Raw genomic sequence first — 121896 nt, 5'->3', positions numbered from 1 at the left:
AAAACAGGGTAAAACTGAGAAAACCATGCGATTTGAGGAAATTTATTACCTGGATTTTCAGAGACATCATGTCATTAAAACAAGTTGGAGAAAGACAACTGTAACAGGGAGCTGCTGTCTCAGCCCTAATATATGTAACATAGCAGTCGAGAAGGGTGGAAACACCAGCGAAGAGACATATGCAAATCAGACAGGAATGGAAACTCCTAAGGTCAAATCATTCAAAGCAGATCTAAAGCAATAGTTTAGTTCCGTTTTCTTAACCACTGTTGGGTTTGATTTAAAACAACAACAGCAACTTAAGTCAGCTTTCCGGAATATGAGCCTGAATGTAAGAGCTAACGGTATAAATACAGTAGAAAACGAAAGGATTTACAGAAAGAATAATTTCATAATACTTAGAAAATACTGAGTTGTACTGGAAATGACTGACAAAAGCAAGTGAGGAAGCAAACAACCATCAGACTCAGAAGAGGAAATCCTCACCCTGTACTTGGTATAATCTCTTCCTGTTCCAGTGGTCATGCACTCCTCTCGACATTACAGTTACTGGTGGAGATTTCTTATTTTTTTCTTATTGGCAACTAAGCCCTTTAGGACAGGAACTATCAGGGACAGGGCCATTTATTAATTTATTTATCCCCTACAGCATCTAGGATAGACCTTCTAGCATTACTATTGTTCAAATATTTGTTGACTTGAAACAGGTCCTTCAAAAAAATGTCAGCAAAGGAAGCACTTCTGTTTTCTAAGAAATTTTAGCCAGAAAAAAGTCAGAGTCTTTGAAGAAGAAAAAAATAAACCTGTAAAAAGAGATTAATTAAATTACAGGTGATCAGAACAAGAAAGCAGCTTTAAGTTAGGAGCACAAGTTCTAGAGGAGGAAGATTTAGCGATTAAATAAATTCATCAAAAGAATATGAAAGGTAGTCAAGTTGTAGGGGGTATAAACATAATGATTTTAGAATATCTTCTGAATCACCTTAAACATTATTATTTCTATTACTGTTTGTTAAACCTTTCCTTGAGATCAGAAATAAGGAGAAAGCCTAGAGAAAGTGCTCAGCTCAGGGTGCAGGTGGGAATTAAATGAAGATTAGTGATCCCTCCCAGCCTGGAGGCAGCAGACACATATGTAATTAAGCCTTATGCTTAAGTTTAGCACTCAACAGTTTACAAAGCCCTCTCATAAATGATATTCTAATTAGTGCAGAGAGATTTAAGGAGGAGAGCAATGTGCTTAGGTCAGATAAATCTCCTTTTTCCTTTCATATTTACACTGCTGATGTGCCCCCTATAATGTTGCTAAGGTTATTTTTCTAAACCAGTAAGCAATTATTTGCTTTTCTTCCTAAATATACATTCACATTCCTAATAGGTTGGTAGTGAATTGTTCCAGGAGATAGAAATCCTCATAAAGCTAGAATATTCCTGAATCTCCAAGAATGGTCATGCTCTCTTTTTATGCCCAAACTCTGCCAACACCAAAAAGCCCCTACCACTTTCCCAGCAATTCCTGCCTCCTACAAAAAGAGGAGTCACATCCTCTGTGACTCTCCAAGGGTTGCCTGGGCTGGGACAGGATAGAGTTCATAAAGCATTCTTCAGTTCACACCAGTAGCCCCTTTCTCAGCCACCCAAGCCTCTCATTTCCCATGTAAACAACAGTGCAAATACAGCAATCCCCCCACCGCGAAGCTTAGTACTCTTCTCCTGAAATGGTCAATAAAACTGCCTCTGGCAAGATCAAAACAAGGGCTTTGAGAAGAAAGAGGGTGGATGAGAGCAGAAGGGAAATCACAAACATAGTTGAAAGTATATTTCATCAATTGTGTGGTGCACATATTTTCACGTCTCTGAGATTGAGGTATGTCTTACATTTGAGGACTGACAGAACTGTGTCTGTTATCAGTGTCCCCACCACACATCTACAGCAAAGCTTGCAGAGAAATTCCTGGAGAATAAAAGTGAAGCATTCTTTTATAAATGCTGCATCGTTAATGCTGTTAATGTCACAGAAAGTGATATTGGTTGAAAATTCATGACTCCTGGTGTCTTAGGTATCTATTGCTGCAAAACAACTCCCCAAATGTAGCAGCCTGAAAAAACAGACATTTTGTTAGCTCACACAGTTCCTGTTGGTCAAGAATCTGAAAGGCATTTAGCTGGGTGCTGTGGCTCAGAGTCCCTCATGAAGTTGTAGTCACAGTGACATTGGGGGCCGTAGTCATCTGAATGCTTGACTGGGCTGGAAGATCCACTTCAAGCTCACGTATGTGGCGGCTGTCGGAGGTCTCGGTTCCTTACCGTGTGGGCCCCTCCCTAGGGCTGCTTACAACATGGCAGCTGGTTTCCTCTGAAGTGAATAGAATAATCCAAGAGAAGAACTAAGAAGGAAGCCACAGTGACTTTCTGTATCCCAGGCACTGTGGTTTCCTCTGAAGTGAATAGAATAATCCAAGAGAAGAACTAAGAAGGAAGCCACAGTGAATAGAATAATCCAAGAGAAGAACTAAGAAGGAAGCCACAGTGACTTTCTGTATCCCAGGCACTGTGGTTTCCTCTGAAGTGAATAGAATAATCCAAGAGAAGAACTAAGAAGGAAGCCACAGTGACTTTCTGTATCCCAGGCTTGAGTCCCACACCATGACATCCACTTTATTCTGTTCATTAGAAGCAAGTCACAAAGTCAAGCCCACACTCAAGGGAGGGAATTAGGCTTCACTTATTGAAGGAAGGAATATCAAAGAATTTCTAGTTTTAAAACTACTACTCTTGGGCACAAACATGATTGAAAAGTGAGTCGCTGCATATGAAGAAACTTCTCTTTAGATACTTTATTTTTTTTAAAGATCTTCTTTTTTAAAGTAATTTCTATGCCCAATGTGAGGCTCAAACTCAAAACCCCAAGAGCAAGAGTCACATGCTCCACAGACAGAGCCAGCCAGGAGCCCCTCATGGGGATTCTTAAAGTATGCACAGGAGTGATATATGAGAAAATATCTGTCTAAATAGTCTATTAGAGCTCTTTCATAAGTGTAAAATAAAACTTCTAAGTAACATTAAAGCATTGTATTATAGTGTTATTGGCAGACATTTTTTGTAATATATAAATTAATATACGTAAAATAACCAATTGTGTCTCAGATTCAATAAATATAGTTAACAGGCTTTTAAAAACCAGTGAAAATAAAGTTTAGGAAGCAATCACCTTTGTTGCTATAACAAGACCTTTCTCTGACTTGCTTTTTAAATTATTTAAGTTATCATAACCCCCTGAAACTGGACTTACACGAATATTCCAGCAAGTTTTTAAATCAGTCTCATCTTTAAGTGAAATGGCTTTTCCACTTGCATTTTTCTTTTGTTTTTTTGTGTGTCTTAGTAAAATGCTTATGTAACTGCCTGAGCTTTTTCTTGAATTCAGCAATTAAATGGATAACTTTGGGACGGGTTTTTCTATCCATATATTTATAGGTCAGAGTATCAATGCACTGTCCCTGGCTTATATTCAGCAGTATAGCATAATGGTTATTAAGATATTGAGATGATTGCATACCAAGAAGTATATGGGCACTGTGGTTCCTAATCCCTCTCTTACCATCCCATGACCTCCCTAGGATCCAGAACTGAAGAGTACTGCCTGGCACAAGGGGTTGGGTAGGGGTGTGTGGGGATGGAGGGATAGGAGGGACTCTGGGACCTTCCTCCATTACTATGTCTAGTATCTTTTCTGACGGAGGCATGCTGTGCCATGACTGTTATTAATACTTTGACTATCAAACCTGTATGTATGGCAACGAGAACCAATAATTACTTTTATATTTTTGCCTAAGAGGAATGTACTGAACTTGGAACATGGTAAAAACTCTTAGTCTGGGGACGCCTGGGTGGCTCAGTTGGTTAAGCGGCTGCCTTCGGCTCAGGTCATGATCCCAGCGTCCTGGGATCGAGTCCCACATCGGGCTCCTTGCTTGGCGGGGAGCCTGCTTCTCCCTCTGCCTCTGCTGCCACTCTGCCTGCCTGTGCGCTCTCTCTCTCTGGCAAATAAATAAATAAAATCTTAAAAAAAAAAAAAAGAAAAAACAACTCTTAGTCTGACATCTAAATATGTCTGAATTTTGATTGGATGTTGTAGATTCCTGAAAACAAAGCACTGTCCTCAGGATTCATGAGCTGGATGTCTTTTAGGTCGTTATAGCTCAGCTACAAAAAATTAAAGCAGGAGGGTTACTTGATGTTTTTACAGATCATAATTGTTTTGGAAGTATTCTGAACAAAGCCAGAGTTAAAAAACATATTTTTCTAAGTAAGAGACTTAAGTACTTAAATCATAAATCTGACCAGCGTTTCTCTTAGAATGTGAAGCATAAACTGAAGACAAATAATTTCTTTAAATATATTCTTTGATGATTCTCTGCTCTTTTCTCATACCAGTAATTCCTTCAAGAATTTTTCAAGATCATGGATTTTATTAAATAATGATAATACTTAAAGGAAAATAAATATTTTCTAAACATTTTATAAATAAGGTAACATTTCCCCTAAAAATACAGATAATATATTTTATATCTGCAAAATGACCAATTTAATAAAAAATCTTTAGGTACGTTTGCCCTCCTCTGCCTTTTAAATGGATTTTATCCCTAAGTAATCTCTATATCCAATGTGGGGCTTGAACCCACAATCGTAAGATTAAGAGTTGCACACTCCATTGAATGAGTTGGCCAGATGCTCCCTTCTTTTTTTTTTTTTTTTTAAAGATTTTATTTATTTATTTGACAGAGAGAGAGATCACAAATAGGCAGAGAGACAGACAGAGAGAGTAATGAGGAGAAGCAGGCTCCCTGCTGAGCAGAGAGCCCTATGCGGGACTCGATCCCAGGCCCCTGGGATCATGACCTGAGCCGAAGGTAGAGGCTTAACCCACTGAGCCACCCAGGCGCCCCCCTTCTCCTTTTTTTTTTTTTATGTCAAAGTCTACTTTTACAATTTGATGCAAGAATAAAAAGTAAAATGAAAGGACTTAGTGGATATAATTACGAAGACTTTTAATGCAAACTGGCATCCCAGGTGTTCTGAAAAACAAAACAAACAAAAAAACATATCAAGAACTGAGGCTCTTGGGGTGCCTGGGTGGCTTAGTGGGTTAAAGCCTCTGCCTTCGGCTCAGGTCATGATCCCAGGGTGCTGGGATCGAGCCCCACATCAGGCTCTCCACTCAGCAGGGAGCCTGCTTCTTCCCCCTCTTTCTATCTGCCTCTCTGCCTACTTGTGATCTCTGTCAAATAAATAAATAAAATCTTAAAAAAAAAAAAAAAAGAACTGAGGCTCTTTCCATAGGTCCCCAAACCCCTTTCTAGTCATAATCTATTCCACAAAAATGAGGATTAAAATAAGGTTAGATATTATCATCAGAATAGGGCTTATTTTTCTCACAATCTTGTTGTCCACATAATTATAGAAAGTGAGAAGAAGCAACTATAATACAAAACCACAATAACTAGTAAATTTACTTTTGACTTCTGACTGTATTTGGAAAGAGACATGATGCTTCAAGAAACATGCACACACACACATTTCATATATACATATCTATATTTGACAAAGAAGCAGCTGACATACAGAGAGCTTCAAAGATGTCAAATAGTTAAGTTAAAGTTGTAACCATTCACAATACTCCTGAACTGAGCTGGAATCTTTTTTCCAGTTAACTTATTGTTTGCCTTTAAATTACTTTTCTCAACAGTGTTTTCCAAACTTGTTAGGGTGACCAAACTCTTGGAAGCCATGATACCCTCTCCATAGCACAATGAATTACTGATGTATTTAATTCTAGCATAAAATTTAATTCTAGCATAAAATTCAAGCTAGAAATGATTTTACCAGAAGATAAAACCTTTATTATGGCTTCCACATCTCAAAAATACTACTACTATCAATAAAATATTTATTACATCACATTTCAGAGCAAGATAATAAATAACACAATTTGAGCCAAGCCAACCATCCAGAAATGCATGATTCAAAGACGAATGGGTGATTGAGACAACTGCTTACATTTAATTTCCTCCTCTTCCCTGTAATTTGCTGTTTTTCTGATCTTTGCTTCCAGGGTCTGGTTTCTTGGCTGACTCTGACATGAAACCTGTTCATCTTAACTTATATGATCTAAGCCTAACATGATCTAAGCCTAACATGATCTAAGCCTTGGCTCCTCTCTGCAGACGCAGACTATTTTAATATACTCCCATCTCTGCAACTGCTGGCCAGCAGGTCCCTAGGATTGTGGCAAGAAGATCTTGAGGTGCTCTAGAAATCTAGCTGAGGTACAGATCCAAGGAATCAGGGTTAGTGCAGAAAAGAGGAATAGCACCCCTTGTGCCTGAACCTGGCATACAAGAGTTACTCAATAAAGTATTGGCAGATGGGAAAAAGCATCTCCAAAAGTCAGCTTGAGAATGGAAGGGGCAAGTCAGAATTAAGAACAGGATCTGAAGTCAAGGTAAGAGAGTAAAAGGACAAGGCAGGGGAAGTGGAGAGCAGGAACTAGCCCAAGGTGCCCTTGAGCCTGGCAGGACACTAAGCCAGTTTGGACAATTTATTTATTTATATCCTATCTTATTCCACAAATAATCTGGACAGCTAGGTGAAAGTAGCTTGGAGTTCATAAATGTAAAGCATCCTATTATTCTTTTTCTGAATAAAGTCTGAAAAGTAGTTGTCTAGTGTAAGAAAACCTTTGGACACAAAATTGCACATTTTCTTTTTGTGGCTGGAATTTGGTAGGCAGCTGAAAACACAGGAGTACTTTTGCCCTTTAAGTTCGGATTCATTTCATCTATTTAATAAATATAGGGAATGATTTCAAATATAGAACATTTTCCAAACATGTCCAAAAAAAAAAGTTATTGAATACATGGGCAGCTGTTTCTGTTTTTCATTAATTGGTCTGCTTCTATTCACTTGTTTGGTTGTCTGCTATTACTTTGGGGGTAGGCAAATTGTAGTTAGAATTAACATTTTAAAGTTAGGAAAAAAAAATAGGGGTGTCTAACTCTTATTCGGCTTAGGTCACAGTCTCAGGGTCATGGGATGGAGCCTCACTTCAGGCTCTGTGCTCAGCTGGGAGTCTGCGTCTCTCTCTTTCTGCCCCTCCCACCACCCGGCTCCTTTGATCTCAAATCAATCAATCAATCTTAAAATTACAGGAAAAAAATGACTTGAAACTTCAATTTTGTTTACACTGAGGAAACATGACTATCCTCTAATTTTGAGATAGAGCATCCCAAACTAGCTCATAAGCAGATAGTTTAAGAAAAATATACGATTGAATCAAATTCTCAATGAGTTTTTTCCGTCTTTCCTTTATGGGATACTGAGAATTAACTTTTCAAAGTATTATCATCCATTTCCAAAGCTTTTCAGCATTGGTCCAACTGAGAAATATTCCATGTCCCTTCCCTTCCCTTTTGGATTAATTTATAATTAACGATAACTTCTACTGAACACTATGGTCTTAGGAGCTCGGTAGTTATCTTATTTGATCCTTTAACAGATCTGTGAGGTATTTATCCCCATTGTGCAAAGGAGGAAGAGGGGATGTAGACAGGTTAATTTGCCCAAGGTGGTGTGGCTAGTAAGCGGCCAAACCAGGAACAAAGCCCACACTCCTCTGGCTCCTAGTTTGTGATCTCTGGGTCACAGAGCTTTGCTAAGGACCAGGGAGATCAACTCACTTGATTGCCAACAGGTCTTCATACTCCAGTGTGTAGGACACTGCTGTACTGTTGTGTCTTATCTCCTGCTGCCTTCTGGCTCCTCTGGATATCATGCTTTAGCCGCAGTCCAATCTTAGGGCTCATCCCTCCTGCTGGAGTCCTCTTCCTCCAATTTCTCAGATGCTCCTGTGCAAGGCTCGCTTCCTCACTCCATTTTGCTCCGACATGACTTCAGGAAGGCTTTCCTGATTACCCTAATTACAACTGCAGCCTTAGCTCTCCTCACCTTTATTCCTCCTGTCCTCCCTCGCCCTTACCACTCTGGAATATGTATGATCTCTAGGAGGTCAGCGATAGGGCTTCTGGTCTTTCTTGGTCTCTCTCTGCCACTGGCATTAGTGCCTGGCACAAAGTAGGTAATAGGTGTTCGATGAGTGGAGACTCAAAACTCAACCTATTAGCCTTTGCTATTGTTAAGTCCTACAGCAAATTAATGTTCAGAAATAAAAAAGGTAGTTTCATGGAAACTATTGGTACAAATCTTCATACAGCATTAAATGTGTATACATTTAAGCCTCACTATAATCTCTTATGGTTTTTCCTAAAGCATCCTTAAAAACAAAAGTTGTATTTTGAAGTTTTAACACTTTTTTTTTTCCCTCAAAGATTTTATTTATTTGTCAGAGAGTGAGTGAGCATGTATGCAGAGCAGGGGGAGCAGCAGGCAGAGGGAGAAGCAGGCTTGCTGCTAAGCAGGGAGCCCAATGCCAGACTCCATCCCAGGACCTTGGGCTCATGACTTGAGCTGAAGGCAGATACGTAACAGACTAAGCCACACAGACATTCCTTAAGTTTTAACTTCTTAATCCGATCCAAATGTTATGATATATATCTATATAAATGTATTTTTTATTAAAATATAGGGAACATCAGGGCACTTGGGTGGAGCAGTTGGCTCAGGTCATTCCCTCAGGGTTGTGGGACTAGACCCTAGGTTGGGCTCCATGTTCAGTGTGAAGTCTGCTTAAGTTTTTCTCTCCCTCTCCCTCTGCCCCAACTTTCAAATAAATAATCTCTTAAAATAGATATAGGGAACAAAAAACCCTATGAATTATGTTTACATTGATTAAACAAAAATTTTAAACAATGCCAGCTATACAAAGGGAGTATTGTTAGTTGCAGGTAATGCAGCTATTGTTTCCCTGAATAAAATTTTTTACTATATTTTTCATAGAATATTTCATATATAAGGTTACGTGAAAATTTTGTTGACAGTTACCCAATTTTCCTGGTTGACTTAGCTAAGCAATGTACAATGTACTTAAGGCTTCAGTATCTGAACTTGATTGTGGGCAGCTTTTCTGTTTAAAAAGAACAGATTTTTATGCCCGTATGGTCTAATACATGTACTGCTAATTCAAAACCTTATTGTAAATAGTTGACTATATGTGCATGCATACACAAATTGCTTTTCTGGGCCAAGTATACTTTTTTTTTCAGGAAAAATTATCCAAGCCTTATCCAAACTATTACCTTAGACAAAAATAGAGGTTTACAAGATCTATCTTCTTTGCTCTCTTCCCCTCTCCTTTTATTTGTACTTGAGATTACTTGCAGGTATCCAGAAATAATTACTTCATTGCCACCTGCTACTAGGAGAACATGGCCGAAGATGTTAGTTAGCAAATCTGAAAAGAATGAAAATACATACCTTAAAAACCCTGCTACACAATTTCAAGTTGATTGTGTGTATATTAAACAGATATTATTGCTTGGGCAATTAAGATAGTTACCACGATTCATGTATTCAGGAATAAACTCCTTTGTGTTTCTTGCACACACCTTAAGTCCTGCACGCCTTAAGAATCTGAACTTTTAAATATACTAAGCAAATGATACTATCTTTTCCCTGCCTTGAGGTTATCCTCACCAACAGCACTGTGAACCATACCATATTACAGTACAGTCTTGTTCTTAGCACTGCTTCCACTTTCCCAGCTTATTATACCAATGGTTTCATGTCCACAATCTAGGAAAGTAAAAAGCATTACTTCGTGGTCTTTTCTGCTGTTCAGTCTTGTTCATAGTTATATGGTTGAAGTTCCTAGAAGGCCCAAGAATCAAACCAGTAATATATTATTAAAAAAAAAACAAACAGTAAAATTTTTATCTCTCTCCATTATCACCTCTTTTATGTAGTATTATCCTAGCTTCCAAATGTGAACTTTTCTGGTAATTCGATCATCTTTCATTTTGATACAAATTTTTTGAAAAATTTCTTACTGGTATTGTTTGGAAGAACAGCATACATTTAAGTTGATTCAGTCATTGTTATGAGTACATACTACACTATACGAAGTTGTGACATAAACATACCATTACCTTAGGGCTTTCCTGTACAAGGCAATCTCCCCATACACTATTTAGCTCTCAATTACTAGAAATGTAAAAAGATTATTTGTGGGGTCTTCTGCGAGTCGGGGTACTTCCCCTGCTGCCTAATATCCCCAGCCCCTCATGTGGCTGTATCATCTAATCTGGCTTGGGCTTGGAAATCTGATAAATGAACTTGTTACAGTAATGTATTCACTATGTTAGCAAGGTTCTTCATGAGATTTGCTGGGCTCTCCCCTGAGGAAAAGACAACAGCTTTTGCTTACAGATTTTTGTGGCATTTATGTGGTACACTCTGCTTCTTAGTGTTTCTGTGAGCCTAAATAATATTTTAATTATCTTTTCATTTTTAGCTCTTCCTACAATTTCCTAACATTTATTGCTTAAAAATATTTAAGTAAAAAATGTCCCTAAATCAAATTTTAATTTCCATAAATGTCTAGAGCAATGGCTACAAATTAACATGAAATCTGCATTGGTGTTCTTTGGCAGTATGTTCAGAGAAATGGTGACCAGATCTTAATACCAGGAATTATGAAGAGTTGCCAATACGTTTTCTAGTGAGAAGCACTTACTTCCTAGTGTTCATCGTGATAAGAAGATTGATACTTCAAATAATTTATTGCTGCTTTATAGTATACATAATTAAATGAAGAAACATGTTAAACTCAAGGGAATTTTTAATAGTTACTTGCAATTGTTATTGCAGGCAACAACTTGTACATGATTTTATTTCCAAATCCACAAAAAACAAATTTTATACAAATCAGCACTGTAAAAATGTCAATTACAGCCCCAGAGGCTTTGCTGGCAGAATAATTGTCTAAATTCTAGGATATGGGAAACAGGTTTTTTCTGGATTCATCTTTTTCTTTTTTTTTTCTTTTTTTTTTTTTTTTACAAAAAAAATTTACAAGTGAAATGTTACTACAAAACTTTTTATAAGGAATTTTTGTAAAACATTTACATTTTACCATCAACTATTTCTGTTTTAAAATCATTATGTAGATTTAATACCCTATGCTGCACATCAATTTATGTGGGATGACAACTTAGTGACATGCATAAAAAAACACCACAAGGCATTAAAATGAAGACTTAAATACAAATATTGTTGCAATAAAACAGTTATAAAATTGAAAAATAGGACCTAAACATCATGCTTATCTAAGTTTGACAAATTAACTTTTTCTCCTAGATTACACACTTTTATTACTGCTCTCATGAGAGTGTGATAAATAATGACTTAACATCGAGTTCTAATGTAATCAGCAACACATACACAAACCTAACCAAAGAAAGTATACTGTAAGAAAAAACTATTCTAACACTGGAGTTCTACCATGATAAATACATAGCTTTGCACTGATAATTACAATAAAGAAAAGTTTTATAATGGTGGCAAAGGGAATGAACAGTGAAATGCCATTAAATATGACTCTACTGCACATCTGTGCCCTATTACTTATAACAGCTATATCCCACTGAGTCAAATAAAGGACACTGAAATTTACGATTCTTATAAGACAGAAAAGTGGATTCAGAATGGTATGCAGAACAGACTGTCAAAATATTTCTAATTTCAGTGGTGAAATGTGCACCTGCTAACACAAATTAATATATTTTATATGCTATAAAGCTATCCAGATTCAGTTTGTTAAATTTATAATAGGCCTCATTGTTGATTAAAAAATAACTTCCATTTTTGATGAGCATACACAGGTATGCATTAAAACTGGTTCTTGGAATAATGGTGCAGAGAGCTCATACTTGGTATTAACAACAACAGAAAGTGTCACTTTGAGGAAACATGATTCTAACATTAGGAAAGTTTCTTTGCATAAAAAAATTTATAGCACTGATTGTGTAGCATAATGATAGATAAAATATATATTTGATGTTTCAGCTCCTATATAATAAAATTAAAATTAACACTACCAAATGCTCCTCTGTACCAAACAAAACAACAAACTGATTCTGATGTTTTAAAGCCAGATACATCAGTTGTTAAGAGTACATTAAATAAAATATACAAAACAATTTACAAAATCCAACTAAAATTTAAAGACTTTGTTACAAGTCTACAAAAGCTTTAAGAAACTTGAAATTTATAACCACAGTGTAAAAATTTTTTTCCTTTAATCTCAAAGCTTTTTATACAAACTGAAAGCACAAAAGACCTTCAGTTTTATATAACGCTACAAAGGGCTGGCCTAAAGTGTACATAGTGTAAACAGTGATCATTACAGTATTTCTCCTTCATCAAAAATACAAGAAACATCACAATTTTGGAAGAAAATTCGCATGAGTAGTACTTTTCCTGAAATAATAGAGAATGCACAAGAAAACACGTACCTTTATTCAAACGGTCCCCAAACTAATAATGTTAATAAACCAGGCAGTTAAAAATTTTAGTTTTCAAATGGTCAATTCCAATTCCATTATGCTTCCACGTAAATACATTTTTAAAGTCAGAGATATTTTACTAATACTTAAGCTGTTGGTATAATTCAAATTTTTTTCATAAGACTTTTGGCCATCTTTCCTATAAGACCCTTGCATAAACAATACATTTTTTTCCTTTAGTCACTTATTGGAACATTATTCTGATTTTTAAAAAATAACTTGCTTCATAATATCACATTGTTATGTGTTTGTTAGGCTGTCTTTTTAGGGAGAACTCAGTTATCGGCATAACATAAATACATATCTATGTTATAAATTAGTAACCAGCCTTCTAACACAGTTCTAGAAATAAATGAGGTTGGCTAAATTTTAGTAGAGAGGAAAATGGAAATCGTAATGTAGTTAAAAGATAATTTTCTGCTGGCCTTAAAAAAAGGTGTGATAATTCCTTCTTTGGCTACCAAGTCAAAGCATAAAGAATTCTGCACATTGTCAACATAACTCATATTTACAGAATATGAAACTACAGAATGATTTATACTCTATGCAAATATTTCCAATATAAACATTTAAAATGAATTTTGTGGTTCAACCTAGGGTTAGGAATATAACCAATCCTAACTTCAAAACCTTACATGTTAAGTTGCCTCCTTTTATTTTTCTGAAGCTATTATGAGTTGTTTTAACCACCCTCCCCACCCCAGTATTTTCCTAAGGTTTCAATCTAAAATTTAACCTAAAGTTTAGCTCTATGTTCTTCTTGGGTCTCCAAAAGGAGAAAGTAATTGGACTTCACTGATTGTCTGCATACACACTACTATAATGTAGTGGTAATAAAGATCTGAGCTGCATCTCAGATTACTTTTTGGAACTTACCTAATTCAACTGTTGAAGAATTTCTAACATTTAGAAAAGACGGCCAAAACTATTTTCAGTTAATTTTCCAAAAACAAGCTAAGGAAATAAAGTATTATCCCTATCATCAGTTAGCTATCTGTTTTCTGTGCTACAGGGAAAAAAAAATACATAAGATTATTACTGACCAAATTTTTAACAAAGTACTTCCAAAGAAAACAAGTCCAATTAAGGTCCAGCCTGCAAACTACTGAGGTCTGTCTTTTTTAAACATGTTAACACATGATGTTAAAAGAGGGGGAAGATTCAGTTTAAGGATTATATGATCCTATTTCCAAGTAACTACAACTTATAATATGGAGGAAATACTTTTCTATCTGTTTCCAGTACATCAGTTTGCTTTTTGTATTTTTAAAAATTCAACACTTCACATGTTGACCCAGAATCCTGGAATACTTAAAGATGCCAAGAATGAAAACATGATTTCCTACTCTGTAATCCACTTGACCAGCCCATTTCCAGATTTTCAAAGGTGTGTAAACTTAAGTGCAGCACTAGAGGTCTCTGTTATAAATAACTTTTTAGAATTCTTCCATGTTGGTTGAAACATTGGGAGTTGCTGGATTTGAATCTTGAGAAATGGCTGCAACTGTGACAATTCTTGGGGAGCCAAGCACCTCTGTAACAGATGAGTCCAGTTCTCCCGAGGTAACAATGGCAAGAGCTGTCCCACCACCTTTCTTATTCTGGTGCGTTTTGACATGTTTGGAGAGATGATCACTCCGCATAAACCTTTTGGAACATTCTGGGCATTCAAATCTCTTTTCACCTAAACAACAACAAAAAAAAATAGTAAATGAAGTCATACACATTTTACTTAAATGAAAAAATTTTAAATAGTATCTCTTCAGAGCATATTATACTTTTAACTTTTGACTACTGCAAAATACCTTCTTTCTGTTTTTATTTTAAAATGGCATCAAACAAAGGGCACTTGGGTGGCACAGTCAGTTAAGCATCCACTCTTGGTTTTGGCTCAGGTTGTGAGATCAAGCACCTGATCTGGTCCTGAGCTCAGCGTAGAGTCTGTTTAAGTTTCTCTCTCCCTCTCCTCACTCTGCTCCCTGTTCGCTCTCTAATAAATAAATCTTCAAAAAAATAAACAAGCAGTTTATTATCGAACAAGCAATGTGGTAAAGGAGAACGAGCATGTGATTGGGAATAAATGACCTGAGTTAAAGTCCTGATTCTGCTAAGGCCTACAAGTAAAAGCTGGAGAAAGTTAAGTAACCACTCAGTTTCCCCATCTATGAAATATGAGGATTTCTAATAGACGATCCCTGGTGTAACAATATATAATGTTCAAGGTTTAAGTCCACTTTTCCTTAAAAACTAAGTCTCCATTTTAATTATAATGCCTAGAGGCATAAACTACCTTAGAACTACTTAAAATAAAATCAGTTAATAATGTAATAGTGTACTGAGTTTCTTGAGAAGCAAATATTCTAGTTCAGATTTAATAGAGTTTTGAGGTCTCACCGAACAAGGCTGTTAGGTTCTTGTATACAAAGTGATCCTTAAATATGCTCTCCTTAAGATGTAAGATAGTTCCACTGGAACTATCTGGAACTATTCTGGAATAAAAACTAAATGTTAACTATAAAGAAAAAAATGCATTTCACTTCTGTGTTTAACAGGTCGAGTGCACAAAAATTTGGTTAAGTGGTATACCATCATGTGCACAACTGATCAACTATGTTCTTTAGTCCTTCCCTCTAAAACTTGTTATTTAAGAGAAAGAAATGTTTTTCAAGTCTGACAATAGAATTCCAAACATAAGAAAATTCAGTTTGGCTGACTTCTTTTCTTTACTTCACCCTGCTTTCGACTTATCAGCAGAAAATCTGTAGGCTCAACTCTATCCATATCAGATAACCCACCATCTTCTTTGTTTGCTTTTATTTAAAAAAAAATTACACTGACAATATTTGATTAAACTTCTCTCTTTCAGTCTTGAAAAATTAAATGGAAGGATAAATACATGGTTTAGGCAAAATTCTCAAAAATGTTTGCATTTTCTGAATGCTGATACTTAGACAAGGGCAAAAAACGAATAAATGTTGGTTTAAGGTTAAGACTGATCTTGAAGTCCTCTGACCTTTTAAGTCTCCCATTTTATTTCCAAAGAAAAATTCACAGCTTACAAATTTTAAAGCTAAAAGAAATCTTAAAGATCTTATTTTACATTTTTCATTTTATAAATGAGTAAGCTGAAGCTTAGAAATCAATTAATCTTCTTGGGAATCATACAACTTATTAATGTCACAGCAGGATTCAAGGCACTGTACTTTTGGTTTAGGCTTTTTATGCTAATCATCAAAGTGCAATTAGAGACCTCTTTTCTTTTATTACAGCAATAGCCAAGAATAATCAGAAAAAACTCAGATGGCGATGGCTGGAAGACACCAGATCATTTAGTAAGCACTGAATCAACTGGGTGATCAACCTGTACATAGCAGCATAGAAGTAAGTCTTCGTTAGCTGTAATGTTCACGAGTTCAATCATTTTGAACAAATACTTCTGCAACATCTACAATGTACCAGTCACTAGTGATACAAAAATGAACAAGTGAGAGTCTGACACTTTAAGATTCTATTATCTTGAGATAGTCATTTGCAACCATGCGGAGCTACCAGTACCAATTAAAAAATTCAAGTCCATGAGAGACTATGGACTCTAAGAAACAAACTGAGGGTTTTGGGGGAGAGGTTAGGGGGGTGGGTGAGCCTGGTGGTGGGTATTAAGGAGGGCACATACTGCATGGAGCACTGGGTGTGGTGCATAAACAACGAATTCTGGAACACACACACACAAAATTAAATTAAATTAAATTTTAAAAATATTCAAGTCCCAGCCAATCTAATGACAAACTGTATGGGATATCATTGTGACATGGTTTGTATGTGGACCTTTTAGTCTGCCTACTCCTAAGCTATGGGTGTCAGTTAATTTTAAGTAATAAAAGTTGGCTAGAATCTTAAATTAAGTAAATTACATTGCACAATTAAACTAACATTAGGGAAATGACATTTCAGTTTGCTGCCCTTTTCCATATTGAAGTATTGTTTTCTGTAGTGTCAGACAATTTCTAAATTTCTTACTGTTAGCAAACTGGTCAGAATTCTTATGCTAATAGACTACAGTATCTTCCTTGTATAATTATCTTAATTATTTTATAATTATTCTCAGGAGGTTAATATTTCTGTAATTAGTATAACTAATTATTGAAACTTGGTATTAGTTACTTATGATAAGCAGGAATGGCCCCCAAAGATGTTGATGCCTGAATGCTTGGAATTTAAGAATATGTTTTATTACATGGCAAAAGCGATGTAACGAAGATTACAGATGTTAACACAGAGAGATTACTCTGATTTATCTGAGTGGGCCCAATCTAATCACAGGAGCTCCAAACAGCTGGGTTTTCTTCAGCTGTAGTCAATCAGAGTTGCAGCAGGAAAAATCAGAGAGATTAGAATCAGAAGGGACTTTATCTGCTATTGCTGGGAAGGTGTCCCATGGAGAATATGACAAAAAATACAGACAGTTTCCAGGAACAAACAGTAGCCCCCAGAAGAAAGCCAGAACAGAAATAGGGACCTGTGTCCTACAACAGCAAAAACAATTTGGTTGACAGAGTTGATGAGTTTGGAAGCAGATTCTCCCCTAAAGCCTTTGATAAGGGATAGCCAGTTGACACCTTGATTTTGACTTTGTGAGATGCTAAGTGGAGGACCCAGAGCTAGCCTACTCAGACTTTTGACTTAAAGAAACTGTGATCTAATAAATGTGTGCTCTTTTAGGCTGTTAAATCTGAGATAGTTCGTTTTGGCAGCAATAGAAAACTAAATGTTATATAAGCTATAATCCTGAAAAAATTAAGGCCTAATAAGATAGTAAGTGATAACTGATTTTATTACATGATCCAAAATCTATGAAGTATCTTCATTACAAGTATCCAAAGCAAAATACCAAATTTTACTTCTATTAGAAAATATCCAGAACATAACCCAAACTCTGGTTTAACAAAATGAGTATAGAAAAAAAGAACTGCTTGGGGTGCCTGGGTAGCACAGTCGGTTAAACATCTGACTCTTGGTTTCAGCTCAAGTCATGATCTCAGGGTTGTGGGACTGAGTCCCAAGTCAGGCTCCATGCTCAGCATGGAGTCCGCTTGAGATTCTCTCTCCCTCCTCCCTCCACCCTTCCCACTCATGCACATGCTCTCTCTCTCTCTTAAATAATAAAGAAACAAACAAATAAACCTATCTTTTAAAAAAAGAATTGCTACTTTGACCTAGGTTATTAAGAGAATGCCTTGTTATATTACATGACTATTAAAATATAGTGGTCTTTTAAAAGGACCTAAGTAGAAGATTCCTATTTAGAAATTATATTCAATTATTTCCTAGAGTAAGAGTAATTTCTCTCAGAAAAAGCTGCTGAGATTTTCAATGGAATCTTAGATCTGAATAAATGCAATAAATCAGATCTTTTAAGCTTTTTTTTTTTTTGAAGTACCATCAAGAGCCAACTATCTTGCTGTCACAATCTGTTTTCAAAATGTTGCCCTCAAATCAAGCTAATAAAATGCATAGAACATACTTTATGAATTAATGTTATTTCTGTCATGATAACATACTTATAAATCAAAACTCACAATTTAAAATTGATTTCAGGAGCAGACTAAGTGACTATGTTAGTTTCCCTCGGCTTTTGTATGACAGTAACACAAACTGGGTGGCTTCGAACAATAGATATTTATTCTCTCACAGTTCTGGATGCTAGATGTCCAAAAGGAAGGTGTCAGTAGGACGATGCTCCCTTCAAAGACTGTATATAGAAGAGTCTTTCCATGCCTCGTCCCAGTTTTGGTGACTTTTGGCAATCCTTGGCATTCAGTGGCTTGCAGCTGGATCTCCCCAATCTCTGCCATTGTCTTCACATGGCCTTTCACCCTATGTTTCTGTGTATTCTTCCCTTCTCACAAAGATACCAGTCATTGGATTTAGAACCCAGTAGGTCCTAAATGTTAAGTGGGTTCTAAATCTTAAGCAGTAGGCATGGTATGACATCATCTTTAATTTAATCTGCAAAAAACCTATTTCCAAATAAAGTCTTATTCACCAGTGATTAGCATTTGGACATCTCTAAGAGAGACAATTTAACTCTACAGGGATACTGTTAAATGTCTAGCATTTGATATAGCTAAGTAAAAAACATACCCCTTGGCTTATGAATAACTTTTACCATATATCCATGTGTAGCATATACAGCAGACCTTGGAACAACAAGGTGTTGGAAGCATGAACCCTCGTATCTGCACAGTTGAAAATTTGTGCATAACTTTTCACTGCCCCCAAACTTAGCTACTAATAGCCTATTGTTGAGTGGAATCCTTACCAACAGCACAGTCAACTAACAAATATTTGTGTTATATATATTATATATAGTATTCTGACAATAAAGTAAATTAGAGAAAAGAAAACATAACTAAGAAAAGAGGGAAGAGAAAATCCATTTGCAGAACTTTAAGTATTTAAAAAAAAAAATCCATGTATTAATGGACCTGCACAGTTCAAACCTGTACCGTTCAAGGGTCAACTATTTACAAATTTTTAGTAACAATAACAACTTTCATAACCCACATTAAAGGAGTAATTTTTTGATTTGTTCTGAGAAGTCTAGTTATTCAAACTGGGAGACTTACTGGGTGCCTCAAACCCTCTCCTCCAACACTTTCAACTTATTAGTCCATCTTGGACACCTGTTTTAACATACACAGCTTAGAATATCTAAATGAATCTTTTCATGAGTATCCTCAATTCTATCTTTACCTGTGGATAAAAGTAAATTAAAAGGGGGAGCAATGATAATTTCCAAGAAGTCACACAGCTTAAATTTTCTTGAAGTGGAAGAACTGGGAGTAAAGGGAGGCTGAGTGGGAAGGGCAATGGAATTAAGAGTTGAATATTTTTAAATAATCTCTACCCAAAACAAGGCTCAAACTTAGAACCCCAAGATCAAGAGTCACATATTCCACCAACAGAGCTAGCCAGGTGTCCCAACAAGATAAAACGCTTCAAAGTATAGGGATAGAGGGAACATTCCTGAATTTCATCAAATCTATCTATGAAAGACCCACAGCAAATATCATCCTCAATGGGAAAAAGCTTGCGTCCTTCCCACTGAGATCAGGAACACAACAAGGATGCCCACTTTCACCACTCTTGTTCAACATAGTATTAGAAGTCCTAGCAACAGCAATCAGAAAACAAAGGGAAATAAAAGGTATCCAAATTAGTAATGAAGAAGTCAAATTCTCTCTCTTTGCAGATGACATGATTCTTTATATGGAAAACCCAAAAGACTCCACCCCAAACTACTAGAATTCATACAGCAATTCAGCAACGTGGCAGGATACAAAGTCAATGTACAGAAATCAGTGGCTTTCTTATACACTAACAATGAAAATACAGAAAGGGAAATTAAGAGAATCGATTCCATTTACTATAGCACCAAGAACCATTAAGATAGCTGGGAATAAACTACAGAACACTCATGAAAGAAATTGAAGAAGACACAAAAAGATGGAAGACCATTCCATGCTCTTGGATCGGAAGAATAAACATTGTTAAAATGTCTATACTGCCTAGAGCAATCTATACTTTTAATGCTATTCCGATCAAAATTCCACCAGTATTCTTCAAAGAGCTGGAGCAAATAATCCTAAAATTTGTATGGAATCAGAAGAGACCCCGAATCGCTAAGGAAATGTTGAAAAACAAAAATAAAACTGGCGGCATCATGTTACCTGATTTCAAGCTTTACTACAAAGCTGTGATCACCAAGACAGCATGGTACTGGCATAAAAACAGACACATAGACCAGTGGAACAGAGTAGAGAGCCTAGATATGGACCCTCAACTCTATGGTCAATTAATCTTCGACAAAACAGGAAAAAATATACAGTGGAAAAAAGACAGTCTCTTCAATAAATGGTGCTGGGAAAACTGGGCAGATGTATGTAGAATGAAACTCTACCATTCTCTTACACTGTACACAAAGATAAACTCAAAATGGATAAAAGACCTCAACGTGAGACAGGAATCCATCAGAATCCTAGAGGAGAATATAGGCAGTAATTTCTTCGATATCAGCCACAGCAACTTCTTTCAAGATAGATCTCCAAAGGCAAAGGAAACAAAGGTGAAGATGAACTTTTGGGACTTCATCAAAATCAAAAGCTTCTGCACAGCAAAGGAAACAGTCAAGAAAACAAAGAGGCAATCCACAGAATGGGAGAAGATATTTGCAAATGACAGTACAGACAAAAGGTTGATATCTAGGATCTATAATGAACTCCTCAAACTCAACACACACAAAACAGGCAATCATATCAAAAAATGGGCAGAAGATATGGACAGACACTTCTCCAATAAAGACATACAAATGGCTATCAGACACATGAAAAAATGTTCATCATCACTAGCCATCAGGGAGATTCAAATTAAAACTACATTGAGATATCACCTTACACCAGTTAGAATGGCCAAAATTAGCAAGACAGGAAACAACATGTGTTGGAGAGGATGTGGAGAAAGGGGAACCCTCTTACACTGTTGGTGGGAATGCAAGTTGGTGCAGCCTCTTTGGAGAACAGTGTGGAGATTCCTCAAGAAATTAAAAATAGAACTTCCCTATGACCCTGCAATTGCACTCCTGGGTATTTACCCCAAAGATACAGATGTAGTGAAAAGAAGGGCCATATGTACCTCAATGTTTATAGCAGCAATGGCCACGGTCGCCAAACTGTGGAAAGAACCAAGATGCCCTTCAACGGATGAATGGATAAGGAAGATGTGGTCCATATACACTATGGAGTATTATGCCTCCATCAGAAAGGACGAATACCCAACTTTTGTAGCAATGTGGACGGGACTGGAAGAGATTATGCTGAGTGAAATAAGTCAAGCAGAGAGAGTCAATTATGATATGGTTTCACTCATTTGTGGAGCATAACAAAAAACATGGAGGACATGGGGAGTTAGAGAGAAGGGGGTTGGGGTAAATTGGAAGGGGAGGTGAATCATGAGAGACTATGGACTCTGAAAAACAATCTGAGGGGTTTGAAGTGGTGGGGGGGTGGGAGGTTGGGGTACCAGGTGATGGGTATTATAGAGGGCACGGACTGCATGGAGCACTGGGTGTAGTGAAAAAATAATGATACTGTTATGCTGAAAATAAATAAATTTTAAAAAAATTTAAAAAAAGAAGGAAAAAAAAGATTTAGATAATTATTAAAATAATGAGGAATTTGACCAAAAAAATAGGAATACAATGCTATTCTGATTGACGGGCTGGATTAGAGAGTATGACTTTACAAGGACATCAATTTGCATAATGACTAATTTTTCATTTCCTTCCTTCACTATCTAGTTGAATATAGAAATCATTTCATCAATTTTATCATGAAGCCTTTTTAAAAAGCAATCTCACGGGGCACCTGGGTGGCTCAGTGGGTTAAAGCCTCTGCCTTCAGCTCAGGTCATGGTCCTAGGGTCCTGGGATCGAGCCCCGCATCGGGCTCTCTGCTCAGCAGAGAGCCTGCTTCTCCTCTTTCTCTGCCTGCCTCACTGCCTACTTGTGATCTCTGTCTGTCAAATAAATAAATAAATAAATAATCTTAAAAAAAAAAAGCAATCCCACCTACTCTAATAGTTTTAACTATGATCTATAAATGGATAATGGCATCAAGATCCAGATTCCTAAATTCAACTGCAAATTCCACACTCCTTAGGTGTGCCATACACATCATTCAACATGTTACAAACAAAATTCATCACTGTTTATTAAAGGAAAATGGCTGAATCTTGATTAGAACAGCAAATTTTATGCTATTTTAACTTTCCTAATTCCATTTTAAATTCTCCAGAAGGCTAGCAGCTACCAAACATAACAGAATGGAGTTGGAATGCTTTCAAAACCTCATGTCCAAGGAATTATCATTATGGGATCTGTCTTGTGGTTCTTCAGAAGACCTCACTTAAAAGACTATTTTACCGAATCTGACTTGGAGGCAGCCCAATGTGAAAGTCTTTTTCCAGGGACAGAAAGGAATATGTGTTTGTCTAAGACAACTGTAGTAAGTGTTTTTAACTTCATGGATGCCCAGGGCAATGGATAATATTTGGGACAAAAAAATAAAAAGACTAAACAAAAAGCTTAAAAGGAAAAACTGGGAGATAAAATATCCATAGTGGCTTTACAAAGTTCTGGCATACTCCCTGGAATCTAGATGACCACATATATGCTTTAAAGCTATGAACATGCCCAGGAAAGATTTGAGAAGCCTCAAACTCTCGTGTGTGTTTAACGGTTGAGAGTGTGCATAGGCAGGAAGTGAAGGCTAAGGCAGAGTTGACAATTGTCCAAGTGCTGCCAGGCATTCCAACATAAACACAAAACCTCTCAGCAAGAGGGAGAGATTTACTGATCCAAGATATTTAAGACTATCTGCAGAATATTTAAGAATATTTGCAGACAGGATAGCTGAATACATCCCAAACTGATGAAAAACAATGTACACATCTAAGAAGCTCAATAAACGCCAAGTAGGTTAAATGCAATGAGATTAACACTGAGACTTATAAACTGCTTAAAGTCAAAACCAAAGAGAATCTACAAACACCAAGAGAAGTGATACATCACCTATGAGGGACTGTCAGAGAATAGCACCTGATTTTTTACTGAAGCTCACAGAGGCCAGAAGCAGTGGGATGATACAAGATGAAAGGAAAATCTTGTCAACCAAGAATTCTACATACAGCAAAACTATCTTTCAAAAATGAATAGGGGTACCTCAGTGGTTCAGTCAGTTGTGTGTTTAACTCTTGATTTGGCTCAGGTTGTGATCTCAGTATCATGGGATTGAGCCTTTATTGGGCTTCTCACTTGGCAGGGAGTCTGCTGGAGATTCTCTCTCTCCTTTTGCCCCTACACCCAGTGCCTGCTCGCGCGCGCGCTCTCTCTCTCTCTCTCTCATAAATAAATAATCTTTTAAAAAGATGAGAAATTCAGACATTCCCAGATTAATAAAAATGTTAAGAATTTACTGCTAGCAGATTTGTACCTAGATTATTTTAAGATGTGAATTGTAATCCCCAAAGCAGGCAACTAGTAAGAAAATATTATATTATTATTATAGAAAAACAAGGGGATTAAAATAACACACAAGGAATATTTAACACCAAATGCTAGTAACAGAGAAATAACCGAATAAAAAGAAAACACCTAGAAAACAAATATGAAAATAGTGTAAGTCCTCATCAGTAACTGCATTAAATGTGAATGTATTGAATGTTCCAATTAAAAAGCAGAGGCTACCAGAATGAATTATAGAAAAATATGATCCAATTATACATTGTCTAAAAGAGGCTCACTTTAAACTCATCAAGAATAGGCATAACAGGGACGCCTGGGTGGCTCAGTTGGTTAAGCAGCTGCCTTCAGCTCAGGTCATGATCCCAGCGTCCTGGGATCGAGTCCCACATCGGGCTCCTTGCTCCGCAGGGAGCCTGCTTCTCCCTCTGACTCTGCCTTCCACTCTGTCTGCCTGTGCTCGCTCTCTCTCTCTGACAAATAAATAAATAAATAATCTTTAAAAAAAAAAAAAAAAGAAAAAAAAAAAAGAATAGGCATAACAGGATGGAAAAAAGAAACACCATGCAAAAAAGAGCTGAAATAGTTATATTAATAACAGACCAATATGATAAAAATAGTTACTATAGACAAAAACACTTTGCAATGATGAAGACTCACTCCATCATGAAAACATAGCAATTATAAACATATATGCATCTAACAACAGAGCCACCCAAAAAACAACCACGAGAAACAAAACTGAGAGAACTGAAGGAAGGTAGACAATTCTACAATATACTTATCCTTCTCCTGTAATCTCCATTTCAACTGATAGTAGTTATCACTGGTACCTACTATTTCTTTTCTCCCGTTTAAAAAATCACCAGTCCTGTCAATTTTATTAACATTATCATTTCTTGATCTGGTTGCATATATTCTTACAATTTTTGTTCTAGTTAGGATCTCGACAACAATCACTGTTGTCCTTACTAAATGTTCTCAAAACTATTCCTTATAAATCTATTCTCCCTACAAATACCAAATGGTCTAAAATAAAAAGATGACCAATTTGATTAACTGCTGAAAACTGTCAGTGGTTCCCCATTTCTTAAGGCTGTGGAAAAAACAAAATTAAATAGCTCATAACATATAATGGTAACTGACTCCCACCTACCTTTTTTTTTTTTTTTTTTAAATCTATTGTCACAAATACTATGTATGGTTCTAAACACGTGTTTGGACATGCATGTCCTGACATATGATACCTTCTTTTTGTAGGAATTGGATTCTAGCTCAGAATAAGTTTTGACTCTGATCTACCTACCAGCCATGTAACTTTGGGCAACTTCTCTCTCCAATTCTCAGTTTCTTCATTTTTAACTAGGAATAACAGAGATACTTATTTTGTGTTACTGTTCAAAGGATTAAATGAGAAAATGAATGAAAAAAAAAACATTTAGAAAAATCCCTACACAATGAAAGGACTCAGAAATGTTAGCTGTGACTGTTATTGCCTGTCTGAATTTGTTCACTCTACTGCTCCCATGGCTCATTCTTACTCATCACTAATAACTCAACTTGTCTCAAGGAACTAAGTCTGGGCCTTAGTAAAAAAATCAATCAGCCTCCTAAGACTTCAGTGTAGGCTTTATTTATAAAATGACAGTGTTGCACAAAATCATTTTTAGGATTCCTCTGGCTCTAAATACTATTACCCTTGGAAGAGTTAAGAGAAGTGCTGTATGATACTGAGGCATATGCAGAAGGTTGGAAAGAAACTGGTTTTGGATTCTCAAATAAAACAAAACAAAACAAAAAACAAAAACAAAACAAAACAAAACAATCCCCTTTCTCCCTTTTCACATTAGAATGTCTCAAAAATGAATTTGTCTCTCATTTTAAAACAGGTTTTAACACTTAAAATAACAACTTATACAAAGTAAAATTATTATTTTTGGGACATGGCTCTATGAATTTTAACAAATGTATTAAATCATTTAGTCATCACCAAAACAAAAATATGAAAGTTGCTATCACTTCCAAAAATTCCTTCATGGTATCTCTTCATGGCTGAATTCTTTTTCCCTTATGCCTTAGACAATAATAATTATTCTCTGTCTCTATGGTTTTTTTTTTTTTAAAGATTTTATTTATTTGACAGACAGAGATCACAAGTAGACAGAGAGGCAGGCAGAGAAAGAGGAGGAAGCAGGCTCCCTGAGGAGCAGAGAGCCCGATGCGGGGCTCGATCCCAGAACCCTGGGATCAGGACCTGAGCCGAAGGCAGAGGATTTAACCCACTGAGCCACCCAGGTGCCCCATGGTTTTTATTTTTCCATAAACTGTCATATATGAATGGAATCATACAATAGATAACCTTTTGATGCTGGGATTGTTCACCAACACACCTGAATTTCATCATTGTGGTTGTAGATACTAATAATTAATTCCTCTAAGTTGGAGAGCAGTACTCTGTTGTATAGATATATGATGGTTCACCAACTGGCCCTGTACACAAAGGGAAAGGAGAAAATACCTCTTTTGGTAGGTGGAAATTTTAACTTGTAAGAAAGGGAATTTTAACTTACGAGAAAGGAAACTTACTTAAGAGGCTTGTTTTGAATAGCCACCAGATGAATATATCTCTATACCTACCTGCCAAATCTAAAAGTTTACACAGAGGTCTTAACTGGGTTCAGTTACATACACTGTCTAGACGATTTCAACATCTTTCTCTCTCAAGGCGTCATCCTAACATCTCCCATTATGGGAAAAGTGAGCAGAATATATATTCCAGGGACAGAGGAAGGGGTGAGAAGCCTTGGATTATCCAGATCCAACTTGCAGGTCAACCAGCAGTCAAGTCTGCTGGATTACCTCTTTCAGCAACATACCACAGTTCTTAACCATTCAACCAGTTGAAGAATATTTGGGTTGTTTCCAATTTGGGGTGATTATAAGTAAAATCTGCTATATATATATTCATTGCTTTTTGTGTGAATATAGTTTTTGTTTCTTTGGGGTGAATACTCAGGAGTGGATTGCTAGGTCATAAACTGAGTATATGTTCAACTTTTTTAAGAAAATTCCAAAACGTTTTCCAAAAATGCTGTGCTACTTTGCATTCCCACCAGCTTGGCATTCTTGCCAGTACTACTACTTTTTTTTCCCCCCTTAAAGATTTTATTTGACAGAGGAGAGAAAGAGATCACAAGAAGACAGAGAGAGGGAAAACAGGCTCCTTGCTGAGCAGAGCCCGATGTGGGGCTTGATTCTAGGACCCTGAGATCATGACCTGACCAAAGGCAGAGGCTTAACCCACTGAACCACCCAGGTGCCCCTTGCCAGTACTTCTAATTGTCAGGATTTTGGTGTCGTTTTTAATTTTGGCCATTTTAATAGATGTGTACTGATATTTTATTGCAATTTTAATTTGCATTCCTCAAATAAGGTGATACAAAGTACCTTTTCACATGCTAGTCAGATATATGTCCTCTTCTGTCCTCTTCAGTGAAATGTCCATATCCTCTGCCAATTTTTAAAAATTGGGTTGTTTACAAATTGCTGAGTTTGAGAGTATTTTATATATTCTGGATGAAAGTACACTGTCAGATATATTTTTTCATTCTCAGTTTGTGTCTTATTTTTTCATTTTCTTAACAGATCTTTAACAGTTCACGTATTTGTAGTTTTTATCGAGTCCAATTTATCAGTTTTTCTTTTCTGGACTGCACTTTTGGCGTTGTATTAAAAATTCTAGCATACCCAAGGTCACAAAGATTTTTATATTTTATTCAAAAAGTTTTATACTTTCAGGTTTTAGTCTGAGTAATTTTGAGTCAGCCTTTGTAAAAGATACAAGGTATGTAGCTCAAAGTTCTTTTCCTGCATGTGGCAATTCTTCCAAGCCATTTACTGAAGAGACTACTGTTTCTCCATAGAATTACTTTTGCATGATATGTATGTGAGTCAATTTCCGAATTCTCTATTTGGTCTTATCCATGTGTCCTTTTTTTCACCCAAACCTCTCAGCATTCTAATACTGTAGCTTTATAGGAAATCTTAAAATCATTGAGGGTCAATCAACTTTTTGTATTTCTTCAAAACTCCTTTGACATCCTGTTTTGCCTTTCATATAAATTTTATTATCGGCTTGCTAATTCTACAAAATACTGCTATAACTGTGAGAAGGACTACTATACTGGATCTCTATATATGTATCTGGGAGAAGGGATACCAAAACAATACTGGGAATCCACTAACATGGTATATGTCTACATGAATGTAAGTCATCCTTAATTCTCTCACCAATATTTAGTTTTCAGTATACATCTTACATATATCTTGTTAGAGTCCCAGCAAAGTGTTTTATTCTTTTCATCCTATTAAAAATGACACTATTAAGCTACTCGTATCCAGTTGCTCACTGCTAGCATAGAGTAAAACAATTCATTGTGTACAATAACCTTGTATTTTGCATTCTTGCAATATTGCAAACACTGATTAGTATGAACAGCTTTCTTGTAGATGCCAGGGTGTTCTTAAATAGACAACCAAGGTGTCTGCAAATAAAGACACTTATTTCTTTCATTATAATTTAGGTTGTGTCTTTTTTCTGCTTTATTGTACTAGGTAGGACTTCCAGGACCAGGGTTAAGACAGTGATGGCTTTGGTATCATGGTAATGAGGCCTCATAAAATAGTTAACAGGTATCCCTTCATTTATTCTCTAAAAAAGATTGTGCAAATGGGTATCATTATTACTTAATAAAGAATTTTTCAATAAAACTATTCTGAGCCTATGGTTTTTTTTATCCAAAGTTTTTCACTGAAAGTCAGTTTCTTTAATAGATATAGTACTATTGGCTAATTTGGTCGTTGAAGGAGTTGGTCCATTTCACCTAATTTCCCTAATTCAGAGTGTAGAGTTATTCATAGCATTCTTGTATTATTATATAGTCTAAAGACCCTAGTGATATTCCCCTCTTCCATTCCTGGCAGAGATTGACAAGTTTTCTTGACAGTCTAGTTAAAGACTAATTCTATCTTTTCTAAGAAAAATAGATTTTGAGGGGCGCCTGGGTGGCTCAGTGGGTTAAGCCGCTGCCTTCGGCTCGGGTCATGATCTCAGGGTCCTGGGATCGAGTCCTGCATCGGGCTCTCTGCTCAGCAGGAAGCCTGCTTCCTCCTCTCTCTCTCTCTCTCTCTCTGCCTGCCTCTCTGCCTACTTGTAATCTCTGTCTGTCAAATAAAATAAATAAAATCTTTAAAAAAAATAGATTTTGATTTGATTTTCTCTACTAGATTTTTCTATTTTCAATTTCATTTATTTGTCTTATTTATAGCTGCCTAACTTCCTTTTGGCATTTAGTTTGTTTTCTAGTACTTAAGATAGAAACTTATTCTACTTAAGAGTAAGTTTCTGCTGACTAAGGGATGCCTGGGTGGCTCAGCTGGTTAAGTGTCTGCCTTAGGCTCAGGTCATGATCCTGAGTCTTGCACTGGGCTCCATGCTCAGTGGGGAGCCTGCTTCTCCCTCTGCTTGTGCACTCTCTCTCTCCCCATCCCTGGCAAATAAATAAATAAAACTTATAAAAAAATTATTGACTAAAACCTTTGTTACTAATAAAAACACTGCCACAAATACCTCCAAGCACTGTCATACCTATAGCCCACAAATTTTGACACATATCTTCATTTAGTTGAAAATATTTTCTAATTTCCTTTAAGATATTCTCTTCTGACCCACAAGGTAAATCAGAAATGTGGTGGTTAATTTCCAAAATTTGGAACTCTCAGTTATTTTTGTCACTGACTTCTAGTTTAATTCTATTATGATCTGAGAATATACTTTGTATGTTTTCTTTTGTTAAGATGTAACATATAGCATAAACATGGTTTATCTTTGAGAGTACTTTGTTGCAGTTGGCTTGAGTACTCCATGAATGTCAAATGGGGCAAACTGATACTGTTCTATACCCTTTTTACTTTTCTGTCTACTTGTCATATCAATTACTAAGAAAAGAGTATCAAACTCTGCAAGAATACCTGTGGATTGTTTTATTTTATCTTTTAGTTCTGTCAATTCTTGCTTTATATATTTTAGGGCTCTGTGGTTAGGTACCTATTATAATTAGAATTGTTATAGCTTCATGTAAAGTGAGCCATTCCATTACAGAATGACTTGTCATAGCTAGTACTTTTCACTGTTCTTATGAAGTCTATTTTGCCTATTATAGTAACATAGTAAATGTGCTCGCTTCGGCAGCACATATATAGTAACATAGTAACTTCAGTTTTCTTTCAATTAGCCTTTGTATGTCATGTATTTTTTTCTACCCTTTAAAATTTATCCATATGATAATATTTAAAGTGGTTTTTTGGGTACACAATATATAATTTGTTCTTTTTAAATGCAATCCAACAACCTCTATCTTCTAATTGTTAGGTTTAGACCACTAACATTATATATAATTACTGATTTGATTAGATTTAAGTCTATTATTTTGTTTTCCATTTCTGTCCTGTTTTTCATTTTTGTTTTTTCCTTCTCTCCTTTCTTTTGGATTATTTGAATATTGTTTAGCATTCTGTTTTAATTTATTCCCCCTTCCCCCCTGAATCTCTGTATTTTTGGTACTTGATAAAGGAATTACAATATATATATATTGTAATTATATTTTAATTATATTACAATATTATACAGTAATTATATTTTAATATATATGTAATATATATTTTCACAGTACATATACACTGTGTTCTGTATTTTTACACTAAAATAAAGCTTTTCAACCATACGGGTTTCATTACTCTTCCTCCTTTACTCTGTATTTAACAAATATATTATATTTGCATAACATTGAAAATCTACCGCTACTTTAAATATATTTTTTAAAAGTTTAAGCACAGAAGCGCTTGGGTGGCTCAGTTGGTTGGACGACTGCCTTCAGCTCAGGTCATGATCCTGGAGTCCCATGATCGAGTCCTGCATGGGGCACCCAGCTCCATGGGGAGTCTACTTCTCCCTCTGACCTTCTCCTCGCTCATGCTCTCTCTCAGTCTCTCTCTCAAATAAATAAATAAAATCTTTAAAAAAAAATAAAAATAATAAAAATAAAAATTTAAGCACAGCAATAATAGCCTGCTGTATTTACACAGGTAGTTGCCATTTATTTTGTTCTTCCATATTAAATTCCCAATTTCCCTCTGGTATCATTTCCCTTCAGCCTAAAAAACTTTTTTAGCATTTCTTTTTCTTTTTCTTTTTTTTTTTTTTAAGATGTTATTTATTTATTTGACAGAGAGAGAGAGAGAGATTCCAAGTAGGCAGAGCAGCAGGCAGAGGGAGAGGTAGAAGCAGGCTCTCTGCTGACCGGGGAGCCTGATGCAGGGCTTGATCCCAGGATCCTGGGATCATGACCTGAGCTGAAGGTAGCCACCTAACCGCCTAAGCCGGTTTGGAGTAGATCTGATGACAAGAAATTCTGTTTCTCTTCATCTGAAAACCCTTTGTTTTGCCTTTCTTACTGAGGACACTTGCACTAGATATAAAATGCTGAGCTGGCAATTCTTTTCCTTTTCTGTCCTCCACAGTTTCTGAGGAGAAATGATTCATCATTCAAATTTGTATTCCTCTATACATAATGTGTCATTATCCTTAGGCTACTTCCCAGATTTTTTCTTCTTCTTTAATTTTCAGCAGACTGATTTCATGTATCTGGGCATGACGTCCTGTCAATTCCTGTTTGGGATTCAGTAAGCTTCTTAAATCCGTAATTTACACCTAATAGAGGACGTCTAAGCTATTATTTTGTCAACTATTTTTCTACATCAATCTTTTCCTCCTTTTCTTCTGGGACTCAAATGTCACTAATTTTGTAAGTACCACAGTTGCCTGAGACCCAATTAACGTTTTCCCCCTGATCTTTTTCTTCTTTGGTCTTCAGACTGTATAACTTCTAGTTATGTGTCTCCAACTTCAGTGACCCTTCTATTACCTCTATTTGCTCTTGAATACATATAAGGAATTTTTAACTTTGTATAATGCATTTTTTTTCATTTCCAAAACTATCATTTAGTTCATTTTTAGAGTTTTAATTTTGCTTCTGAAAATTTGTCTTTCTTTTTATTTCAAATATATTTACCTTTACTCCATGGCTGGTGGTTTTAACAGTTGCTTTATAGTCACTGTCTGATAATTTCAACACGTGGATCATCTTGACACTGTCAGATTTACTTGGGTTCATATTATGTTGAATAATTTGGGGTTGTATCCTAGACATTCTGGATATTATGTTGCGGTAACTCTGGTCCTGTTAAAGAATCTTCTGGGAAATGTTAAGTTTTTGTTTTAGCAGGTAATTGACCCATTCAGTTTCAGATTAGTTCTATCTTGTCTTCTTTGGGCATGAGTTCCAATATTAATTCATTTTCAAGGACTCTGTTATGCTTTGTTTTGCTCAGCACATGCTAGCAATTAGGTGATGGTTTATAAGAGAGTTGAGTTCTTGAAGCCTTTGCTACTGTTGTTTGGTCTGTTCTATTACACGCAGCATGGGGGTGAGCCCTGAATTTTTGTTCCTTTAATGAAATTTGGGATCACCTTTTACAGATCTCTGCAGAATCTCCCTCATGTTTTCTCAACCCTGAAGTGTCCCTTCTTTTTGGTTCCTATGGCCATAAAGCATTCTTGAGGCTTCTTATGCCATTCTACACATATACATACGACTGCCACAACCTTCAGAGTAAAATGGCAAGAGAAAAGTAATAGTGATTCCCTCACATTCAATGGAAAAGAAGGTTCTGGATTCTTTTGGTCAGAGATATGGGTATTTTCTTGGGTTTTTAGGTGTCCCTGCTGCCACTACTACAGTGGAACATACGAAGACAGCTGGCCTTAGAGCACAGGAGCCTCTTTTTCAGTCCTCTGGCTGGATAAATATGGTGTTTACACTACTATTCAGGGCCCACAGGGTCAATGCTAGGAGACAAAGGAGGAAAAAATCCAGTGAAACTCACTCATGTTATGCAATGTTTTATAAGTTTTAACTGTATCAAATTTCTGCAGACTAGAGTAGAGATTATTAAGAAAGAGGATATATCTAGAAGAGAGCTGACCTGTCTTCTATAGAATTATGCAGAAGTCTGACTCAAAATGGTGAGGGGGAGATGTACAACATGTAAGAGTAAATTAAAGTCTGTGCATGGATTATTTATCCTACTATAAAAAATTTGTCAGAATATTTGATGATTTGTATCCAGAGAAATGTGGTCCCACAGTTTATTACTATATTTTGGTAGTTAGGTATCTTGCAGTATAACTCACAGTATTCCTGCCCAGTTGCCTTAAATGAAAGTCACCAGTTCATGAAGCTTTTTCCTTTACTTAAACATAGTTATCAATCATCATTATCAACTTGAATAAAAGCCAAGGACCACTGGATAATTCAGGAAAGCCTACAACATTGGGAAAAAAGCAAGGTACAGAGAAAAAATTACCTTGGAGGAAAAACAAACATTAAAAAAAAAAAAATCTAATTGGAAAACTCAGAGATTTTTCAGAGAGCTCCTGGATCTTTACAATGAAAAGAGTATGCTATAAAAAAGAAAACAATAGAAAGCACTCTTGGAAATCAAGAGAAATTTCAAAAGAAATATAAGACTATGTAAAGTTAAGAAATCTCACAAAAAATAAAATATAAAAGATCAATATAGGGAGTTCAACTTACACAAAGTAAGACTGCAAAAAAGAATAGAGAATAAAAAGGGGAAAATGGGAGTGGGTAGACATAATATGGGGGAGAACCCAGAATTGAAGAGTCCAACCAGTTTGCACAAAAAAATGAAAAACTATGCAACATACATATCTATGAAACTAAGAGAACATGAAGATTAATAGAAGCTCTTCACTTAAAACAAACAAAAAAAAACAGAATAGGAGTATGTCATAAGGACAGAGGAGGCAATCTAAAACAACCGGGGCCCCTGGGGGGGCTCAGCAGGTTAAGAGTCTGCCTTTGGCTCCTGTCATGATTCCCGGGTCCTGCGATGGAGTCTCACATCAGGCTCCTTGCTTGATGGGTAGCCTGTTTCTTCCTCTGCCTGACACTCCCCCTGCTTGTGCACTCTCTAATAAATAAATAAAATCTTTTAAAAAATAAATAAATAAATAAAACAACTTCCAAATGGCCAAAGACAGAACAATTTGAGCAAGAAAATAATGACAATATTGAATTATAACCCCCCAAATAAAATATTCATGGGTCTTTACTAGATTATAAATAAATGATTACATAAACAAATAACTGGGGAAGAAGTTCTTCCTTGTACAAGAATCAAAACTAAAACTGTACAAGCAAAGAGGGAAACAGAAGATGACCTTTAAAACAACAAAGTAATTGCTATAGGCAAGAAACAATGTGGAATGCTAAAAGGAAAACGTTAGAATTTTCTTTTCAGAGAAACAGGATATTTGCATAGACTCAAAGAATTTGCCCTCCCCACCCCGCCCCACACATTTACTAATTACAGTTGTTGTTTTACAGTACATCCATAAATTCTCTGCCACTCCTTCCTCCAGGAGTGGAGCTTACTTCACCGCCCCATTAGTGTAGACTGGACCTTAGTGACTTGCTTCTACAAAAGTGTATGGAAAGAAAAAACAACTTCACTTAGAGACAGGTGGCACACACTATCTTAACCAATTCACCAGCAATAAGACACACTGACATACTTGCTGATATGATGAAAGGAAGAAGGGCAATGATATCTGTGATATTCTTCCAACCAACAATTCATAATTCATAATCTCAGTCTAATTATAAGAAAATAAACCTAAACTGGGGGATATTCTACAAAATACCTAACTTTCAAAACAGCCAAGGGTAAGAAAAAACAAAAACAATAACAACAACAAACAGAATAAGTAAAAAAAGAGTAAGGAAATTTCAGATTTACAGGAGACTAAACAGCCATGATAAATAAATGCAATGTGGTATTTTGGACTGAATCCTTGAACAGAAAAAGTATTATTTGTGGAAAAGTCAATAATTTAATTACTAGTATTATACCAAAGTTAGCTTCTTCGTTTTCATAAATTATGTGGATTATGCAAGAGATGTAGTATTAGAGGAAACTGCATGAAGGGAACTCCCTATACTACCTTCACAATTTCTGTAAATACAAAATTATTTCAAAGTAAAAATACAAGTAAGTAAATAAGCTCTTAAAAGTTGAGGAGAAAAAATTAAGTCACCTACAAAAAAGGAAGAACTGTACTTCATGTTAGTAAAACAGTTGCAAGAAAATGAGAGCACACTGCCACTAATATTCTGAGCATCATTTTCAACCTAAAATTCTGTATTAGCCATCTATTAAGTTAAGTTGGAAAGCAATATAAAGACACTTTTAGACCAATTTATTTCCTAGAACTTTATTGTAGGAAGCATTTCAGAATGTTTTCCAGGAACCAAATAAACCAAGAAAAATGAAGGCCAATCTTGAGAACACTGGATCAAAACCAATAGAGCAGGAACAGAAGTCTCAAGATTATACCTATGTAGCAGCCTTAGAGAAGAATCAGGCTGATTAGAAAGCTGGAACTTCCAAAAAAAAGGAAAAATTGGATGGAGCTGATACTATTTTTGAAAACAGCAAAAGGGAGAAATAAAATTAGCCAATGCAAGGGGGGAATAGGCAATTAGCAAGTTCAAGAAAAACGACCAAAGGATATGTATTCACACTCATCACATCAGAGTCATAACGTAACTATTGTTTATTGGTTTTCCACTTTAAGAACTAAGCTACTGGGGTGCCTGGGTGGCAAGTCGGTTAAGGGTCTGCCTTTGCTCAGGTCATAATCTCTGGGGGGATCTGGGATCAAGGCTCCCCCCGCCCCGAAGCAAGGCAGGGCTCCCTGCTCAGCAAGTGAATCTGCTTCTCTCTCTCCCTCTGCCCCTCCTCTCCTCCTACCCCACCTCCCAAACCCGCTCATTCTCTCTCTCTCAAATAGTCTTAAAAAAACAAAACAACTAAATAAAAGGAACAGTGCTTATTGGAGAGAAAGTAAATGTTTTAACATCAATAGAAAGAGAAGAGAGATAATAAAATCTATGTAAGAGAAGTTAAGAGGTGAAACAATGAGGAATGAAGGACATATATGCTAATATCTGTACCACAATCTGTACCACAGAGTGCTGAGTCAAGATCTTGACAGTGTTAGGCTGCAGTCAGGTAAAAAGTCTGAATATCATCAGATGGTGTAAAGTGAGGTACATTCTTTTTTAAAAAAATTAATTATTTTTATTAATATAAAATGTATTATTTGCCCCAGAGGTAATGTCTGTGAATCATCAGGCTTACGCCTTTTACAGCACTCACCATATCACATACTGTCCCCAATGTCCATAACCCAACCATCCTCACCCCACCCCACTACCCCCAGCAACCCTTAGTTTGTTTTGTGAGATTAAGAATCTCTTATGGTTTGTCTCCCTCCCAATCCCATCTTGTTTCACTTTTTCCTTCCCTACCTCCCAAACGCCCCAACCCTGCCTCTTCATATCAGAGAGATCATATAATAATTGTTTTTAAAGTGAGGTAAATTCTTAACTCTCAATGCAAGAAGTCAAGAGCTAGTGTCTACTATTGATAGATCAGTAACAATATAAGCATATTTAGATATATAACAATCATCACAGGAAGAACACAAATGCAAAAACAGTTACAAAATTAAGTATGGTTCTCCTGTGGATTAAGCAAGGGATGGGGCAAAGCGCCCCCTTAAATATTTGTAAATGACATATTCAAAATATATAAAGAATTCATACAATTTAATACCAAAAAAACCAAACAATCTGATTAAAAAATGGGCAGAGGACAAGAATAGACATTTTTCCAAAGACAACATACAAATGGCCAACAGATATATGAAAAAATGCTCAATAACACCCATCATCAAGGAAATGCAAATCAAAACTCCAATGAGTTATCACCTCACAAATGTCAGAATGACTGGTATCAAATAATAATAATAATAATAATAATAATAATTGTTGGTGAGGATGTAGAAAAAAAGGAATCCTTGTGCACTGCTGGCAGAAATATAAATTTTCATAGCCACAGTGGAATATAATATGGAGGTTCCTTAATAAACAAAAATAGAAATACCATACAATTTAGTAATTCCTCTTCTGGGAAGAAAAGAAACACTAACTTGAAAAGACATATGCTCCCTTACATTTACTACAGCATTATTTACAATAGCCAAGATCTGGAAGCAACCCAAGTGTTCACTGACAGATAAATGAATAAAGAAAATGTGGTATAGGTTGACAATGGAATATTACTCAACCCAAAAAAGAATGAAATCTTGCCTTCTGCAAAAGATGGATGAACCAGAGAACACTATTTGAAGAGAATTGTCCCAAGTTAGACAGAAGATGAATACCATAGGATTTCACCTGCAGGTGCAGTCTGAAGAACAAAACAAAAGAACAAACAAAAAAGGGGCACCTGGGTGGCTCAGTGGGTTAAGCCTCTGCCTTTGGCTCAGGTCATGATCTCAGGGTCCTGGGATCAAACCTGCATCAGGCTCTCTGTTCAGCAGGGAGCCTGCTTCCCCCTCTCTCTCTGCCTGCTGCCCTGCCTACTTGTGATCTCTCTCTCGCGCGCAAATAAATAAATAAAAATGTTAAAAAAAAAGAACAAAACAAAACAGAAACAGACTCATAAATCCAGAGATCATACTGGTATTTGCAACACGGAAGTAGGGTAGAAACGGGCAAAATAGGTGAAGGGGATTAAAAGGCACAAACTTACAGTTATAAAGTAAGTCAGTCACAGGGATGTAAAGTACAGCACAGAGAATATAGTCATAACCTTGTAAGTGACAGACAATAACTACTTACTGTGGTGAGCATTTCATAATGTATACAAATGTCAAATCACTGTGTTGTACACCCGAAACTAACATATAATGTCCACTATACTTCAAATAAAAATTAATTTTAAAAAGACCCTTAATACTATAACCTCTTTATGATTTAATTTTTTTTGTACTTTTCTTTTTTTTTGAAGTAAGCTTAATGTAGGGCTTGAATTCACGATCCTGAGATTAAGAGTCATGTGGTCTACTAAGTGAGCCAGCCAGGTGTCCCTATGATTTGAATTTTAAGTACCATATACATGTATCATTTGGAAATTAAAACACTTATTTCTAAAAAGCAAAAATATTGGCATTATTTTCAGCAGTGAATAAAAATAACTCATATATTCATTCAGAGTATGTACTGAGTTTCTACTTAGTGTAGTGGTTGGCCTTTAAATAAAACACCGTTCTTGCAATGAATGACCAAGTCTTTCAACTAAAGTACTATATGCTTAATCGATACTTATTTGTTTCAAAAGATACTGTTTCATATTCTCTTCAAAAACTTTAATACTTAGAAGTTACTGTATTCTAGTCACTAAAAGTAATTTAAGTATACTGATATTAAGCTTAACTGTTTTCAATGTAACATGTTTACTTACACAGTTTTGTGTATAATTTATTCAAGATGTTTGAAACACTGAAAGTAAGCTTAAAATACATTTAATTCTGAATTGTTTAGGCTTGCAGAAGATTATAATGGTGTGAATCATTAAAAAAAGGAAAATATGCCTTCAAACCATTAATAATTTGGTTTTTAAGTATATGTATATATAAATCCTTGGATAAATTTATTTTGTGTATCTCTATGAGTGTGCATAGGCAATAAGAGAGACTTTAGAGACACTTATTTCTCAAAAAAAAAAAAGATGAAATCACAATGTGAGGTTCTAAATCAAAGAAAGTGGCAATTTTTCTTGTTTTCCCTAACTTGACCCACTGCTAATCCAGAGTGGAAATACTGCATCCTATCATACCGACGACACAAACAGCAGTGTATTTTTTTTTAAAAAACAGACATCAACACTGTTATGGGATTAATCACACCAATATCAATGGCTGCCAATATCAATGGTGAGGTGGCATTATTAATGCAATGCCATAAGAAACCTATTAAAACTTTTTTTTTAAAAAACTAAAATTCTTAGTTTTAGTATTATACAAACTCAGGGATTCAGCCAGTATACTAAGACTCATCTGCCTACTTATTTATGTACATATCAAACTAAACTTTTACTAAATTTAACAACTATTTTTTGTTCTCTGAGACCATTTTCTAATCTGTAAAATGGAGCTATTATCTATCTCAGTGTTACTGTTAGAATCAAAGGAGATAATTTATTTGAAACGTGTGATGCCTAGTAGCTGATCAATATATAACAAATCTGGTTCCTCTTCTTTCCCACATGTACCCTGGTATTAGTTAAAGGTTAAGGTCTAATTAGAAAATTTATCCAAAGCATTAATTTATTCAATAATTAAATACTGAAACTCGAATGTCTATCAAACCCATTCTAAGTAGAGAGGGTAGTTGTTCTATGTAAGACTTAGAAAAAGAGACAAATTTTGCATCTTGCATGCACTTGAACACTCCCTCTCTCTCTCGAATACATAAATAAAATACTTAAAAAAAAACTTTATGTTCTTGGGATAAGAGAAGATTTCACTAAAAATAAGGAAAACAAAGGACAAAAGAAAATATATATTTGACTAAACAAAAATGTAAAGCTTTCATGTAACAAAAAATAGCAAAAAGATAAAAGACTAGCAATACAGGGGGAAATGACAACATATACATCAGAAAGAAAAATGAAACACCCCCCCCAAAATGAGCAAAAAATAATCAACAAAAACATATATGTAACTGACCAATAAACATGAAAAGATACTTAATCTCATAGATGACCAAGAAAGCTGCTACTTAAAAAAATGAGAAATCATTTTAGATAAACAAAAACTTTCTTTTCTTCTTCTCCTTTTTTTAAGCAGTAAGCATGTTTTATTTATTTTTTAAAGAAGGTTCCACACCCAATATGAGGCTTGAACTCACTACCCCAAGAGTTGCATACTCTACCAAGTGAGCCAGCCAGGTGCCCCAGACTATCAATTTTCAAAGGCTAACAGTACTGAGTACTGATGAACACATGGCAAAGGGGAAACTCTCAGTCACTGCTAGTGAGGCAGAGGTGTAAACAGCCATTTCATAGATTCTTTAGCAGTTACGTAGCAAAACACATAAATTCTCCGTGATCCAATAATTCTACTTCACATACATGTTCACTGTATGTTCACATAATAAAGTGGTAGCAAAAAGCCTAATGACAATTTAAGCAGTAGAGGGAATGGATTAACACAGTATGGTACAGTTACATAACAGCATACTATATAGCAGTTAGAAAGTACTATAAACATGTATACACACATTTATATGTACACATATATGAACTCAGATCTTAAAACATAATGATAAATAAAATTTTGATACTGTAAGACTTACGTAAACTTTCTTAACACATAAAATAATGTTTTACATATATATCCATCAATAATATATGTAAGAGTATTAAAACTGTACTAAAAACTTATAAATTCATAGTAGCTATTGCCTTTGAGGGGACAAAGATAATGTCAACTTTGTATAATTTGTCTTATTAAAAAATAATATATTAACAGCTATCAGTTCTAAGTGACAGGTATATATTTGTTGTTATATTATCCTTGACACTTTACTTTTCTAAATTGTTAAAAAAAAAAAACACAAAACTAATAAAGGTCACCAATAACATCATAATTTAATTCTCTTCAGTTATTTAAATACTCAGAAAAAATAATATATGTGAATTCAACCTGCTAATACACAAGATAAGCAAATGGAAATAAATATACTTCATGTTATATCATTATGTTGATAAACCTAAAAAAGCAGAATAAAATATATCTCAGAAATGAGGTAAAAAACTTGATTTTAGACATTTTTCATAAAATCACTAAAGTGAATTCTTTAATTTGTGTATTACCAAACTGACAGCTAAACTATCCTACAATTTTCATCTAAACACTAAAAAATAAGTAAAATGTACATGCCCTTAAAATAAACCAACTAACCTGTATGGGTTCTTCTATGTCTCTGAAGCTCATCGCTCCTTGTGAATCTTTTGCCACAAAACATCCAATTGCATACAAAAGGTCTTTCTCCAGTATGCCAGCGAAGATGTGCTCGTAGGTGAGATGTTTTGCCATAAACTTTTCCACATCCTTCAATGTGACAGATATGCTGTTTCTTTTTTCCTGGTTCATTACTGCCTCTAACAAAACAAAAACCAAACATTGATTACACTCCCAAACACCAACCTTGTAATTATGGAAAAATAAAAGGGAATCAAGGTTTTTAAATGATGCATATCTGAATGTGTTTTTCAAATCATGATGCTGCAACTGTAGTTAAAAATCAGAAAATTTTCAATTAAAAAAAGAGTTATGTACTAAACCCAAAACTGCTGTGAAAACATGTTTATCCCACAGAGTTCATGTTCACCATGGAATTCATGTTCCTTCCCTAATAGGCTCTTCCCTTGCGGGGGGGGGGGGGATCTGTAAGCTTTTCAAGACACTTAAAAATTCTTGTCTAAATACCAAAAAGAATGGTAATCCCCATTTAAAAAAGTAAGGTTCAGAGTTTCACTTCCTGCAAGAGAGCATGAAGAGCTCCATGGGCTTACTCCCCAGTGAAAATTATAAAAAACAAAACAAATACCATGTACAGTCTCTGGAAATGGTTCCATGAGCATACAGCACATAAACAAATAAATATTCAAGAAAAAAAGAGTAAGAACAGTGATGGTCTATGGTATTTGAACCAAAACCCAACCCTCTCTCCCTCTGCCCTGTCACCTCCTTTGACATAAAACACTCTAGACTGGTACAACCAAGAGCAGGGTTTCCTCTTCTCACCTCCCAATTGGAAGGGGCAAGACATCAGAATTCCCTCCCAGGAAGGGGCAAGACATCAGAATTTCTCATTCTACTCCCAGTTACCTGTTGCTGAGGTTAAGTTCTGGGCAAGTATGGCTGACAGGTAGGGAACAGGGAACTCTCCTCTCCCGCCCAAACCCAACTCCTGAGACCCTGGCTCTGCCTTAGATAGGGCACAATGAGAGTAGTGCAGTACAGATCATCCTTGACCAAGGTCATTTTTAGTATATACATTAGAACTGTGAAATCAACAGAAGCAAGCCAAGAAAACCTGAAGCTACTGCTTCTCCCTTGCCACCAAACACTCAGCTCCTAGAGCAGGGGCTCTCAAGATAAAAATGTGCCACTATCCCAACCCCAAGTTCAGGAGCCTTAACAAAGAGATCCTAGCCAGAGAGAGAACACAGCATAAAACAGAACTCCAAATTTCTTCCCAATGAATTGAATTAATTTGCAAACAAAGTGTGAAAAAGTTTGAGCCTAAGGGCACTCTTAAAAATAGTGGAGACTGTTGCAAAACACAAACGGGAGGAGACTAATAGACACACTGGAGAAACAGGCAGAACTATATAGGCTGGCTAGGTTGTCAGAAAGGAGAAAAGAGGCAGCTGGGAGTAGTCCTCTAGAGTCAGAATAAATCTCAAACACAGACCTGTTGATCAGTATGGAGGTTCCTCAAAAAGTTGAAAACAGAGCTAGCCTATGGACCAACAATCATACTACTGGGTATTTACCCTAAAGATGCAAATGTAGGAATCCGAAGGGGCACATATACCCGAATGTTTACAAGCAGCAATGTTCACAATAGCCAAACTATGCAAAGAACCTAGATGTCCATCAACAGATGAATGGATAAAGATGATGTGGTGTACACACACACACACACACACACACAAAATGGAATACTAGGCAGCCATCAAAAAAACGAAATCTTGCCATTTGCAATGAAGTAGATGGGAACTAGAGGTATTATGCTAAGCGAAATATATCAGTCAGAGAAAGACAATTACTATGATCTCTCTGATAGGAGGAATTTGAGAGGCAGGGCAGGAGGTCATGGGGGGTAGGGAGGGAACAAATGAAACAAGATGGGACCACGGAGGGAGACAAACCATAAAAGACTTAATCGTGGGAGTGAAACCATAAGAAACTCTTAATCTCAGGAAACAAACTGAGGGTTCCTGGGGGGTGGGGAAGGAAGGAGAGAGGGGGTAACTGTGTTATGGACACTGGGAAGGGTATTTGCTATGTTGAGTGCTGTGAATTGTGTGAGACTGATGATTCACAGACCTGTATCCCAGACCAAATAATATATTATATGTAATTATGTTAATAAATTAAAAAAAATGAATCTGAACAGATCAGTCTGTAGAGTAATATATGTTACAGAGCACTGTTGAAAACAATAGAGCAATCAGTTGACAATTAGCAGAGTTTAATAGCTGGGTGTGGTCAGGGACAGGACTGTCAAAGATTCTTGCCCAAACCACTGTCATCAAGGGTCACTAAGCAAACCTGATTCTGCATCCACTGAGGAGCAACATGCTTGATTGGGGGGGGGGGGGGGCGCGAAGGGGTCTTCACCAAAATAACCCAGCCAGTCACTAAATAAGCAAGTGAACAATAACAATAAGCCAGAGATGAGGAAAGGCAGGGGAGGCAGTACTAAGTTGCTATAATGAACTAAAGGACACCATGATTAAAGAAGCAAAGAATAATAACAATGTCACATCAAATGGAGAATATCAATGAAGAGTTACAAATGATTAAAAAAATGGGAAACTGTGGAGATGAGAAGTACAAGTGAAATGAAAAATTTACTAGAGGAACTCAAAATAAGAAATAACAAAAATCCACATAGATCAATAGAGATTATGCAATCCAAAAGCAGACGAGAAAAAGAACAAAGGAAAATGAACAGGGTACCTAAGAAATGTGGGACACCAAGTAATGAGTGAGGGAAGCAGAGAAGAGAGGAGGGAGCGGCGAGAGGGGGGAGAGAGGGGGAGAGAGAATGCAGCAAAAAAAATATTCAAAGAAATAATGGCTGAAAACTTATTACTGAAAAACATGGATGTACACATGCAGGAAGCTCAACAAACTCCAAGTAGTGTAAATGCACAGATCCACAAAGAGATACTTTATATGCTAAAAATCCTGAAACCCAAAGATAAAATCTTGAAAGCAGCAAAGGAAAAATAACTCCTCACTTACAAGGGAACCGCAGTAAAAGAAAGAACTGACTTCTCAGCAGAACAATGGAGGTCAAAAAGCAGGGTGAAAACATGTGCAAAGTACTCAAGAGAGAGAGAGAAAAAAAGAAAAACTGAAACAAGAAGGCTCTACCCAGCAAAAACTACCTTTAAAAAATGAAGGTGAAATAAAGATATTCCCAGATAAACAGAGAGTTTGAGCAGACCTGCTATGCAAGAAACTAAGGTTCTTCAGGTTGTAGCAACTGAACCCAGAGAGTAATTCAAATGTACACAAAGAAACAAAAGAGCACCAGCAAGGGTAATTATGTAATTACAGAGGACAGCGTAAGTGCATTATTTCTTGTTTTAGCAGATTTAAAAAGTAATTTTATAAAATAATATGTGTAAAATGTATTGTCAAACCCTTAACATTATAGAAATGTATATATTAAATATTTTTCCAGTAACAGCACAAGGCAGGAAGGTGGGAGCAAAACTGCAGAGGGCTAAGAATATGATGCCAGAAAGGAACTCAAGCATCAGGAAAAAAGAAAAAGTGATAAAATTTTAGTGATAAAACTAACATAGGAAAAGTTATATATACTTGCTAATCTTCTCTCAACTTCTTGCCCCCCAACCCAAATGTCAGAGTTCTTGGTCAAATGTGAAAACACTTGGAAAAAAGTCCTTAGCAACCTCCAAATTATTCTTGGTGATCCTGATAATCCTCTGGCCTCTCAACTTCTTTTAAAGACATAACATTATATTAAGTAACAATTTATAACAATGTTGTTATTGAATTGGTAACACTTATAGACATAATATATACTGTAACAATATACATAATAGTATATAATATATAAAAATAACATCACAAGAAGAAACAAAAGGGAATAGACCTAAAAGAAATAACTTCTATAATTCACTGGAAGTAAATTACTATTAACCTTAAGTTGATTATGACAAGACATACATGGTGAGGTCAAGAGCAACTACTGTGGAAATAACTAAAATAATACAGTGAAAAAATTAACAAAATTAAAATACTACTTTACAAATTAAAGTGCTATATTATATTCACTTAATGCAAAAGAGAGCAGTAAAGGAGGAAGAGAGAAAAAGACATGAGACACAAAAAAAACAAAAAGCAAAATGAAAGACATAAATTCAACCATATCAACAACATCTAATGGATTATACAATCCAATCAAAAAACACATTTGGTCGGATTGGATTAACAAAAAAAAAAACCAAAAAATCAACAGGGGCATCTGAGTGGCTCAGTCATGTAAGAGCCCATCAGATTCCTGGTTTTGGATCAGGTCATGGTCTCATGGGCACTGGATTTAGCCTACATCCAGCTCCACACTCAGCCAGGAGTCTGCTTGAAGAGTCTCTCCCTCTACCCCTTCCCTCACTCTCACTCGCTCTTGCTCTCTAATAAATCAATCTTAAAACAAAAAAAAAACCCAAGATCCAACTACATGCTGTCTACATGTGACACAGTTCACACTTAAAGACAGAAAGATACAGGTAGATTAAAGTAAATCAATTAGGCAGAAAAGCTGTAAGGAAACAGAAGACTTGATAAATTGGACCTAACAGACATGCACAAAGCACTCCACCAAAGAGCAGCAAAATACACATTCTTTTCACGTGCACATAAAATGTTCTCCCAAGATAAATCATACACTAGGCTATGAAATCTCAATAAAAGACAGAAATAATGCAAAGTATGACCACTTTGCCAAGAGAGTAGAAATCAACTATTGGGGAAACTGGAAAATTCCCAGATATCTAGAAATTAAACAATACACTCCTAAATAACCAATGGTCAATAAAGAAAACCATAGTGAAAGCAGGAAATACTTTGAGATGAATGAAGATACATCATACCAAAATTCAAGGGATACATGTAAAGAATACCTAGAGAGAAATTTTTAGCTGTAAATGCCTACATTAAAAAAGATCTTAAATCCCTAACCTTCCATCTTAAGACAATGGAAAAAGCAAATTAAATCTAAATAAAGCAAACGGAAGGAAGGAAATAATAAAGAATAGAGAAGGAACTAATGAAATTGAGAATGCAGAAACAACAGAGAAAAATCAATGAAACCAAAAGCCGATGTGACTTTTTGAAAAGGTCAAAACTGAACAACCCTTTAGGTAGACTGGCCAAGAAAAAAAGAGAAGACACAATCAGAATCTAAAAATCAAAGAAAACTCATCATCAACCTCACAGAAATAAAAAGAGTTATAAAAGAATACCAAGAATAACCAATAACTGTATAGCAATTACTTAAATAACTTAGATGAGATAGATTAAATTCCCAAAAAGACACTAAGTACCAAGACTGACTTAAGAAAAATCAGTCAATCAGAAAAAACCCTTAAGAGTGAAGAGACTGAATTAGTAGTCAAATAAATACCCATAAAAAAAAGCCCAGGACCTAGACAGTTTCACTGGTGAATTCTGCAAAATATTTAAAGAATTATTACCAGTTCTTCCCAAAATTAAAAAAATAAAATAAAAAATGGAGGGAACACTTCCCAACTCATTCTATGAAGCCCCTATTACCCTTACCAAAAGCAAACAAAGACATTTTAAGAAAACAACAAACCGATTACCCCTCATGAACACATGAACACAAAAATCCTTAACAAAATACTAGCACACTGAAAATAGCAATATATAAATTATATACCACGACTAAGTTGGATTTATTTCACAAATGCAAAAGTACTTTAACATCTGACAACCAATATAACACGCCATACTGACAGAATAAAACACAGAAACTACACGATCATCTCAACTGATGCAGAAAAGCATCTGGCAAAATCCAACAACCTTTCATGACAAAAACACAATGAAGTAAGAATAAAAGGGAACTTTCTTAATTAAAGGCATATATGGAAAGCTCAGAGCTAACATCATACTTAATGGTGAAAGACTGGACCCTTTCCCCCTAAGATTAGGAACAAAACAAAGATGTCCATTTTCACCACTTCTTTTCAACATTATACAATAGGCCTGGACAAAACAATTAGGTAAGAAAAAGAAACAAATATCATCCAAAGTGGAGAGGATAAGGTAAAACTATTTCTATTTGCAGATGACATGATCTTACATACAGAAAAACCCTAATGAGTCCACTAAAAAACTATTAGAACTAATAAAAAGAGTTCAGTAAGGTCGTAAGATACAAATCAGTAAACAAAAATTAACTGTATTTCTATAAACTTGCAATGAACAATAAAGAAAAAAGTTCCATTTACAATAGCCTCAAAAAGAATAAAATACTTAGGAATGAATTTAACAAAACAAGTACAGAACTTATACACTGTAAACTACAAAACGGTGTCAAAGGAAATCAGAGATCTAAATAAACAGAGGACAATACTGCTGATCTGGCAATATTCCTCAAGCTGATCTAAAGCTTCCATACCACCCCCTGTCAGAATTCCATCTGCCTTCTTGGTAGAAACTAACAAGCTGATTCTAAAATTCACAGGGAAATTACAACTCTCTCTGTCCCTATCAAGAAAGTAAAAAGACAACTCTCAGAACGGGAGAAACTATCAGCAAATCATATAACTGATAAGGGACTTGTATCTAAAATATATAAAGAGCTATTACAATTTAATTTTAAAAACCTAATAAAGATTCATTCATTCATTTTAGTGAAAAAGAGCACCCAAGCAGGGGGAGGGGGAGAGGGAGAGAAATCCTCAGGCAAACTCCCCACTGAGCGTGGAGCTCCTCACTGGGCTCAATCCCAGGACCCTGAAATCATGATCTGAGCTGAAACAAGAGTTGGACACTCAACTAACTGAGCCATGCAGGGGTCCCACTTTTTTTTTCTTAAAATGGGCAAAAGATCTTAAGAGACATTTCTCCAAAGATATGCAAATGGCCAATGAGCAAAGCACATGAAAACATACTTGACTAAACGACGTCATCAAAAAATGCAAACTAAAACCACACTGAGATACCATTTCACACACGCTAGGAAAGCTATAATCAAAAAGCCAAATTAGAACAAGTGTTGGGAACAACTGGAACTCTCATACACTGCTGGTGGGAATGTAAAAACAGTATAGCTACTTTGGAAAACAACCTGGCAGTTCCTCAAATGGTTAGACTTAGAGTTACTATATGGCTCATTAATTCCATTTGTAGGTATACACCCAAGAGAAATGAAAGCCTATGTCCACACCAAAATTTGTAGTATTTACAGCAGCACAGCAGCCAAAAGGTGGAAGAATTCCAAGTGTCTACCAACTGATAAACAGATAAGTAAAATACTGTGTATCCATACAGAGTATTTGTTATTTGTTCATTTAAAAGAATGAAGTACCAATATCTAATACATGCTATAATATGGATAAAACTTAAAAAATATTACGTTATATAAATGAAACCAGTCACGAATAAATCACATACTATGTGATTCCATTTGTATGCATGTCCAAAATGGCAAATGTATAATGATAGAAATTTGTTCAATGGTTGCCTAGAGCTGGGAGGACTGGAAGATGAGGGGGTGAGGTCTTAGGAATACAGGGTTTCTTTTTGAGGTAATGAAAATGTTCTAAAATTGTGATGATGGGTGCACAGCTATGTGAACATACTAAAAACTAATGAAATGTAGACTGAGGGAATTGTATGGTATGTGAATTTTATATCAATAAAATTAAAATTTTTACACAATAAATGAAACAAGAAAACCATTTTAAGAAGTACAAGGTACATGGCAGGTACTCCACTCCTAGACTAGCTCAATTTAATCCCTGTCATAACAACACTGTATCTCAACTTCATAGTACAAAATTAGTGATATTCTAGTGATCAAAGTACACAGCCAATGGCTTGGTTTTAACTATTTTATGCCTTCCAGAGAGATAAAGTTGGTAATAGAGCATTTACCTTCCTTCTCCTTCCCTACAATTAGGACAGGAACAGGCAACTCTTCGAAGCCTCTTGCCAGGCTGCACCTCTTGATCAGAAGCTTGCTGGCCTTGCTGCAAATGCACTTGTGTGAGTTGGTCAGGACTAACAGCACCTATCGTTGCGTTAGCAATTCCTCCAACTGCTACAGTTACAGGAGCTATGGTGGCTTGTTGGACCTTTACTCCATCTTGTCCTTGCTGCTGACCTAAAAATTGGGGGGGAGGGGGAAAGAGTATTATAATGTTTTCTATTTCTAAAGAAAGGATTAAAAAAAAAATTCATGTGGACATTTTTAAGCTAACATATTTGTTCTAATAGTTAATCTGTGTAAAATACAACAGCAAAGGGGTTGATTTTTACTACGCCAATCCTCCTAAATTATAATATTCTCATTTAAGTAGCTCAGGCTGCCTCTGTATCAGGTTGGTGGGACTATACATAAATCATTTAACCCCCTGATGGCTTTACTTTCTCCATCTGTAAAATGAAGATAATAATATTTGCCACCTACCTACCTCACCAAAGTGCTCTGGGAATTCATGAGTTATTATTTGAAAAGCACTCTGAGATCCTCAGATGAAAGATGCTGTAGCCATTTCCACAGTAAGCAACAGACCCATTCACTCCAAGAAAATATAGGAATGAGAAGTTAACTAAACAAATGATTAAGTTTTATAGATATTTCTCATTCCTCAATAATTTAAAATTAAGCAAACATCTCTTTATTTAGGAATCTTTTTTTTAATTATGCACAGTGAGTTAAGTAGTTTTTTAAAATGTAAAACCATCCATGATTATTACATACTATTGCTATAATCATAAAACAGACATTTTGGGTATTACTACTTTATTCGCTCGTGTAGCTTAGGACTTTACTTCTCAGGTTAGTACATATACCAACTTGGCTTTTTCACTTAAAACAAACTATGATAAATAATATAATATAACCAAAAAAGCCCCATCTACTTTATGGTTTAAACTGACCCTGAAGCACAAGTGAGTATGCCTTATAATGATCCCTTCTTTCATCATGGTTCTTTCTCTGTATTAGGTTTGGAATAGCCGGAAACACCTAATTTATAAACTAATGCTCCCACCTCTGAGAGTTGATGTAAGAATTGAACAAGTTAATTTTTACAAACCCCTTACCACAGTGCCTGGCACAGAACTGTTCATTTGTTAAGCATTACTGCTGAGTTACCAGTGAATTGGGTGGCAACACAAGAATAAAATATGGTAGCAGAAATAAACACGTGAGAATTGAGTGTAAAATAAAAGGGCTTATTTCAAAGCTGCATATGTAATACTTGAAACACACAGAGCAACCAGGAAAAGAAAATTTAGTACATGAGGAAAGAGTACACACTTTCTAAACAAAATTAAACCTCTCATTGTCTCAGCCAAAGTCAGTCTCATTCTCCTGTGTATTCGAAACACTCTGAAACCTTTGGATAGCACCAATAACTATAATACAAATAAAAAATATATGTCTTTTGTACTGTTTTAGTAAGGATACATTTTTTGTTTTTCTACTAAACTTAAATTTCTGATCATTTTTGAATTAACATACTGTGATAGGTAAAGCAACACAAGTAAAGTCAGATGTCGTAAATTCATGTGCCATTCAAAGATCATGCACTTGAATATCCTCAAGCTTCCTCACTTCTTAATAATGCTGACCTCTCTAAAATTTCTGTCTCCCATCTACTTCACAGAGTTCTTTATGAAGATCAAGTTGATTTCCTAAAGGGTAAAGACTTTGTAAACTTTAAAACAATACACACATGTAAAGTTTAATTTTTATATCTCTATGTATCTTCTGAATACTTAATTTTTCCTGCTGTTCATACAACACTAAGTCATTCCTTTCAGGCTGCAGTGGTATTTATTTATTTATTTATTTATTTATTTTTTTAAAGATTTTATTTATTTATTTGTCATAGAGAGAGAAGCGAAAGCAAGCACAGGCAGACAGAGTGGCAGGCAGAGGCAAAGGGAGAAGCAGGCTCCCCGCCAAGCAAGGAGCCCGATGTGGGACTCGATCCCAGGACGCTGGGATCATGACCTGAGCCGAAGGCAGCCGCTTAACCAACTGAGCCACCCAGGCGTCCCCTGCAGTGGTATTTAAAATGTCCTTCATAACATCAAAGAAGTGCTAGGAATCCCCGATCACTGCCTGGTCATTCTTAGATCCTTCCATAGATCTTTAGATCCCTTAGATCCCATTCCTTAGACCATTTCCATGATCTATTTCTCAACCCTTCATATTATGAGCATTTATTTGTTCAACGCCTAAACAACCTGGCAAGTTATTCCAATGAATAGTACTAAGCCAGTCATATTTGAATTTATATATTTAAGCCTGACAACTGTCTGTACTTCTTCACCTAGCTGTCCTACATTGAACTAATCAGTTCAACATAGCTCAGTATTAGTTTCTTTCATTTCCACTGCTACCAGTCAAGTATAAATCACCAAATTCTTTCATTTTATTTTATTATTTTTAAGAATTTATTTATTTGACAGAGGGATACAGCACAAGTAGAGAGAGTGGCAGAGAGAGGGAGAAGCAGGCCCTTGGCTGAGCAGGAAGCCCAACATGGGGCTCAATCCCAGAACCCCGAAATCATGACCTGAGGCAAAGGTAGCCACTTAACCGACTGAGCCACCTAGGTGACCCTAATCACCAAATTCTTTACCAAAGCTTCCAGGTTCCTCAAGTTTAATGCTACACACCCTCAAACCCCATCACATAGTATCAGTCTCTCTCCTGTTCACTCTGCTCCTGACAAACTGGCCTTTTTTTCTAGCCCTCAAACAAATCAAGCTCATTCCCTTCTTGGGGCCTCTGCACATCCTCTCCAGTCTGGGTGGGAATGCCTAGGCACCCAAATCTTTGCACCACTGACTCCTTAGTAATATTCTAAGTTCCTGATCACATCATCTAAAATGGACTACCATTTCTGTATCATCACCAAGTTTCATCTTACTTGGATTAGATTATCTTGTCCTTGTTTAAACTTTTTTGTCTTCACCTCACTTCTGAATGTTAAGTTCCATGAGAACACAGATCTTGCCTGTCATGTTCACTGCTGTCTCCAGCATATGGAACACTACTCAACACACAGTACCCACTCAATAACATAAGCTTACTAAAGGAATGTTTAAAAATGAATACATCTTCAAAAACTTGCTTCTACTAATAATTCTGTTTTGGTAAATGTTAACTATCACTCTCCTTAATACCTATACTTGAAACATTAAAACATCAACTTTTAACTAATGTTCTCCTTTACCCATTAATTACATCCATATGATAGCCAAGTTAAAAGGCACATAAAAGCATAATAATAGCTCTTACATTCATCTTATCTTTCTGTCCCCAGAACCATCACCCTGGTCCAGGTTGGTATTACTTTATGCCTCTACTAGCCTACATGAGACTCACACCTCCTACCTCATCTTTCAAACTGTTCCCAGAAAATCTTATAATGCCGTTCTGATCATATCACTTCCATGCTCACTAACTTTTAGTCATTTCCCATCAGACAAAGTCTGGCATTCAAAGGACTCCACCACAAAGACCTAACTCCTGGCTCGCAGACTTCCTCCTTAACAGTCAAATCCAATGTGTATTTTCTCACTGCTGCATTTGACATAATCAACCATTCTGTTCTCCTTAAAATTTGACTGAATGAGCTATTAGCTCCTTACATTCTGAGAAACCCCTTTCTCTCTGTTAGCCATTATAAGCATTTAAATCTAGGCTTTTATGACATTTTTAATATTTTAAAAGATTTTAAAGTAACCTCTATATATACCCAACATGGAACTCAAATTCACAACCTGCAGATCAAGAGTCACATGCTCCACTGACTGAGCTTGCCAGGCACCTGTGTCATATATTTAAAAGATTTATCCACACTTGTTGCCTTTACTCCTCATTTCCCATTCTCTCCTCAAACTACGAAAACTGTATGGCCAACCCATCACTCTACTAAAATCATGACAATCAGAATTAACAATTCATAATTTGTAAACCCAAAGATACTCTTTGATCTTGTTTCAGCTCTCTGGAGCATGTGAAGCTGTTTATGCTACACTCTCCTCGAAATGCTCTCTTTGTCCTTCACTGGTAACTACTCACCACTGGTGTTCCTCCTATTTCTCTAACCATCCCCACACTGATTTTTTTTTTTCCAGTTTTCTGAATTTTCTTCCCATTCTCACTCTCTCCTTGGGTTATCTCATGTACTTTCATAAATTTTACTACTATGTGTGAGCTGATGGCTCTCAAATCTGTATCTTCTGCTTAAATCACTCTCAAGTGTCATACTCTTACTGTCATCTGGCAGGGAATGTGTCCAACAGATTTCTCACATGCAATGTGTCTAGGAATCAGACCAATTATCCTACTCTCGTAAACTAGCTCCTTCTCACTGCCCAAACTGAAAACTTGAAGCCATTCTTAACTCTCCTCCATCTCCTTCTACCCCCACAATAGGAGCTATCATTTTATAATTAGCTACTGGATGCCTATCTGTTATTTTACCTACTCCTCACATCCCTGTAGATTGAGTACTGCTGTCCCTATTTAAGTTAAGAAAACTAAAGTTCTGAGGGCACCTGGGTGGCTTAGTTGGTTGGGTGTCTGCCTTCGGCTCAGGTCATGATCCCGAGGTCCTGGGATCAAGCCCAACATCAGGCTCCCTGCTTAGTGGGGAAGCCTGCTTCTCCTTTCCCTCTTCCCCTACTTGTACTTTCTCTCTCACTTACTCTCTCTCAAATAAACAAAATTTCAAAAAAGAAAAGAAAAAGGAAAACTCAAGTTCCAAGAGGTACATAAAACACCCAAGGTCACAAAACAGGTAAGTGACAGAGCTGGGATTTGAATCCAGGTCTAGAGAACTCCAGAAGCTATTCTTTCCCCTGCATGCATTACTTATAATATCAGCAGTCCTTGTTGAGTATACCTCTTCAAGGTATCTCAGATTTGTCCATTTTCTCCATCCTTATTGCCTATACATTAGAACAGGTTCTTATCACCATTATGCCAGTTCTGCCCTTTCCAATTTCATAATGCAGATGCAAATCTAGTTCCCCAATGAGTCTTCAATACATTCACAGTAAAGTCAACATTTCTTGGCACAGGATGTAAAAAAGCTCTTTATAATCTAGCTTTTGCTTACTTTTATAGCTTCATCTCAGGAATCCTCCACCATCCCCAATCTCAATATCAGCTACACTGAACTCCTACTTCTAATGTTCCATGCTTAATTGTCTCTGAGCCTTTGACTTATGTAGCCAGTATCCATCATATTTTCCCATTCCAAATCTCTATCTCTGTTGGTCTGACGAAAGCTCAATTCATCTTACAGAACTCAGTTCATGTGTCATTCCCTTTGGGAAATCTTCCTGACAGGTGTCCTTCTGAATCTAGGTCAGAAACCTCTTCTTTCTTTTTTCATAACATCCTGTGCATAAATTTCATTATATCAATGGGCAAACTACATGGTGAACATATACTGTAAATGTTTGTTTTGTCTTCCCAAGAGATCGTATACTCTTGTCTCTGAGGAGCAAAATACAACTCCCGTTTTTTCCATTCCTAAAAATGGATTGCCTGAGAATGCTAAGACTTAAGAAAAAATGACTGGTCCATGTGTTAGTGGATGTTGTCACTGTTTTGAGTTGAAATTATGAGTACAGAAATTTTTCCTCAAGTGTCACTTTTTTTTATAGGGTAAGCTGGGTACAGGATGACTTATAAATTAGACAATGAAATCTGTATCAATAAGACCACTATTTTACTTATAATGCAATCTGTAAAGTTAGGACTACAAAAAAAGTAAGCACACAAAAAAGCTGTTACATAGGAAAAGCAGTTGGTTTGTTGCAATGACTTTGCGTTCAATTTGTCAAGGAAAAATTAATAATAATAAAGATTTAAAAAATAAAAGAAGCTGTGCCAATGATAGTGCTGATGAAAATGGGAAAGACAAGTAATTACAGAAACAAACTATACATAGTTACTAAAATGTCTGAAGAATAAATTAATGCCCTTTTGAAACTCTAGTCTGTAAAATTTCTGTTACCACATAATCTTAACATATAACTCGAGATTTCTTGGTGCTGTAACTATGCAAACTATGCATCATGATGGAATGGAGAGTGACCCTTCTTATCTTTTCCTTACATGCTATCAGAGGTAAAAACAAACAAACAAAAAAAACATTCCAAGGCTGCTTGGAACAACCAGGCCATCTTTCCTATTCCTTTCCTTATTTGTTCTGCTCCTTTTTTTTTTTTCCCCCAAGTACAAAATGTGGGCCAAGGGTAACGGGCACCAGTTGTTTGGTAGGTGACATGATATTAGGTCACTAGATACTCAGGAACATCTAGAATGGGTATTTAGAAGAAACTCTGTTTCGTGCACATTTTCCTTGAGCAACAGCAAGAGTGGTCTTTTGCCTCAAAACAGTACTAAGAGACTTGAATTTAAGCTTAAAGTAAGAAAGGAATGTAGATCTAACTAGTAAAGAAAAACAGCATGTTCCATAAACTGTAACCTAGTTCTCTGAATTTTGAGACAGGGGGCCTACACCTAAGCCATAAATGTATTACTCTTACTTGAGTTTCAGTATATTTAGCTCCGTAAGAGACCTTAGGGATTGAATTAGAATCTGAGTATTCCTGGTTTCTCTTATTAGATACCCTCTCATGCCATCACAATATTAATCACAAGTTATTTCTAACCAAAGCTGCTCAGGACAGAGGGCCTCTGTGTGGTTTTATGTCCTTTGGCTAGCAAACTTCGCGGCACACTGGAAGTACTCGATGAATGTTTCTTAAATAAAGTGAATGGCAATCTAAAATCCATATAAACACAACAAGATTTCTTATTAAAGTAGGCCAGCAGCAGGTTACAAAGCTACTAGATGATACCTAGCTTGCAAAAGACCCGTTAACATGGGTGGCAAGACAGTAAGAAAAAGAGTTAGGTGGACATATACCACAATTATCTCCTGCTTCATCGATATGGAGCTCAGATCACTTAAGTGTACATCCCAAAGTGTAAGTCAGAACCTGCCACTGAAACTACTGTGTTTCTTTTCTCTCACATTCATTCTTTAGCCTGTGACAGGTGTTAGGACATTCAGCAAAACCTGCTGTATAATAGAATATATTTTAAAAAATAATTATAACCAACCTTGACATTTAATGAAATGGGCCCAGATTTCTTCCTTTCCACATATTTCGAAGAGGGTAAATACAATTTAGTATTACAGATACATACACTTTAAGTTTTTTCTTCTGATTTTAACAATGCATACTTACCAGAGAAAAATATTAAAGAGAAAATAAAATCATGCATATATTTATTACCCAGAGATTATTACTATTACCATTTTGGTGTATCTGCGTCTAATCTATTCTGCATTTTGATAATGATGCAACACTCCTGCATAAACAATCTGTTGTATTCTGTTCTTTTTTACTTATTTAATAGTGTAAATGCTTCCAAGTTATTACAAATCCTTTTAAAATAGTATAATGATTGTATAATAGTCCATCATACACATATACCAGAACATACAAAACCCTTACCCTGGTATTCAACATTAAGGTTATTTTGAAACACACAAGTAACCCAGAGCTATATAAATAATAAGCAACTTGAACAAAAATATTCGTTCTTATTACTTCCAAGAGATGAAGGCCTGGAAGTGAGATTACTAGGTCAAAGGATATGGAGACACTCTTAAAAGACTTTACATACCCATTAAAAAACCACAGGAGCATATATAAAGAGCTACATTCATTTGAATTTCCACTAGAAGTATACAAGAGTACTTTTGCATCTCATGCACAAGAGAAATTCCAGTAAGATGAAAACAAAAAAAAACCTTTAATAGACAAAAAATTGATATCTCACTATGCTTTTTAACAGAAGTGATTCCAATTCCTGCCCTTAATATTCTATATATCATGAAGGTGCAAGTCAATCCAATAAGATAAAATAAATAAATGAGGAAGGGAACTCTAGAAAATTGACAAATTATTAGAACAAATAAGACATTTCAGCAAGACTGCCAAATACAAGATAAACATAAAAAATCAACAGCTTTCCTCTATAACAGCAATTTTCAATTAAAAAAAAGAAAAAAATTCCATTTGTAATAGCAACAATAACCACGAATACCCAAGAATCAATGTAATTAGAAATGTGCAAGTCTCATGCAGAGAAAGGGGAACATTCTTACACTGTCGGTGGGAATGCAAGCCAATGCAGCCACTCTCGAAAACAGAATGGAGGTTCCTCAAAAAGCTAAAAATGAGCTACCCTATGACCCAACAATTGTACTACCCAGCAACTGTACTACTGGGTATTTACCCCAAAGATAAAAATGTAGCGATCCAAAGGGGCACCTGCACCCCAATGTTTATAGCAGCAATGTCCACAACAGCCAAACTATTTATATAGAGTCCAGATGTTCATCAACAGATGAATGGATAAAGAATGTGTGTGTGTGTGTGTGTGTGTGTGTGTGTGTGTGTGTGTGAGAGAGAGAGAGAGAGAGAGAGAGAGAGAGAGATGGAATATTACTCAGCCATTAAAAAGAGTGAATCTTGTCATTTGCAATGACCAGGATGGAACTAAAGGGTATTATGCTAAGTGAAGTAAATCAGAGAAAGACAAATACCATATGATTTCACTCACATGTGGAATTTAAGAAACAAAACAAATGAACATAGGGGAAAGGAAGGAAAAATAAAATAAGATGAAAATAACAGAGGCAAACGGTAAGAGACTCTTGGCCATATGAAAGAAAATGAGGGTTGCTGGAGGGGAGGGTTTAGCAGGATGAGGTAACTGGGTGATGGACATTACAGGAGGGCATGGGATGTAATGAGCACTGGGTATTATATGTAACTGATGAATCACTGAACTCTGTCTCTGAAACTAATAATATACCTTATGTTAATTAACTGAATTTAAATAAAAAAAAAAAAAAGAAATGTGCAAGTCTTGGGGAAGAAGACATAAAAAACATCAAGTAAGCCCTGAATAAAAGAAATGTATGTTCTTACAGGGAAGATTCCTTATTATAAATGTGTTAATTTTTCTAAAATCAACTCATACAAACACAATAATAAATTAAAATAATAAATTTTCCAAGAAACACTACTAACTGATTTAACATGTGAAAGATCAGGCAAGACAATTCTCAAAAAGTAAAATAGTAGAATAAAAACGTATTACAAAGCTATAGTAATTAAAAACAAAGTAATAATGGCTTAGAAAGAGAATTAGCAACTAAAATACAGGTTCTAAAATATATTCATGTCCATATGAGATTTCAATTTATGATAAAAATGATGTCTTAAATCAGAGGGAAAAGAAGAAATTTATTTTGGCTTGGGACTACTGGCTATCTGGTGTGCTGTGCGGATGGGAGTGGGGTGAGAAAGTTCAGATCTCAATCTGACACCATTCATGAAAGTAAACTGCAAACAGGTATTTAAAAAAAAAAACTGAAAGTAGAAGCAAAATAAAACTACAAACAAAAAATATTAAAAGAAAATACAGAAGAACTACAGGGTTTACTTTCTTTCTTTTTTTTAAAAAAAGATTTTATTTATTTATTTGAGAGTAAGAGAGAGAAACAATGAGAGAGAGAGAGAGCGCACGCACATGGGAAGGGGGAGGGTTAGAGGGAGAAGCAGACTCTCTGTCCAGCAGGGAGCCTGATGCAGGACTCAATTCCAGGACTCCGGGATCATGACCTGAGCCAAAGGCAGTCACTTAACCAACTGAGCCATCCAACCTACAGGGTTTTCTTAAGCAAGATTCTAAAACAAAGAAAAATATTGATAGACTTGATCATTATCAGAATTCTGTAATTTTTAAGACAAAGATACAACTTTACCTATGTATCTTCACCTTTGCTTAGATCAAAACCTGTTGAATAATCCTTATTCTTGATTCCTGTCTTTCTCTCATACTTTATTCCCTACCCTGTTGAGTGCTCCTTCAAAACAGATCCAGGATCCGACCACTTCTCCACCCCACTCCACTACTTGCACCTTATTCTAAGCTAGTTAATCCAAGCTTTTCTCCTGCTTGACTACTCTAATTGTTAACTGCCACCACTGCCCTACTCCATAAATTCACTCTTAACATAGTTCCCAGAAAAACAGTGTTGCTTCTCTACCTAAAATCCTACAGTGCATCCTACTGTATTCAGAGCAAATGCCAAAGGCCTTATAATCACCTATGAAGTCCTATACATAAACTATACATACACCCATCACCTCTTCAATCTCACGCTCTGGCTCCTCCTTATCATTCCTTGAACACACTAGGCATAATCCCAATTTATGGCCCTTGAACTCAGTTCTTTCGGCCTAGAACAGTTTTGCCTCAGCACATGTATGTTCAACCTTCTTACTTCTTTCAAGTCCTTATTCTAGTATCATCTTCTCCATGTGTTCTATACCCAGAATGCTCTATTTATAACAGTTATGGCCTTCCCTCTCCAGCAATCCTGTTCTGCTTAGCTTTTCTTTTTCCAAAGACTATGAAAATATGAATACATTGTATCTGTATTTAGGACAGTAAAAAAATCAGAAACTACCTAAATAGTTATAAATTGGGGAATACTTGAGGAACTGTAAAATAGTTAACACTACAGCAATGTTGTGTAGTAGTTAAAAAGAATGCGAAAAATCTTTACATACAAACCTAAGAGAGATCTCTAAAACATATGACTGAGTTAAACAATCAAAGTTCCTGATGATTACATTACAAGCATTACAGATATCCTACAATGATATTCACACGTAATAAATAAAAGGGAAAAGTTCTGAAAGGACATGTGACAAACTGATTAAGAGTGCTTACTTCCAAAAGGGTATCTGAAGAATGGAATTAATCAGCAGGAGCTTTTTAAGCTTTACTTACCCTAGGTACATTTTTAAAAACTAAAAAGACAATGTTTCCATGTATTATTAACATAATTAAAGATTTATCTTAAAAGAAAAAAAAAGTGGGTAATTCATAAGCCCAATATGGCATTTCATTATTGCTTTTATCTGCATTTTTAAAAATTTCTAATGGAGCTGAAATGTTTACTTGCTATTTGAATACTCTTTCTGAATTAAGTGTTCATGTCCTTTGCCATTTGTCTACTTGGATTCTCCTTTTGAATAGCTCTACTTATTAAGGAAACTTTGTCTTATTTGTTGAAAAAGGAAAACCAAAGGAAAACCAAAGGAAAGAGGGCTTGGTCAATCCCTATGAAGTCAGCTATAAATGACATTTAAAGAAATTATGACTCCATAATAACATTTAAAAGGAAGAGAAACATGAGGGGCAAGTAGAAATAACAAAATGAAGGTACAATCTTACCATCCACTTCCTTCAACTATTACTGATTTAATTCTTTTAGCATTTCCTACCAACCCTTTGAAGTAAACAGGGCAGTTATTAATATTTCCACATTATTGATAAGAAACAGACTCAAAATAATCCAACTGGCACTTACTTCTTATAAGAAAAAAAAACATTTTACATATTTTTTTCTCAGAGTGAGCACCAGGTAACATTTCTGTGTAGGTAAAATAGACCCACAAATTTGAAAAACAGAAAGATCTATCTTTTTTAAAAAAATTAAGCCAACTATCAATTCAACTAATAATTCTAAATTATTCTGAAAATAATCTACTTAATAATAATGAAGCAACAGGTTCATGATGCTACTTTAGGTATATGTGTTTCATAGTTGTGTTTTTTACACATAGACTAGAAATCATGTTTATCTACTAGAACTAATCAGAAAAAAACAAAACTGTTTATTTCTATAACAAAACTTGCCACAGAGGGCCAGGGAGACTTCTTACTTTTTTCTTTCTTTCTTTTTTTTTTAATTTGACAGACAGAGATCACAAGTAGGCGGAGAGGCAGGCAGAGAGAGAGGGGGAAGCAGGCTCTCTGCTGAGCAGAGAGCCCAATGTGGGGCTCGATCCCAGGACCCTGAGACCATGACCCGAGCCAAAGGCAGAGGCTTAACCCACTGAGCCACCCAGGTGCCCTAGACGTCTTACTTTTCTGAATAATACTAAAATGATTCTCAACTCAGCCTATTTAGGTTTATCTCCTCTAGAGATTAATTTGGTGTCTACCTAAACAAATCTAAGGGCCTTTAAAGTTATAAACAGGAAAAAACAGAAGTCTCTGTATAGGGGCACCTGGTGGCTCAGTGGGTTAAATCCTCAGCCTTCCGCTCAGGTCATGATCTCAGAGTCCTGGGATTTAGCCCCACATTGGGCTCTCTGCTCGCACGCAGGGAGCCTGCTTCCCCCTCTCTTTCCCTGCCTGCCTCTCTGCCCACTTCTGGTCTCTATCTGTCAAATAAATAAATAAAATCTTAAAAAAAAAAAAAAGCAGCAGCAGCTGGTTTGCTTTATAAGACAAGGAGAGTGTATATTCCTAAACATAAAAAGAAAACCAGGTATGTCTAGGGGTAGAGGACAGGCGGGAGAAATGCGAAGTGACTGCTAATATGACTGGGGTTTCTTTATGAGGCTAGGAAAATGTCCTAAAATTAGACTGTGGGGATGGTTGCACAACTCTGTAAATACACTAAAAACCAGTGAATGTAATTTTTAACTGGCTGTCCTCTATAAGAATCAAACCTCGGGCGCCTGGGTGGCTCAGTGGGTTAAGCCGCTGCCTTCGGCTCAGGTCATGATCTCAGGGTCCTGGGATCGAGTCCCGCATCGGGCTTTCTGCTCAGCAGGGAGCCTGCTTCCCTCTCTCTCTCTCTCTCTCTCTCTCTGCCTGCTTCTCCATCTACTTGTGATTTCTCTCTGTCAAATAAATAAAATCTTTAAAAAAAAAAAAAAAAAAAAAAAAAAAAAAAAAAAAAAAAAAAAAAAAAAAAAAAAGAATCAAACCTCAAGAAAATTGTTCTAAACAGGGGTAACTAGAAAAAAAAGTACTTTTTCTGGTTCTGAATCTTTTCAAAATAATGGTTTTCAACGGGAGATAATTTTGTCTTTTAGGGGATATCTGGGAATGTCTGGAGACATGTTTGGTTGTTGCAACTTGGTGGATCATTACTGGTATTTAGTGAGTAGAGGCCAGGGATGCTGCTAAACATTTTACCATATACAGGACAAACCCCCAAATCAAAGAATATCTGGCCTAAAATGTCAATAGTGCTGAGATTAAAAAACTCTAATTAAACTAAGCTCCCAAAGAGCTAACGTTTGTGGCTCTCATATTATTAATATCTTTATAAACAACTATAACCAAAATTGAAATGACAAAAAATTAAAATATGGCACATTTGTATGATACCCATAAAAACTATAAAAAACCATATGAGTGTCCACTAAAAAACCCAGAAACTACATGACTGAATTAAAGCCTTTACAAAGAGAGTAATATAAATTTGGGAATGGGCTTTGAGAGCTTTGACAAATGACTTGGATAGATTGCATATTACAGTGTCAATACAAAAAATAATATCCTAAGTTTGGAAATTATGCTCATTAGTTACAAAATACTTCTTTATTCAAAAAGCTATAACAAGTGTTTCCTACAGAAGAACTATAACTTGAGAATATTAAGAAATAACTTAGTGCTGTCTGCATTCTTTAAATGAAGATGAACCATATCACCCAATGACTTCCGAGACTATTTACACATCATGGAACATGTAAACCAATATCAAAATAAACATTTTAAACTAATATCAAGTTTCTGAGTAGGCACAACAGACAGTTTAGCAAAGCATATAAATTTAACAAAGCTTTGGAGTCAGGCAGGCCTGTCTTTGAGTTCTAATTCTCTCTACAGTTCCTTTTTTTGAGGACCTCAGAGTAGTGGGAATTAACTGAGATAATGTATGTAACACACTTATCGCGATGCCTGCAGTAAGATGAACACTCGAGAGAAATGTGAACTCCAATACATTTGAAATTACATAATTTATTAAGTACAAATAACTATAAGAGCCATTCAGATTTTTATAAGTCTTAGATCTTTGAAGGAAAACTTAGGGTACAAGTAAGATTGATTCATTCAACAAACATTTCCTGAGTACCTGCTGTGTGCTTAACACTGCTGGGTAAATAAGATGTGACCTGAAACTCTCGCCTGTAAGGGAGACAAGCAAATAATTGTAATATGTACAACAACAACAAAAAGCACAAGATGCTTAAGTAGTACAGAAGAAAACAATTCACTGTCAAGAAGAAACATGAAGGCTTCAAGGAAGAGAAGAAACCACTAACTTATGGAGAGTAAAAGCAAGTAGGAAGGCCACAGGAATAGTATATTTAAAGGCCTAACTCTGGGACGCCTGGGTGGCTCAGTTGGTTAAGCCGCTGCCTTTGGCTCAGGTCATGATCCCGGGGTCCTGGGATCGAGTCCTGCATCAGGCTCTTTGCTCAGCAGGGGGTCTGCTTCTCTCTCTGCCTCTGCCTGCTGCTCTGCCTGTTTGTGTTCTCCCCCTCTCTCTCTGACAAATAAATTTTAAGTAAATAAATAAATAAATAAATAAAAAGAGGCCTAACTTTGAGACAACATGCCCGCAGAGTTAAAGTTCAAAGAAGTGAGGCACTAAAGACAGAATTGGAGGCAGATCAAGAAGGATCTTATTCAATTTCTTAAAGCAGTGACTTTTGGGGGAAGTTGAGGAGTGGGTTCTTATTAAGGTATCATGCCCATCCCTCCCACTTCAGACTATTCAGACAATACCTGCCATATAATAATCACTTGTGTTTACTGAATTTACTAAGTGGCCAGAACTGTACTCAACTAGTTTACACTTAACTTTGTTATCTAGTGCTCTATCCTAAAGCTTTGAGAGATTATATAAACTTCACTGTCTCGTAGCAAAGCCAAGCCCTCTACTCATCTATAGGCTATACCATTCTCCCTAGGAACCACAGATATTATTTGGGCTTTAGAGGCAACTGGGTTATAAATGGTTTTAAGTAGGAAATTAATGGATTCAAATCCACATTATAGATACAACACTGCCAACTGCTCTGAATGGAACAGAATATGAAGTTCTATTCATCATTTTTAAATAAGACCTGTAGAAGATCTACTGTATCCTCTATATTACATTATAGACATGATTAAATCAGTGTGCTTATATGATCTTAGATTAGATAGGAAAGTTGCTTTGACCAAAAATATGCATAAATTCAAGATGTGGGGTTTTCATTATCTTTTATTTAAAAAGTGACTAGGTCAAGCTTGACTTACAGGCCAAACACCTCTTAAAATTAAGGATCAGAAATTCAACAATGCCTAATACACAGTAGGCTGCATTTCTAGAGCAAATATCTCAGAGGTATACGTGGGCAAAACCTGCTTATCAATTCTGACTCATTTAGACACTGCTCTCTGTTGAGCCTCAAACCAGGAAGGAAAGGCAATTCCAGTCACTTAGAATCTGCTCCTGATGAGGGGTGGTAGGTGGTACTTAAGCTTTTTTCTTCCCATTTCAAGTCCCAGAGAAGTTGCCATTATTTATGAAGAGCAGATGTGGTCCATGAAGAGCAGATGTGGACATTTTTGAAAATGTAGCCTAAACTTCTTTGATACTTATCAAATTCAAGAAAGTTTAAAGAACTAACATATTCCTAACAGAATGGATACACTTACAAGGGATATCTAAGCAGACTTAAGAAGCAAGCACACAGAATGCCGATTTTAAGAAAACAGACACCAAGTGGACTCTAAACTTTCTTTACTATATAACCCCAACAGTAAAAATATGCTAATTTTACAATCTATTTATTAATTACATGCATACAGTAAGTGCGTATCTATGCAAACATTGTACTATAACACAAGAAGCAGACATTTGCAGTTATTTGATTAGAAAAATAAACTCTAATATTTTCTTTCTACTTCCTGTTTTGGAGATCAATGTCCTTCCAAACAACATGAATAAGATATAAACAGAGAAGTATTAAAAAACAAATAAAACCCAACTAGACACACACTGGCAAAAGTTTACCCAGGGAAACTGCTAAAATCTCACACTAAGGCTGCTCAAAACCCACTGTATTGATATGGTTTGAGATGGTTATGATTTGATTTTGAGATCTATCTAAAATGCTAAGGAAAAAAAAAAAAAAACAGTGTATCCATGAATATGGAGAACAAACTGATGGCTGCCAGAAGGGAGGGGGATGAAGACACTGGCAAAGTGGGTGAAGGAGAGTGGGAGGTACAGGCTTCCAGTTATAGAATAAGTCACGGGGATGAAAGGTAGAGGATAGGGAATATGGTCAATGGCGCTGTAATAGCGTCATATGGTGACAGACGGTAGCTTTAGTTGTGGTGAGTATAAACCCTAATGCATAGAGTTATCTAAAGAGCTGTAGGAATCACCTTGTTGTATACCTGAAACTAATATAACACATGTGTCAACTACACCTGAATAAATACCTAAGTAATAAAAGCAGCCCAGTCATCACAGGAGATGTCACACCAAAATTTGAGGACATTGCTAAAATAAAATCAGCATGTAAAATTGCTTATGACAAAAAGAAACATTAAAATAGTCAATGAGAAAATAATTTTTCCTACAGAATTTCATAAGCAGCATTATAACTGAAGTTTAATTTTTTAAAAGATTTTTATTTATTTGACAGAGATCACAAGTAGGCAGAGAGGCAGGCAGAGAGAGAGGGGGAAGCAGCCTCCCTGCCGAGCAGAGCCCGATGTAGGGCTCAATCCCAGAACCCTGAGATCATGACCCGAGCCGAAGGCAGAGGCTTTAACCCACTGAGCCACCCAGGCGCCCCTACTAAAAAGTTTAATTTTAAGATGTTCTTCTTGAGGGAATCTAATTACATTTTGAATGTCTGGTTTAGAATATGGGAAAACCCAACAAGAAGAATTTATCACTATTTATTGTTAACAATCATATTAAGGAAAAACACTAACTGGAAGGAAACAGTATCCTAGTTACTAGATGTAGAAAGATGGATACAGCCTCAATTCCAAGGAAAATCATAACCACATCAGGCACTGTGTTAAGCACTTCCACTATTTCACACATAACCTGCTGAGACAGGTTATTACTCCAAAAGACTATCTACCCCCTAATGCTCTGATTCCATGCTCACCAATTAATTCTGATTATTACTTGGTCTCTCAGGTGCCTTGATACCAGGACTAGATTAACAGCATTCTGGTAATTGGAGAGATTTATCTCTTAGCTTATATTAGAAAGAAAAAACAGTATTCTACTTTATAAGTCAGCCTCTTGTCAATCTTGATTTTATAAAATGATTTCTCTAGGATCTAAACCTGAAAACCAGTCTTAAAATTTCAAAGCTGCAAAAACGAAATCATAGATTATTTTGACTCTATCACAGAACACTTTAGGAAACCATACTCTAAAAGAGGGAAAGTACCTAATCATCTTAACTACCAACAATTACATGCGTATGCACGCACTCACATACATACACTCTTCAATGATGCAATAATAATAAATCAGTTTAAAAGCAGGCTGACAACTTTAAAAGTTTATATGACCAAGTATAAATAGTTTTCAAATTACGCAGAAACATACAAAATACATTTTGAGTCATAAGGATTCAATGCACCTATATAAGAACTCTGGGAAAACAATGGTAGGGACCCCCTAATTAATGCCACAGCAACTACTAATACCCTAGTGTCATGAGAAAGTTAAAAGACCTCCCTAAATGCCTAATTTTAAAAATATGACACTGGTTTTTAAATAAATTTAAGTGTGTCCCACTCATTTCCTAAAGCCCATGTTCCACAGAACACCTTATGTATTTTCTTATATTTAACTTGTAGCAGTACTGTTCCTATGATCTACCACCGATAATGATTTTTTAATAATAAAAATATCTGATGTGGGGCACCTGGGTGGCTCAGTGGGTTAAAGCCTCTGCCTTCAGCTCAGGTCATGATCCCAGGGTCCTAGGATCCAGCCCTGCATTGGGCTCTCTGCTTGGCAGGGAGCTGCTCACCCCCTCACCCCACCTCCCACCCTCTCTCTCTGCCTACTTGTGATCTCTGTCGAATAAATAAATAAATAAAATCTTAAAAAAAAATTCTTCCTTAAAAAAAAAATCTGATGTTACTTTGTAATAAAAATTCACATTTTCAAATAAAACAGTTTCCTCTAACACTACTTGATTATAGAATATTAGGCAGTTCTTAGGGCTACAAATTAATAACTGGCAAACAAACAAAAGGACTCAATTTGTATTTTTCCTCTTCATAATTTAGAAGGTTGACACACAAATAATCCAACATAAAAAGCAGCTGCACTCCATGTATTCAGTTCAATTTACTACAGTAAGTGTTTACTGAGTGCCTCCCATAGATGAGGAATACACAGATGAGTAACACAGGAGTTGGAGAGAAAAGCTCAATCAAAACAAAGACATACACTTGTCTTCAACTCCTACTTATTTCTATTTCTATTTCTATTTATTCTGGTCTTAATCCAAATTAAAGGTCAACTCTTCTCAACTCTTTGTCTACACAGGGAAAAGTTTAGTTACAGAAACCCTTCCCAAGAGGCAAACAATTAACCAGAAGGATCTGAAGATCTCCTTTAAAACTGCAAATTAAGGAAAAAATCCAACTTCCTAGCATCCTATTCATTCTTTATTGAACCATACCCACTTAAGAAAGTGAAAGAAAGAGAAAGTGAAAGAAAAAAATAAAATCAAAGGAAAATCTGCCTACTTCTACATGGAACTTTCATAGTTTCTAAAGATCTGAAGCTTTTTTCAGTTCTTCAGCGGTAAACTGAGTTACCACAGATCATCCTGAACGGATATAATAGCCTCTATCACAACCTCTATTCCACATTAACTCTTCCACTTCTTGAAAATCAAATGTGTAAAAGTTTAATACCTTGTAAAGTCTACAGCTGGAAACCTAGGAAGATTCTGAGGAAGGGAAAAGGAGTACATGATCATATCTGGGTTTTAGGAAAACTCTGGGATGTCAAGTATGTGACAGAAAAGCTAGAGGCCGAGAAGCCAGTAAGAAGCTATTCTACCTTCTAGATAATAGGGGCCTGAAAAAGAACACTGACAAGAGAAAGACCTAGATAAAATAATAATAATAATAGTTATTATTATTATTATAAACTTTTCTCTGTTCTAAGCACTGTGTTTACATACATTATCCCACTGAAGCAACACTGATTATTGCCATTTTACAGATGACACTCATACCTAGAGAAAACACCTGATCAAGATTTAAGAGGCAGGGGGGAGGAGTCAAGATGGCGGAGAAGTAGCAAGCTGAGACTGCTTCAGCTAGCCGGAGATCAGCTAGATAGCTTATCTAAAGATTGCAAACACCTGAAAATCCATCGGCAGATCGAAGAGAAGAAGAACAGCAATTCTGGAAACAGAAAATCAACCACTTTCTGAAAGGTAGGACCGGCGGAGAAGTGAATCCAAAGCGACGGGAAGATAGACCCCGGGGGGAGGGGCCGGCTCCCGGCAAGCGGCGGAGCAACCGCGCACAAAATCAGGACTTTTAAAAGTCTGTTCCGCTGAGGGACATCGCTCCAGAGGCTAAACCGGGGCGAAGCCCACGCGGGGTCAGCGTGGCCTCAGGTCCCGCAGGGTCACAGAAGGATCGGGGGTGTCTGAGTGTCGCAGAGCTTGCGGGTATTGGAACGGGAAAGCCGGCTACAGAGACAGAGCTGACAGTAAGCTCGCAGCTCCGTGTTACCTTGAACCGGTCGCAGGCTCGGTGAGCTCGGAGCGCGGCCGGAGGTCAGGCAGACGGGAGTGACTGGGCGCTGTTCTCTGAGGGCGCACTGAGGAGTGGGGCCCTGGGCTCTCGGCTCCTCCGGGCCGGAGACCAGGAGGCCGCCATTTGTATTCCCGTCCTCCGGAACTCTACGGAAAGCGCTCAGGGAACAAAAGCTCCTGAAAGCAAACCCGAGCGGATTACTCACCCCGGCCCCGGGTAAGGGCGGTGTAATTCCGCCTGGGGCAAAGACACTTGAGAATCACTACAACAGGCCCCTCCCCCCAGAAGAACAACAAGAAATCCAGCCGAGACCAAGTTCACCTACCAAGGAGTGCGGTTTCAATACCAAGGAGAGCAGCAGAATTCCAGAGGAGGAGAAAGCCAAGCACGGAACTCATGGCTTTTTTCCTGTGATTTTTTTTAGTCTTGCAGTTAATTTAATTTTTTTTCGTTTTCATTTTTTTTTTTTTTTTTTTTTTCTCGCCTTCGGGTAAAATTTTTTTTTTTTAACTGTTACCTTTTTTTTTTTTTAACGATTTTTTTACTAGTTTATCTAATATATATATATATATATATTTTTTTTTTTTTTACATTTTTTCTTAGGTGTTTTCTTTTTTTAAAATTCTTTTCTTTCTTTTTCTTTTTTTTTTTTTTTTTTTTCTTTTTTTCTCTCTTTCCTTTTTGAACCTCTTTTTATCCCCTTTCTCCCCACTCACGATTTTGGATCTCTTCTAATTTGGTTAAAGCATATTTTCCTGGGGTTGTTGCCACCCTTTTAGTATTTTACTTTGCCCCTTCATTTACTCTTATCTGGACAAAATGACAAGACGGAAAAATTCAACACAAAAAAAAAGAACAAGAGGCAGTACCGAAGGCTAGGGACCTAATCAATACAGACATCGGTAATATGTCAGATCTAGAGTTCAGAATGACAATTCTCAAGGTTCTAGCCGGGCTCGAAAAAGGCATGGAAGATATTAGAGAAACCCTCTCGAGAGATCTAAAAGCCCTTTCTGGAGAAATAAAAGAACTAAAATCTAACCAAGTTGAAATCAAAAAAGCTATTAATGAGGTGCAATCAAAAATGGAGGCTCTCACTGCTAGGATAAATGAGGCAGAAGAAAGAATTAGTGATATAGAAGACCAAATGACAGAGAATAAAGAAGCTGATCAAAAGAGGGACAAACAGCTACTGGACCACGAGGGGAGAATTCGAGAGATAAGTGACACCATAAGACGAAACAACATTAGAATAATTGGGGATTCCAGAAGAAGAAGAAAGTGAGAGGGGAGCAGAAGGTATACTGGAGAGAATTATTGGGGAGAATTTCCCCAATATGGCAAAGGGAACGAGCATCAAAATTCAGGAGGTTCAGAGAATGCCCCTCAAAATCAATAAGAATAGGCCCACACCCCGTCACCTAATAGTAAAATTTACAAGTCTCAATGACAAAGAGAAAATCCTGAAAGCAGCCCGGGAAAAGAAGTCTGTAACATACAATGGTAAAAATATTAGATTGGCAGCTGACTTATCCACAGAGACCTGGCAGGCCAGAAAGAGCTGGCATGATATTTTCAGAGCACTAAACGAGAAAACATGCAGCCAAGAATACTATATCCAGCTAGGCTATCATTGAAAATAGAAGGAGAGATTAAAAGCTTCCAGGACAAACAACAACTGAAAGAATTTGCAAATACCAAACCAGCTCTACAGGAAATCTTGAAAGGGGTCCTCTAAGCAAAGAGAGAGCCTACAAGTGGTAGATCAGAAAGGAACAGAGACCATATACAGTAACAGTCACCTTACAGGCAATACAATGGCACTAAATTCATATCTCTCAATAGTTACCCTGAATGTGAATGGGCTAAATGCCCCTGTCAAAAGACACAGGGTATCAGAATGGATAAAAAAACAAAACCCATCTATATGTTGCCTCCAAGAAACACATTTTAAGCCCGAAGACACCTCCAGATTTAAAGTGAGGGGGTGGAAAAGAATTTACCATGCTAATGGACATCAGAAGAAAGCAGGAGTGGCAATCCTTATATCAGATCAATTAGATTTTAAGCCAAAGACTATAATAAGAGATGAGGAAGGACACTATATCATACTCAAAGGGTCTGTCAAACAAGAAGATTTAACAATTTTAAATATCTATGCCCCCAATGTGGGAGCAGCCAACTATATAAACCAATTAATAACAAAATCAAAGAAACACATCAACAATAATACAATGATAGTAGGGGACTTTAACACTCCCCTCACTGAAATGGACAGGTCATCCAAGCAAAAGATCAGCAAGGATATAAAGGCCTTAAATGACACACTGGACCAGATGGACATCACAGATATATTCAGAATATTTCATCCCAAAGCAACAGAATACACATTCTTCTCTAGTGCACATGGAACATTCTCCAGAATAGATCACATCCTCGGTCCTAAATCAGGACTCAACCGGTATCAAAAGATTGGGATCATTCCCTGCATATTTTCAGACCACAATGCTCTAAAGCTAGAACTCAACCACAAAAGGAAGTTTGGAAAGAACCCAAATACATGGAGACTAAACAGTATCCTTCTAAAGAATGAATGGGTCAACCGGAAATTAAAGAAGAATTGAAAAAATCATGGAAACAAATGATAATGAAAACACAACGGTTCAAAATCTGTGGGACACAACAAAGGCAGTCCTGAGAGGAAAATATATAGCGGTACAAGCCTTTCTCAAGAAACAAGAAAGGTCTCAGGTACACAACCTAACCCTACACCTAAAGGAGCTGGAGAAAGAACAAGAAAGAAACCCTAAGCCCAGCAGGAGAAGAGAAATCATAAAGATCAGAGCAGAAATCAATGAAATAGAAACCAAAAAAAACAATAGAACAAATCAACGAAACTAGGAGCTGGTTCTTTGAAAGAATTAATAAAATTGATAAACCCCTGGCCCGACTTATCAAAAAGAAAAGAGAAAGGACCCAAATAAATAAAATCATGAATGAAAGAGGAGAGATCACAACTAACACCAAAGAAATACAAACTATTATAAGAACATACTATGAGCAACTCTACGCCAATAAATTTGACAATCTGGAAGAAATGGATGCATTCCTAGAAACATATAAACTACCACAACTGAACCAGGAAGAAATAGAAAGCCTGAACAGACCCATAACCAGTAAGGAGATTGAAACAGTCATTAAAAATCTCCAAACAAACAAAAGCCCAGGGCCAGACGGCTTCCCGGGGGAATTCTACCAAACATTTAAAGAAGAACTAATTCCTATTCTCCTGAAACTGTTCCAAAAAATAGAAATGGAAGGAAAACTTCCAAACTCATTTTATGAGGCCAGCATCACCTTGATCCCAAAACCAGACAAGGATCCCACCAAAAAAGAGAGCTATAGACCGATATCCTTGATGAACACAGATGCGAAAATACTCAACAAAATACTAGCCAATAGGATTCAACAGTACATTAAAAAGATTATTCACCACGACCAAGTGGGATTTATTCCAGGGCTGCAAGGTTGGTTCAACATCCGCAAATCAGTCAATGTGATACAACACATCAATAAAAGTAAGAACAAGAACCATATGATACTCTCAATAGATGCTGAAAAAGCATTTGACAAAGTACAACATCCCTTCCTGATCAAAACTCTTCAAAGTGTAGGGATAGAGGGCACATACCTCAATATCATCAAAGCCATCTATGAAAAACCCACCGCAAATATCATTCTCAATGGAGAAAAACTGAAAGCTTTTCCGCTAAGGTCAGGAACACGGCAGGGATGTCCATTATCACCACTGCTATTCAACATCGTACTAGAGGTCCTAGCCTCAGCAATCAGACAACAAAAGGAAATTAAAGGCATCCAAATCGGCAAAGAAGAAGTCAAATTATCACTCTTCGCAGATGATATGATACTATATGTGGAAAACCCAAAAGACTGCACTCCAAAACTGCTAGAACTTATACAGGAATTCAGTAAAGTGTCAGGATATAAAATCAATGCACAGAAATCAGTTGCATTTCTCTACACCAACAGCAAGACAGAAGAAAGAGATATTAAGGAGTCAATCCCATTTACAATTGCATCCAAAACCATAAGATACCTAGGAATAAACCTAACCAAAGAGACACAGAATCTATACTCAGAAAACTATAAAGTACTCATGAAAGAAATTGAGGATGACACAAAAGAAATGGAAAAATGCTCCATGCTCCTGGATTGGAAGAATAAATATTGTGAAAATGTCTATGCTACCTAAAGCAATCTACACATTTAATGCAATTCCTATCAAAGTACCATCCATCTTTTTCAAAGAAATGGAACAAATAATTCTAAAATTTATATGGAACCAGAAAAGACCTCGAATAGCCAAAGGGATATTGAAAAAAGAAAGCCAACGTTGGTGGCATCACAATTCCGGACTTCAGGCTCTATTACAAAGCTGTCATCATCAAGACAGCATGGTACTGGCACAAAAAACAGACACATAGATCAATGGAACAGAATAGAGAGCCCAGAAATAGACCCTCAAATCTATGGTCAACTAATCTTCGACAAAGCAGGAAAGAATGTCCAATGGAAAAAAAGACAGCCTTTTCAATAAATGGTGCTGGGAAAATTGGACAGCCACATGCAGAAAAATGAAATTGGACCATTTCCTTACACCACACACAAAAATAGACTCAAAATGGATGAAGGACCTCAATGTACGAAAGGAATCCATCAAAATCCTTGAGGAGAACACGGGCAGCAACCTCTTCGACCTCTGCCGCAGCAACATCTTCCTAGGAACAACGCAAAAGGCAAGGGAAGCAAGGGCAAAAATGAACTATTGGGATTTCATCAAGATCAAAAGCTTTTGCACAGCAAAGGAAACAGTTAACAAAATCAAAAGACAACTGACAGAATGGGAGAAGATATTTGCAAACGACATATCAGATAAAGGACTAGTGTCCAGAATCTATAAAGAACTTAGCAAACTCAACACCCAAAGAACAAATAATCCAATCAAGAAATGGGCAGAAGACATGAACAGACATTTCTGCAAAGAAGACATCCAGATGGCCAACAGACACATGAAAAAGTGCTCCATATCACTCGGCATCAGGGAAATACAAATCAAAACCACAATGAGATATCACCTCACACCAGTCAGAATGGCTAAAATCAACAAGTCAGGAAATGACAGATGCTGGCGAGGATGCGGAGAAAGGGGAACCCTCCTACACTGTTGGTGGGAATGCAAGCTGGTGCAGCCACTCTGGAAAACAGCATGGAGGTTCCTCAAAATGTTGAAAATAGAACTGCCCTATGACCCAGCAATTGCACTATTGGGTATTTACCCTAAAGATACAAATGTAGTGATCCAAAGGGACACATGCACCCGAATGTTTATAGCAGCAATGTCCACAATAGCCAAACTATGGAAAGAACCTAGATGTCCATCAACAGATGAATGGATCAAGAAGATGTGGTATATATACACAATGGAATACTATGCAGCCATCAAAAGAAATGAAATCTTGCCATTTGCAACAACATGGATGGAACTAGAGCGTATCGTGCTTAGCGAAATAAGTCAAGCAGAGAAAGACAACTATCATATGATCTCCCTGATATGAGGAAGTGGTGATGCAACATGGAGGCTTAAGTGGGTAGAAGAATAAATGAAACAAGATGGGATTGGGAGGGAGACAAACCATAAGTGACTCTTAATCTCACAACAAACTGAGGGTTGCCGGGGGGAGGGGGTTTGGGAGAAGGGGGTGGGATTATGGACATTGGGGAGGGTATGTGATTTGGTGAGTGCTGTGAAGTGTGTAAACCTGGTGATTCACAGACCTGTACCCCTGGGGATAAAAATATATGTTTATAAAAAATAAAAAATTTAAAAAAAAAAAAAAAAAAAAAAAAAAAAAGATTTAAGAGGCAAAACCAAGACTTGAATCAAGGTCTAACTCTAACGGCAGGATTCAGACCTAAAACTAAAAATTTCATTTAAAATCACTGTTAAGATGGGGCGCCTGGGTGGCTCAGTGGGTTAAGCCGTTGCCTTCGGCTCAGGTCATGATCTCAGAGTCCTGGTATCGAGCCCCACATTGGGCTCTCTGCTCAGCAGGGAGCCTGCTTCCTCCTCTCTCTCTGCCTGCCTCTCTGCCTGCTTGTGATCTCTGTCTGTCAAATAAATAAATAAAATCTTTAAAAAAATAAAATAAAATAAAATAAAATAAAATCACTGTTAAGAAGATCAAATCGCTCTGTAAGAATTCTGATCTGGATCACAAGAAAGAGGATGAGCACTTCCACTGAGAAAAAGAACTAAGGAGCGAAAGCAGGTTGGGAAGGAAAATCGGTTCTATGCTCAAAATGTCTCCCAACGAGCAGAACCCCAACCAAACTTCGTCACCAGCTAGACTCCACCTCCAAGAACTCAAGTTCAGCACTGCCTCTTCTCTGACCACTATCATTTAACCTTCTGCCATCTTCTCTTCCAATACTCTTGAACTTCATCCTCACTTCGTTCCACTGTCACTTGACTGGACACACACTCAATCCAGCAACCCTCCTGACTTCATTTGACATCCTTTGCTAATCCCTTGCCTCTCTGAACTTTTGTCGTATCAAGTAGCAATTCTCCTCAGAAATGCCTTAGGAAACAATACAATTTCATCTCCTATCACTTGCTGCTTCAGAAAACATACTCAGTTGTTCTCTGAGTCTCCACTCTCTCTCTAGTCCTTCCCTCTCTTCTGTGTTCCTACTGAACTAATCAACCTCCTTGAAACTAGATAAGGCTCCTCTCACCCATGTCCAAACTGCAATCCAAAATGTAGATCTGACCATGATATTCTACTTCTTAAGGTCCTTTGAAGGTTTCCCATTGCTTTCAGAATACCATCTGAATTCCTCATCATGGCAAGGGAAGAATCTCCTACCATGTGGTGCTTGCCACCATGACTACCACACATGAAGTCTTGGTCTGAACACATAAAACTGTGTTCCCTTCCCTGATCACATCTTGCTATTACGTGACTCTGACCTTTTGTCTGGAATATCCTTTCTCTGCCAACTAGGCTAATTTCTAGTCATCTTACCTTAGCTAACCTGTATCAATCACCTCCTCGAGGAAACCTTCCTCACAAGTTCCCTCATCTGATTAAACAGAACACTTGATTTTCACAGAAGATGGGTCCTGCATTTAAAGCATTATCACAGTATATCATAACTCATCTGATTTCTAACCCCCCAAATTCCTGTTCCAATTATATGAGCATATACTCCTTAGTAACTTAAGCTTGTGATATCTATACCTAGCAAAGTACTTGGTAAATAATAGGCCCTCAATAAATACTTATTATATGAATAAACATAAATCATATTCTTAAAAAGCTTTTATTTGCTCCCAAGATGATAGTTATCCTTTTCCTGTTTTCATCAATCTTTTCAAATGTATCCTATACTTGCCAGGTTAGTATTTTCACCATTCATTCACATAAATGCTTTCAGTTTTGCTGTAGTATTCCCTAAATTTTATAAAGTAGTTCTATCCTATAAAACTTTCTACAAGAATGAAAATATTCTGAATCAGGACTGTCCAATATTGTGGCCACTAGCCACATGTGGCTATTAGCTATTGAAATGTGGTCAGTGCTGGCAAACCCTCTCACACTTTCGGTGGAAATGCAAACTGGTGCAGCCACTCTGGGAAACAGTATGAAGGTTCCTCAAAAAGTTAAATACAAAAAAAAAAAAAAAAGTTAAATACTACAGACTACCCTATGAACCAGCAGTAATTATGCTACTAGGTATTTATCCAAAGGATACAAAAACAGTGGGCACATGCACCCCAATGTTTATAGCAGCATTACCCACTATAGTCAAAATATGGAGAGAGCACAAATGTCCACCAACTGAAGAATGTGTCAAGATGTGTTAAACGTAGGTCAGTCAGAGAAAGACAAATACCATATGATCTCACTCATACATGGAATTTTTTTAAAAAAGATTTTATCATTTGAGAGAGGCAGAGAGAGAGAAAGAGAGCATGAGTGGAGGAAAGGGAGAAGCAGGTAGAGGGAGAAGCAGGCTCCCTACTGAGCAAGGAGCCTGATACAGGACTCAATCGCAGGATCCTGGGATCAGGACCTGAGCCAAAGGCAGATTCCTAATCAACCAAACCCTTCAGGCATCCCTCATATGTGTAATTTAAGAAACAAAACAGATGAATATAGGGGAAGGGAAGGAAAAATAAAATAAGATTAAAAAAAAAAAACAACAGTGAGGGAGGTAAACCGTAAGAGACCCTTAACTATAAGAAACAAACTAAAGGTTGCTGGAGGGGTCAGGGGTGCATGATGGGGTAAATGGGTGATGGGCATTAATGAGGACACTTGCTGTAATGACTACTGGGTGTCACATGCAAGCGATGAAACCTAAATTTTACCCCTGAAATGAATACTCACTCTATGTTAACTAACTTAAAGTTAAGCAAAGTGTTGAAAGAATTGAAAGAAAGAAAGAAAGATGCTCAATGCCACTGAGGAAATGAATTTTTAATTATTATTAATTTTACCTTAGTCACACGTGGCTGATTGCTTTCATAATGAACAGCACTATTCTCGGGTCTCATCAAATGATCCAAACAAAATCCATGAACTTTTCCCAATGCTCACTCTCCAAGTCATTTTTCCAGCATTCAACACTCTCGGAGACTCCTGTTAGCTGTTGACATACCATCCTGTACTCCTCCTATCTCTATTTTCACTTTTCTTGACTCAACATTTTCCTTTTGTCCCTAAATGACTGAGTGTAACCCTAAAGCTAGGTCACACCCTTCTGCACTTCAAACCCAAAACTAACTCCCTCATCAATTTCATATACTGCCATAATTTCTAACACCACCCATATGTACAAGACTTCCAAATCCAGATACTGAGTCTGGGTCCTCTTCTCAGATTCACACTCTAAACAAACTGGACACCTCTAATGGATGTCAAACTTAACAAACAAAAATTCAGGTTTATCACCTTCTTTTTCTCAATGTCATTTCTTATAATGGTGGTATCACTCTCACTGTAGGCTCAAATTCTTAAGAATTACCTTTAAGTTGTTTTTCCTCTCTATATTCACAAATTAAATCTTGTCGACTGTTTTCGTGAAGTCTTCAGTCACATGCTTTACAGCCAAGTTCAAACTTCCTATCTCTCATATCTGAAGTAACTCTATGGCCCCAAAACTGGCTTTCCTGTATCTCCTATGTCTGCTAAGTAATAAAACAAAAATACCACTTTAAACATGAAACTTCTCTTCCCCTAACACTCCACAAATACACAGTCACACATACCTTCAATGCTTTGTCACCTGTCATTCTAAAATCAGATTTTATCAACCTTGCCAACTTCATTTTCTATTATTTTCCTCAAAGTCTCCACTAACTCAAATGGCTTACCAACTCTTTCTTAAATACATAAAGCATATTCCAGCTTCCTCTTTTGTACCTGTTGTTTCTTGAGCCTATACTACCTTCCTCCTTTATTCATGTTTTTTTGGGGGGTGGGGTTGTTTCCTTTCCCTCAAGAATCAGTTCATGCCTCCTAAGCGTCTCAAAGTCTTTCATTTCTGCCCTGGCTCTCGTTTTTCCTGCTCCTAATTTCAACACTGCTACCTTTTACCATTCAGTCTGCTTTTAGCATATACCACTGCATATTACTTCTATGCACTATCTTTGATTTTTTTAAATTTTTAAAAATTTTTTATAAACATATATTGTATTTTTATCCCCAGGAGTACAGGCCTGTGAATCGCGATTATCTTTAATTTTAATGAATAGTCTCTCCTCAATTAGAACAGAAGCTTTTAGGAAGCAAATACTGTGTCTTATACCACCTTTCTGTTCTAGGAACTTAACCTTGTGCCTACACTTAGTAGGAATTAAGGAATAATCACAAAAAACAGATATGATGTTGAGAGGTTTTGAAGTAATAAGACAAAAAGAAAATGAGCAACCAAGGACACTAACTACTAAATGGCTAAAATGGGAAATAAGAGGGAAAATAAGTAACCTAACACAAGAGCCGAGAACACGGGCAAAGACAATCAAAGAATGAGGCAATAACCACCTAAAAATAGCAAAATCTTATAATGGTCATCATCTAATGACTCAGGTTTTCCTGTTTTATAGGCACTTCACTCAAACAAGCAATGCTCAAAATAAATAGGTAAAACACTGGATTTGTGTTTTATTTTTTCTTCCTACACTGGTATTTATTTTAATGAAATCATATAAATCAAGGCAGGCTAGCAGTTTGTATATATAAGTGGGTATGAGAATTCCCCAAATATTAGAATGATAGCCTTAATTGCATAGAAATTTACAGCTGATCTGTCCAGCCCTGGAAATACAGAACTGGCCCTCAGCGCTATGAGGGTATAGTATGCCCTGTCAGCTCTTAAGGTCACAGCTTAAAATAGTTATGCAATTCAGGGCCAACAGAGACTGGGCCAATACTGTTAGACTGTCATGGATCAGTCTAACCCCACAGACGTCTATTTTAAGCTACATCTCTAAACAGCAAACTTAACAACCAGGAAATACTAGTTTTCTACTTTCAAATGCAAATGAACAAGCCAAAGATCTCTAAAAACGTGGATAGATCATTCCAACCATATAAGAACCATACATTGTCTGCCATGCAATCCAGACCCATCTAAGGTTGTGGGGGAATTCAGTTCTAGTCATCTCTTTTCACTTTCCATGTAGATGAGAAAACTAGAAGTTCATCTTTGTAGGGAAAAGACTTTTTAAAATTACATTAACTTTCTTGGGTATAAATTTCGGCACATTTGGGGGGAGGGTAGAATACAAAGAAAAAGTTTTATTTACTTACATAAATTCACAATCTGATTTAAAAGAAACCTCATTTATAGAAATAAACCTTAAGTTAAGACAACTGTGCAGTTGATAGAAGACACTAACTTAAATAAAGATGTATGACAAGGAAAAAATACACTTCCCCATAAAATTACAGTCAAAGCCTAATACTTTTAACAAATATTCTTTATATTTTCTCTTCAAAAGGTATAAGAACTCTTATACACCCAGGGGTGCCTGGGTTGCTCAGTCAGTTACTCTTGGTTGTAGCTCAGGTCATGGTCTCAGAGACCTGAGACTAAGCTTCACATAGGCTCTGCTTGTTCCTCCTGCTCTGCTCTTCACCCCACCCCCCACCCCCCACAATGTCACTCTTATAATAAATAAATAAATCTTTAAAAGTTATAAGAACTCTTCAGTTTAACTACTTTGTCCTTTCAGTTTCTCCATCACAATAAAGCTCAGAAGACAATGAATTTATAATACCTCTACTACTGTTTTTTCAATGAGTGGTTTATTTCAGTAATTGCTCATATTTAAGATTATTAGATCTCAAGATTCTATCCACATACATGCTTACTTAATGCTTAATGCTATACGGCAACAGACAGAAACTATATAAAGTAAAAGAACTACTGAAAAGAAGAAACATTGCATCACATTTGTATCCTTTTCCCCTTTATCACATTAGGGAGTTTATTATTTTATATTTCTATTTGGCTGTCCCAGAAGAATTCAATGTGCTCTATCAGTCTGGACAGGTAATAATCTAGTCATTATCAAAAAATACTCTGCCATTATAAAAGAATACCCTTGATGGGGTGCCTGGGTGGCTCAGTCATAATTATCTGCCTTTGGCTCAGGTCATGATCCCCGGGTCCTGGGATCGAGCCCCGCATCGGGTTACCTGCTTTGCGGGAAGCCTGCTTCTCCCTCCCCGACTCCCCCTGCCTGTATTCCCTCTCTTGCTATCTCTCTATCAAATAAATAAAATCTTAAAAAAAAAAAAATCCTTGATGATTCTGAAAAGGAAAGGAACACATTCATTTCTAGACCTAGTAAACACCATATAAACTTCTAGAGAACAGCTTGGGGAAAAAAGCATTTAATTATTTCTTAGCCTAAAAAGTTCTTAAGTTAGGTTCTTTTGAAGGCTACCAGAATTGTACCATATTAAAATTTTTTATTTCAATTAATATACAAAAAACTGTGAATGATTTTAAAATCCTCAATAAGAAAATGTAAATTTTGACTGATTTCAATATCTGGAGTATAGCTGTCCAGCTGAGGATCTAATGCCTTAGTACAAAAAGGAACTATAATGCTAAAACACAAGAAAAAACTTATTTAACATTAACTATTATTAGCAGTTATAAAACACAAGGTCAATTTAAAACTGATACGTATTATATAAATTCAGAGGATTTTACAGTAACAGAATATTGATATTTTTTAATACTATCAAAGGATTAATAAAATAATTATTTTTTAAAAGATTTTATTTATTTATTTGACAGAGAGAGAGACACACAGCAAGAGAGGGAACACAAGCAGGGGGAGTAGGAGAGGGAGAAGCAGACTTCCCACTGAGGAGGGAGCCTGATACGGGGCTAGCTCCCAGGACCCTGGGACCATGACCCAAACTGAAGGCAGACGCTTAACAACTAAGCCACCCAGGCGCCCCCAAATAATTATCTTTTATTCAACTAACAAAAAAGGCAAAGCATTCCAAAAGGTGAAATTCAAAGTTTCTGTACATTACAAGTGAAATAAAAATAAGTATCAGTCCTTGAAATAACTGACAAAATTTTAAAGAATGCCCATATACTTAGGGAAAATGAAATCAAATCATTAAAGCAAGTTTTTTAGAAGAATTATAAATATTTACCAAATACCAACTATATGCAAGGCATTATCCATGCACACTGGAGGAAGCCAAGATGATCACAGTGCTATCAGAAGTAGCATGGTGGACCATAACTTAGTTACCTTCCCATCCCAAACTGTTTGCCATTACAAAAACCGAAAGCTTTGGCAGTAAGAGCATCTCAGGGCCTCTAGATCAGGTACAAGGATTGGCAAGAAAAGGGTAGAAAGGAAATCTGACAAGGAATGGAACATTTTTTTGAAAATCCAAATGAACCAGATTATTCTAGATCACTCCTCCATGATTTAAGGTCATACTATAAAAAGTTGCTAAGTGCTTTACTCTAGGATAAAAAGTATAATTTCTCTTATTCAGAAAATTAGAAGATCCCTGTGGAGCAGGTGACATCCAATTCTAGAACAAGCTAGAAGGTAGTAAGAATACGAGATTTCCATGGGCAAATTCAACAACCTTCCTCAGTAAGTTATATCTTGTTCAATTACTTAATATACTTCCTTAATTTAACCTCAATTTCACCTTCCAATATAATTACGTTTTGTTCAGTTTTCTAAGAATATGGAGAACTATCACTAGTATCTGTATGGAGAACCAATTTAAAGTCACCTCTCACGCTTTCCATCCTTTCTGTTTCTTTGATGTGGAAAACCAAAGTTGATACAGTATTTATATAAAGATCCAGCAAAACGAACACAGCAGGAAACTATTTCATCCCAAATCTTGTTGACTTACCTCTTAATATTATATTTACCAAAAAGCAAAAAAAAGAAAGAAAACAAACAAAAAACCCTGCTAAGAGAAAAACCCATGAAAAGCCCTAACCCATTCTTTGTTAAAGTCACCACTCTCAACAATTCTTCCCCATATTATCTCATTCATAGTATGATCATTTGACCCAATCAAATGTATCATAAAAGTACAAATACTGGAAAATGGGAAAATATTTACAAAAAAGTAGCTACTAGGGACGCCTGAGTGGCTCAGTTGGTTAAGCCGCTGTCTTCGGCTCACATCATGATCGCAAGGTCTTAGAATCAAGTCCTGCAGAATCCGGCTCCTTGCTCGGCAGGAAGCCTGATTCTCTCTCCACCTCTGCCTGCTGCTCTGCCTGCTTGTGCACTCGCACGTGCTCGCTCTCTCTCTCTCTCTGACAAATAAATAAATAAATAAAATCTTCAAAAAAAAAAAGAAAGAAAGAAAGTAGTTACTAGTGTAAAGGCCATTACAATTTCTAAGTTTGTGACTCTAATACCAAAAGTAAAATTAAGGGGGGGAGAAAAGAGCAGAGATAGAAAAATCGGTGAATTTTGGACATAAAACGTATGGATCTGGACATAAAATATCTATTAAAATAGTTTATGAAATAAAATTTAAATAAATATATTAAGTTTTACTTTTGCTAGATTAAAAAAACTGTATCAATAGGAACAATTACTTAGCAACCAAACCACTGCCACTTGGGACAAGAGAAAAACAAAATTAAGGCGTTATTCCTCTGAGAAAGGGAAGAAAAATTTGCCTGTAATTTTCTTTCTAATAAAAAAACTTGTATGTCTATTTAAGCCTTAAAGAGTTAGATCTAAGTTACCTGGGGTTTGCCAACAACTAAAGGTATGATTTGGGTAAACTATGTACCTCTTTTGGACCTTGGTTTTTTTTCACTTACAAATACGAGCTGAACCAAAGATGATCTGTAAAAGTAGCTTGGAAATGAGAATTTGTCATCATCCAATGAGGTTAAAAATAGTTGTATACACATACATACGTATTTGTGTGTGTGTGTATATATATATATACAGAGGCACACATTCCCTACATGCACATATAGTTCAGTATCATCCTGAACATTCAAGTTACTTTTAAAGAAAACTTCCATTTTAATACTATTTCTTTCTTTCTTTCTTTTTAAGCAGGGAGAAGGGGAGAGAGGGAGAGAGGGAATCTTAAGCAGGCTCCACACTGAGTAAGAAGTCTGACAGAGGGATAGATCTCATGATCCTGAGATTGTGACCTGCGCTTTTTTTTTTTAATATTTTATTTATTTATTTGACACAGAGAGATCACAAGCAGGCAGAGAGGCAGGCAGAGAGAGAGAGGAGGAAGCAGGCTCCCCGCGGAGCAGAGAGCCCGATGCGGGACTCGATCCCGGGACCCTGAGATCATGACCAAGCCGAAGGCAGCGGCTTAACCCACTGAGCCACCCAGGCGCCCCGTGACCTGTGCTAAAGAGCCGGACGCTTAACCCACTGAGCCATCCAGGAACCCCAATACTATTTTTTTTTCTTTCTTTCTTTTTTAAATTTCTTTTCAGTGTAACAGTATTCATTGTTTTTGCACCACACCCAGTGCTCCATGCAATCCGTGCCCTAATACCCACCACCTGGTTCCCCCAACCTCCCACCCCCCGCCCCTTCAAAACCCTCAGATTGTTTTTCAGAGTCCATAGTCTCTCATGGTTCACCTCCCCTTCCAATTCCCCCAATACTATTTTCTTAATAAGATTCTTTGCTATAAGCATTATAAAAGAAATCAGGAGCTCACTGTTTTAAAATATAACGTGTTAATAGAAAATGTGGGTATAGTAAGGCTGGTAGATGAGAAGAAGGCCTTGAAAAGTCAGTTGTTCAATTCCCAAGAGGAGGGGGCAAGCCATGCCACAGGGGGCCACATAGGGAAACACCAGAATTATTTACAAGACAGGGAGTGGGGGACCAGTGGACAAGAGCCTTAACTGTGATTCACACAGGAAGGACAAGATAAGACAGGGGAAAACAGGTTTAGAATTGGCTAGTTTGAATAATTTCAGAGGGCCCTGGGGCACTGAGGCTATCCTGGTTGTCTGGGCAGGTAGAGGGTAGCCTGAAATCTGAGAGCCGAAAAAGGATAAATCGGGGATTGGTTGGTTGGTATTTGAAAAGCACATACAAGAGGCAGTTAGTTGTTTACTATCTCTATGAAATGATTAATCCTGGAAGGAGCAGTCCTTTCCAGAGGCAGCAAGGCCCCAGATGTCAAAACATGAGAATACAGAAAATAAAACCACAGTTAACATATCCAATTAAGCTGGGTAACAGAGAAGTCTCATTTCTTCTGGGTATTTATTGAACACTCATATATACTAGCACTGTACTATATGCTACAAATATAAAAATGACCTTGTAATAGAAAATGAGACCGCAAAATGCTGAATACACACACTATTAATTTAGAAGAAAAGAATAAGGGTAAATTTATAATAATAATAATACTTTACATCTATTTCGTGCTTTGGTATTTATAAAAACATTTTCACATATTATTCCATTTAATCCTCAGAAAAACCCTGTGCAATAGGCACAGTCTTCATTTTACAGGTGCTTACTAATTGCTCAAGAGAGCTAAAGGACATCACCATCTCACAGACAGTAACTGGCAGACCAGGGGACCGGAGCCGGGTCTTGATTCTTATCCATTGCTATTTTCACCAGCACTCACAACATCTCCTTAATTTTAAGTGAAAGCTACTGTATTATCATGTAGAAAAAAATGCTAACCTAACCATTGAGAACTGACTGCTCGATGGCCTCTAATAACACAGAAAAGCATGCAGGATTCTTAATAACTAAAGAAAACATAAATAACTTACTGGGGTATTTTTAACAGTATTTGAGGGTACTGTGTGTGTGTGTGTGTGTTTTAAACTTCTGTACGATAGTAGAGTGCTCGACCCCACATAACCTAAGACATAATTTCCAAAGTACCTTTTATTTCTTAGTAATCAGGAGTAACTAAATACTTTTGAGTGTTTCCATAAAATTTAAATGAACTTACCAAATGAAAGCAAGCAAATATTATAAGTGCCTTTGAAACTAATTTTTAAGAAAAATCCATATTGTCACTATTTAATTAAAAAAAAAAGCACTGGGTCGCTCACTCAGTTAACTGTCTGACTCGTGATTTCAGCTCAGGTCATGGTCTCAGGGTCAAGAGATAGATCTAGCCCCACATCAGCCTCTGAGCTCAGCAGAGAGTCTGCTTGAGATTCTCTCTCCTTCTGCCTCTGCCCCTCCATCCTTAAAAAAAAAAAAACCTCCACAGGAGACATCCTACAAATGCATTTTGACATTAGCATGATCCAGCATTTAAAGTACTTTCTTCACAAGGTAACAACTGGAATCTGTTATTAAAAGCCAATTGTGCTGAAAATGGGGCTGAGAATGGTGTTCTTCTTGCTCTAACACTTTTAAGCTTAAAATTTTAATGTTCCAGCAGATGAAGATACTTCTGCTCTTATGAGACAACTTTGGACTAGAAATCAGCTGTCATATCCTCCACCTTCAAGAACAGGCAGTAAAAAGTTTTCTCCTTTGAAACTAAGATATAAAGATCCACCTAACTATTCTACTTCTATATTTCTAGATTGGATTCTATTATCCCTGGGGCAGGCTGACTAAAAGTCTAAGTCATGAGGTAACAAGGACTGCAGTAAAATCATTGGTCTGAAGATAAGGATCTAGCTTTTAGAAAAGTTAGGAGGTAATACTGGGCAAGGGAGCTCTCTGTGAAGTTAACTGTGGCTACAACATTTATTCTCACAGGGCTATCTATTCTGCTTGTTGGCCAGAAGAGCGCAGTCCTAAGCAAGCATACTCCCTGGCTTAAAGGGCAGCTGGTCTCTGACCAGGCATCTTTAATGTCTATATCCACTGGCAAGGGCATTTTGAGGAGTCAGATGAGCTCCCAGATGGCAATCTGAATGCCCAAGGGTATAGAGCCCTGGCCCTCTTTTTTGCTGTTGCTGAAGGCTAGGCATGTGCTTAGTTTAAAAGGATGGTAGCTTACCATTTTCTAAATATTCTGCAAATCCTTAATAATGACTCAAACTTAAATGACTGACCTTTTTTTAAAGGACAACAACATTAGACTCAATATTACATTTGGCTTCAAAAATCTGCCACAACAAAAACAAAACCTTACATATTTAGAAATACAGACCTATCTCATTAACAGTTTTACTCCCAAAACTAATCACTTGACTTAAAAACTAGAAACACAGTAAAATGATATTTTTCCTCTTGGCTCACTGAAATAAAATAAAATCTAAGTTCAATTTGGTTTTCACATGCTTGTGCTTAAAATTTTTAAATTTTAACACTAAAAAATATCTCAAATATCTTATTTTACAAAATACATAGATAAACAAACATCTCATTGTAACAAAACAAAACAAAAAAAAAAAACTAAGACCTCCATTCTCAAAGGTGACACAACTATTTAGTGGCAGAGTTAATCTGCTACCCAGCAACAGAACTCTTTTCTTAAATATATCATGGTTACCTCTGCTCATCAAACTGCTTGTGGAATGAAACACCTTTGTCTTCCAGTTTGAAAATTATACATAGTTATCACTACCTGTTCAGAGAACTACCAGAGAATCTTTTTAAAAGCACATGAAAGCTGTGAATAATTTGATCTCAACAATCAAGTTTTCTTTGTGATTTGGGGTAGGGGTGGGAGTGTGAGGAAGTACACATTAATTTTTTAGAACTACCCCAAAATGAGTTGGTATCTTTAATTAAAAGACAGTGTTGGGAGAACAAGGAAGGTGAAGAATAGGCCCACAAATATAGAATATAATCTCCTGAAGTTTTTACTCAATGTTTACGAGTGAATGTATATATGTAAATGTGTACACACACACAAACTTAGAGATAGGCAAAATGAACTCAATCATATCTTTTCAAAATCAAGAGACTAAACTAAATTTACTCCATTCTCATTGACTATAAGTTCACTCGAATCTATCCAGCTCTCGTAAAACGTAAACTGGTCTTTAATTTTCATTGCCAGTTACTTTTAGTTTAGTATTTTTTTTTTAAGACTTTATTTAAGAGCAACACAGTGAGAGAGGGAACACAAGCAGGGGGAGTAGGAGAGGGAGAAGCAGCCTTCCCGCCAAGCAGGGAGCCCGATGCGGGGCTCAATCCCAGGACCCTGGGATCATGACTTGAGCTGAAGGCAGACGCTTAACAACTGAGCCACCCAGGTGCACCTTCATTTTAGTTTTTAAACAAGATTTCGTTTATTTGCAAGAGAGACAGAGAGAGCAGCACGAGTGGGAGGCGGGGGGAGCAGATGGAAAGGGACAAGCAAGACTCCCCACTGGGCAGGGGGCCCAGAGTGGGGGCTTGATCCCAGGACCATGGGATCATGACCTGAGCGGAAAGCAGAAGTGTAACCAACAAAGCCATCCAGGTGGTTACTTCAAAAAAGAGGAAAAGAAATTTTTTTTAACTTTTCCTAAAAACTAATTTTCCTAGCTGCAAAGATTTAGGATTAAACTGGAGTAAGAGTTTTGAAGCCAGATGGAATCTGGGTTCTTTTCCCAATATGCCCATGCACTAATTCTCCAACACTGGGTAAATCATTTAACCTTTCCGAGCTGTGATTTCCTCATCTATTAAAAAACAGCAATAATCTAACACTGAGATAAAACAAAATTCACCTAAAATAAAGAATAGAACCCATGATTACAGAACATGTCTGTTTTGCTTCCCCAGCACCTAGAACAATGTCTGGTATACAATAGCAGATATTCAACTATTTATTATTATTTATCCACTAGACAACAATAATAAAGTTAAAGCACCTGTCAATTGAACTAATGGTACACAAAAATGACAAAAGAATTATGTGAAGAACACAAATTCAACACATAAAATTTTTATTGTCTTTGGGTCTCCTAAAGTCATTTCTTAATATTACCTTCAGAAATTAAATTCCTATCTACTGACATGTCACATGCTGATCAGGAAGCAAGTCAGAAAATATAGGCCTCATAAAGCATACACTTTTTTATATAGCTGATAATTTTATCAAATTTTCTATCAGTATAATAACATAAAATTAATATATATAATAATTACTCTATATTAATTGTATTTAGTAAGGCTTAATATAAATAGTGATGTTACATATTAAATATTGTTAATACATTGCAGTATTACTGTATCATAAGTATTAGTGAAAACGAAATATAAGACTCCTCTATAGTTTATATTCTTAGAATGTTTAAAAAAAAAAACTCATTCAAAATTGTTTATGGTACACATATAGTTAATAAAGGAAATGTTCTTGCTAACTTCAAATTCCCAATCAATATAGGACACACAAAGTAATAAAATCTTTTTTTCCCCCCTAATCCTCTGTGTGGCATTTATGCCCTGTGCCCCTAAAGAGTAGAGTGCTCAGCTAAAGATACAGGAATCAATGCCTTACTGAATATACTACACGAATTACAGTAAATTACTTAAAACAGTATTGCTTCGCTGTAAAGGTAGGTGATGGTGCTGTTCACCCAGACCAGCCTTATCAAAAGTACTTTCACTTAGTAGCCATCTAACATATGGGGTGCATAACCTTGGCCAAGGTATTAACCTCTGATAGCCTTGGTTTCCTGTTATATAAACTAAAGTCACCATCATTACCTTCTTCATAGAATTGCAAAAATTAAACGGGTTAATATGCATAAAATGTTTAAGCACAGTGTTTGACATATAAGAAACAATGAATTAATTCCACAAATGATCACAGGAAACACACACTGTAGAACATGGGGAGTATATAGTGAGAGACCATTTAAGCAGTAATGGGCAAAGTACACTGTGCATAAAGAGACAAAAAGAGTTTAGATTATGTGACCTAGTTATTTACCATTCTAGGCCTTAGTTTTTGGATATGACCATAATGCTTAACTATATACAGTGTTCTGAAGAGTAAATGGGTTAATAAATCAAGTGCTGCATACAGTATCTGGCACACTACAAATATGCAGTAAATATGAGCCAAATGTAAGAGTTAAAGAACCCTTTTACTTGTTTCATTCATAAAAGAAAAATGAACTAATTTCTTTCCCCATTAGAACATTATGGAAAAGGGAGTTCAGCCCCATGTTATTTGATCATATAAGGAACACATCAAGCCTCACGATACAGATGCTGAGTACCCAGTTACTAAATTTATGAATGTAGTCTCCTAGCTGAGAGTTCATGAAATGGATAAAAGTTTATCAAGATATTACAAAAACCATATATCTGCCCTACAATAAGAATCAATTTAGGTACTGATATCCTGCCAATGAGAACAAAGGACGAGAGAAATTCTAGAAATAAAAATATAATGTGTTTTAATTTTATAAAACTGCATTAATAAAATCACAACTGTGATAAAATTAAAATAATCAAATTACTGCTTCAACAAGCATATTATCATAATTTGTGGCACTTCTGAAAAATATCCGTCAAATGTTAACATCTCAAATAGGTTCACATGTAGATTTAAATGTATGGGAAACTGTATAGGACTTACAAACCACTTTAAGTATAATCATTTCTCCTATATAAATTCAGTTAGTACTTGTTACCATATGTACCTACTCTTCTTCCCTCTTCTTTCTCAGCTCCCTGGCCTAGGCACCCTCAACTACAAGCAAACAAGGATGTTCCAACCCCCTCTCCCACCCCCACACCAGTGACAGGTACCCACTTACCACAGCACAGATCACTATCTGGTTCCTATACTTCTGTGCAAAAGCAGCTCCGCTTCTGTGAACAAAAAGCTATGGTGACTTGACTCATTATTTACAGAACTATTCTAAAACCTCTCTGGCTACATTTTGAGGCACCTACATAATAAATTCAGAGGGACAGAAACAACCTGTAAATTTTAAATACCTTTGGATTCTCCTTAAAACTCCCTTCACTGCTAAGATTCTCACCTGTAACTATCTACCACAACATATGAAACAGTCAGATATAAGTTCCTTCTATTTCATTTTACTAATCAATTTTCCTTTTACGAATATAAACCCTCTCATTCCTTTTTAAAATATGTATCTTGAATCTATTTCAAGGACCTATTGATCTCATTCTCATAGGAAATCAAAGTTCTCTACCTGTGTCCTTTCCCCTAGTTCAATTATCAGGATTATAAGGTACCAAGCAATATTCATCAATGTGCAAGTTGAAAAATACTGTTAAAAGACACAGCCCCGGCCATCGGTTTACAATTGACCTTTAATGTGTGTTAATATTTCTTGATCCCAGTCTGAATTTTGTAACATTTGTAGAGAACTTCTTAAACAGACCTCCAAACTTCATGTAAAATCCAACATAACCATGTAAAACGGCCTTCTTCATCCTGACCTGGCAAAACTTCAATAACCCATTAAGGCCTTGCTCAGTTATAACCCTCTCCATGAAAACATTTCTGGAACTCTAGAAGCAGAACCATTTTTTTTCCCCTGTGGTCTTCTAGAACACCTTACTCATAGCCTTTATAAACCAAATGCTATGTTGTAATTAACTATATATTCATCACATCCCATTGAGTCCTAGATGCAAGTGACTGTAAGGACAAAAAAATTCTGCTAATAAAATTATGACATGTCTTTGACTATAAGATGCATTTCAATTTCAAAGATGTTAAAATGTTAAAAAAAAAAAAGTACGTCTTAGAAGCAAAGAAATAAAATACAGTATGTCTCTGCAACAGATAATATATTCTGTGAGAGCAGCAAACATGTCTTACTTCATCTTCAATTCCTGAATGCCTGTTACTATACTTGGTATGGAGTAGAAAAAAAGAACCAGCAAACCTGATGTTTTTGCCTAATCCCTTACCACTTATTTCAGGTCAACATTCTCAGTACTAAAGGGAAGTTTGACAACCTGTTTTCTGTATTAAGCAAGTTCACTGCCAGTGTTTCTAAAGGCCACTGTGAATTCAACAACTAAATTACTCCAAAAATGTGTTTTTTTTTAACTGACCTCCTGATTTTAACTGTTCCACATTTTTATCTATAGAGGAACACTTTAATAGTATCATTTGCTTTGCCAATCTTTCCATTCAAAACCCTTCCATCCACTAGACTGTTTTTCAAACTTATTTTTATTTCTTCAAACAAAACGTTAGGAAGCAGTCCAATAAACACACAACTTCCCTGAAGCAGAGGTGGCAGGCTGCTCACTCGGGGTACTCTGAGCTACTCTCTGAGACCTACACTAAGGAGCACAGATGAGAAAACGCCACTTGCTGGGTTAGTGCTTCCACCTGAGGACTTCATGCTTTTTATCTCAAGTTCAGGTGCTTAGCTCAAGACATTCTCTCTTCACCTCTCAGTCGTCAGTCTCAAATGTCCACTTTCCACAACAATTTTCAAGGCATGTTTCAAGTCTTCACCACAGAAAACCTTCCTTGTTGACTCCAACCCACTGATCTCAGCTGTCTCCAAATTCTTGTAACTTGTTTTCCATCTCAAAGCCCAGTATTTAAGTATAAACTTTCACATGCAATTGTAGCTGCTCTGTAATTGTTTCACACATGTAAGCCTCACCTCCCCACATGAGCACCTTTTTAAGACACGTGAGTACTTTCAGAGTCTAACACAGAGCATGCAGCAGACACTTAGCTCTTCTACAATGAATCACATTTTTTTTTACCTATAGATACACTTCTCTCCATCCTTAGCTGAACTTCAAAGGTTTCTGATAGTCCATTTATACAACCTTCTCTTTTGTATCTGATATTTAACTCAAACTAATATCCACATCTAAAACTACTCATTCTCCCACTGTATTTTCTCTTCCTTATGATTTTTTCTTTTTTACTTTAAGAATTTTCTTTGTTTACTTTAAGAATATAGTATACATAATACATACGACATAAAAAACAGTGTTAAGTGACTCTATGTTATAGCTAAGGCTTCCAGGCAACAATAGGCTATTAGTAGTTAAGTTTGGGGGGAGTCAAAAGTTACATGCTAATTTTCAGCTATGTGATGGTCATCACCCTTAATCTCCACGCTGCTCAAGGGTCAACTGTACAATTTTCTTTAGAATATTCAAACCTTTTTTGTACATACTATGTCAAATGATCTTTGTAACTCTATGAGGTAAAAAGGGAATTAGTACCACTAACTTACAAATGAGAAAAGGACAAAACTCCAATTTTAACATGTTTGCCCAGGATGGATAAGCTTACGGGGAGCAGCACCTGAGCAAAAATTTAGGAGTTCTAAGTCCTAGTCCTGTTGTACTATAAATTTTAAAGTGTTTTACTGCAGCATTTACATCTTCTCAAGCAAGCTGTAAGCACCCAGCCCAGGCAATCACGTGCACCAGCATGGGAAGGGGGCCTCCTGCCACATGGTTTCCATTCTTACCTTCCCCTGACTGAGACCTAGTAACATTTAAATGAAATCCCTTCATGCCTTTTCTTGTGTACTCCATCCTGACCTCCCCCGGCCCAAAAAAGCATATGCCCATGGGTCCTCCCTCTCTGCTCCCCACCTGCTTAGCTGAGCCAGCTCCCTTGGCACTCCCTCTGATGCGATCCCCTCTCAGTGTACAGTGACAGTCTCTCTAGCATATGTGAGTATAATAAACTTTGTTTTTCTTCTGCCTCTCCTGTTTCCTCTTTCAGCCACACCTAACTATCACCTAGAACACAAAATACCTGTCTTCTAGGCAGCCTCTCAGTACAGATGCCTGCAGTAGGAATAAACCTACTACTTGAACCATACCTCTCCGATAAAACAGTCCCTACTCCTAACTTTATTACCATACCTAAGGAAAGGAGAACCTTCATACTCAGTTAATACGTTTTCTATTTAAACAGGTCTCAAGTCTCAAATGACTGTTTTTAAGCCTTTCTCCTTTTTATTTTAGCAATGGATTGTAGAATGCTGTGATTTTATTTTGATATGAAAATACTTCAACACACAGTGCCTAATGGGTTTAGTATTTTCTGCATAATTTTTTAAGAAACACCTACGTCCTGGATATTCTGAGCCAAAAAGTAAGAGATACTGGATCTGTTCACTTCATAGGGTAAATTAACAAATTCGAAGCTATGAGTGCTTCCAGAGTTTGAACACTGTTAAGGATCCTAGATTTTCCAAACTCTCTCCAATTTCACTAAAGAAAAAGTAATCACATCATTCATACTAAACTGACAGTATCAGAAACATAACATGGTTCAAGACCTACTGAGATAAAATATCTTAAACAAATCAATGTTGGACAATGAAATGTATGTTTAAAAATAATAATACTCTGGCACGACCAAATGAAAGTGCAAAGTAACATAGAAAAATAGCATCTAAGAATGCAGTTAAGTCTAACAGTGAAGAACAGAAATCTACTCTTATGAATTAAATTATACTTATTATTTAATAGAATTCACCTTAAATATACTCCCTCTATAGGAAGAAAAATTGTAAATGTGCCCCTTAACACCATCCCCAATCCCTAAATATTTGGCCAGTCATGTAAGTTTAACTAAGACAGAGACCTCTCACCATATGCTGGATGGAAATACCCAGAATAGGACCATATAATCAAATATTCACGGAATCTTCAATTTTAGATTAGGAGACTTACAGTTTACCTAATCAAACTTTCTATACAAGAAATTCTTCTATATTCTGCAGTGTCTCTGATAGATGGACATCTAGCATCTAAAACAGGAAAAGCACTACTCTCTGAAACAAACCCTTTCATTATTTTCAGCACTAGTCCTTGTGTGTAATATACATATTCTATTGGTTTCCCAGGCCAAGCAAAACAGATTTAAAAAAAAAAAAAAAGGCAGACAGTGGTCACACTTTCTCTTGTTTTAACAATTAAACCCCTCACTCTTAAGTTATTGCTAATGAAATGTTTTCCACACTCTGCATTCCAGGAATCTCTCTTGATATGCTTGCCAGTTTGTCAGTGTCTCACTTAAAATGTGCCACACCTAGCAATGAACACAATATTGCAAAAATGGTCTCACATCACAAAGTAAAGGAGGAGCTTTACTCTACTTAGTTCATATTAAGCCAATAAATCCTAAATCACCTTCACATGTCCTGCTGCCAACCTAGGTTTTTCATCTTGTGGGTATACGATTTTCCCTACCCCTTTAAACAGAGGATCTATTGTATTTATCTTGCTAATTCTGACCCAGCATTCCAAAGTATTAGAATCACTTCAAATCTCAAGTCTATCCCCATCATAATTATTAACAAAGTCTCCCAGCTTTGCCTCATCTTTAAATTCATTAAATAGGCCATTTTCACTATAGTATTTGTAAAAAATATTCAACAGGACTGTATCAATGATAGAACCTTATGTAACACCAATGACTTCTACTAAAGTAGACAGTCATTTTTCACATAACTGAGCAACCAGGTATGAATGAGCCTTTAAAGAAATCATGACTATCAACGCTGGAATCAAAATACACTGTGGTGCCATTATTTCTTTTCTATACACCTCTGGACACCCTAGAGGAAGAATATATAAACATACTTTCTTAGTGAACCCATAAGAGTTCCAGTGATCCCTGAAATCTTTTTTAAATGCTCAGAAACCAACTGCTGGATAATCCACTCAGGGACTTTGTTAAAGATGTTATCAAATTCATCTGTCTGCAATAGAGATTGTTTTCAAAAAGTGAGGTATTTAATTCATGCTCATTTTTTCCATGTTGCATAGCTTTTAAGTTATGTATACCAGCTTGAAACTGAATTTGAAAGTTCCTTCTGACCCAAGGATGTCATCTATCTGGATCATTCTGGATCCAAAAAGCAACTAAATGTCCCTTATCTCCTTACTTACCTTGGGCAAATAATCTCAGTGAGTTACAAGTCTAGTCATTTCAGCTGGAAGTGCATTTTCCTTACTGGTTAACAGAAGCATAATGGAGCATCTCTGTCTTTTCTTCATATTGCACCATTTTGCTCAAGCAGTGTCTTTTGCTGTGATCTGAAACCTTACTTATTTTAAAAGCCTACTTTATTATAGTTTCTGCTTTCCTGACATTATTAATTTTTTTTTAGATTTTATTTTTTTATTTGACAGAGATCACAAGTAGGCAGAGAGTCAGGCAGAGAGGAGAGAGAGAGAGAGGAGGAAGCAGGCCCCCTGCTGAGCAGGGAGCCCAATGTGGGGCTCGAACCCAGGACCCTGGGATCATGACCTGAGCTGAAGGCAGAGGCTTTAACCCACTGAGCCACCCAGGTGCCCCTTTCCTGACATTATTCTTAAAATGTCAAGCTGCTCTTTGTTTTCATTCTTAATCCTATGTCCTTCCTTCTACCTTCCACATATAGTATTTTAAAATGTGAGTTTAACACAGAGCTCTCCATGCAGCCACAACAGTTTCTATTCACCATTTAACTACTTTTAGTCATAATTGTCTGTCAGCGCCACAGAATGTTAGGACTAGAACAAACTTTAACTACATATAGTCAACATTTCTGTTTCCAACCTTTATGGGATATAAGGACATATCAGACACAAAAGGATAAAAAATAGCTTTTACCTGTGAACTCATCCTTCTACCTTATGTCTCCTGAACAAAAACCTCAGGATCACAGATGACTTTAAATCATGGTTCTACCACTTACTGGAGGGCAAATTTTCTCAAAGAAATTAAAGTTCATGAGGCTATCTGTAAAATAGGCACAGTAAGACCATCTTACAAAGATATTGTGGGTTTTAATGAGATAATATAAAATACCTATCTTAGCACCTAACACACTCTAAGGTAAATAATAAATGTTTGCTTTCTTCCTCCACGAGTCTCGTTTAAAAAAAAAAAAAAGCCATTTCCAAATATAGTTTGGGACAAGATTCAGTATCTGGAGAGCCTGAGGATGTGCTTACCTACATATAGAATTTACTAATCTCATTAGTTCTGAATTTGCTCTTTCAAGAAAGGACGAAATAATACCACTAAGACTCCACCATTAAGCTCAGTAACAAGGAGATCTAGGGAATTGTGCCTTTACCAACACTATATCCAAATTACTAAAGCTGAATATCCAGTGACAACAGACACAGTCCACCTGGAAAAGACAAAGTCAAGATACTCTCTGGTCCCTAAACTTCAACTACATTTACTTGTTTACTAGCAAAAGACTGGTTAACAAAGCCAGCAATATAGCAGAAAGACAACTGGAGTAGCAGTCAAGATTCTAGTCGTCACTCTGCCAAAAAGTACAAGAAATTGAACTTTTCTGGGCTTCAGTTTCTTCATTTCTAAAATACCATTAAGGAATGAGGGAGGGGAAGAGACACTCAATTACCATTAAATTATATTAGTTAACTACAATTTCATTAAGTTCTTATCTCACCACATACATACATAAGCAATCTGTGGTTCAACAGGCTTCCCTTTGCCACATCTGCTCATTTATTAGGTAGCAAACTGACAGGCTTTATGAACAGCCAATCTTAAAACTAAGAGTATAGAAGAGCCCATCCATACCCCCTCAATTATTACTATGTCATCCCCAAGTACTTCATGTAGTGCTGAAGAACCTCTGATCCGTATTTCTGCTCTTACTTAATAAGAGAAAAATAAAATACAAAATTCCTTTATAGAGACTTTAGCAGCGATACCAAAAGGCTACAACTTGTGAGCAGTAAACTCAACGATACTTTCAAACTAAAATTCTGTCATCCTGTAAATCTATGTTATTTAAGAATGCACATAAGAATGTACAGCACTGGGACGCCTGGGTGGCTCAGTTGGTTAAGCAGCTGCCTTCGGCTCAGGTCATGATCCCAGCGTCCTGGGATCGAGTCCCACATCGGGCTCCTTGCTCAGCAGGGAGCCTGCTTCTCCCTCTGCCTCTGCCTGCCATTCTGTCTGCCTGTGCTTGCTCTCTCCCCCTCTCTCTCTCTGATAAATAAATAAAATTTAAAAAAAAAGAAAAAAAAAAAAAGAATGTACAGCACTTTCCCCATCTTCCTTCTTTTTTTTTCCCCATCGTCCTTCTTAATCAAGCTTCCTTCTTTTTCCTCTTCAACTTGCTTTTATGTGCGTTCCAATATCCTTAAGTATTACTTATTATATTGTTCCCTGATTCAGATTCAAAAAACATAATTAAAACTCTTATTTTCCTCTGCACCTCTCTCTATCCTGAAATCCTTCTCAAAGGTGCCATTCTAAAAATTAATGTAGCTTTACAATGGATATGTTTTCATCTTCTGTGAAAAATTTAAAAATTGGTAATGATATTGTTACATCATCAACAAATGTTACATGCCCTACATCATCTAATGGGTAAAAACCAATTTGTTAATTCAGAATCTAAATTACTTAGGGTACAAGATACAAGTTCTCCATAACAAATTCCATATGTAACAAACAGTGCTATAAGATTTTAAAGAAATAAAATTTAAGAGCACACCTGACTTTTTTTAAAAACAGAAGTAACAACCAAACAAAGGAGGTATTTGTATTGTTACAAACACAAACACACATATATGTTTATGTACCTGTATATATGTACAACACGTGTACATTATTTTAAGATGCCTACTAAGAAAACCCAAATTAACATATATAGCTACGAAAAATCATATTAGTACTAAAATTCTAGCCAATTTCTACTTTTAGTAGCTCTGTAAAAGTCTGGTGTAAGAAGCTGATTCTACTAAATTGTTAGGTTTCTAAATTAAATACAAATGTCAATTATTTTCTTTGGCCCCCATTTTCTTTTGTTTGGCCCCCATTTTCCCTAATTATGAAGAATTGGCTTTCCTTTCCTGATTGTGCTACATCCCCAGGTTTCATACTTTAAATCCCCCCAAAATGAAGGTTAGATAGTCAAGTTTGTGAAGGGCCAGCAACATATTTGAGTTTGAACTTCCTCTGCATAGGAATTAGCCTAAAAATGTGAACTGCCACTGAAATGGAAAAAAAAAAAAGAAAGAAAAGAAAGAAATATCCATCCATCAACCAAAAGCATGATCTGTCACGACAGATGACAATTAAAGCCAAAACCAAATCAAATCCTCAGTCAGTGCAAGTTAATTACAGATTTAGGTATCAATGGTCCCTCCATGTTCTAATTCTTTAACTAAGGAGATATAACTCCTTAAGTTCGTTTTATTTAGGGCTCGTTAGCTACCCGAGTACACTGTGCAAACAGGTAGTTCTTTTAGAGCAAAAATCTTTCATCAATTAAAACAAAGGATGTTCTTAAACCAGCAGTACGATGTTACCTTTGTTCTTAAAAAGGGAATTCTGCTTTTCCTTCAGTCACAGTCAAACTCATAATCGCAGTAAGGAATAAACCCTAAGTATGTAGGGGGAGCATGTACTTAGTTCCTACTACAATTCCAACTAATTAAATGCTAGATACTCAGCCTGGAAGTCAGAATTCTGAGAGGAGACCAAATCACAAAAACACATTATGTGGAATTCATTATCAAGGAAAGAGACTCCCCCTAGGTTGTCACTAACATTCTCATTTCATAAAATCAAGTATGAAGCTCCTTAGCTTCAAGAACTGGTTTCATTTGATTACCATATAAAATTGTTTTTCCTGTCCATATCATCCAGACCCTTTCCATATCTCTTGAAGAGTGACATGAGGATGCATGATAACTTACAGCCCACTGTTATTGAGCTAGTTATTACATTCTCTCAAAGTCAGCTATTAATAATTTTTTTTCAAGTCTGGTTAATGGTTGTCATAACTATTTAAAGCAAAAATCTTCCATTAAACAAAATTAAATAATATCATTTGGGGGAAGGAATAGACACATAAAATAATCAAAAAGTACCAAAAGGTGGGGACATAAAGTAAAAGCTCAGAACTTCCAGGGCTCATTTATAAAAGAGATATATGGACATTTATTGCTCATTCTCCCTCTTCTAGAGAGAGTAAAGTACCTGGTATCCCACTCTTAATGTCTGAAAAACTCAAAGCCAAAAGAAATTAATGAAAATAGAGCCATTTAATCAGCTTCATTAAAACCACTCCAAGGGCACTGCTCCCAATTCCAAACTGCTATCTTCTCCATCACCTTCTACACCTTATTCAGCAAACAAATATTTGTCAAACACCTACTATACTAAACAGTAAGGTAAAAATCTATGAGCAACTAGGACCAGATTAATTGCACTGACTTGTAGAAGTTAGTACAATTCTGGTCTTTATAACATGGCTATCTTCTTAAAATGACTGAGCATACCTATTAGAACATAAACTCTTTAACATCAACAAAATTTAAAATCTTTGGTTTCAGGAGAAAAAAAAATCAACTAGGTAAAGTTTAAATCTCCTAAAATACTCAGTAACACCCAAATAATTTAAACTTCTTAAATAAAAAAATAAAAAAATATTAGCTCTGAAAATGAAGACTAAACATACCTATTGGGAGTGCGCAGCATGTGGCTAGTCAATATATGCTTGTGAAATAATAACTCTTAAGTTCTCTTTGCCATCAAAAATCCATTCTATGAGGCACACATGAACTAGCTCCAACACCCATCTGCTGCCATATTTTGCTTTAGAGTTCACTACTGATGTCCAGATCCTTGGTTCTCAAATTTCAGTGAGATTTAGAATGACCTGGAAAGTTTGTATGAAAAGCAAATTCCTTGACCACACCCCCAAAAGTTACAGGTCCAGAAAGTGGATCCTGCCTTCCTAACAATGCATCATTCAAGTAAATCTGAGTTAGGTAGTCAGAAAACCACATTCCTATCAATGACTTACCCTCACAATGGTTAAGGGGGGAAACTCTGGGTTGTAACTGATACCAATTACAGTACAGAAAAATTAACTATTCCTAACCTAAATTACAAATTATTCAATTCTCTTAATCATAATTCACAAATGCGTAAAGGGCAAATCAAAAATATAAGTGAAATAACTTTTGGTAATGCAAACTGTCATCCAACCAAACAAAAACAGACATTTTTCATTAATACTTAATATACTGTCAATTTTTAGGAAAAGAGAATGAACAAAGCAAGCTATGGATTGTAATCCAGAGAAATACTTCTAAAATTGTGCTGCAATAGCTTTAGGGGGAAAAGTACCACACACAAAATACTTTGATTAGGTTACTGTTTTAGCAATACAGAAGCCACTAATCACATGCGGCTATTTAAATTAAAATTAAATAAATTTAAAAGTCAGTTCCTCAGTTTCAGGAGCCACATTTTAAATGCTCAGTAGCTGCACGTGGCTAGTGGCTAACACACTGGATAAGATATACAACACTTCAACATCACAGAAAAGTCTACTGGATAGAACTAGTTTAGAGGCAATGGGCATCTAAATAAAACACATAATCTCTGTTCTTCATTATCAGAGAACTCTATCTGGCAACATCCAATTATAAATATATACATCTACTCTAAGTATTAACTACAAAACAAAAGCCCTTGCATAATTCTTCTGAAACTTGTTTCAAGAAAGGTCATTAAAAGTGATGTGTTTATTCCTTTCAGATTATCAAAATAAAAATATTTGATTAAACATATCTGACAGTATCAAAGGCGCTAAAACCACAACTAGGTTTTCACCGAACCAAAATCAGTAAAAAATGTTTAATTACTGAAAACAAAAGGTATTATTAGGTAAAATAAGACAAATCAAGAAAATTTAAAATACTTAGTAAGACTAATTTTCCAAATACTTCAGAAATGACTTCATATGCATAACAAATAACTCCTTTATAATTGGTTTTAAAATGACCTTACTACAATTAATTCGAATTAGCCACATTCTACTATTTTCATTTTTAATTGCTTTTCAACAGCTTCACACTAAAAATACCGATAAATAATATAACCACCATAAGATTTAAGTATAATTTTATATGTGAATAATTATTCAAAAATCCTGAGAAAATCCTGGTTTTAGCAGAAAAGCAGACATAAAAATTAATCAATTTGTGACTTAACAATTGCATCTCAAAACTGCATCAACATCTACTTTTAAAGAACACTGTATAATAAAACCCAAAAGCACGAACAACAAGACACTGAAACAGAACTTCCAATTTAAGAAAAAGTTAGCCTTTTTACCAAGTAGAATTAAAACTTCAACAGATTTACAACTGTATACTAATTCAGCTTTAAACCTACTTTCCTTTAAAGAAGATGTAAACGTCATTTTTATTAGAGTTCTTTCTGAAGAGTTCAAGTGTATTCAAATATAATCTCTAAATTACACAAGATAATTATGACTCTAATTAGGAAGTTTTGCTCCATGGAAGAATATATTTATAAAAAAGTGTCTAGCAAATTTCACACGTAAAACCTCGTATTAAAACGTACAGATGTGAATGGGTCACACTGATGGCAAAAGTTACGGCAATTAATATTCCAGTGATTTTAGATTTCTTACGATGTTTACTTCAGAGGTCTATATCAAACCTAAGAGTTAGCAAAGAAAAAGTTTAACTAATTGTTATTAAAAACTGCATGAAAGAATGTTATAGATAAAAGACAGCAGTAGCTTACCTGCAACACTAGTGATTGTAACTGGAACTCCTTGCACTTGAACACCTGCAGCACCCAGGTTGGCAACACTCACTGTCTGAAGGTTAGGCACTGATGCAAGCTGGGCAGTATTCAAAGTTATTGGGGCACCAGCAACAGCCACAGGAGCAATCTGAGCAAGAGTTGTGCCACCACTTGAAGACACTGGGGTGATGGTTAATTGTTGGGATAACCCAGCATTCTGAACTTGCAAATTTGAAAGACTCTGAATATTCTGAACCTGTACAGTTTGCCAACTGATTTGCCCTGAAGGTGTTAAAGTTGGAGCCCTGATAAGCACCTGAGTCGGATTTACTGCTTGAAGTTGAACATTCTGCAAAGGCTGCTGCTGGATGGTCTGAATTGTCTGCCCTGACTGAAGTTGAAATGACTGCGGTGGAATAGCCTGAATGATCTGCTGCTGAGGCTGTTGGATCTGGATCTGCTGTAAGATAGGCTGGCCTACAATTTGCACCTGCTGAAGAGAATTTGATTGATCCTGTGTATTCTGTATTCCATTAGACTGAAGCTGACTGGAGCTCTGCGCTTCAGACTCAGTAGCAGCAGGTGTTTGAGATTCTTCAATAGTGCGTTCAGAACTACTGGCTGATGTGCTTGCATACTGGCCCGTGTCTGCTGAGCTCACTAACGTGTCACTGCTCGTCAGAGATGTTGAAGCAGTGGTTGTGCAGGTAGTGGAGGAGGAGGGAGATTCCGGCATAGTACTGGCAGAAGCAGTGGTGGTGGTGGGTGTGGAAACTAACTGACTCCCATTGGAAGTCCCACTATCAGTAGTAGTAGCAGGCTGGCCAACCTGTCCAGTCCCTCCTCCGGCAGTCACGTTGTTTATCACTGGCAAAGCCAACGTCACGCCTCCAATGTTAATTGGTAGGGTTGTTACAACTTGAGCCTGAGTACCAGGAAGGGTCTGTAATTGCAGTGGTATTGAAACACCAGGTCTAATTTGGACTGGAACGGTCTGATTTGCCAAGTTTTGAGCAAGAATATTCCCAGAAGCTGTCCTGTTAGCAGCTGTGAGTATAGCTTGATTATTACCTGCAGAAATGAGCTGAATTTGACCCTGCAAATCCTGTAGAGATGAACTACTAGTTGGATTGATTTGAATTTGCTGGCCTTCCACAGTCTGAAGTTGTGGAATCACTTGGTACTGCACACTACCGCTTGGATTTTGTACTTGTATGACTTGAAATTGACCAGGGGTGGAAGAATTACCTGATTTAGTTTTTGTAGGAGATGCACTCCCGTTATTACTGCTGGAAGAACTAGATGAACTAGAAGCTGGTTGAGAAACGTTATTTTCTTTTGAAGCAGGAGGAGTGGAGGCAACAAGTTGCCAAGTGTTTCCAGCAAGTTGTGTTGTTACCAGTTCTAGCTGTTGTGGTTGATTTTGAAGTTGCACCAATCCTTGGCTTGGATCTATAATTATTTGTTGTTGTCCAGTTGCTTGATTTTCACCAGGAGTCCCTATTTTGCTGCAAGTAGCTGCCAGTAAAGCCAGAGGAGAGGGCTGAGAGTCCTACCCAAAAATGAGATGGTAAAGGAGAGGGGGGAAAAAAAAGTGGGCGGATTTAGTGGAGCTAGTAGTTGGAAGGGGGTTTATTTATTTATTTATTTTGACAGCTCTATGTTTTAGAACTTAGGAAGTGACAGAAATCAAAAAGAAATAGTAACAAAAGCAGTAAGACAAGAATAAGGACGCAGATACTGTAATATAAAGTTCAAATAAAAGGAAATTTCTAACAAACTTTCTTCAAGTATATTCTCATAAATTCAAAATGCCCTTGGGAAAACACACACCCTTTTCTACTAGTCTGAGTTCCTGGTGTAATTTTAATCAACGTTATCCCTCAAACGTGTGAAATCTTATGAATTTACAATTTAACTTCCTCACTCTCAGAAAGATGCTTTGAGTGGATGAACATTTGTATTCTGTTCTTCAGTTTTGGGCAATTAAAGGACATAACTCCCTCTCTCCCCTAACGTTTCGTGATGAATTTTTTTTATATGTTTGCTTTTACCTGAGATCCTGAGGTTTTGGGTTTTTTATTGTTATTCTCTGGCTCAGAGGTTTTCCCTCCTTCTGTAGCCATCGCCGCTGCTGCTGCCGCTGCCGCCGCCGCCTCCTCCTCCTCCTCCTTCTTCTGATCTGCAACAAACCCCCCCCCCCGCGGCCAACGACAACAGGTTATTAGGATTATTATTATTCGTCTTTCCCCCCCCCACCTCTCTCCCCCTCCCCCTGAACATTAATCTCCATAAACCCGCGATCCACGCACACCGGCAGGGGGTGGGGGAGAAGGAGGGAAGGGAGGAGGGGGATATCACAAAACGTGGTTTGAAACCCGACCCATCCGCTCCAGAGCAACACCCAGAAGGTTGTTCTCTCTCAGACATTAAGACAAAACACAACCCTCCTTCCCACCCCCTGATACCCTCCCTTCCTCTCCTCCTCCCCTTAAAGCATCTCAGCGGCCCCGGGGGAGGGGGGAGAACCGAGCAGGGTCTGGGGAAGGAGGGAGGGAGGGAGGCGGTGAAGGAGACCGAGGGGGGTGGAGAATACGTACCGCTCATCCCGCATTAACAGGACAAACCCTCAGACGGAGACACAGGGATAGAGGTGGGTGGGGGTGGGGGCGAGGCGGGAGGAGAGGCCGGTCCCGCCCGCCCGCGGTGGCTCGGAGGAGGCTGTAGCTGGCACAGGCTCTGCCTCTTTTTCCGCGAATGGCCGCCGCTGGGCTGTGGCGTAGCAGCTCCTCTCTCCGCCCGAGCCCGGCTGACTCGCCCTTGATTGACAGCGGCGGCGCGCGGCGCGGGCGGCGGCGCGGGCCGGGGGCGGGGCCAGGGCGGTGCGAGCCCGGCCGACTCCCCACCCCCCTCGGCCTCTCTCCGCCGGAGCCGCCGACTCTCCACCCCTTCCCCCAGCGGATTGGCCGCCGACCTGCCGGGGGCCGGGGCGCTGGGGCCGCCTCCTCTCCACCCCCTTTCTCGGGGTTATCCTTTCAGCCGCTTTTCTTTTCCTCCCTTGGATTCTCCGGTGCTCCTTCTCTCGGCGTTCTAGCTCCGGCTCGCTGCCGGTACGCCCTCCATACAGCCAAACTTGTTGTCTCAGGATATCCCGCCCCCTACTCATTTCCCAGCGCCCTCCCCTCAAAAACCGGCTCCAGCATCCCTCGGAATTGCCACTAAAGAAAAAAGGAGAGCTGTCGCTCAAGGGAAGCGAGTGGGTCGGATGAGGGGGCGTGCGGACCACCGACGACTCGCCGTGCCGGGTGAACTGCCTGCTGCCCCTGCGCAGGGAGCATGGCTTTCCTGAGGCGCATCCGGACCCGGGCGCCCTTTTTCCCTGGCTTGGTCCCCATTGGCTGAGCCCCTGGTGACGCGCGCTGAGTGGTGGGAGAAAAGGGGCGGCTCGCTGCCGCAAAGCCTCTCGGCCCTTGTAGTTTCCGCCAGCCGCTGCGGCCCCTCCGAGGCACCGCCTTCTCTCCCGCCCCCGACCGAGGCCTGGCTGCGGAGCGGAAAGCTGCCCGAGGGGGCGGTGGCGGCAGGGCGTGGCCGGGGCCGAGTGGGAGTTGAACTAAGCGAGGGGGAGGGGGAATGGGTGTTGTTTGTCTGGGCCTATCCGCCGCGCGGGGCTGCCCAAACCACCTCTGCCACCGCCTCCTCGGCTCCAAGCCGCTCCCCGCGGGGCGAGCTCACACCCGGAGCGCTTGGCGATTGAGCGGGCGGCGGCGTGGGGAGGCGGGGTTTGCTGTCCTCCGGGTTTGAATGAACCCGGTTTCCAGGAGCAGTGCCTTTGCCTTTCCTTTCTTTGCTCGCCTCCCTCCTTCAGGCCTTCCGTTTCAAATAAGAGGCCTGCTTTGCCACAGAGAAGGATCTTCCATTTTATTTGTTGTCTCTGGCTCGCTGCTGGAACAGAGCAATGACCCACCTTCTAAGGCTCACCGTGTTTTGCCCAATAGCCCCTGTGGTTGGCGGACCTCTGGCTCTTACCGTTCTCACAAGGTTCTGGGGGCGAAGTAAAATCCAGCTCCGTCTGCGTCAGCCCCGGTCACAGTTCAGCATAAGCTTCTGGACAGGTGGAATTGACATCTGGCTGCACAAAGCATTTTCATGTCAAATGTACTTGAGGAGTCTCCAAAGCTGTCCTTCAAAGTCCTGAAGTCAGGATAATACCATGGAATACAATAAGTGCCTGATTAAGTGTACCAAAGGTGGAAGTGCATTGCTAATATAAACATTGGCCCTGGGGACAAGGCGCTCTTACACACCCAGGCTCACAGTCACCCACTCCCTTTTTCACCTGGGCTCCTCCACACACAGCCTTGAGTGGTTTCTGTCTCCTGCGTGAGGCTTAATATGTTGCAAGGGTGAGGAGGTCCCAGGTGCTGCACTTGACTGGCATTTCCTTTGCTTGTTAAAGTAATTGCAACATTGGCTGATGACAAAGCCAGCAGTGCAGAAAGACAAAGCATTTCAAATAAAGAATTACATAGTATTGTCTACCCGCTTCTTTAAAAAATGAGACTAAGATCCTTAAATAACCTGCCCCCCCCATACTATGTGCAAAATAGAAGCTCAAAAGTGCTTCTTGCGTTTACAGATAAACCGTCTATTCTTGAATCTTTTTTTTTTTTTCTATTCACTATGATAAATGAAGGAAGACATTTTGCAGTCTTATGAATTGGGGCATTCCTTGGCAGTTTTCTTACCTTACAAAACCTCCTTCAGAGGGACAGTGTCACTGGCTCTGAACCACCGATTTAAAAAAGAATGCTTATCCATTTAGTATAGATCTACGAAGTGTTTTAAATATTCTGTACCCTATGGATTAGTGGTATTGCTGGTATTCATGAAACACACCATAAAGGAGGAAAACCCCTCTGGTTTCTTAGTAAAGACTTAAGTAACAACTGAGAGCAACAACAACAAAACCAGAATTTTATTAACATGTATACCTCATGTATGCATGGGAGAAACCCAGGAAAAAATGACTAACTCCCCAAAATGGCTTAAAATTCAAGGTTAAATCTTTTTTTTTTTTTTTTCAGTGTTAAATATCTCACTAGGGAAAGGGGATGTAGGCCTTTTAGGAGGAAGGCAAGTAACTTTTAGGGCAAACAAACTGGCCAGTAGCCAGTTAGTTGGAAGGCATGATAATTTGTGAAAAAGTTTTCTGGGTATGCTTTAACTTGTAGTCTCCTATGCGTCAGTCTTCCATGGTTGATGAAACTCCCTGGGAGATTTATGATAACTGAGTTCCTTTTAGGATCTGTCTTTAGGCAGATAAGGTGAGTTGAGAGAACCTCTCTCTGCTTTTGCTGTTTTTCAAGTGCATACAGCTTAAAATAATCAATATGTCATATTCTGCTACCCTTCAATAGTTAACCCAAAGCTTCTCATCCATGGCTGAGCCATAAGACCATGGCTGAGCCATTAGGGCAGGGAGTGAAATTAATTACTTCTCAGGTACCATCATTTTATCTAACTGAAGATTTAGCTAGATGTACAGTTTATTCTTATACCACCTTTCTATTTAAAGCTATGAAACACCTATACTATGATATACTTAAATTTTCTTTTAAATCATTTTACTTTTAGTCTTAATGTCATTAAAGAAGTTGATATCAACGTGGTAGATCGAAAGCCAGTATCATTCTCTATGTAGGTAAGATAAATATAAATTCAACAAAATTTTCCACCTTAGGCTGGTCAGAGTCATCTTTTCATTGGAAAAGTAGTTGGTTTAAAAAGGTTCCTTTCTACATTCATATTGCCTAGAGAACAGTGGCTTTCACACTTTTTTTTTTATCATGACCCAATGTGTACACACACACACACACATAGAGAAAAATGAACATTTTTATTAAAAGTGTTTAACAAGGGGCGCCTTGGTGGCTCAGTGGGTTAAACTGCTGCCTTCGGCTCAGGTCATGATCTCAGGGTCCTGGGATCGAGTCCCGCATCGGGCTCTCTGCTCAGCAGGGAGCCTGCTTCCTCCTCTCTCTCTCTGCCTGCCTCTCTGCCTACTTGTGATCTCTCTCTGTCAAATAAATAAATAAAATCTTTAAAAAAAAAAAAAGTGTTTAACAACACTGAGAACTGACTACTGAGATAAAACACTGCCTCCATGATCTAACCAGTATCTTCAAGGCCCCCTGCCAGATCTTGCCCCTATAGTTGCTGGGTAGAGTGCTCAGAGAGTGGAGAAACAAGATTGGGCATGGGGAGGTGACTTAGACACCTTAGACACTTTTCATTTGTCCAGGGGCAATAGCTTTTAGAGCCATATTAATATGTATTAGTTGAATATCAATTAATTACATTAACTGAAACAGCTTCAAGAAAAAAAAATACTTAGTTCTTCCTACTCTGGCCCCTTAAAAAAAAATTCTAGTAACATTTCAGAATTTGAAAGAACAGTGTCCTATGGACTTTCTTTTTCCCCTCCCTATCACCTTTGTGGAGCAGAAAGTTCATATTTCCAATTATACTGCAGAACAAATCTAGAATCTAGGTAACTATCCTGTGCATTGCTCTGCATTCCTAAATCAACTCTTGGTCTATATTTGGAAGAATGTACAAAGAAGATACAAAAAGGAGATACAAAATATCTCCTGGTCCTCGCTTTCTAGGACTGGGGGTTTCTCAACTGAGCATTCAATCAATAACCCTTGAATGCTCACACCATCACAATGAAACCACCACCCTCCTCGGTGCCCCCCTCCCTCACTGCCCCCAGTGTGGCCCTTAGCTCATTGAGGGCAAAGGCCAAGGCTTTAATCCCCTACAACGCAGAGGATACATTTAGTAAAATTTCAATAAATATACTTATAGATGGATGTGATAGAGGATAGAGGATAGAGGATAGAGCTCCAGAGGATACTTACCAGAAAAGAAACCAAGGGCCAGACATAAGAGGTGACTTGAATGAAAGAGACCAATTCCAAATGTCCTGCTTCTTACTGAAATAATTGTTAAACAACTTCATTTTTGTCTTTGGGAAGCAGAAAGCAGAAGTCTGAAAAGACCCCAAATCAGAGAAAGGTCAAAGTTTAACATGCACCTCTGCTTCAAAGTGTATTAACTGAGAGGGTAGCCAATTATGAAACAGGCATAGAAGCAATGAGCATATTTTGTAGAGAACAAGTAGCTTCGTTAGTACATCTAGGAGACCATAATAAAACCCTGGTAGTGTACCAAAAAACCTTTAAAATAATATCTTAAGTACCAATAATAATTGTTTTCAGGAAGCAGAGAAAGTTTTGGAAATTTTAATTGTAGTGTATCTGGGACCTGGATATAGAACATTTATAGGGGAATGGGTTGAAGAGATGACTATACATGTGTAGGCCTTTTAAAGCCATAACAGTATTTGTAACTAACATTGTCAAATAGTGAATAAAGACAGATCTTCAGACTGATTGTGTTTTCTCTAGCAAGAGTTGATGGCATTGCTGTTCCTCATATACACTTATAACTGTTTCATGGATTACTCAGGTAAAACTTCAGATTTAACTTGATTTTTAAATGTGTGATATTTGTGATTTTAACCCAGTTATAATTATTGTTAATTTATATGAGAACATAATTAATTCCCCTATAGCTATTAGTAGTTAATGGGTATAGTATAATTCCCCTATAGCTATAACATAATTCCCTTATAGCTATTAGTAGTTAATGGGTATAATATAAACATGTATCTAATTTTTATATTAATTTGTATGTGTAAAGGAGTATAATGAGGCTCATTGTTGCCACAAAATGAAAGATATTTGGTAAGTGTGGTAGTTAAGACATAGATAAATTTTCCTCAGACTGTGTATAAACTTAGTGATTAAACATCATGGAAACACAGATGCCCAGTGTGTTTGCAAGTGTAACTTTCCAAAGCATGCCAATTTCATATATTCAACTTATATTTTTATTGTTATTTATTTATTTACTTTCAGTAGGTTCCACATCCAACATAGGGCTTGAACTCACAACCCCAAGATCAAGAGTCACATGGTCCACCAACTGAGCCAGTCAGGTGCTTCTTATATTTTTTATTAATAAAAAAATCTTTCATTGGATTTTGGCTTAAGGAGATAAGCATTGGAAAAAAAATGACTTGGATTTAAATTCTGGTCTGCCTGTTCCTAAAAGTGCAGCCTTCGACAGGTGACCAACCCCTCAGAGCCTCATTCCTTTGTCTAGAAAATGGTGAAGATTACCATTTTAAGAGATTAAAAGCTCTTAGGACAGTCTCTGCCGCAACTTAAACTCTCATTAAATGTTTGCTGTATTTTCATAATCATTATTAATATCATTCCTAAGAGATATTATTTGCAGTAAGCCAAACACAGAGTAAAACCCTCTTTCCATTTAACTCCATTCCAAACACTAAGCAGTAATAACAAATTGGCAAACGCTTCCTCACTTTTATCTGGCTTACATGAGTTTTCTATATTACACACATATATTATACATATGTATAGTGTGTGTTTTTTAATGTAAAATTTCATGTATGGATGTGACATATAGATATAGATACATATACAAACTTGCTTTTTTAAATCTTAATATATAATGATCATATCTTCAGTTCAAAATACAGAAATCAAAATCACTATTTTCATAGATCTTACTGCTCTATGATAGGAATATATTATATCCAATAAAAATATCCCTACTGATAACTTCTCAAGTTGTTTCCTATTTTCACCCCACCATAAAACAATTTGCAATAAACTTACTTGTACTGGTACTTGCAAAGATTGTCCTTTAGGTTAGTATTTTCATTTTAGCAGAAAGATTTCCAGCAGTGGGAATGCTATCGCTAGGTGTATGCATATTTAAAACACATACAGTAAGATCATTGTACAGAAAGTTATTTCATTTCACAAATGCCCCTGGTAAGTGTGAGTACTCATTTCCCTATAATTTCTTCAGCACTGATTATTCCCGGCCTTGTAAATGACTACACCTCTAATGGGTGAAGAGTGAATTTACCTGACTGCTAGAGAGGTTGAGCCTCTTTGCATTTGCTTAGTGCCCATGTGCATTTCCCACTGCAGCAAATATTCTATTCCTACCCTTGCCTCTTTAATTTCTTGTGGTATTGTTTGTTTTTCTGTTATCAATTTTTAGGAACTAAATATATATGATAATTTTAAGCCTTTGCTTATCATTTATATTGCTAATATTTGTCTTTGGTTCTTTGCCATATAGTCTGTATAATCTATTTATAACCAATTTCAGAAAGGATAATACTAACCTAAGTCATTGCTTTTCCTAGTTCATTAAAATATTCTTTATACATGGTTAAGATACCTTTTGTACTATTTAGGTAGAGCTGTTTTCTCCTCTAGAATAGGACTGGATTATTATCTCCTCACCCACCCTCTACACCTCCACAACCCACCCCTTTCCTGTCCAGTACACATAAGCCTAAATGTGCAGAATAATGCCTGGATCGTCCTAAGTATTCAATACAAATTTATTCAGTCAGTGAACTTTGAAGTATCAGTACATGGTTTGTAAAAATAAAGTAACCCTGTCACAGCAAAATAACTGGAATTGTTTTATACCAAATTTGGAAGCTATCTGGAATGGTTTGAATTAAAACAAGCTATCAAATTCACCAGGAGTAGGGTTAGAGATCTGTACATCTCTGAGGGCACCCCAAATTTTATAAGCATTTACTCTCTCTGGTAGCTGCAAGCATTGATTTTTAATGATGGTTATGGATTCTCTCAACTATCCCAAGAAAAGCTAGTAATAATAATATTCCGCTCTATTTCCTTATTTATTTTCATTGATAACATTTTTCTTTTCACAAAGACCTGAGTCATATGTAATAAAATAGTGAAATATAAGTTGAAATAAAAACCAGGGTCAATAAAAAAGAGAAAACAAATATGATAACCAGCAGTGTCAACAAGTATCTCTTAATCAGAGCTTTAATTTTAATGTTGAGCTTCCTGGCAGCTCGAGCATATAGAGAAACAGGATTAGTTGTATAATTCTCATCAGAAAAGAGAAAAATGCCAGGTTCTCAGAGAAAGTGAAGCCCTTCTTAGCTCCAAAGATTGATAGCTGTTTTATAAATGTCACTTGCATGTTAGGGCTGTGAATTTGCCAATTTCGAGTATTTAAAATGCCTGGAAGGGGTTGCCTGGCTGCCCAGTTGGTGGAGCATATAACTCTTGATCATGGGGTTCTGAGTTCAAGCCCCATGTTGTGTGTAGAGATAAGTTAAAAATAAAATCTTGGGGTATCTGCACAGTTCAGTTGGTTAAGTATCCAACTCTTGATCTCAGCTCAGGGCTTGATCTCAGAGTCTTGAGTTTAAGCCCTGTGTTGGGCTCCTTGCTGGGCCCGAAGCCTTTAAAAACAAACAAACAAACAAAAACAAATAAATAAGTAAAATCTGAAAAATAAATTAAAACAAAATAAAATCCTTGTGAGAATTAATGATAGTAAATTTAAGAATATGGTTTGAAATATTTAATGAATTTAATTCCTATATGAGATTATTTAGACAAATTTTATGTGCTTAAAATTAATAGAGCACTAATCAGAGATCAAGCAAAAGTACTCTTATTTTATTCAAATACTTCTAGATTTAAAAATTGACCAAGAAGTTCTGAAAATTGGACTTGAAATCTTGAGAAAAAAATTGTGACTTTAATAAATTGAATGTTAATTTGAAACCCAAGAATCTATAAATTTATTGTTCCAAACTATCCAAAAAGCTCCCTTGGACATTAAAAAAAAAAAAACTCACACCTTTTAAGATCACGAAATGAATCAGCTCAAAACCAGATATCTAAGAAATTGTGTCAATGCCAAAGATTTTAATTTTTAGATTTTAGTTTTAGTTCTTCTTTCTACAATATCAGGAGCAGTTACTTACTGAGGCTACTTTGTTTTGTGGTAACACCAAATCCTTTGTCTAGGCATATTAGCCAAATAGGGCTCAGAGCAACAAATAGCCAGGTAACCTAAGAGTGAATTCAAAGTTTAAAGGTACGGTGTAAGGAAGAGGTGAGGAATGTGAAACGCTGCATTTGTTTTAAATTGCTCAGGTTTGGGGCCCCAGGGTGGCTCAGTCAGTGAAGTCAGTGAAGCATCCGACTCTTGATTTCAGCTCAGGTCATGATCTCGGTTGTGAGATCAAGCCCCTGGTCAGGCTCCTCATTCAGTGGGGTGTCTGCTTAAGATTCTCTCTCCTTCACCTCGCTGCTTGCACACATGCTCGCTCTCTTTCTCTCTCCAAAAAATAAATAAATAAATAAATAAATAAATAAATAAATCTTTAAAAAATTTGCTCAAGATTGTTTTCTAGTTTGTCAAGCTGCTACTCTGCCTGACTACCCAGATTCTTTTGGAGTTATGAAAATGCAGGTTTCTTAAGAACATTAATAATGGACTTCCTGCAGCTTGGCTAATAGCCATTCTAAAGTAAGGCAGGCCAGGTAAGATAAGCCCTGCCTGCTTTGGAACCTGGAGAGAAGTGCTTCCATCTTGGCTCTCAGGTTGGTTACTTAACTGCTCTAGGTTTCCTCATCTATATGTAAAGTCTTCATAATCACTCCTACTGTACAGGTTATTAACAAGATTATATGAGGTAATCTCCATGGCTGGCACTTAATAATTAATTCAGATTTCGTTCCTTTCTGGTTCACAGTATTTTTATTATCTTCCACACAAATTAAATCTTTATTTTGCTATTCTTCTAGTTCTAACATATAGTAAGCAATCTAAATGAGTGAAAGTGTTTTTCATGAGCAAATAGTAACTTGTAGGGTCATCAGTGGCCTTTTCAGGTGTCAGCATCTGCACATATTTAATTTTTTTAAGAAGATTTACTTATTCTAAGGAGCAAAAAAGGGAGGGAGAAAGAGAAGTGAGAGAGAGGGGCAGAGGAAGAGGGAGAAAGAGAATCTCAAGCAGCCTCCCTGCTGAGCACAGAGCCCCATGCTGCTGGGCTGGATCTCCCAATTCTGAGATCATGACCTGAGCCGAAATCAAGAATTGGATACTTAACTGCTTACCCGCTTAACCGACAGAGCCACCCAGGCGCCCCTTATTTCATTTTTTTTTTTTAAGATTTTATTTATTTATTTGAGAGAGAGAGAGAGTGAGAGAGAACATGAGCAAGGAGAAGGTCAGAGAGAGAAGCAGACCCCCTGTGGAACTGGGAGCCCTATGCGGGACTCGATCCCAGGACTCCGGGATCATGACCTGAGCCGAAGGCAGTCGTCCAACCAACTGAGTCACCCAGGCGTCCCCCTTATTTCATTTTTTAAAGCAATCTGCTATAAAACTTATAGAGAGCAATTTAATTAAAATTTAATAGGGAAAAAAACCCCTCTACTTGTGTCCAAAAGACCCTGACCTCTGAATTTCTAACTTCTCTACCTAAAAGACACAGTGAGGAGTTTGACAAAAATAAAAGGCATGAGAGAGATAGGAAGGAATCTTTGGTAGATACCGGACAATGTGGGAGAAAACAGGGGAAAGGGCAACAAGAGTGCCAGAGCTGAAACCCTGCAGGGAATACACTGTTTGGCTTGCCTCGGAAAGGGCACATCAGTGGAGTGTGATGTGCTCACTCAGTGTAGGAGACACATGGGATTGGGGTGCTGCTCTACCCCTACATCGCCAGGACAGGTCAGAGGGAATCCTAAAAAAATATAAATGAACATGCAGGAAGATGAGAGAAATTCATGTAGAAAGTAATATAAATGGCAAATGGAACTACGAGGGAAAAAATCATAATTATCTTGTTCAATGAGCCTTTCCTATGAAGATTTTTTCCAAATGTGACAAATGGCTTGAGAAAACCTAGATTAAGAGTGTGAACTTGGACATACAGACATGGTCGTATTATACACAGGGACAGCTGTAGGTGTGCTGTCTTCCCATACTGTCTGGAATGTGTCAGGGAGCCTTCTTGCTAAGTCCTACTAAATCCAACTCCTGAAAGATCATGTAATATGAATAGTATCATCACAAGAAAAGTAGGAAGAATCTTTTGAGAAGACGAAGCCTGGAGGGCAGGAAAAGAAGATGAAGCCTGGGGAAAGAAAGAAAACAAGGGTACAACATGATTGGGCAAACCACAACAAAGAGTCAAATACACCAGCAAAGATCAATTTCCACAGTGGTAAATGCGAAGTGTTCAACAAGTAAGAGTACCAAGGAAGTTGCATTGTTCTTTCAGTCAAGATAAACCTAGAATGCTCTTTAGAAGGACATCATCAACTAGAAGAGAAAGTAGACCAAGATGGCAAGAGATGAGAAACCGTTGTAAGCATTGAGGATGACTTGGAAGAGGGTACTAGAACAGCCTTTAGGTACTGTCAGACCTATTAGATGGAGAGGAATTAGATTCACTTTATGTAGTTTCAGAAGGCTGAACTGAGGTCACTAATTGGATGCTGTCAGGAAGTAGATTTTTGGCACGATATAAAAAGAACTTCCAAAGAATGAGAACTATCTGAAATGAAACAAACTTCCTGTGGAGTGGTGAGCTCCTCTCAATTGCAGAAATTCAAGGACAGGTTGAACTACTATTTATTTGGAATGTTGTAAGAGATTTCTGTGTCTGGTAGCAACAGAAGCAGATTCAACTTTATGGGGCCCTAATTTTTTTAAGTCTAGGAAACCTGTTTAAGAACAAAGAATAGGACACCTAGTTGGTTCAGTTGGTAGACCACGTGACTCTTGATCTCAAGGTGGTGAATTCAAGACTCACAATGGCCATGGAGCCTACTTTACGGAAAAAAAAAAGCAAAACAGTTAAAAAAAAAATTAGAGAACCCTGGAAGGTACTTTTACCGGTCAGGATCCTTGAAACTTAAGCTTCATTAGCTTTGTCATAAATTCACATCAATGGAGTCCATTGATAACAAATGTACGATTTAAATTCTTTAAAGGACAATTCTTCTTAATTTTGAAATAAATATTTTGTTATCTATGGGACATCATGGAGGTAGTAGAAAGAGAGAAGAAGCAAAATTAGACTTACCTAGGTTCTTAGTCTAACTCTGTTTTCGCAACTGGGTAAACTTGAGCTAATTACTTAATGTCTGAGCCTCAATTCCTTCATCTGTCAAATGGAAGTGATGATCTCTATTTTGAAATATTGTTTGTAAAAAATCAAACAAATTTCTGTACGTAGGGGCACCTGGGTGGCTCAGTCATTAAGCACCTGCCTTTGGCTCAGGTCATGATCCCAGGGTTCTGGGATCAAGCCCCTCATTGGGCTCTCTGCTCAGCGGGGAGCCTGCTTCTCCCTCTCCCACTCCCCCTGCTTGTGTTCCCTCTCTCACTGTGTCTCTCTGTCAAATAAATAAAATCTTAAAAAAAAAAAAAAAGTTCTGAGCGCCTGGGTGGCTCAGTGGGTTAAGCCACTGCCTTCGGCTCGGGTCATGGTCTCGGGGTCCTGGGATCGAGTCCCACATTGGGCTCTCTGCTCAGCGGGGAGCCTGCTTCCCTCTCTCTCTCTCTGCCTGCGTCTCTGCCTACTTGTGATTTCTCTCTGTCAAATAAATAAATAAAATCTTAAAAAAATAATAAAAATTAAAAAATTAAAAAAAAAAGTTCTGTATGTAAAGCACTGGTATATAGAAATTGTGTATTTAATGACAGCTAAATTGGAGAACTAATAAGACTTGGGTAATCATTAGGAAAGGTTTTTTAAAATGACACCTGGGGTTGTCATCTGTCATCCTGAAGATAATACGACACTGTGCCACAGCTTCCACTTTAAGGCATGAACTGCCACCAATGTGCAATGTTCACATTAGGCTTATTGCAGACAGAATAGACAGACCTATTTCAGACAGACTTAGTGGACAGACTAGAAAACTCACTCACAGGACTGATAGGCCATGATAAACATCTTTGTCCTCCTTACCTCCTCTTCACTCTTTCAAAATTTGAAATCAAAGTGAAGGACTGGGACATTTCTTGTCACTCCATCCCTAAGAAGCAGGTTGGCCAAGTTCAAGTGTACAGATGGGCCATATTATCTAGAGGATAGTAACTTAGCAGGAGTTTCTATGCATCACACAACTCTAAGTCACCATTTGTCCAGAAGACTCTTGCTACTCAAAGAGAGGTCCTCCACCAGCAGCAATAGCATCACCTGGGAGCTTTGTAGAAATGAAGAATCTCAGGCCTACCCAAGATCCCCAGGTCATCTGATGCCCAGCAAATTTGAGAAGTGCTCATCCAGACTCCAATGCAATTGGCTTTTCCCCAGTGCTGTAAGGTTGAGGCCTTCTCCTTTGGGCTCTCGAATGCATCTCCTCTTTTGAGGTCAAAGAGGTGAGAAGGAGCAGAGAGAGAGAAGCATCTCCTAGGGAGACGGCCCACTCCACCTATTTCTCGTTGATCTTTTATTCTTTGGATTCTCTTCCTTTCCGGTAAATTATGAGATCAAAATAGTTCAAACTTGAAATGGTAAATTATTCTTGACAGAAGGCCCAGCCATTTCTCTCTGGCTACGGCATTTCTTTCTAAGAAGTGTAACAGAAAGGATGGGACACGGGGTTGGCTCCTATACCAGAGAGTCTCTAAACCACTTCTCCCCCTCTCCCTTCTCATCCTTCTCCTTCCTACCATCTACTCCCCACCTCTCCTCTACCAGCTGGGCAAAATAAGCCAGGGAACAAATTCTTTGGGAATGACTCCACCAGCCCTGGAAGATCCAAGTGGCAGATCCAAGCAGCACTCAGACTCACTGTCTTTATCTTTATCAAGTTGGCGAGTTCTGGGTCTACCTTTCTTAGCCTTGGCTATGGCCTTAGAGAAAAGGGGAAAGAGAGGAGTAACCAATTAGGCCTATATTACTTATAAACCTCTGGCCTAGACAAAATGAGTCCTCCATCTGTCCCAGGGGTATACTGCTATCTGGGGAGGCTTATCTAGTACCAAAGGACATGCCTTTGCTGGCAATGATTGTGTGCATGTATTACCAGTAAATACTGGGGCATATGGGTGGCTCAGGGGGTTAAGTTCCCAACTCCTGGTTTCGGCTCAGGTCATGGTCTCCCAGTAATGGTCTCCAGCTCCATGGGATAGAGTCCCACTTGGGGTTCCAGGCTCCACTCTCAATGCAGAATCTGTTTTAGGTTCTTTCTCCCTCCCCCTCTTTTCTTCCCCACTCATGCTTTCTCTCAAATAAACAAATAAAATCTTTAAAAATAGTTGATACTTATTTAGCACTCACTTGTATTATATATAAGCATTTTACATATATTTACCCACAGTAACCCTATAAGGTATGTACTATAGTTTCTATTTTATGGATGTGAAATCAGGTTCTCAGAGGTTAAGCCATTTGCAAGTTCACTCAGAAAATAGTAGAGCTGGGATTCAAATCCAGGCAACACGAGCCAGATACCTTGCTCTTAACCTGCCTCTGACACACATCTCTTAGAAACCCTGGAGGGGGGACGCCTGGGTGGCTCAGTTGGTTAGCAGCTGCCTTCGGCTCAGGTCATGATCCCAGCGTCCTGGAATCGAGTCCCACATCCAGCTCCTTGCTCAGCAGGAAGCCTGCCTCTCCCTCTGCCTCTGCCTGCCACTCTGTCTGCCTGTGCTCGCTCGCTCTCCCTCTCTCTCTCTGACAAATAAATAAAATCTTAAAAAAAAAAAAAAAAAGAAAAAGAAAGAAACCCTGGAGGGAGGGCTGCCTGGTTTGGGTGTTCATACTACCCCAGCTAGTTACTGTCCTAATCACATTACCATTCCCTACAGAGCTCCTTTGTCAAAGTCCCCAAACAGATTTTAAACCACAAAGATATGTATGACTGCAATTGTTTGTTTAGTATTCCAACCAGATTTGCAAAATGGAAAAGGAAGGGTATCACCGGCACAAAAAACCTTCCATAGCACTAGTAGTTAAAAAAAAAAAAAAAAAAAAATGAAGGCCACATCCGATAATCAGGATAATCCAATCAAAGTGAGACAAAGAGTTACTCTTTTCCTGAAGCAAATTTTCTAAGGGTAAGATTTTCAAAACAGAACCAATTAAATTTGTTTCCTGTTCTCAACCACGGTTCCTTGCTTTGGGTAAAGCAAGCTGCTTAAAAGGGGTTTTCACAGATGTTTACTCCTCGATCTTTACGATACCCCAAAGAGGTTGAGTGCTTAAAATAACACACAAACTAAATAGCAGAGTTTAGACCACGGCCTGGGCTCCTGAGGTAGACACCAGAACCTTCACCCTACTGTCCTTCCTTAGTGGCAAAAATAGGGTGGAAAGAGGTATGAGAACCTCATACTTTAAATATGGAAATTTCTAGACACCCACAAAAAAACAGCTAATAAGTACTGAGGGCTTTATCATGCCCCAATGTCAATCTAAGAATGTCACATGGTATATAATTCACTTAGTCATAAATAAGTCACAATAAATCAATGAGAAGCACATTATTATAATCCCCATTTTGCAGATGAACAAACTGAGGTGTGTTAAAGTTAAATACCTTGCTCAGTCTCACCCTCCTAGCAAGTGGCAGAGCTCATAATCAAACCAGGACATCCGATTTTAGAAATTCTTATCCACCAAGCTTTCTGGCCTCTGCTAAAAAAATTAAGACCAAATTGTTCAACAGAGATTCCCAACAGCATTTTTCGGGAATCATCCATGAATGGAAAAGGAAGAGTATCTAACACATTTATGGTTAAATAATAATATTACAGTGTTGTCACATTAAACAATCATTTGCAGGTAAACAGAACTATCATTTGGGTGTCCACATGGAATATTAATGATTAGTAAATTAATATGCATCAATTTATATGATCTAAATATATTCTATGTATGAGGGTCTATGTCAGATAATGTGGGGCTGCAAAGACAACAAAACTTGCCCTGCCTTCAAGAAGCCTGCAAGGAAGCTAGAGAGACAGCAAGGCACTATCACACACATGCACACAAAAACAAAAATTTATTTATTTATATTAGAAGATTTTATTTATTTATTTGACAGAGAGATCATAAGTAGGCAGAGAGGCAGGCAGAGAGAGAGGGAAGCGGGCTCCCTGCCGAGCAGAGAGCCGGATTCGGGGCTTGATCCGAAGACCCTGAGATCATGACCCGAGCCAAAGGCAGAGGCTTTAACCTACTGAACCACCCAGGCGCCCCCCCAAAAAAAAATTAAAAAAAAAAAACAAAAAACGGCAACCCAGAAGGTATAAATAAGAGTTCAATGCAATCATTGAAGAGATGTCACACGGCGGTAGGTAATTAAATGTTCGATGAAGTCTGTCAATAAGCACTACAGGAGTTCAAAGCAAGGAGCAATTTTCCAGGCTTGGGTTGTAAAGGGAAACAGTCCTGGAGATAGAGTTTGAGTTAGGTCTTAAAGGATGCCAAAAATGTGAGTAGTTCTAGGGGAGGAGAAGGACATTCTAGACAGAGAGGGCAGTGTGACCATAATTGTGGAGGCAAACAAATGCTGGAGGTGCACCTCTGAGGTGAGAATCGGAAACACAGAGCCTGACAGCACTCGACATGATTTCACTGCCAAACCTTCCCACCTCAGGGCTGTTTTTGTGGAGAACTCTTGGTAGAATGCCAGGTACTAACCAATTCACCTGCTCTCTGCCTGCCAGGGAGCCCTTGGTAACACATCTGTGGACAGGAAGGGCAACTTAATCCAACAAATCTCCCTCCCACACCCCAGTGACTGCTGTTGTCTTTCCCACGGATTTCTTCAGAAGTACAAATCAATCCAGATGTACAATCCAAGGGCTGCTGGTTCTAAGTCTTTCAGGAACTCTAAAGCCAGCAAATGTTACCACACCACCCATTCCTGTCATTGTCTTTGGAGACTTCCCAAAAGGCACGTTCCTCCAATCATCTACCCTTGCTGTCTTTGTGTTCCTAAACAGCTCCAGGCTTCCTCTCAATGACCTGTGCCTACACCACCCCCCCAACACTTTCCAGAGTTCCCACTGGAAAGCCATTGCATGGCAACAACCGCTTACCCGACATTGCTCGCATGCTTCCCTCTGCACCTTTTCCTGCAATTCTCTCACATACTTTCTTCTTACCACCCTCTGCCACTGCCTTCATTCAAAAAAAAATATTAATTTATACCTCCTACAGCAGATAGCAGTGAAAAGAACGATCCCAAATCCTGCCTTCAAGTAGCTTCTCTTCTTGGGAGAGTGTTGTTGGGGGGGGGGGGGAGCAAACGTATTTCACAGCGGATAGTGAAAGTGCTCTGTAGGAAAATGAAGTAGAAATGTAGAATGGGCCCTTCCTGTCAGAGTGGGCACAGGAAAAGAGCTGGAAGGCCTTGCTGAGCAAATGACAGTCAAGCAGAGAGGGGATGAGCAGGCCTCTGGGAAGAACTTTCCAGGCAATACCATGAGCAAGTGCAAAGACTCTGAGGTGGGGACAAGTTTTGTCATGTTTGGAGACAGCAAAGAAGCTGGTGGGGCTGGAGCAGGATGGGCAAGTAGAAAAGTGCTACGAGATGAAGTCAGAGAGGAAAGAGAGACAGGCCAGCTAGTGAGGGCCAAGGTGGAGATACTGGAGTTACTCAGAGGGAGATGGGAAGTCATGAGTAGAAGACCAACATGATTAGCAGTGCATCAAAAAAATTCAACCCAACTGCTGTGTGAGGAACAGACCAAAGCAGGAAGATAGTTCCTGAATCATTCTTCCATCCTTTTGTAGAAATTCTGCATCTTTAGGGGTCATGTGATCCACTTGTAGAATCCTCTTCACTGGAGCATTACCTTCATAACTCTTCTTCCTCCCCATCATTCCTGAGGCCTTTGGCCTTTCTTTCCCAGTCTACTTCTCTCTAAGACTTGCCATCAACCAGGGGAATTTACCACACACTTGGATGCTTCATTCGACTCACTGGCTTCTCGGTTCGTTGACTTCCTTGATCCCAGTTACCTTCACATGGTTATCCCTATTAGCCACTCAGTCCCATGGCTAGGTCAAGATCTTAGCATCACCTGGGTTGGATCCGCTCCTGAAGGCATAAAACAGCACATTCCACTCTCAAATGCCAATCTCTCATCTTTGCAGTTTTCATGCTTATTTACTCCTAAGTTAGCTGGTCTCCAGCTTCATGGAAAACACCAGTCTGTTTGCTATTCACTCAGTCATTCCTACTCAGTCCTTCTATAGTCATTACAACTACTTCAAGCATTCTCCACACTCCACAAACCATCTACCTGATTTGCCCCCATCACTGACTTTACAAATGAAATCCATCAAATCCCTGTGGTTCTATTCACCACATCCCTCTTTGCCCTTCCTTCAAACCCCACAGAATGTGTCTGAAGGCTTCATCTTCTCAGTCTCTCTCACAGTAGACTTCTTGCCCCAA

General features: G+C 37.4%; 1 protein-coding gene across 3 annotated transcripts; it reads right to left on the bottom strand.

The window, feature by feature from the left end:
* Nucleotides 1–10777: 10777 nt before the first annotated feature.
* Nucleotides 10778–104298, bottom strand: SP4 (Sp4 transcription factor). Of its 3 annotated transcripts, XM_045062768.1 has the most exons (7): nt 104104–104298; nt 103558–103685; nt 101501–103055; nt 48608–48836; nt 40616–40815; nt 25989–26088; nt 14121–14205 (listed from the first exon to the last, which is right to left on the bottom strand). In XM_045062768.1, the coding sequence occupies exons 1-6, from the start codon at nt 104108–104110 to the stop codon at nt 26033–26035; spliced, it is 2175 nt and encodes a 724-aa protein (XP_044918703.1). In that variant the 5' UTR covers nt 104111–104298; the 3' UTR covers nt 14121–14205; nt 25989–26032. The 3 variants fall into 3 exon arrangements, with proteins under 3 accessions (XP_004743423.1, XP_004743424.1, XP_044918703.1); XM_004743366.3 differs by lacking the exon at nt 25989–26088 and having other exon boundaries at nt 10778–14205; nt 104104–104296; XM_004743367.3 differs by lacking the exon at nt 25989–26088 and having other exon boundaries at nt 10778–14205; nt 103558–103680; nt 104104–104296.
* Nucleotides 104299–121896: the final 17598 nt, after the last annotated feature.

The sequence above is a fragment of the Mustela putorius genome, unplaced genomic scaffold, assembly GCF_011764305.1.
Source record: "Mustela putorius furo isolate JIRA1106 unplaced genomic scaffold, ASM1176430v1.1 tig00003845_pilon_pilon_pilon, whole genome shotgun sequence".
In the NCBI taxonomy this organism is placed as follows: domain Eukaryota; kingdom Metazoa; phylum Chordata; class Mammalia; order Carnivora; family Mustelidae; genus Mustela; species Mustela putorius.
This window is presented reverse-complemented; position numbering and strand designations above follow the sequence as displayed.

Bases quoted from the DNA above. Each gene is read 5' to 3' on its own strand.
- SP4 (XM_004743366.3), bottom strand. The intron at 103,056-103,557 runs GTAAAAGCAAAC...ATTTTTGGGTAG, and splicing joins CCAAAACCTCAGGATCTCAG to GACTCTCAGCCCTCTCCTCT. The intron at 40,816-48,607 runs GTAAATGCTCTA...TTGTTTTGTTAG, and splicing joins TGTAGGGAAGGAGAAGGAAG to AGGCAGTAATGAACCAGGAA.